Here is a 141,935-nt window from a genome sequence, read left to right on the forward strand (position 1 = left end):
ATTTTGGTACGCTCAATACAATCCTTTAACACTGAAATCAAAATTTTTAATTTTTTTATTAAAACTCGTGTCCTTCACTCCACAACACACTCTTTGTAGACGGAGTACTTTTGTTTGGTATACAACACATTTTCGATAAAGTCTAATATTAAAGTTATGATTTTTCCTCAAGCTCGCCAACGGATGTTTTTCGCTCTTTACTTCTTATTTTATTAATCAAGACATTTTTTGCATATTTTATTAATTCAAAAAGCTCGAAATAGTTTATGCCATAGAATATATGATGAGAGTACCATAGTATGAGTTGGAAATTTGGGATAAAGTTGAAGATAAAGTAGGACTGAAATTAAATTAATATCTACTATACAATAAGATTCAAGCTCTAAAATGACAATATTTTTGGAGGAAGAGGAAGTATTTATTATATATAGGCGTTAGGATTAACTCTAACACAATCCAACCAAATAAATAAAATGGATAATTGCAATGTAAATACACTAACTTTTGTTAAAATTTATTTTTGACACGTACTTAAAAAAGTTTAATAAAATACATAAAATTTATTAGTTGTTTAATTTTGACTTCGATTTCATTTCCCCCAAGTTCAAAAATGACATGACGTTTACGTGGCTCACCGAAAATGACATGACGTCTACATGGTATGTACGTGGTGTTTACATGGTATTTATGTAGCTCATCGAAGTTACATGGTGTTTATGTAGCTAATCGAAGTTAAAGTTGAACAACTAATAAAATTTGCGTATTTTATTGAACTTTTCTAAATACACATAAAAATGATTTTTAGCCTAAAATTAATATATTTACATGCAATTAACTCTAAATAAAATTTTCGCCTATCATATTGATTTATTGATTACGGATAAATGTTGTTTGTGGCTCAAACTTTTGAGTGATTTATAAAAATTGTTCGAATTTGCATAAATTCTTGAATTTCCATGAAAGTTGTGAGCTCGGGCTATTCTCGCGACTTTCACGAAATGTAGCCTTGTTTAAAGAACAATCATTTTACAATTTTTATGAAAATTAATAGCATTTTTTATATTTTTCAAAGGTCAGTTGATCAATTTTACATACATTTTTTTAAGTTCAAGTAATTTTTGCAAATCACTCAAACGTTGGAATTATAAACTACATTAATTCAATTAATAGCTATAGCTAATCAATTATAAGTCCCAATTGATGAAAAGGGCCTTTCTTCTCTTTTTTTTTTCTTTTTTTTTTTTTTCTGTTTTTTGTTTTTTGTTTTTTTCACTGTATAAAATTTGCTTCCTTTTTTTTTTTCTTTTTTAATGTTACCTTATTTTGGTGGGACACAATTATATGGTGGATTGGCCCTCAAATGTCTGTTGGTGTCTTTTTTTCTCTTTTTTTCACCAAAAGCCACGGAAAGAAGAAGAAAAAAATACATTAAAAAAAAAAAAGATTTTTAAGATTTGTCGGTAGGAATTTAATCGGCAGCCAGCCCATATATGTTTCATGAGTATTATTTTTAATCTTAATTTTATTTTAATTGGACAACACAATAACATATCTTCAACAATAAAATAGGTTGCATAACATTGAAACATAGTGACCCATGCGAAATCTTAAACTTCATTTTTCTCCTTCTCCCACAAATCGATCTTATGTTTTGTGAAAAATAAAATTTAAAGTTAACTTCCGGCTTTCCTCCCTTATTTATCCTTCATCATTTACTTGATAAATTAAAAAAATGTTTGTTATGGAAATCAAATCCGCTATTAATGATAGTTTATGGCCCGAACTTTGGAGTTATTTGTAAAAATAACTTGAATTTTAAAATATACAACAAATAGTTTGAACTTTAAAGTCATTTGTAAAAAATAACATGAACTTTAAAAGATATGAAAAAATGGCTTGAATTTTAGAATCATTTATATAAATAGCATAACCATTGGAGTCATTTATAAAAATAACATGAACTTTAAAAAATACAAAAAAAAATAGCATGCAATTTGAAATCATTTGTAAAAATTGCATGAACTTTATTAAAGGGTTAAAGTGCAGATAGGCCCCTTAAGTGTGAGCCCTTAGAGCGATTTACTCCCTTTACTAACTCTGTGTGCAAGTTAGCCCCTAAACTACCAAAAATCACACATTTAAACCCCCACGACCAAAAGCCGTTAGTCAACGTTTGGTTTGTTTATTTATTTTTGTATTCAAACTGTGGGGCTTTATGAATCAAATCACTCTGTTTTTCCATCATGAATCAAATCACCCTGTTTTTCCATCCATCTCTAAAAAGCAATGATCCATCAATGATTTCCAGGTGCCCTTAGTCACCGCCGTTGAATGTGCTGGGGGAGCTGGTCGATGTCCACGGCGGGGAGACATCAAAAAGAAGTCTCCACCGCCGCCGCTAGAGTGATCTTTGGAATCTTGAAATCCTGATCCGAACATGTCATCATCGTCGATCATCAAATCACTCGGGATCATGATTATATTCTCGTCGTCCTCGTCTACGGCGCCGTCGTCCTCCTCGGCCATCTGCACGTCCTCGTTCTGTGTTCGCCTTCCATCGACAGAGTATCCGGAGAAAAACTCGCTCCGGCGGCGGGCGACGACGACGAAGAAGAAGCCATATTCGACATCGAGCCCTTTGGGCGGCAGAGAAGCGAGTTTGTTGCGGGTGCTGCACCTCGGATACGGAGAACCTTTAATGGGCTTCTGACCATATTTCCGCCATGCCCATGAATCAGCAGAGAGCTCTTCTTGCGCCATTTAACGCACCATTTTCATCTGCTGATTTTTCCTATGTAAACGACCCTACCTATAATATCATCATCGCTTTCTTAATTCCTCAAGATTTCTTAGAGATCTAGAGAAAGAAATTAAGGTACCTTCGTCGTGGTCGAACAGGCTGAGGAATTACGGTGGCTGGGAAATTCTGAGGGGGGGGGGGAGAAACCTATGTTAAACTGTACATTTTCTTGAATATGCATATTTAATCTGAGTGGCGGTTTGATCTATAAGAGCTTCTGATGTTGTGGCTATAGATGAAGCCTTACGCCGGAGGCGGCGGTTGGGTCCCACAGTTTGAATAAAAAAAAAATTAAACCAAACGTTGACTAACGGCGTTTGGTCGTGGGGGTTTAAATGTGTGATTTTTGGTAGTTTAGGGGCTAACTTGCACACACAGTTAGTAAAGGGAGTAAATCGCTCTAAGGGCTCACACTTAAGGGACCTATCTGCACCTTAACCCTTTATTAAATACAAAAAATTACCTCAATTTTCACAAAAGTTTCAAAAATGGCATAATTCAAGCCATTTTTTATATTCATGAAAGTTCGAGCCATTTTTACAATAATAACTTGAAAATTCAAACTATCCTTTTGTATATATTTTAAAGTTTATGCCATTTTTACAAATGACTTCAAAGTCTGGGCTATTTTTACAAATGACTTTAAAATTTAGATTATCTTTTCATATTTTTTGAAGTTCAGATCATTTTTACAAATAACTTCAAAATTCATAACATTTTTTTATATTTTTAAAAATTTGTGCTATTTTTACTTATGACTCTAAAATACGGACCATAAATTATAATTAACCCTACTTCTTAATGTATGCATTGGTGACACATTGATGATTTCTTTTGTTGACGTACAATATTATATGATATGCACAGAAGGTATTGTGTATTCTGGAACATGTCTGTATGATGCTATTGAATAAGGTTTTTTTTTGGTTGAATTGAGTCCTTTTTGTTGTATGTTATATATTTGTGAAAGTTGAATTGAATCCTTTCTTTTGAAATTGCAATTTATTTTTTTCGGGTTCTTGAACATACGTTGCCATCACTTGTTTTATGAAGTTCTTCTACATTCTGTCTTGATTTGCTCTGTTTTATGAAGAAGAAAAACTTTATTGAAGAAAATGGAGTATCACTGCAGATGCACATAGTAATACTTCATTACAAGAAAATGAAAAGAAACATCAGACAAACAGACATAACTTTGATTTCTGTTCTTCACCATTTGAGCTTTGCTGGGAAGTACTGCGTTTCATTGAATCACAACATAAGAGGAAGGAAGAAAAGATTAATAAATTGAGACAAAAATGAAAAATTGAAAAATAAATGATTTTTAGTTTCACCTTCTCAATAAGGGAGATGTAGTATGGCTTCACCTTGTCCACATCAACCACAGACTTGCTTTTGCTGTAGAGATCATATTTGCTGCACAAAATAATCAGTGTAATAAATAGTAGCTCAAAAATTAAAGGGTGGAAAAATAAATGGAAATGGTGAATCAATCCTCTCTCAACTTGAATATTTGAAGCCATTTGAGATTCTCAGCATCTTCTTCATTCATCAGATACTTGTATGCTCCTGACTTGTGCAGTGCTGAACCACAGATGAAGAGTTAAAGTCCACATAAAATCACACACACACACACACACACTCACCATAGAATGAGTGATATCGGATGATGAAGAGTGCATGTGATGGCAGAGTAGTCTTGTTTTCCTTAGCCACCTGCAGAGATGATATGGAGTCGAATTCAAGAATCCATGCCATGGTTTCCAAGAAGACGAGAGAGGTTATGGAGTCGTACGAGGTACATGTAGTCGTCGTGCCCCCACGACATCACAACATTGTCCAGTCCACAGCCTTCTCTATAAACTCCAAGCTTGGTGTTATAAGCTGGATTCTTGTAATCAGGGCTGCTCTCAAAATGCTGCAAATATTTTGAGATTTCGTGATGGTTGGCATGGCATGGCATGTTTTAGAGGAGATGGGAGACAGACCTCATAGTGAACGATTGATGGATCAAAGGCACAGCCAAGAGGGAACGTGTCGCCTGCAATCGAGCACATCCACGATGAACAACAACAACAACAACAACAACAACAACAATAACACGGGGAAGAGCTAGTCTCACCAACAACAGCCCATTGCGGGAGAGCTCCAAAGCTAGGTAGAAGAAGAACCTTCCCAAGATCTACAGCAAGAATACATATCTGTTAGTCAACTTATTTGGTGGGAAGAAATGGCGAGTAAGAAGATGTTTAATAACCATGAATGAGAGCAGTGAGATGCAGCCAGTCTTGATTAGGGTAATCTCTCCTAATGGCCTCTGCAGATTGGAGCAAATGCTGAATCTGAGGCTCATCCAAATCAGGATCGCTCTCATCCACCACTTCATTCAGGAGCTCACAGCATTCCCAGATGCTCATCTCCACACGATCCAACCACCCATACTCCTCTCTCCTGCGCTTTGCCTGATCAACACAGATGCTAGCTGTTGTCAGCAACCATACACTGCACTTTTTTTCTTTGTCTGTTTTTATATAATCTTCTTACAAACTCATATGTTTGGTTCATGTGGCTGAGCCGATACAGTTCCTCAACTCTCTCTCTTCTTTGATTCTCCGCATCATAATCCCTTTCAAATTCATATCAAATTATTACTACATTATATGGGATGCTGAAAAAGTGATCAAGAGAGAGAGAGACCTGAAAGAATGGCCATATGAATTGGTGTGAGGAACTACAAACCCTTGATCGAGAATGAGTTCATCAGTCTTGACATCCTCAACATCCACCCCTTTCTCACACATATATACAGAAACAAGAATTTAATTAGTTGGCTTAGCCAGGGGCGGGGCTAAGAAAACCTAGGCCCTGTGGGAATTCCTAAATTTGGGCCCTATAGTTAAAAAAAAATTATAAACTAAATATTTGATTAAAAATAATACATTTTTGTGTCAAATTATTTAATAAATATATAAAAACTTGGTCATGCTTTTAATAATAATTTTTTTTTTAATCAGAAAAAAGGAAAATTTATAAGAGCACATCAACGGTACCAGAGGTACCTAGAACTTGATACAAGAAGACAATAAAAAATCACGAGAGCACCAAACAGAAAAATCGACCTCATCAACATGCATTTTGAAGGTTTTAATCCAACTCCACAATCTACCTTTCACCTCAAGCACCAAGCGTCCAACATCCCAGACTTCTCCATCAAATCTACTTTCATTCCTCTTTTTTCACAAGGGCCAAACAGTTCCAATCCATAACGCCTTGAGGACCTTTCCTCTTTTAATAATAATTAATGAAACCAAAAAATAAATAATACCAAAATATAATTAATTTTTTTAAAGAAACTACTTACTCTAAATTTTAAAAATCATTGGAAAAAACTTAGAAAAGAGAAGATGAAAGTAAGAAATTTTAAAAAAGACTAATTTTTTTTTGAAGCGTGCTAAATTTTGTTAATAGGAGAAGCTTGTTAAAATTTGAACCCGGGACGAAGCAAAATTTCGAAATGCTCTCTGCCACTAAGATATACTACAAATATTTATAATTGAAAGGGTCGGAAATTTTATATCTAATACTTGTATGGATTTATATATTTGGGGCCCCTATTTTATCGGGGCCCTGTGCGGTCGATCACCCTGCGCAGGGCCCAGAACCGCCCCTGGGCTTAGCGCTAGGAGGTTAATGTTATGAAATGAAAATACAGAGTAAAGAAATGAAATAACTTTAAATTGCTGAAAATTTCACGATATATTGAGTCCACTTTAAATGAAAATGTGTTGATATCCAAATCCATAACCCAACACTTTATGTATACTTACCGAGTGTACGCAAGAATTTGCGTAACTTAAATATATTATAATTAAATAATCATGTAAATTTTTTGTGAAAAAAGATAACATCTACTTATTTATACACCAACAAACTAAGACAATGTGAAAAAAAAAGTATAATGTTGAATATTAGAGATAGATGAGAGAAAGAAAAAAAAAAGTGAATTTCATTTATGTCGCGTTTCACCCAATTACAACCCACGAGTATTAAGAATAAGAGTGAAAGAGAGATGAAATGAATGAAGAAACTTAACTTACATAAACCATATCTTGAAGAATTTTGTGATGTGCATTGAAGCTTGAGTAAAATCCCTGTGTTTCCCAACATTTGAAATGAACAAGTCTTGGAAAAGGAATGACGTAATAAACCATGTTTGAGAGGCAAAGGGCATCGAAAACTAGTTGCCATGGATGTTTTGTGATGTTGTAAAGAGGCCCTTCTTCACCTACGATACATAAATCATCCTTCCCATCTATCTTTCCATTTTCAGAAAGGCAGTGTACTTGAATTTTTCCCAACTACAAAGCACAACAGTTGAATTTGCTTTTCGACAACAAATTTTCTGCATAGCTTTAATGGGCAGTTTGTAACAACTACAACAATTCACTATCATTCAAGTTTCAACAAATATTCAAATCACCAATCTTATTATATACACCCTCATTATTAATTTTTGTCCGTAAAAATTGGCATGTTTCTACTTTGATATACTTTTTCTTATATTTTAAATTTCATTCACACTCAACATTTATAAAAATTACAACTATTTAACACATCAATTTTAGTAAATAATTGTAATACCCGGTTATCCCTTAGCTAAGTAATTTAGAATTATTTTAAACTTACAAGTTAAGATGATTCACGTTGAATAAAAAAATGATTTATTTTTAATTCCAACAAAAATGATTTCCAAATGCTTTTGTAAATTTAAGTTATTTAAACTTTTAAGCATTTTATGTTTAAGCATTTTAAATTAAGCATTTGAACATTTACATGAGCGTTTTTATTAGTGAAACCCTGAAAAAATATTATAGATGTATTACTGAAAAAAAAAGAATTTTAATCAAGTCTCATGTGAGCTCCTACTCCTACTCCCACGGCACCAACTCATAAAAGCATCCACAATGGAGAGCCAAGGTGGACTCTTAAATGTGGTCCCCACCATTTAAGAGCACACTCTCCACAATGGGAGAGTCCACCCCTTGACTCTCTAATTTATATTTTCATTTCCTATTTTATTTTATTGTTGTTTTTAATTAAAATAATATTAAATTTAACAACTCAAATTTCATTAAATTTAAAAATTAACCTACATTGATTGAAAATTAAAATTGCAATACAATTAAATAAAGTCCTCAACTTAAAATTAAAAAAACATAATTATTTTCTAATTATTCACCATTAATCAATTCTGCTGCAGCGGGCGTCATTAAAGGAAGCAAATTCCTTTAACTTTAACATTGGAGCAATGCATAACTCTATTGATGATTTGCTGCGTCTCCGGGCTTTCTCCATATCAGGTTGTCCAAACCAAAACCAAATAAGGCTCCGGTTATCTTACAGATTACTTGGCAACCTCCTCCTCCGGGCTGGATAAAAGTGAACACGGACGGTAGCTCCAAAGGCCAACCAGGTCCGTCCTCTTGCGCTGGGATCTTCAGGAACTGTAGAGGATTCGTGCAGGGTTGCTTCTCATCCGTACTTGGAATGGGTTTTGCTTTCGAGGCGGAGCTCGTAGGGGTCATGATGGCTGTGGATATCGCTTTCTCTAAGGGATGGCATTCTCTCTGGATTGAATCAGATTCAATCTATGTGGTGTCTCTTCTTCGATCGAGATCTATGATCGTGCCTTGGAACCACCGGAACAGATGGCTGTACACATTGCATCTCATCCGCCAGATGAATATAGTTGTGACACATATCTTTCGGGAAGGAAATCACGTTGCCGACGCATTAGCCAATGCTGCGGGAGATTTGAAGTGGTGGAACTCTATGCCCGATTTCATCAGTTCGGCAGTCTATCGAGACATTGCGGGCGTCTCTTTTTTTCGTTTCATACACTGTTAGCTTTTCTTTTTAGCCAGCTTGGTTGTGATTGTTATCTCATGTCTTATTTTTTCTTTTCATTTGAATAAATCGGGCAGTGGGATTTCCCTCTTCCCACATTTATTCAAAAAAAAAAAGTAGAAAGAAATCTTCAATCACAATCAACCAATTATCATATAATCATAAATAGAGATGAGGTGGTTGAAGGGCTTATCTCGGTACAGTAAGGCTTGAACCCAGCCGATCGATAAATGTGTGTCACAAGTCTTATGCTTAACACATGCAAGTCGAACGTTATTTTTCGGGGAAAATCGAAGCTTTGTAAATGTAAAGAAGGGTCGACCTTTCTTTGTTGTCTAATGAAAGGCTAATTCGCGATAGACGACTGGGCGAGACAGAAATGGGGTCGTGGACAAATTGGGTTCGATTCCCATAGCCCCAATGTGGAGAACCGAAAAGCGGGCCCTTTCTCAATTCTACCCCGGTTCATCCGGAGGAATTTCTGGGGGATCTAGTAGACCAAACCCTGTGGTCCCCACCATTTAATAGCACACTCTCCACAATGGGAGAGCCCACCTCTCGGCTCTCTAATTTATATTTTCATTTCCTATTTAATTTTATTGTTGTTTTTAATTAAAATTAACATTAAATTTTAACAACTCAAATTTCATTAAATTTAAAAATGAACCTACATTGATTGAAAATTTAAATTGCAATACAATTAAATAAAGTCCTAAATTACTTAAAAATAAAAAAAAAACATAAAAAAAGAAAAAGATTGAAGAATAATGAATGAGCTGGAGCAATTTATAGAAGGAAGAAAGTTAAAAAAAAATAAATAGAAAATGCTAAACGGGCAAAAAAAGGGTAAGAAAGGCGACAGCCGAAAATTTTGAAAAGGGAGGTGGGCAGATTCTGTGAGTGAGCGGTTTTCTGAGGAAGGATAGAGAGTATGGGTTTTGGGCCTTTAGCGTTTGGGCTTTGTTTTCACTTAACACTGGGGCCTGCTTTTATTTTATTTAATGGGTTGTGCATATATTAAGTGTAAATTATACTCCCTCCGTCCCACGAATCTTGACACGTATTTCTTTTTGGACCGTCCCACGAATCTTAACACGTTTCTAAATAAGGTAATAATTATTACCTTCTCTTTTCTACTTTATTACTTTTATTATCTTTTCTCTCTTACTTTAATCACTTTTATACTTTATTATACTTACACACTTAAAACACTAATCTACAACTCCTTGATTCTCGTGCCGAAACCAAACGTGTCAAGATTCGTGGGACGGATGGAGTATGAGTTAAGCATGAAATAAGTTGCCTCATATATTTTTACAAATGAAAGTATTTATTATTTAAATTGGTTTTCATAAACCCAATTATCAAATAAAAGTCGAGCAAGGATATGTGGTGTTCTTAGCTCAAGAGATTAATTTTCAATATTTAAATATCAAATTTTGGAAACCCTGCATGATGAATTGAGATTGCTTAGCACACTCTCTAAGAAAATTAGCCTTAAAATGAAATCATCGAGCCCAGAAATTTCAAAAATGTATCACAGAATTTTAAAGCCCAAAGCAAAATGCATCAAATTCAGAAAACCTAACTTCAATAGCACAAAATAAAATGCAACAAAACCAAAACAGAAAGAGGGGAAAAAGATAGGCACACTTACCACTGAACGGAGATCAGCTTGGTTGAGAATAAATACAAAAGGAAAACGAATCGGGGGACGGGGGGGGGGGGGGGGGGGGGGGAAATCAAACTTTCGCCGCTCTGGCGCTGCCTCTCAGGGCTGTAACTTGACATATGCGTAGCATGCATCTGCCTAGGGCCCCAAACTTTAAGGGACCCATTTCTGGCCCACGTATACACACATATATATTTATGTATTCAATATTTCCTCATATTTATGAAATCAAGTTACGCAACAGAGGTCAATAGGCGGTTCAAAGGTGAGTTTCTTGTACTTTTTTTTCTTTTAATTTCTTTAATAAAATATTGTATTAATTAATATTAGTTATATTTGTTTTTCATTTATATTTACGGCTTTGTTTTTTGATTTAGCAACTTAGCATCCAGAACATTGTTATTTTTTTTTTTTTGATCGGGCAAAGTCATGTTAGATGTTAGTAATTAGTTCTCCATCCACTCCAAGAACCACCTTATCTCTCCATTCACCAAATCCACCTTATATCTCCATTCACCAAATCCACCTTATATCTCCAATCTCCAATTCGCTCCCAAAAGGGATCGAACCCGGGTCACTTCACTTAAGTGAGGACCCGGTGGCCAATCCAGAACATTGTTATGTTTTGTGTAAAGTTATATTTTTTTTTACTATATTAATTGTTTTGATGGATGATTAAAATATTAGTATGTGAATATCTATTGAATCTTATTTATTTTTGTATTCATTTAATTATTTTGATTTGTTTTTTTATTCATTTAATTTTTCGACCAATTGAATTACACAAATTTGATAAATATTTTTGTTCATAAAAATTGCATTGTATTTGTGTAAAAGTAAGAATTATTATTATTATTATTATTATTATTATTATTTTTTTTTTTTTCTTGCAATTCTTGTAAATTGTGTTTTAAAATATTTTGCTAGATATAAAATATTATGTAAAAAAAATTACATCATAAAGGCCTACTTTTAAATTCTTGTTTAGGGCCCCATGAAGCACACGTACCGCCTCTAATACTCTCCGGCCGCCATTGAAATTGCTAAACCTCAACCATAATTTTCTAATGAGAGAAAATGAGAGAGGGAGAAGAGATAGAATGAAACGAGATTGAGAGTGAGAGAAGTCAGAAATAAGAGGTGTATAATTGAAAATAATAAGAGTCAAAATACAAACTAATTCCTATAAAATCACATCACTTGCAACAACATCTCACACAAAGAAATTACTTTCAATATACCTCAATTGCAACATCTAACACACATTCTTGATTCTACATGCTAAAGTGGCTCATACACATTTGAAGCTGGCCAAATACAAAGCACTACTAAAAAATTCACTTTAAATTTCAATCAAGATTGTGGAGAATTTCCTGCAAATGGCTCACAACTTGGTCTGCAACAATTTGAGGGGAGAATCTCCCCTTCATGTCAACCCTAGCTTGCAGTCCTTTAGCCATAGCTTGACTGCGATTGCTGACAACGAGCCTCATCAAGAATCGCAGCCTATCAACGGATGGCTCCGCCCACAGATGCCCCTCAAATGGCTCATTCCGGACCTCACTCATCCCATCAAAGGGCAACGGGTAGCCATTCTGCTCCGTCAAATACTCAGTCGGGCCGGACCAGTTGGTGGCAATCACGGGCAATGCCATTGCCATCGCCTCCACCACTGGCCGGCCCCACCCCTCGCCTCTAGAAGGCAGCACAAAGGCATCAGCGGCCTTATACAGCCTCGGCAGATCAACCTGAGCTATATGGCCATCAATCACATAAACGGGAGCCAATCTACCATCCAAATTTAATCCCTTCACATATCTAACAATCTTCCTATCAAAATCACTCTCTGTGTGATAGGCATTTGTCAACAAACACAACGCAACACCATCTTCTTTTCCACCAAACTCCTCCAAATAAGCTCTCAACAACACATCCCAACCCTTTCTATGCTCCCATTTGAACACACTCAAGAAAACAAACTTTGCCCTTGAGATCAACTTTTCTGATCCCAACACAGCCCTGCTCACTGCATCCAACCTCAAAGGCTCGACCTTTAACGGATCGAAGAAGGTTGAATCGACTGGCTGGATGATCTTCCTCAGCTTCAATGGATCAACCCCACTTTGCCTAAATGTGGCAACATGGAAGTCAGTAGGAACCCATACATAATCCATTCGATTACACCTCCCCACATGCTCCTCATTCACTCTATCAGTCTCAAACATGGTCCTGCCAACAACAGCCTTGAACTGACCGTAGCCGGACGGCGGGCAGGGTAGGGTTTCGTAGAGAGGCGGATGCCAAGCCCCGGGCTCGCTGTGGCAAATTACTAGGGTTTGATTGGGTTTGCATTTGGTTTGGTAGAGATTGATGGCGAGATTTCTCATTTCCGGGGGCAAACCCACCCAAAATTCCATATCCTGAAGATCGGCGTAATGCTCGATGCGCAATTTGAAAATTGGGGCTTTTTGTTTCTTGAGATAGGCGTTGAGTGCGAGAATGTAGGACCAGGCTTCGGAGCTGTAGCCGCCGCCGGAGAGGAAAGGGGCCATCCATAGGAGGCAATAAGGGGGTTCGTGAATTGGGTTTTTCCTAATGGTTGGGAGGATATGCTGGAATTTGAAGATTATTTGGAGAAATTTGGGGTGGAGAAGAAAGGTCGATTTTGGGGTTATTATGGTGAGGGAAATGGCGAGGAAGAGCATGAAGATGGAAATTAGAGAAATGGGTAGATTTCTCATTCTAGGATTTTCATCTGAATACAGTTATGTTTTACAAGAGAAGAGCCATGGCATCCAGGTTTTCAAGGGTTTTTTTATTTCTTTTTATTAATAAAAACATAATCTAATAATAATAATTGTATTTCGCTTCGTAAAACAAAAGAAACAAAAATCACGGGATCATCCTATAATGACTTTAGCTGTAAATTGTTAATTATGAAAATTCAACTATGTAACGCGTATAATTAGTCACGGTCAAAATGAATTAATTTTATACTTAATTTTACTGGATTATCATTACATAACCCTCTTCATAAAAAAGAACATCTCCAACTTTTAGAAATATTTTAATTTGAAAGCGTTAAAATTATCTATTGTCCTCAAAGTATTTTGTTTTTTGCATCTAATTTGAGAGCTTTAACATTGTCGATTTTTCTGTAATTTTGCTAAAAATATTTAAAGAAATGTTTTTAGAAGTTTGAAATAGTTTTTTATAAACCTAATTTAAGGTCTAAAGTCATATTTATCGTAGAATATACGATGTTATCTAAGGTAGACCACTAATAATATACTTAATATTGAAAAATAAAGTTATGTTTTTCCCAATGGCAAAATGGTGAAAAGAGAGTTTGGTGAGGGCAGTATTCGTAATTTCGACCGACTCTTCTCCCATTTCCCTACTGTCGTATATAAGCAGATACAGCGCAATAAAAATAAAATTATAGTAATTCAATATCAAGGCCCCCTCTCTCTCTCTCCCCCCTCCGTTTCTCTCTTCACCTCTCAAATTGATCCAATTATCTGTTGGATTAAGGTATTATTTACTCTTGTTTGTTGTTTAATTGTTACCCTTTTTTTTTCCATTTAATTAGACTCAGATTCACAGATCTGCGCAAGGGTTCTTTGTATTTCATGTGAAAAATTGAATCTTTTGCCTTCCGGTCCCTTCCTTTTTGTTGCTTTTCTTGTGGGTCAGGAAAAATATCATAAGAATTCTTGTTGTTTTTATTAAGCTAAGATCATCCTAACGCCTCTTTGTTTATCATTTCGAAGGTGAAATTTTCCGACTTTTTGCTTAGGTTTGTAGTTTTTGTTTGAATTTCATTTTTTTGTTAGGAGTGGCCTTGATGATTGATTTTTATTGTGAAGCTGTGATTGATTCGATATATTTATTGAATTGTTTTATGTTTTGTGAGTTTATTTGATGATTGGAGAGTTTTAGGTTTGGGTATAGGTCAATTCTATCAATTGTGGGGTTGTAATATTGTACATACTAGAATTTCTGGGAATTTTAATGTTTGAATTTCTGAAAAAGTTTTATGATGTATGGGTTTTTGTTGTGACGAGCTAAATGAAGGCATGTTGTATTTCACATATGGAATCGAGTATCGAGAGGGCTTGATTTGGTTGTGTTCTCAATTTTATTGCTGATATTTTTCTTGATTTGTTTATGAAGGTGATATGTTATTACCTTTTACCAAGATGATTTGGTTGGGAAATCATAATACTTAATATCATATTTGGAATGAATTGGGGAAAAGGATTGTTGCATTCGCATCTTTCCCCTTTTTCTGTGCTCTCCAATAGAGATGATTAGTTACACATATGGTATTGAATGAAATTGATTGGAACTTATATAGTGAATGATGAGAATAGCTGCTTGGTGAGATTTATTTACGGTCGTGGCTGACTCTAATCTATGGTATGTGATTATAAATCATATAGCAAAAGATAAATATAGCAAACTGGTTAGTTTCTAAGGTTATGGTCATTAATGAGCACTTTTCTTATTGGTATTTCATTGACATAGTAGAGAGTTGTTTCTCTTTGTTCTGATTACTTTCGTCTGGCTATGGTTTTCCTCTTGAAGATGTGGTGAATGTTATTTACTTGTCGCTTATAGAGAATTTCATCTCACTGGGGGCTTATTTTGTTTACATCTTGTTAAAATTATGTAAATTGGGTTCATCTTTGTAGTTTATTTAAAATATCTAATAAAGCAAGTGTTTTTCATGCTATTGGGCTGCCTTTATATGGTTGAGGATATGATTAAAGTTCCCTCCTCAAAAACCTGTTTCAGATGTGAGATGGGTCGAAAAGGAGACACTTTCAGTTCGTTTTGATAACAATCTAACCTTTTCATCAGTTCCTTGGTGGTGATTGTCTAATTTTGTTTGCTATACTAAAGGACCTCGTCCTGCCATGGGGAATACATAAGATTTGTGTTACCACTCGGTGCATAAATTTTCAGAAGGTGTTATAAATGATTTGTGGGAGCTGCATTTACAAAGTTGTAAAAATTCTTTGGTAGTTATTTGTTGCAAGATTCGAAAATGAAACTGAATTCGAGCCCGGTTTTTGATAATGCTTGCAGTAGCAACAACCTTTTGTTCTCTTTGTTATCATTTGCTGTATGATTATACTTGGATAAGGTACATGATCTCCCCTGCCTGTGGAGATTGAGACATTTTCACATTTGATGCTTGCCTTGGTAAATTGTAGGAAGTTGCATCTATGGAATCCTCCAAGGAAACCGGCTGCCAAGCTCGAGAAGGCCCAATTCTTTGCATCAACAACTGTGGCTTTTTCGGCAGTGCTGCTACGATGAATATGTGCTCCAAGTGCCATAAAGACATGGTATTGAAACAGCAGCAGGCCCAGTTTGCTGCCGCGTCCATTGAGAACATGGTGAATGGCAGCAGCTCAAGCAGCATAGAGCCTCTCCCTGCTGATGCGGTGAACGCGAAAGCTGAGCCGGTCGAATTAAAAACCGATGCTCCTCGACTGACCCCTGATCTGGTGTCAAGCGAGAGCTCAGAGCCAAAGCCGAAGGAGGGACCAAACAGGTGCACTACTTGCCGCAAGCGGGTGGGACTGACTGGATTCAGTTGTCGGTGTGGGAACATGTTCTGCTCGGTCCATCGCTACTCGGACAAACACGAGTGCCCGTTTGACTACCGGTCGGCCGCTCAGGACGCCATAGCGAAGGCGAACCCGCTGGTTAAAGCTGATAAGCTGGAGAAGATCTGAAAGGTTGTTGGGCGAAAGTATGATAGTTTGTGTCTTTAAAATGTCGATGGTTGGTCGGTGTAAGTCGGCGGATTGTCGTTGTGTCTCTAGACTTGTGTTGGGTGGTGTAGGGCGGAAGAAGGGGAAAGGGGAGGGTGATTGTGGTTTGTTGCATTATGTGGAACTCTAGAGTCCTGCGTCAATTGGCTAGGGTTACTTTGGTTTGGTCGCAGTGTGCAAGTTGTTATTTGCTGGCTTTGTTGAATAACATTGTTGTGGAATTTGTAAGTTGCCCCTCCTTTTTACATCATTTCTCATGTTTTTTGCATTTACTCTCCAATCATGTGTTGGTTTCGGGTGACTCAGATACCCCAACTGCAACTACCAACCAATACAGAGTATGAATGCAGCAGCAGATTTGAGTTCATAACAAAACAAACAATCCAACACAACAGCTTCGTCTAATTGGAAATTGCGGAATTAACAATCAAACTCCAAATATACGACTTCGGATGCCAACACTGCTCAGATACATCATATTCAAACACGCCCAAATTTTCATATAAGTTCAGGATTCCATTCAATTCCACTTGATCAACAGAATTTCAGAAACAAAAAACAGAAGAAGCGGTATTTCCCCAAATTGAGACCAATTTAACGATTCCACATCACATTATTCCTTGAAACAGCCGACTGTTGCTCCATAAAAGTTGAAAAAAAAGGGCTGAATCGGAGCCGGAGAGTGTTTGCGGCGGCGGCAGAGGCTGCTGGCTCCTCATTTTTAACTCTTGGACTACATTTCTTTTTCTTTCTGAAAAAACTCTTACGTAGGGCTGTCTAAATGGTTATCGGGTTTTGGGTATCCAATTAACCGAACCGAAATTCCCGGGTTTGGGTATCCAATAACCGAAAATTTTGGGTAATGGATCGGTTTCGGTTATTGTTTTTTTGAAAATTTCGGTTATCGGTTAACCCGAAAAACCGATCGGGTTAACCGAATAACCGAAAATTATTTTATTAATTATTTAATATATATATCAATATATCATATATAATATATTATATATTTGTAAATTAATATATAAATATATTTTAAATTATTTAATATATATATATTTGTAAATTATTATATATATATATATTATATAATATATTTGTAAATTATATTTGTAAATTTACATATATATTGGTAAATTTACAAATATATTATATAAATAATATATATTATATATTTACAAATATATTATATTTGTAAATTTACAAATAATTTACATATATATTATAATATATTTACAAATATATTATATATTTGTAAATATATATTATATATTTGTAATTTCTTTTAGAGTAGATAGAGCAAAAATTATTTGAATTTTATTTTTTAAATGGGTATTTCGGATACCCAAATAACCCAATTGGTTAACCGAAACGGGTATTGGGTAACCGAACTTCTAAAACGGTTCGGGAACGGTTATTGAAATTTGGCAATTTCGGGTTCGGGTAACCGAAAATTCGGGTACGGGTAACCGAACCCGAACCGATCGACAGCCCTACTCTTACGTTTCAGCTCAATTTAGCTTAAATCACGATTTTGCCCCTACTTGTACAGCCTAGAGGTAGCAAGTACTAACTAGCTTAACAAAGTAGGAGTAGCCTCAACGTCGATATTCACTTTAAAAAAAACACCAATTTAGGTAGAAAATTTCAATACTAATACTCTCTCCGTCCACAAAGAGTGTGTCGTGGAGTGGAGGACACAAATTTTAATAAAAAAGTTAAAAGATGTAATTTTCGTATTAAAGGATAGTATTGAGCCCACTCAATTGTAAAATTAAAGGGTGAAGATTTTGTAAATATTAAGTTTGAATAGGGTTTAAAATATAAAGAAGATTTAAAAAAAAAGAAAACTCGCAATCTTTGTGGATGAACGAAAATAATACTCCTTCCGTCCCATTAAAGTCGGCCATATTATTTTCGGCACGGAGATTAAGAAAAGGATAGTTATAGGAGATTAGATGTGGACCCCTACTTTTTATGTAGTTTGTGAAAGTTAATTAATTTCTTAATCTCAACTAACTTAACAATCATCTTTTCCATCTTCGCCGGAGAGGGCTGCACCTCAGTCTCAGGCACTGCGTCCACCCAGCGGCGTCGACATCCTCCTCGAGGGGTGCGGTTTACTCTCCAAGAGACCACAGTGACAATGTGTCTGCCACAACATGGCCATAGAGATCCCCATCGGAATCGGGTGTTTCAGGCGGAGACTGATACGGCTCCGGTGAAGCCGGAGACTCAGGGCTCCATTCAAACAACAATTTACGTCGATTTGAGGGGCATTCGACGCCACCCAGATAGGCGAAAGGCTCCGGTGACGCCGGAACACCAGTGGACGCGGCGGGGTGCCAGGGGGAATGACCACTGCTCAGAGAGGCGACGGCCACCGACGAAGCCGGATCCGCACTTGAGGAGGGGTTTTTCTTCATCGCAGTAACAAATCGGAACAGACCAGAGGCGACGGGCTCTGGGCGAGGCGAACAAGACGATGGGCTCGGGAGAGGTGAATCAAGGGTCGAAAACCCTAGATCCGCCGGTGATTGAAGAATTAAATTGGCAGTGGATCAGCGATTCCACGGTTGAAGGAGGGTGAAAACCCTAGAGAGGCGACGGGGAGGCGCGGAGTGAGAGAGAGAGAGAGAGAGAAATGATGAGTGAGGCTAGGTTAGGTTAATGAGTGTAGAAAATAGGTTTAAGTAGGTGTAGATTAGTTGAGTTAATTATAGAGTTTAATTATGTGTAATTTTACCTTATTTTCGAAAGTAGCCAACTTTAATGGGACAACCGAAATAGAAATGTGGCCAACTTTATTGGGACGGAGGGAGTAATAAACATACAATATTTTTTAATACATGCCAATAATAATTGCATGCATTATAAGCTATTGTGAAAAAAAAACCTACAATGCAAGAAATTGAAATGATCAATGCATATTTATAATTTTATTTAATCTATAAATTGACATACTATGAGATTGAAGATTAAACCATTTGACTTTGTTACTTGTTCGAACACTTAATTCTTGTAGCCAAAAGCGAATACAGTGTTACTTAGTGAGTTATCTTTGTACACGTTACTTTCTCTGTCTCAATTAACTTGATGTCTCAATTAATTTGATTAATATATTTTATACCCGTTTCATTTAAGTTGATTAATTTTCTTATATGAAATAAATATAAGCAAAAAAAATATTTAATCACTTATTCACTTTATTACCAAACACACTTAAAACACTAATTTATCAAATTTCGTACCGAAAATAAGTTGATCAATTTAATTGGGATGAAGGGAGTATTTATCATATAAATAGTATCGTTACAAACATAAGATACAACAATAATATGAATAGATGATGTATACGAAATAATTTTGATCTAGTTCGATATTGATTCAAATCCAAATTCAAAATTTATAATTCAAATATAAATATAAATATTTTTTATTAGATAATATTATCTAATTCAAATTCTTAATATTCAATTTGATATTAAAATCTTAATATTCAATTAGATTAAGGTATCATTTACGCTTATTTGCAGTTTAATTCTTACATTTTCTAGTTTAATTAGACTCAGATTCAGTGATCTGCACAAGGGTTCTTTGTGTTTCTTCTCAAAATTGAATCTTTTGAGTCTGCTATCTTCTTTTCTATATTGCTTTTCTTGTAGGTCAGGAAAAATTAAATAAAAGTTATTGCTCTTTTCTTTTTTATAAGATCGCTCTAAGGTCTCTTTGTTGATCGAATTGGAAGGTGATATTTTCATTGAAATTTTGCTTAGGTTTTCAGGCTTTTGTTAGGAATTTTCTGTGACGCTTGATTGCATTTGTGAAACTGTGATTGATTCGGAAAGTTTGAATTTTTATCGAGTGATCTAGGTTTCTTTTTGGTGTTTGTTAGATGTTTGAACCTTTTTAGGTTTAGGGTAAATATTTATATTCATTGCGGGATTGTTTGGCTTTTGGACTAGAAGAATTTATGGTACAAGTTTTATGATGTGAAGGTTTCTTTGAGGTAAACTAAATAAGTCTTGTTGACATCTATATTTTTGATATTTTCTTCATATTACTCCGTGTTTATGTTTTCTAATAGATCTTTTGACGTATGGTATTGATGAAATGATTTGGAATGATGAGTATAGCATCTTATGAGTTATTTAGCTATGCACATGGAAGAGTGTATGGTATGGGATGAGGAATCACATACAAGGAAGGATAAATATAGTAACGTGGGGAATATCTTGGTTGTTCGCATCAATGTTTGAATGCCATATGAAATAGTCGGGTCACTTTTGTTCTGATGGCTTTTGTCCGGCTATAGGTTGCTCTTGAAATGGTTATTGAGGTTATTAAACTAGTCACTTTTAGAGGATTTTGTCCTTCTCGGGGCCACCTTCATATTTTCTCGCATATTTTTTATCATGCAACATTCCTTGAAATGATCTATTACGGCTCTTAGAGGGCTAATTGTTTTAGTAGTTTTCATGCTATTGAAGTCTATAATAGGCTGTTGGGTTGCCTTTTCACGAACAATGATGAAGAATTTCACTGAAGTACCTCTGTGAAAACCTATGTCTTGCTATATTAGATGTTTGTGAAAGAGGAGTGACTTTCTATCCCTTTTGGTAACAAACTGCAGCTTTTCCCTCAGCTCTTTGGTGGTGGCCATCTAATATCGCTCCAATGACCTCCTTTTTTGGGTTCCTGAATTATTATTTTATCACCTAGTACAAAATTGCACATGCATTTCAAATTTCAGAAGGTGTTCTAAATGTTTTGTGCTCTTCATGCAAAGTGTATGCGTCTCAAGCTGCTTTTTGAAATTTTTATTCTTCAGCATCACCTCACCTCCTTCCCCTTCCGCCATTGAATGGAGATACTAAAAGATCGAGATTTAACCATCGTTGACTACGTTAAGATGAAATCGAAGTTGAGCACGATGTTGTTTGTTGCACATAACTTTGTCGTCTCTGTATGTACAATTGTTGTTCGCAAAGCTCTATGATCTCAACTGTAGTAGATAACGAAATCTTATCATATTGGGCACTTGTCTTGGTAAATTGTAGGGAGCTTGCATAAATGGAGTCTTCAAATGAGACAAGCTACCAAGCTCGAGAAGGCCCGATTCTCTGCATCAACAACTGTGGCTTCTTCGGAAGTGCTGCTACGATGAACATGTGCTCCAAGTGCCATAAAGACATGGTACTGAAACAGCAGCAGACACAATTTGCTGCAGCATCAATCGAGAACATGGTTAATGGCTGCAGCAGCTCTAGCATCAACCAGAAAGAGCCTCTCCCTGCCAATGCAGTGAGCGTGGATGCTGGGGCAGTTGATTTAAAACTCGATTCCCCCCAACCAATTCCTGATTTGGTGAGCTCGGAGCCAAAGCCAAATGAGAGACCGAGCCGGTGCACTAGTTGCCGTAAGCGTGTGGGATTAACCGGATTCAGTTGTAGGTGCGGGAACCTTTTCTGCTCGGTCCATCGCTACTCGGACAAACACGAGTGCTCGTTCGACTACCGGTCGGTCGCTCAGGACGCCATAGCGAAGGCGAACCCGCTCGTTAAGGCTGATAAGCTCGACAAGATCTAAAATTGATTGGACAAGTATGATGATATGTTCTATCTTTATATATCCAATGATGGTTGGTATGTCTCTAGACTTGTGTTGGGTGGTGTAGGGGCGAAAGGAGGGAGAGAAGAGCTTGTAAATTATTGCATTATTATTATGTGGAAATTGGGTAGGCTTGGTTGGTTACTTTAGTTTGGTGCACTGTGTGAAAGTTGTTGAATAACAAACATTATTGTGGAATTTGTAAGTTGCTCATCTTTCTCTCTTTTTTTGTTATAATTTTTGCATAGAGATAGATACATCATTTTAACTGGATGTATCGATTCTTGCTCCACACTTGCCACCCTCAACCTAATGTTTGTAATGAAAATTTCTCACCAATTGAGCTACTTTGCATGGTCTTTGTTGATTTGGGGCTTTAGCCCACCCTAGCCCCCTTGCATCCGACCCAAATCACCATATGTTTTGCGACTACAAGGTTTAGTTGAATATGAAACTAGCCAATTAGGTTTGGGTACATAATTTGTTTAGCTACAATTGCTTTATTCTAAATTTTTATTGGCATAATTAATTTTATAAATCCCACAAAAGTAAAAGATTGATTTGTTAGTTTTTCTCATTTCAAATCTATTATATATATACAAGTCAAATGTTGTCAAAAATTTATAGGATTACTTGACTGTAAATTCAAACATAACTAGTATACCCGCTCGTGCGATGCACGATCAATATTGAAATTGAACGATATTTTAAATAAATAAATATATATATTAAAATTTTAAATACAAATAAATGCAAATATAAATCTCAATAAAAAATCGAAGTTATGAAGGGCATACTCTCAATAAACACATGAATCTGAAAACATTTGAATTTTCAAAATTTGAACTACCAATTAATTATTTATAATTGATAAAAATGAATAAATATATGTTTAATTTTTTTAGTTGCATTAAATTGTTATAATAGAAAAAATATAAATAGAAAATATTAAAAATAATTTCTAACAAAAAATAAAATAAAATAAAAATAGAAAAAAGAATGACATAGAATGAAAAAAATGAAGAATCGTGACATTATAATGGACACGTTTGATAGGTATTATTATATGAGATAAATTATATTTCTCACCGAAACTGCATGTTTGATAGGCTCCATCAATAATATTTCAAGCCCGCCTTAAATGAAAAGCCCGCTCCAATTTCAATGTTCCACTTAGAAAACTCATCCACCGATTTCAGGCCCGCCTTAAATGAAAAGCCCGCTCCAATTTCACTGTTCCACTTAGAAAACTCATCCACCGCAGACCCCCATATCAGTAATATCTCCTTGAACAGAGATTTAGATTAATTTTTCCGTTTCCGATTTTATCCTTCAATCCACTTCAAAAATCGATAGCTTCGTGAATTCCCGCCTTATTACGCCATTTCTTTGACACAACGAGCATCAGTTCTTGAAGGGCTCGTCGGTAGACCGACATCAAATTCGTCACAGGTGATATTTTTGAAATTTCAAATCTGTAATTTCTAACTGTGGGTATAAATTGGGTGTGTGCAAATTTTGCTTTATTTATTTGAAAATTTTGAAATTAGATTTGTGGAATTTCGAATTCTATTCGCGTAATTTTTCGATTGCTCCCTCTGTGAAATCCCACTACTGACATGCTTGGTGAAATCAAATTTCGAAGAGCTTAGGGTTTAGGTTTTTTGTTAAAGACCATTTTTTTTTCTTCTGAATTTGATCCGCAAATTTGCTTTTTGTGTTTGAAAGAAAACAATTGGTCTGGTAGCCTAGATTATTGCTTTCGATATGAAGACCAAAATGAGCTGCGTAGATTTATCATAAAATTGTGGTGTAGCTTAACATTTGACACCTCGTTTAACTTTTTAAATAACTTTGCCTCTTGTTGTTCTTCTTCAATTTTAGTTTTGATAGGGATAACAAACTGAAATGCTCTGACTATTTCTACTTCATGATTTTTAACACCTTTGGAATTTGTTGTGTCCAGCTTTCTCTGGAGTAGTGTTCTTCAGCTTGTGCAAGCTGTTTGCGTTCAGCGAGGGTTTCGTCTCTACCAAAACAAATCAAGGTACTTACACTTGATTCATACCCAGCGTTAGGGTAGGCTGCTTGTGTCCTAATAAAATCTCTCGTACTCTGAAATAAGTTGTGAATTATAATAGAAGCTATGCTTTGAAATACGATTTTACTCTGGTCAGTTTCTAAAATGTTTAGCTACGATATGCTTGTCTATGAAATTGGTATTCAATTGTGATTTGCAGAATATCGTTACCACTAACTTGCTGTTATTTCTATGTGTGTCTTTGTGTATTAACAAATATCGTTTCAGTTTTTTTGTTGATTGATAAACTATGAGTAATTTGAAGATGATTATATGGCCTTGAAGTTTGCCATTTGGGAAATTACCCAATTATGAGTAATTTGATGGTTGTTTTTGATTTTCAGTATTAGAGACGTGCTAAATATATGAACTATCTTCTTCCACTTTAACTACGCGTTATTCGTCTGAAGATACACATATTGCTTTGGGGTAATATTTCTTATTCGTTTGCAGACTTGTGTTTTGCGTTTGTTTGTTGAGAATCGTAATGCCGACAGACGACATTAATTCATTGTGCATATACTTGTTGATGGAAGAACAACTTTTCCATCAATATTTGGTTTTATTAATGTTAGCTTGCCACATTATGATTAGGATAACATCACAAAAACAAAAAAGGGTTTCCAACACGCGTGCTTTTGGTATGATTGAACGCATTCATGATCAAATCATGCATATAAATAGGCTCGTGGGTGTTAGTGATGTCGATTGTCTAGCGAACTTACGTATGGACCGCAACACATTCGGTCGACTTTGTATTTTGTTACGTGACTTAGGGGGGTTATTGGATGGGTGGTTTATTACGGTAGAAGAACAAGTGGCAATGTTTTTGTCTTATTCTAGCACACCACAAAAAAATAAGGTTTTTAGGTTTGATTTCTGGCGGTCTTGTCAAACTGTGTCAAAATTCGTGCACCTCGTCCTCAAGGCAGTTCTCAAATTGCACGTTGATTTATTCATCAAACCCATTCCCGTTCTAGACGATTGTACGACAACAAGTGGCAATGGTTCAACGTAACACATTATTCATTTTTCGGTGTTTAATGATACTCTAGTTCATACTTTAGGATGTGGATATTATAATAAAATTCTTTATATTTTAGATTTAATTAATTATTTTTGCCCATCTTCTTTTAAATAGCTGAAAATTATGAAATTCCACTATGTAGGGCTGTTTGGGTGCTCTTGATGGCACATATATAAACGCGATGGTAAGCAATGACGATAAGCCTAGGTACCGGACACGAAAATGGCAGATTTCTACTAACACACTCGCTATTTGTGATCGGAATATGAAATTCGTCTACGTGTTGCTTGGTTGGGAGGGTTCGGCGACGAATTCAAGAATATTGCGCGATGCCCTCGCACGGGTGAACAGGCTGAGAGTGCCTAAAGGTACTTCTCCTTGTTATCAAACAAAATCTATGTACTTTGGCAATTATTTATACTTGATATTCTGACAGCGCAATGTCTAATGAAACATGAAACTATTATCTATGTGACAACGGGTATGTCAACAGCGAGGGGTTTCTTACCCTGTACACGGGCATACGATATCATCTGAAGGAATGTGAACCGAACACAGCCGACAGCAAAATACAATGGAGTTATTCAACTTACGCCATTCGAAGGCACGAAATGTTATTGAACGTGCTTTTGGAATAATGAAAATGTGTTGGGGGATATTGAGAAGCGCGACCTTTTATCCCGTAATGACCCAGAACTGGCAGATCATGTTGTGTTTTCTTCTGAATAATTTCATCCATGCAGAGATGCCAGACGATCCAATTGAACAAGAGTTTGATAATGCAGCTACGAACGAGTAGGAAGATTCTGAGATTGAGGGTGAATTCATAGATGGAATAGAGGCTTCTCCCGCATGGAATGCAGAGCGAGATGCAATTGCCCAAGCCATGTGGAACAATTATTTGAACAACCCGTGAATTGCTTCGTATCTTTAGATTTTATAGTGAATCTTGGCTGGTTGTTTGTCTGTACACATTTGCTAGGGACCAAGGGCTGCCTAACTGCCCCTAGTTTACAATGTTTGTTTTATTTTGAGCATGTTGAAAACTTGGAATTTTATTTGTGGATTGTGGTCTATTTGAATACGTGAAACTGTTTTGGTGTAATGGTTTGTCTGTGATTGTGATTGTTCGAATGTTGTTATGCTTGAATATGTCATCTTTGGGCTTTATTATTTATGGTTATCCATTTATATGCTTGGAGTATGTTGTGCTTGGTATTGACTACGCTTCGTTGGGGGATTATGCTTTTGTTTTTCTGATGGTTTTAGATGTTGATTTGGTTTCAGATTCATGGAAGGGAAAATCGCACCTTCTTGCAGTTGCAGGCATGACCGGATGTTGCTAATGTGTGTCAGCCCGAAGGCTCAAAACCCGGGGAGATGGTATTATACATGCCCTACAAGGAGAGGTCACGTAGAAGGCTTCATTTGGTATGACTAATACCATCGTGGTTTCCCGAAAATAGTCCCGAGCACCAGTTCATATCCAACAACTAATTACCAACTACTACACTCGGAGCATGTGTCCAGTTCTGGAGTTGTAGATTCTTTACAACCGAGCTCCAAGTCCTGATCATACCCAATGCGCGATGCTCTCATGTCCATTCTCTCATTAGCATCTTACTCATCTCGCGTATCGCTTTTATGAAACCATCGAACTCATCTTGTTCAGCGGTACGTTTCTTACTCGAGGCTCTTGCAGTACCTCCCATTTTAGCAGGCTGGCACACACTGTCATTGGCTCCATTGTTCTCTGCCTCTGTATCAAATGGGGAATGTAATCTCCCTGCATTCCATCGTTATCAACGTCATCCCCGTGTTGCATATCATTAACTGCATCTGCGGCACCTTCTGCTGCCAAACCAGTAGCACGGTCCTTTCTGAATATCTCCTTCCATACTTCCAAATGGGGCCAACTCTTAGTACGCATCAAGCGTGCATTGGGGTCAACCTGCACACATGGAGACAGTAAGAGAATCAACATAATCAGCAATACAAAATACACTGTGAAAAAAACTGCCCAAAATCTCTAAAATTCGGATTACCTTCACAATCTCAGCCCATTGCTCTGCATCGCAGTCTATCATGTACTTCCCATCAACGTTGAAACCAACCCCGCTCTTCCCCAACATAGCTATCAGAGAATTATAGTTCTTTTTCCACGTTGAGATTTTCTATTGGATATGTGGTATACCTTTGAGATCCGTCCCTGGAAACACGTTCTTTACCGACTCTTCTAGCTTTCCAAGATACCCAGCTCTGAAGCCGTTATCCGACTTCCAACCCTGCACCACAAGTTATTTCATTGCAGCAAGTAGCACCTCATCTTCTCTGATTGACCAACTACACCGTGTCTTATCGGATTTGTTGAATTTGCCATGCGCCATTTCGTTGCTCATAGAGTCTGATTGTACATACATAAACCACAAAATGATCACATGACTATGGATTTTAAATCAAATGTAAACGACCAACATAGAATCAAATAGACAGACTTCATGACTCACAACAAACTCCTGCTACCTTCAAACAAATTTCATAGCTCGCTAAACAGAAGGGGATTTTAATACGATATCATCTCACGATTGTTATGAACACTTGATTCGAAGTAACCACAACATATTATGGCCATATATGATTTCATGAATCAAAAAACATTAAATTCAAAATAATATAAAAACAAAAAGCATGAACTCGAACTCAATGCACTTAAATTGAAGCAAGGAGTCCGTTGAGCGACGAATCAATGGAAGCACACGGAAAACGCAGATGGAGACAAAAATCAATTAACAATAATGAAAATATTCACCTTGGTGGAAGGTGCTCATGGTGTTTCAAGTTCTGTTGCGTCGAAGGGTTCGGGAATGCAAGGGATTAGCTGAAAAATTCAGTCGATTACACAGGGATGACCATGAAGATGCAATAGGTAATGAGCGAAAATGAATCGATGAAGAAGACACACCTGCATTAATAATTTTGGAGGGCTCATTCGATATTTGGTGCCCTAATTTCTGAAAAACTGGCGGCATTTTTTTGATTCATTTTTCCCCCAATTATGTGAAGGACTGTTCGGACAATTTCACAAATATTGGAGGTTAATATGGTAATTTCAACGGATATGCCATCAATTTCGACATGTTATCAAACACATGTACATGTTATATGCATTCTAGTGGAATCCATCAAACATTCAAAACAAGTTATACATACATTATTTTTTTATATCAAACAAAGGATTAAATAATTAAACTCACGAATCATGGATTAATTATTTCTATCTAATTAATATCTTCATTTCTACAGCAAACTATCAAACGTGATAGGAGAGAGGAGAGGATAAATAAGAGATGAGAGAGAGAAAAAATAATTTTGTGACTTTAAATGATAATAACTTATTTATTTTTTTTTATAATTTTTACATCAAATTAAAGATCTTGTCATCATCTGTAATTTAACATCCATATCGAATATTTTTTTTATGAAGCAAAGTTGATAATTTTTAAAAGATAATAAAAAAAAGTGAGGAGAGAAAAATTTTAGTGGGAAAAAGTAGTAGTTATACTGCTCTTTTATATCATATATAGATTGTTAAATTTTGATTTTTTTTTCATATATTATAAAATTGGTATCAAAATACATAAATTTTCATTATTTTTGGATTTTTTTTAATTTAAATTTCGGTCAAATCCAATTTGATTAGACACCAAAATATTTATATGTGGCATGAATTTTAACATTTGGTTGCTGACAAGGAATTATAAATATAGATTGATTTTCACCCTCAAAAGAATGATGAATTAATTGGGATTTAAGGACTAACTATTGTTGCAGACATCTTTTGACAGCCTACGAATGAGAATTCACAACATCGACGAACTCCGAACGTTCTCACTCTACCGCACAGATGAGCCCAAAGATTTTAATGAAGCTACAACTGTTTTAGTTTGAAGCTGCAATTTTAGTTTCAACCCCTAATATTTTAGTTTTAAGTTGCATTTTTTTTATAACTTGCAAAATATCACTTTTCCCTCTCACAATACTACATTGTTTAGACTGTTCATAAGTCATTCCGCGTATTAAAATTTCGGTGTCAGGTCATAGTTAATTTAACTTAAATTTAAATTCGGGAAAATTTCCAATTTTATAGAGTATGTCATTATCCTCTAAAAGACAACACCGTACGACAGTCGTCTGAAGTATAGGGGACTAGTCATAAACTAAATTTTTACGAGGTATGTCAAAAGGACATACGTGAATATTGCGTTTTACCTATACCCAATAGGCAAAGCCCAAAGGCGAACCTTAGAGATATTTTCCTACTTCAGAGGACAACACCCCAAAGTAGTCCTTTAGAAATAGAAGGAACTGGTTGTAGGGGAGTGAAATATGTAATATGATAGACCCAATACACAACCCAAACCCCTGGCACAAATACTTCAGCAAGTATACGCAGAATAGTCTAAACTCACTTAAACCTTAACTGAATTTCAGGACAACTGGACACATATTTAACACCTCCTTCCCTATATTCGATCCATCATATTCATCATCACACCTAAAAAAAATCTAAAATATAAAGCAACCAATGAACATTAAGATAATTAATTAACTCAACTGAAATAAGCTCACGTAAAGAATTCCCATTATAAATACTAACAAGAAGCTAAGAGAAAGCAAGAGATATCAGATACACGAAAGATAGAAAACATTACAAGGATGAGAGAATAAGAAAACGAGCAATTCCTCGGACCACCTCTGATATTTTTTTCCGATAAGCATACCTCTAGGTATATTCTTTGTTGTATTTGACTTGTCCACTACACATACATATATAATAAGAATGAAATAAAATATAGAATTAAGGAGAATTGAGAAAAATTAGAATGGTGCAATTTTAGGCTGCCGCATAGACAATTCCTATAATCATATTATATACTGTAAGATACTTTTTCTTTATCATTTCATTAAGTGCATAATATTATCATGAAAATTTCATTGAAGGAATGGAAAAAGACTTTTTTTTAAGGTGCAGATAGGCCCCTCAAGTGGAGGCCCTTAGAGCGTTTCAGTCCCCTTACTAACTGTGTGTGCAAATTGGCCCCCAAACTCAAAAAACGGTGCAGATCGGCCCCTCTGACTTAACACCGTTATGGGCCGCTAGTCAAGGGGGCGATCTGCACCGTTTTTTCGGAGTTCATGGGCTAATCTGCACCTTTTAACTTTTTAATTAATTCATCTCTCTCGCTCAAAATTTGATCGTCGTTGTCGCTGATTCAAGCTCCGGCGAGGCCAGCGGAGGGCGCCGCCCCTTTCTTTCTCTCTTGGGCCCTAAACCTCGGAGCTCGCTCGACTGCACACACTTAGCGTCAAGGACGAGCCCTAATTCTACCATTCCGTCGGAAATCGCCGCCGCAATATCTGGTGAACCCGCCGCCTGGCTTTTCTCGATGAGGAGTCGCCTAGCTTTTCTCGATAAGGAGTCGCCTCTTTCTCTCAAATCCGGTGAAATCCGATGATAAAGGCCGACGATGCCAGTCGCCATCTACACTATCGGCGTGCTGTTGAAGAAGGACACCTTCAAATCAGAGACCATGGCCAACATGATCTCGATCTCGATTGGGGTCACGATCACAGCCTACGGCGAGGCGAAGTTCGATTCGTTGGGGGTGATTCTGCAATTGGGGGCGGTGACGTTCGATGGAGAATTTGAGTTTTCATTTCGATTATGTGATTTTCGGGAGCAATGACGCCGATTTAGAATTCCCGATTTGGGGCTTGGGAACTTGATTTCGTGATTTTCCTCATCTGACGGCGATTGACGCCGGAAAAGTTGGTCGGAGAAGATGAGATGTGATTTTTTTTAATGAACGGTGTGCAGATTAGCCCCCGAACTCCAAAAAGGGAAAAGGTGCAGATTAGCCCCTGAACTCCAAAAAAACGGTGCAGATCGCCCCCTCTGACTAACGGCCCATAACGGTGTTAAGTCAGAGGGGGCGATCTGCATCATTTTTTTGAGTTCGAGGGCCAATCTGCACACACAGTTAGTAAGAGGACTGAAATGCTCTAAGGACCTTCACTTGAGGGGCCTATCTGCACCTTAACCCTTTTTTTTTTATATATCAAATTCATCTTCTTCTTTTTTTCTTTTTTCTTTTTTCATATTCTATAGAGGGAAAAATAATTAAAACATGAAAAAACATTATCACATTAATATCCTTAGGGTGTGTTCTGTTTGATGGATAAATTTATCATGAAAAAAAAAGTAATAACAAAAATTTATGACTTTAAATGCTTCCTTTTTTTATTCTCATTTTCTATAATTGAAAATTTCACCATTTTTCATTCTTTCTTTTCACTTCAAGGAGGGATAATATTATCACACCAAAAATGGAGTGATAATATTATCCCTCTTTAAAGTGAAAAGAATGGATAAAAAAATGGTGAACTTCTTTTTTTTAGAAAATGAGGAAAAAGAAATAAGACATTTAAATGCATAAATTTTTGTTATCTCTCATTTTTTCATGATAAATTTATCCATCAAAGAGAACACACCCTTATGATAATATCATCGTGAATTTGCGCAAAAGGGGGAGAAAAGAGATTGTTGGAAACAAACTTCATGTTGCACATCATTTCTTCACTAAACATCTTTGGTGGGATGAAGGAGTATATTTTGAATTTTAGTTACAATTAAATTAAATTAATTAAGTAGAATTAAGTTTGCTCTTTTTTAGTTAATCAATTGTGAATGGTGGGTCTGCTATTGCTGTTAGGGATGTCAATTGGACCAACTCATCGGGTTTCGGATTAGTCTTAGCGAATTACGAGTTATTCGGGTGCGGGCTAATCAGATTGAAAAAAAATTCGGGTTAGAAATTTTCAACCCTAACTCTAAATATTTGGGTTTTTGGCTTAGCCCATTGGGCTAATCGGGCTCAAAAATTTATTTTTTTAAAAATAAGTAATATATTTTTATTGATAATATTATATTTAAAATAAATAAATACACACATAAATAAGTAAATTTCAACATCGACTTACATAATAACTAATATGCAAGTCTTAGAGATATAAAGTGCAATAATTTTATTAAATAAGTATTATTTTTTAATTTTTAATATTTTAAACGTAAAATATTTTATGTTAAGTATTGAATTAAAAATACAGAGAAGTGAAATGATGAGTATGTCCTCTTTTTATACTAATTTTCATAAGCAAAGTAATGAAGTTGAAAATCAAATAACGAGAAAATTTACCTATAATTACTCAAACACATTATTTTGGGTTAATTTTGGGCCGATCCTATCGGATATCGAGCTATTCGGTTATGGGCTATTCAAGTTGTAATTTTTATCGGGTTGAAAATTTTCAGGTCTAACCCTCTCGAATCGGCGGATTAATCGAACCAGTTCACGGGTTTTGGATTGGATTGGCATCCCTAATTGCTGCTGTATGTGCTTAAAAATGAGCAATTATTTCAGTACTTGATTAGCCGATCCGACCCGATTACCCGATTCGGATTACCAATTTTGTGTGGGATTTCCGAAATAGGGTAGAATTAGCATATTTGAAAGTGTAGTGGGGCGAAATTAGAATTTGAGGTAAATTTTGATTCCACTCTAAATCAGTCTTACCAATTTTTCACTCTTCTGCGATTACTAGAGACGCCGGAGGGCAGCGGAAAATCTCTATGATATTGAACCTCAAAAAGAAAAGGAAAAATGCAAAAACCGACGCCCCCGTATTGCTCAACTCTTGATATTATTCAAGAATAAAGATTTATGATGGTTTGAGTTTTCCTGCTTCAACTAATTCCTCAGGTATTATTCGGCTATGTAACAGCTGCCTTCTTAATTTTACAGCTCTTATGTTTCTCTAGGGATCATCCCTTTTATCTTGTTTACGTGTGTTTGTATGTTGTTGAGATAATGATTTTTTTTCCCATAAAAATTTGCTAGGGAAGTATGTGCATAAATTAACAAAATAAGATCTTTCAACGCATTTTCGATTTTGCTTGCAAAGCTTGGTTTGAATCCTCGCTTCGCGGATAGGTATTTGCTTTTGAATTCTGTGATAATGTAGCTTAATACTGTTTCTGGTGTTCTATTTTAGAAGGGGAAGGAAGAGATTAAAGATGAGTCAACAGCCATCAGTTGTTTTGGCTACTGCAAGCTATGATCACACCATCCGTTTCTGGGAAGCGAAAAGTGGGCGCTGCTATCGAACAATCCAGTACCCAGAATCTGTATGCCTCATAAAGTTCTGAACTTGTTTGTTTTTCTTTATCCATTTTGCAAGTATTTGAACATGAATGTGTGATCATGTGAATATGAATGATTCATCAGGATTTGAGTGATAAAAGTTAGCTCGTCGGAGGTAAAAATGTTGATGATTCTTGAATTGGGGAATTTTGATCTGAGTTCCTTTAGAATGTAAGGAAACATTGGATGGACTTCTTTGGAGTTTTCTAATTCATGTTTGAGCTGTATATAAGTGCCCCATTGAGCGAATATAGGTTTTGAGAATTTTCTTAGAATGTGTGATCATGTATAGCATCAAGATTTGAGTAAAAAAGGTCAGCTCATCAGATGTAAAAACTTAAAAGATTTATGAATTGGGGCATTTTGATCCGAGTTGCTTTAGAATGTGATAAGTTTTGCTGCGAAATTCTGGGGAGGAAACATTGGATGGACTATTTTCAGAACTTTCTAATCTGCGTTTGTGCAGTATATAAGTGCCCCATTTGGCAAACAATGGTTTGAGAATTTTCCTAGAGTTTGATGGATTTGTTTTCTCTTGGCAGCAAGTGAACAGGCTTGAGATTACTCCAGATAAGCGCTACCTGGCTGCAGCTGGGAATCCGCATATTCGACTGTTTGATGTCAATTCAAACAGCCCTCAGCCCGTATGTTGTTTGCCTTTTATGTATACAACTACTTGTTAACTGCAATGTCTCTCCTTTAAGAGAATTTCAACTCTTAATAAGATATCTGCAGCCTAAGCAGTTAAACCATCTATTTTAATGTCAGGTGATGAGCTATGACTCACACACTAATAATGTAATGGCTGTTGGATTTCAATGCGATGGAAATTGGATGTATTCAGGATCTGAAGATGGAACTGTGAAGATATGGGATTTAAGGTACATATTTAGCTTGGAAAAATTGAGAATTCCTACGTAGTTTGTGTATGAGGTGACATTTGACGTTGTTTTGGATGAAATTTTGTTTTGAATTGCATAGGGCACCAGGTTGCCAGAGGGAATATGAAAGTCGTGCAGCAGTTAACACTGTGGTTTTGCACCCAAATCAGGTAACACGAGTCTTGTTTTCCTTTTGATGCAATTTTTTATTGGTGAGCATTTGCCTTTGTAGAATGTATGTAAGATTTTATGTGGCTCCAAATTCCTTAAGATGGTATTTTACCTTTTCCTCTGTTGATTATATGCAGACTGAATTGATATCCGGGGATCAAAATGGTAATATCCGCGTATGGGATTTAACAGCAAATTCTTGCAGTTGTGAGTTGGTACGTAGCTTGTTCTTGTCTAGTAAGACCTTGGGTTTCACTATTTGGCAAATTTGATGATAATTGACAAGACTTGCACAATTGCATAATTTAGGTACCAGAAGTTGATACAGCAGTACGATCCTTGACTGTAATGTGGGATGGTAGCTTGGTGGTTGCAGCAAATAACCGTGGGACATGCTATGTATGGCGTCTCATGCGAGGAACACAGGTGAGGTGTACCTGAATTTATGTGGTCATTTTGACTTCAGCTCGCTTATTGATAGTTTAGCATTCATGAATCCACTTGCTTTGCAGACTATGACCAACTTCGAGCCACTTCATAAACTTCAGGCTCATGACGAGTATATACTTAAATGTTTGCTTTCGCCAGAGTTATGTGAGCCTAATCGGTCAGGATCCAACCTCGCATTGTTTAAATTTTACGTTGTTTTTACTGGGTTTGTTTTGGCTACTGAGATGGATAAGGTCATCTTTTGAAAACGGTCTTTCTAGGTATTTGGCTACTGCATCTTCGGACAACACTGTCAAAATATGGAACGTGGATGGTTTTACGTTGGAAAAAACACTAGTGGGTATGTTATTTTACCCATTGAATAGGCTGTTTTTCGCACTTGCCTTTGTTGAATCACATGTATACTTCTTCATCAGGCTCCCTATTGACCTTATATACATATAATGTACATTTTCAGGTCATCAGCGCTGGGTTTGGGACTGTGTTTTCTCTGTCGATGGTGCTTTTCTAATCACAGGTATCGTAGTTCGATTAGAAATTCGTCATCTAATAACCAATTAATATAGGAATTATGAGCTTGTTTGGTCGTCTAATTCTTGAAATACCAATTCGTATCATCGTATGTATTGTCAGTCTAATCTATCACCCAAAGTAAACTCCCTGGTAGTATGGCGATCAACTTTTAAACTTCCTTTACTAATCTCGTTCGTGTATATACCCAACTGCGTTCTTTGAACACTTGGAAATCCCCGATTGCAGCTTCCTCCGATTCAACTGCAAGATTGTGGTCCATGGCCACCGGTGAAGAGATCAAAGTCTACAGAGGACATCAAAAGGCAACTGTGTGCTGTGCTCTTCATGACGGGACTGAGCCTTCGTGATTAACGTGGAACGACTCTCATCCTTGCTGCATTTCAAATTGAAACTATGCAGCTGCAGCTACCTCAGTCTGATCACGTATATGAACATGATTATGCATCCCTTTGCTTGGCTGCACAGTGATGAAATCGATAAAAAGGGCCATTGCAAGCATGTTGGGAGTTTTCTTGATCGACTTTGGTTGGCAGTGTGTGAATATTAGTTTCTTGTATGATTTTCATCACTTTCTGAATTTCTTCTGTTGAAGTTTAGCTTATATTATACGTTTTCTAGACTTCTCTTTTCTATAATTAGTTTGGTGGAATCACTTTGTTGCCATATCTTCTTGTAAGCTATTGTCACTAACCATCGAATTTTTACTTGGCACGTGAGAGTCCATATATAAATGTGTTATCCAATCTCTCTCTCTCTCTCTCTCTCTCTATATATATATATATATATATATATATATATAAGTAGAATTATTTTTAGAAATAGTAAGATCACCTTATTATTTTTGAAAATAATTATTTTTTTTAATCTTGTTTGTTTCTTGAATTCATCTACCATCATATAAATATCTTTTTGTTATCCTCTCTTCGTCCCATAAATAATGACCTATTTTCCTCTTTGAATTGTCACACATAATAGCCTTTTTTATTTTTTTTTATAAATAATTAGGGTTGAATAAAGAAATCCCTAATCTTCTCTATTTAAACCATTTTTTTACTCTAACCCTAATTCCACCTACGCCTCTTTCTATCTATCTCCACATGTGGTTCTCTCCTCTTGCGCTGCTCTATATCTCCCCTCCGAAAATCTAATCGGTGATCTTCCACCGTGCGTCGCCTTGTGTCTCTCGTCTTGCACCGCTCTATCTCTCTTGCTATCGCGGCCCTAATCCTTTGCTCCAATTTGTTCTATCGCGGCCAAAATACTATGTCGTCGTTTCTTCTTCGTTCAATCTTGCGCTGCAGTGATGGCTCGGTGCCGGAGCTTGATTTCCCATGGTCACTGCCTTTATCAGACTCTGGAGAGGCCTTCCTCGGCTTGGACAAGATTGAAGCTACGCTTGAATATGGTAGAACTCTGGATTCACCCTTCGCTCGGGCTTCACTCGTGGCTAGGGCTTCGATCTATCGTCGCCCCTCCCAAATCCATGTAAGGAGTACCATCTCTCATCTGGTTACAAACAGTTCTTTTGTATCTGTTGTTTCTAACTTTAATTCATGTTCTTTACTATGTGAGGAATATGTGAGGAATCTTGGGACGAAGTTGTGTTCGAAGATTGGTTGGTGGCTTATACACCTACTCATTTCTATGTTGAAGATCTTGCTACCGACTTTTTTGGGTAAGATCCTACCATTTTACTGTGTTCTTGTACTATGGGTGATGGATTTTCATATTATTGCATGTTGTTGGGTCCCTGCCTTTCTGATTATTGCATGTTCTTGTGCTGTGGCTGATGGATTTATTGGAGTATTGAGATGATAGAAATTTTTGCTCACTTTTTGAAATGAAAAAACATCAATGATTCAAGTGATTCTTTTTATGAGATGTTAAAATTGGCAACATGTTTGAATTTTGGCAGATTTATAACTTAAAGTAAAGGCATGTTCAAGTTGCAATTAAAGTAAAAAATGGGCCACAACTTTTTTATTAACTCACAATTACTTTTACTAATTTTTTTTGGGATAAATTATAAAGTAATGTTGGGTCCGGAGGGTCTCGAATAGGTGTATGGAGGGGGAGGGGGGAAATACACCTATAGGCTATTTTTGTTCAGTTAAAACGAAACTTCAAATACAAACTGACTCAACATGTTTACTGAAAAGAGTTTTGTCAAAACAGGGTTGACGACTGATACTGAATACTCTTCAGTAAGGAGTTATCAGTTAAGTCAAAGACTTTAACTGATACACGTAAGGCTTCAGTCGAATTTGATAAACAGAGAGATGTTATGAATCTTACTGACTATCAGAAGATAGATCAGTTAGACTGATAACACACGCAGCGGAAAACTTTTGTTTTGAAATAGCCTGTGAAATTAAACACGTTGTCAGCAGTTAAGTTTCTCTTTGCAATTAATCAGTTTTCAGTTTATGAAGGTAAGAGCACAAGTAAGAAGGTAAGTACTGAAAGCTGTAAATAACACAGAGATTTTTACGTGGTTCGGAAAATACTTTCTACATCCACGGTCGGTTGATCAGACCAACAACTTCACTGGGCAAGTGCTTACGGGTGCACTGCAAATCGATACGTGTGCTTACGGGTGCACAGCAAACCTGAACGTGTGCTTGCGGGTGCACACAAACCGAGACGACTGAAGATCCTATCTTCAGTACCAACACACTGGGTTGGATTTCTCACTCCTAGCGCACACTGGGCACTAAGATCTCACGGAGATAGAACACTGGTCTGAACTCCTTTTCGACACAAACACTCAATTCGGTTCGTTGAAGAGAGGTTTGAAAACTTGCCAACTAAACCACAAAGAACAAGTTCTTTGCAGTCAGTTTTACCTAGGCTTTGGATATACAATATTTGCCTAATTTCTAAGAGAATGTATGTAATCAGCAGTGACTGATTTTTGGCCTTTGTGATTCTCTTCTTCGATTCAAACTTTGGGGAGGCTTGGTTTTGCTGAGTAACGAATTCGGCAGCGTTTCAGCTTATGTCGTTGAATCGGTGAAGATTGAAGTGATCATCGAGCGTAATTTATAGGAGACGTCTTGAATAGATCCGTTGGCGGAGATGATCTTCAAGATTTCTTCCGTTAGAGAGTAATTTGAACTTGGGCTGAGGCTTCAATCTTCGAGGTTCAGTACCAACACACTGGGTTGGATTTCTCACTCCTAGCGCACACTGAGCACTAAGATCTCACGGAGATAGAACACTGGTCTGAACTCCTTTTCGACATAAACACGCAATTCGGTTCGTTGAAGAGAGGTTTGAAAACTTGCCAACTAAACCACAAAGAACAAGTTCTTTGCAGTCAGTTTTACCTAGGCTTTGGATATACAAAATTTGCCTAATTTCTAAGAGAATGTATGTAATCAGCAGTGACTGATTTTTGGCCTTTGTGATTCTCTTCTTCGATTCAAACTTTGGGGAGGCTTGGTTTTGCTGAGTAACGAATTCGGCAGCGTTTCAGCTTATGTCGTTGAATCGGTGAAGATTGAAGTGATCCTCGAGCGCAATTTATAGGAGACGTCTTGAATAGATCCGTTGGCGGAGATGATCTTCAAGATTTCTTCCGTTAGAGAGTAATTTGAACTTGGGCTGAGGCTTCAATCTTCGAGGTTCCTTGTTTGGTGAGAACAGCTACTTTGAAGAGCATGAGATGCGACATCTCTGAAAAGGTAATCACCGAAAAGGAATGGCCTCTGTAGAGAAAGGACGATCCTGAAATCTCTGCATTTAATGCGGCTGTACTTCTGGAGTGCGTGGCTTCCTTTGAACGTTGGAGGTTCAGTCCGAGGAAGAATGTTTAACTGATACTTGACTTTAGTATCAGTCCGCTGAATCCACGTGGCGCGCATTATGTAATCAGTCGAAACTGATCCTTCGACTGATAAGTCAAATGTCAATATTTGACTTTGCCTGAATCGTTACATCAGTCGGCATCTTCAGTCTCCAGTCCTTCATTCTTCAATCTTCAGTCTTCTGAGCAGCAACTAAACTAGAGAAAGAACTCTAACACTTGAGTTCGAACAGTTATAGTCTATTACAATTGAAACCTAATAATTTTGGTATCATCAAAACTAGGATTAGGATATTTCATTAAGTTCCCAATAATTTCCCCTTTTTGATGATGCCAAAACCACACAACAGTTCTAAGCAAGAAAAAAGACTGAACTCAAAGCACAAGTTATTAAACAGGGTGAATACTATTCCCCCTTAACAAAATAACCTAAAACTTGCACTTTGAAGGAAGAACACAACAGATCTAAGAAACTGAACGAAGACAAAACTAAAAAGCATTAGAGCCTGGACAAAAAGTTATTATCTTCAGGTTGAGATAAAAAAGAAGTTCTTTTCATTAACAGAAAATAACTGATGAGAAATCAGTTGAGGTACAGAGCAAAACATACAAGGGAGTAAGAAAAACAAAAACACATGGAAACCCATGGACTCCAGCGGTCTGCTTGTCTGCGCTTTGAACTTCTTTGATCTTCATCTTCATCTTCACGTTCCTAAGCTTGTTCCTTTCACACTTATTTTCCATTGACTTGAGGTCTTACTGGAACATCATCCTTAAAACTTCTGGTGATCCTTTTGCTTTACCATCTTCAGTCTTTCGAGAAGATGCAGAGAACCAACTTTGAGAAGGTTTTTCTCTGACTTCTACTTTTCCCCTTTTTGGAAACATAAAAAAGAGAACTGATGATGGAAGCTATGATCAGATGGTACCCAACTCCTAGTCTCAGAAACTCGTGAGAGGATTTGAGAAGAGGGTGAGTCCAGATATGCAGAAGAGGAAGACGCCAGTGGGAAGGGAGATGAGAAAGGAGACGGAGAAGTGAAGGAGACGAAAAGGTGAAGGAGACTGCCTTAGAGGTGAAGGAGGCTGCCTTAGAGAGAGGATGAAAGGCTTATGAAGAAGAGAGAGGGGACTAGGTTGGAGAAAGAGGGAAAGTACAGAAGAGGGGTGTGAGAAGGAAAAATCGAATCAGTGACAGTCGAGAGGACTAACACTGTCGATTTGCCGGCACGAGGTCTTTGAAGAAAGGGCCATGTGCGGCTTGTGATGCCGGCAGACAACGAGAGAGAGCTCGTTGTTGTTGCATGCCATGGAGGTGAGCAAGATATGTGAAATAAGCTTGACAACCTCCTGAAGCTTAGAAGCTTCTTGGCGCCAGGCACTCGTGTCGCTGGATATAAGTGAGGGTAGAAACAAGCTTGACGTCGGAGAGACGTTGAGATCCAGTGGAAGGGTCCTGTTAAGACCAAGTGTGTGAGCGTCATTCTTCCACTCCATGACTTCGTTGTCATTGAACTCTCCTTGATCGGAACGAAATTCTTCTGCAACTTTTGAAAGCATGAAATTCTCACAGAGAAGACTGTGGAGAGCAGTTAGTTGATGAAGAAAACAATTGAAGACATCGATGCATATATAGACTATATTACCAAGACAGAGGATGAAAAGATTTTCGAAAAAGGTGCCTAAAATCTTTTTGAAGAAAAATTTCACGTCCGGCGTCACTGCAGAGGACAGAAGCTTGAAAAGGTAAGAAAAATCATTCCATTTTGTCAAATCAATGAGATTTTCAAGATTTTTATTTCAGAGGCAAAAAGGTTGGAAACACTTTAAGTAGAGGATCAGGACAAGTTAAAGCAATTTTTAAATCTTCTTAAAAGTACTTGTCCTTCATGGATATTTCATTTTCCAATAATCAGTTAAAGTTTTTGAAACAAACTGATCAGTTAGAGAAAGGTTTTTGAAGACTATCAAAGACTCATAACTGAGTTAACTGATTTTCACAGGGTAAGTTGAAGATACTTACTGATCGACTGATCATTGTAGTCAGTCGATACCACTATTTCTGGTTGACTTATAAGAATAAGTTCCCCTTCAGATGAAAACTCATCTTATTTGATTGCCACGTCAGCAGTTGAGGAGCATCAGTTGGCTGAGCAACAGTCATTGTGACTGCAGTTGAGATCTTCAAAAACAACATCATTCTTCAGGGTTGATGAGGCCGATCCTTCCAAAAAGATCGTTGAACCTATCTTCAGGAAGAGCTTTGGTCAGCAAGTCTGCTCTCTGAACTGCGGTCGAAATCCATTCAACAGAGACATTCTTCTTTTCCACGTGATCACGAATGAAGTGATGTCGGATTGCAATATGCTTGACTCTTGTGTGATGAACTAGATTCTGTGAGATTGCAATAGCACTGGAGCTGTCGCAATAAATTGGGACTTCATTTTCTTCAATCCCATAGTCCTTCAGTTGTTGGACTAACCATAGGAGTTGTGAACAACAGCTTCTCGCAGCAACATATTCAGCTTCAGTTGTAGAAGTGGCAACTGAAGTTTGTTTCTTCGAAAACCAAGAGATAAATTTGTTGCCTAGGAATTGACAAATTCCCGAAGTTGATTTGCGATCAATTTTGTATCCTGCAAAATCAGAGTCTGAGGATTTCAAAATAACAACATAATTACCAAAACAACGACATAATCCCCATATTGTATATGAAAAACCAACATCACTAATTAACAGTAGGAATGCAAATGGGTTTATAATATTTTCAAATATTACAACAAAATCCATCAAAAACTTAAATTTCAAACCAGTTTCAGGTTAAGACAAATTTCTTAACTTCTTCAAGGACAGACTCCCTCATCTCATTGATTTATGATAGTATGATCCGTGCTGCATACTTGCATCTTAGCTTTCTGCGCCCCGAAATCTGAATATAATAGAATTAAGAAACAATTATAATTACAATTAGCAAAGAAATTTTATTATGTTAATAATATGAGTTGTAAAATTACCTCATTAAGTATCTTGCACTGATAAACTTGTCCTGAGAAGTTCTCCATATGGTGTAACAAGAACATACCACAATCAACATTTATCGACTTGTTTTCCCATGCAAATTTCACATTTTCAATTGGATATGATGTGAACTCCTCAGCCTTTTGATGGTTTATTTCTCTCAGGTACACAACAAAGTTTTCCTTCTATATAAAAGATGAACATATACAAGAACAAAAAACACTTTAGTGTTTGAGAAGTGACATTATATTGTTTAAGAATGGCAGTATCATCTATCACTAATATATATAAACATATATTCTTAACATTCAAAATAAAATATTCATGTTTACCACTATTTCAACAAGCTTCCAGTTTGATGTTGCAGGATTTGCATTGGATTCTTGATTGTCAAGGTAATGTATTTTACCAGCTTCAAAATCCACTACACACCCAAAAAAGTGTCCTTGATGCCCAATTGGGAAGAAAACCTATAATGTTAAAAAATAATAGAAGATAACATTAAGCCACAAAATCGTTTATAACAAATGACTTTATGTATAAAACTAATGATACTTTGAAGTTATATAATTAACACAATGAAAAATTAAACTATCACACACAGCAGAATATAATGAAATAATAAACTATAATTACCATCTGTGTGTTGAGGGCATGGGGTGTCATCTGCATATGGGAAATCCAGTATGACCAGCACTCTTTGAGTAAGAGTGCTTGCATTTGTTTTTCACAATTTTTCTTCTTGTCCAGATTCAACAAATTTTGAAGATAAACCTTGACACAAAACACAAGTCATAAATAAAATTATAATATATAGTGAATTTATATTATATATAATTGTAAAATTACTTACAGAATGTTGAATACTAAAATAGAATTTAGTTGTGTCATTGTCTTCGATTTTTGCCCTGTATTCTTGAGCTTTGTTCAACAACAAAGCCCAAGTATCCAACAACCCAGAATGTATGAAACATTTATCATTCATGCTTGCAATAGCAATGAATGATAGATAGAACTTCCGATTATAAAGAAAGACATTTTCTTCTCTGAAAAACAAAGAAAATGTTATTATATACAATAATATTAATAATTGTATATAATAGTTAAATAGTTAAATTGTACTTACTCATTGCTTTTTTTATGCTGAAAGAAACAATAATCAGAAATATCCTTTTCAATTCTTGTCAAATCCGAAAAGATCTTCGCATTCTTTTTCATTATAACCGATCTGAATGGGTTATTCTCGGCAATTGGCCAAATGAATGAATCGATCTCTCTCAAAGGATCAACGTATGCGAAAAAATAAAATATGTTATCTATATAAAATCAGACACTATTTGTGTTTAATAATTACACTATAATTATATAGAAATAACACTACATTGTACATACTCTGTCTTTTTGAAATTTCTGATTTCAGCACCTCTTCTTTCGCTGGGAAATTTAATGCACTGACTTCAGCAACATCAATATCAACTTCCATAGTCGCTTGTTTTTTTGTTTATAGTAATGTATGTAATAAATAATCAATAAACACAAATTTGATGAATAAAATTTTGATGGATTTAGTATTTAGTCATTTTAGGAATTATACCTTGTTCAAGTCCTCTGGCAAACTCACATACTTTAGTTATTACGTCATCGAGTTGTGTATCGTTGTCTGGCTGAGTCCACAAATGAAAACTATCATTATCATTTTTTCCCTCTTTGTCAGGTGCTGTAAAAAAATAATAAGAAATTATCATACTATAAATTGTAAGATATTGTAGAAATGAGATGATAACCTTATATAAATAACACTATCTTGTAATGACAGTAACACTATATTGGATTGACAATTACACTGCATGCAAGTGAGACTAACCACCTATACAGCTGACACTATTCTCTTTTTTCTTCTTCTATGCAGTTAAGTACAACAAGACTGTAATACCCCCTATTTCGCTAGCTAAGTTTAGAATCATTTTGAACTTAGAAGTTAAAATGATTCACGTTAAAAAAAAATGAATTTACTTTAATTCCAACAAAAATGATTTTTAAAAGTTTATGTTATTTAAATTATTATGCATCGCATATTTATTTAAATTGAGCATTTATCATTTACACGAGCTATTTATTTTGCAAACGCTGAACTGATTATTACAGTTTCGATAATTTTATCCAATAGGATTTAATTGTCCAATCAACACTCAACTCACTTATACTCATTTACCCAATCAACACTCAATTCACTTACACTCATTTACCCTGTCAGCCACACTACCATGTCATGCCTTATCAATCAAGTACATAAATTAACTTTTCCAATAAACTTTTGGCCATGCTTCTCTGCTGCGAAGCCATCTGTTTTGCAAAGCTATAATTCAGCCAAAGTTTTCTTTCACTCATTCCACAACATTTTCAACAAGCAAACTAAAGCAAGTTTGGCATTCTCACCATTCAATAAATCGGAAGTTCAATTTTACAGCAGCAAATCAAACCGACAGATTCTCAGCAGCTCAACCCGAAAGCTCCTAAAGGTTTCATCTACGAACCATTTCATTCATATGAACTCATTTGCCCATTATATTTTCACTCACGAATATAGCACCAAAATTCTAGTTCAGCAAACCTTTCCAGATTTCAAGTTTTTGTAAAAGCAGTAGACAACCCATTTCATTCACATACGTATTGTATATAATATACATGTGCATATGTGAAAATCATCAAGATTTCCTTTCCATCTGAACATACGCATAAGTGATTAAACAAAGGGCATTGATGTTTTTATATTATGAAAAGAATTGATTTAAAATCGAAGAAGAAGGAGAAGTCTTGAAGCATGTTTTTGAAAAAAAGAGAAAAGTCGGAGTCTTGAACTTGTTTGTGTTTGAGTCGTTGATGTTGTCGGGTGGGAGTCGTTGTCGTCTGTGTGTGAGCGTGCTCTGTTTTCTGAGAGAGGAGAGAGTCAGTCAGGGGAGGCTGAGCCTAGAGCTCCGGCGGGCGGCCCTATTGCTGTTCTGGTGGTGGTTCTTTTGGCGGCTCCACCGTTAGCTGTCTAAAGCAGGGGAATGAGAGGGAGGTGGCGGCGTCCTTGTCGTCGCCAAGAGATGAGGCGGCAAGGCGGGGCCTTGTTGCTGAGGTCGGCGGGGAGAGATATAGGTTGAGGGAGTTGAGGCCGGAGTCGGCGGATGGCGGTTGTGGCCGTCTGTTTTTGCTCGTAGGAGATCGAAGAGGGCAGCGGCCGTGGCTCGCTGCGGCCGCCGGAGGTAGAACCGCGGTGGCAGATCTGGTTAAGAGAGAGAAAAGGGTTGAGAATGTTGAGGTATTAGCATGAGTGCACGCGGCGGTGCTGCTAACTTCCGCCGGAGAAGAGGGTCAGCGGGAGGGACTGCTTCGCCGGATTGTGGTGGGCAGATCTCATCTGAGAGAGAGATTAGAGAGAGGGCGAGTTTGGTGCTGAGAGAGAGAGAGAGAGAGAGAGAGAGAGAACCTTTTTGTGTGTGAAGCGGCAGGTAGGAGAAGAAAGGGGGATTAGGGCTGTTGGGCTGTTCATGCTGTTGGGCCTCGGTTAATCGGGCCAGTTTTCATTTAATTAGCTTGGGCCGTTTTTTTTTTCTAATTCTCAGTTGGGCCCTTATTTACTTAAAATCTTGGGCTGACTATTAATTGAAGTGTTGAGCCCAATCGATTTTATTTAATTAAGCTATGCAGATTTTTTTTTTAAAAAGGGCTGCATTATTTTAATTAATTAGACTTATAAATTAGTTTAATTAATTATTTTAAAGACAATTTTCATAATAATATTATACTATTATTATGTGCATATTTTAAGTATTTACTTATCATATGTGTTGAGCATGACATGAAATTGCATTTGCATCATGCAATAAAAGCATTTATGATTTAATTGGTTTTAATTATACATTCGTTATTAAAGAAAATCGAGTAAGGATATTGTTGGTGTCCTCGACTCGAGAAAACTAGTTTTCAAATATTTATGACTTAAATTTTGGAAATTCGACGTGATGAATCATAGAATGTTAAGCACTTCCCCTATGACTTAAGATTAGATTCAGGAGACCTTTTAAGAATAGATTTCTTGTAGGCTTTGTGGGTCAGGAGGATTAGCGCTGCTTTTTCGATTCAGAGTTATGATTAAACGACAGGCTTTGCCTATACAGGTGGGCTTATTTTCCAAATGTATAAAGTATGATTGAGTTATTAAGCTCTAAATGTTTCAATGAAATGCAAATTGTTTATTTAATAAAATGCAAACTGTTTATCCAATAAAATATTTATGTGCACTCTGCTCTGTTTAAGGCTCGAAATTCATGAATCGATCGAGGTTCTCTTATGGCCTAACACGTTATTTGAGAATTGTGTACACTTGTTAGTTGTTTCGGTGGGTTGATCTCGATCGGGCACTAATTCAGTTTATTAATATAATAAGATAGTAGATTTGTATTTGTGTTCACGTGTTTCTTTCTTTCTTGGTCTTCCTCTTCCCCTTCTTTCCTTCTCCTTCTCCTGTTCTTCCTCTGTACCAATCGGCTCATTCTCACCCTTTTCCACATTCTCTTGTTCATCGCTTTGCTTCTTTCTGCCATCTTGCTTTTGTTCTTCTTTTTGATTTCTTTCATTTTCTCATTCATCTTGTATATTCTTTTGATGCATTTCCTCTTTTTTCTTTTTCTCTGCAGTTAAGTATAACAAGACTATTCAGTGTTATTCATATAATAAGTTAGTAGATTTGTATTTGTGTTTACCTGTTTCTTTCTTTCTTGGTCTTCCTCTTCCCCTTTTTTCCTTCTCCTTCTCCTCTTCTTTCTCTGTACCAATGGCTCATTTTCACCCTTTTCCATATTCTCTTCTAAAATATAAATATTTTATTAATATGTTAGCCAAACAAAAAATACTATATGATGTTTAGTCTAGAAAATATATTCTCAAAAATCAGTTCCTTTAATCATTTTGTACATACCTTCTTGTTGTTTGTTTTCCACATTTCCTTTTTCCTTTTCCTTTATATTTTGATCTTCCTTTTCACTTTGTCCTTGATCTTTTTCATGTTCATGATCCATGTTGCTTTCCTCTTTTTCTCCTTCTTTATCTGTAAAATCTCCTAAAAGATAAAAAATTTATTATTGTATAGTTTAATATAATTAATATATCATTACATTTATGATTGATTACCAGATTCTTTCAAGTTTTTCTTCATCTTCTCATACTCTTCTATGATGCTTTCAATGTGCTTGACAATGTCATCATTAAATGATGATAATATCATTCATGCAGGCATGCTTGCACTCTTCTCTTTCAAATTCTTCGATCTTTGCACATGTGAATGTTGTATAACATTCATATTCCTTTTGAATAACAATGCAGTCTCATGCAAGGACTATAAAACATTAAATAAAACATCATGTAAAAAATATGAAAACATATATTATTTTATTTATGAGCTTTGTACCACAAAATAACTTACATGTTTTGCCATTTCTTTGATTTCTTGATCTGTCTTGTCATTAACTTGAAGAGGAAATCTTATACACCTTTCATTTTCTTCCACCATTTGAACATTTTCATATTCTTTCCTTTCTTCTCCACCAGTTTGTGGTTTGCCACTTTTCGCATATAATTCTTCACTCCAATCAACATCACCAGATTTATCAAGTGCAAACTGATCATCGAATCTGGACCTTAGTTTTTGGGATGTCCAGTGTTGGATCAAGGGCAATTTTGAAGGTTCACTTTTACCATTGCACTTGCAATGTTGCAAGTAAAGAATTACAATAACTAGTGGACATCCACTAATAGTGGAATTTGGTCTCATGCCTCTACACATCCTTTTTAAAACAAATTTGGACCAGTTCAAGGTGTTAATCTTTCCAACATCAATCAGAGATTTGAAAAAGGTAAAATTTATCGACTGGTTTGCTGTGCATGCAAGAAAGGATGAGAAGATGTACAACATAAAAATTCTTTTAAAATCTTCACCTCCTCTTCTCAAGTCTTCATGCTTCAGAATTCTCAGTAACTCACTATGAGTTCCATTCTGGGTTAAATCAAATTTATGTTTGAAACAATGAATCCAATTGTAGACATCGGAAGTGTCATGTTCATGGTTTAACAAGACTACTATTTGGAATTTGAAAAATGTTTTGTACATCATTAGATGTCACAGGAATAGAGATGTCATCTGAGATTTTTGAAGTACAAGAAGTTGAATCAAATTTTTCCAAAATCCAAATTGTTTGTAACCGGATTTTCTTCAAACCATTTAAATTAAGTAGACCTCCAAAACCTAAATCAATAATATTCTGACGTTGAGCATGTGATAATAAGGGAATCAATTCGCATAACCCAGATGCTCTATATTTGATTATCAAATCCCTGCACATAAATAAGCCTAAATGAAACTATATGCTATGTAAAATTAAACTATTGCTATATATAAATAACATTGTATTAGAAATAAATTATACTACAATAATAATGACACTTGTCAAATATTTTAAATGACACTATTCATAAATTCATATGATTTTTTACATATACATATATTATTAATATATGTAAATTTGAAAAGTAATACCTTTCTGAAGGTTTACTATTTTTTGATTTCTTTCTTTTGACATCTTCTTCAACATATGTTGAACCTCCAGCACTTGATTTCCTTTTCTTGTTCCTATATATAAAAAGACACTATTAATAATATATAAATTTCAACATAGAAATAAACTTCATATATGTAAATGATAGAAGTACTACATTTTGGAAACTGGTGTCTTCTTTTCTTTCTTTCTTTGTACAATCTTCTCTACTTCTTCCATTTCGTTTTCTTTTTTCCTCAGTGATTGACTTCTGTGTAATATTGACTTTCCTTTCTTATTCAATGTTTGAGATTGTCTTCTCTTCAATTTCTCTGTTTTGTTTGATAGTTTGGATTGAATTCTGCTCCCTGATGCATCTAATTTTCTAGATTCAACAGCTTTAGGATCATAAACAACAATTTGCATTTCACCGGTCATTTTTCATCTTTTTTCTGAAAATAGAAAAAGTCAAATCTAAAATAAAAGTGAGAACAGAGTATAGGAATAGTTTAAAATTGAAAACAATTTCATACTTTTTTTTCATATATAATGTTTATGCAAAAACCGTGAAAATATAGAATATGAAAGTTTATACATTCTTCACAGAGAATATTGGAGATGAAGCTATAATCATCTATGAGAAATGATTTGAAACGACAATGAAACTGAAAAGGTAAAGTAACTTTATCAAAAAACAGCCAAAATCTACTATATAAATTATCTAAATTTTGGACTATATTAAACATAACTAATAACAACACAAATAGAAAAATTCATGTTTAACATTTTCCAGAAATTGAGATACAGACGCCGGAAACAGAAATGCAATGTCATATTCTAAAATTATTTCACGCATAACAAAACATAAACCAAAAATAAAAATCCTTCAAAATCTAAAGTAAATCCCTCACTAATAATGGAACTAGAGTCAAACTCTCTACACATCCTTTCTAATACAAACTTAGACCAATTAAAAGGTTTTACTCTTTCAATATTGGTCAATGATTTGAAGAAACTGAAATCAACACTTTGGTTTGCTGTAGAATCTAGGAATGCAGACATTATGTAGAGGATGAAAATTCTTTTGAAATCATTACCTCCATCTTTCAAAGCATTATTATCCTTCATAATTTTTAAAAGCTGTGCATGAGTACCAGATTCCTTTAAACTAAATCTTTGTTTGAACTCATGGATCATTATAAAAATGTCCGAGTCCTCTTTTGAATTCAATAAAACATCTGGCCCGTTGTTTGGGATCATGAATATATCCTCAACGTCGTTAAAAGTAACGGCGATGGTTTTCTAGTTTTTAAAGTTTAAGACTCTGCTTGTTTTGTTAAAATTTCTCCAAAACCAGCTCATAATCCGTCAAGAAATGTATCCGATGTCTTTAATCTCTAAAATCCCCCCAAATCCTAATTCAACTACAACTTGTCACTGACTTTCATTTAACACAGCTATTAATTCACAAATACCAGCTGCTCTACACTTAACAATATAAGTTTCCTCTGTTTTCAAGGGCTTGCGATTAAACATTCCATAATTTACTATAACAAATAAATGACACTGCATAGACATTTAAATGACACTATTAACCAATATAAAAGACACTAACACAAATAAATGACACTGCATAGGCATTTAAATGACACAACTCATCAATATAAAAATGACACTAACACAAATAAATGACACTGCACAGACATTTAAATGACAATACTCTTCAACATAAAAGACATTAACACAAATAAATGACATTACTCATCAATATAAAAATGACACTAACACAAATAAATGACACTGCACAAACATTTAAATGACAATACTCTTCAATATAAAAGACATTAACACAAATAAATGACACTACTCATCAACATAAAAATGACACTAACACAAATAAATGACACTGCACAGACATTTAATTGACAATACTCAGCAATATAAAATACACTAACAAAGATACTTCATTTAAATGACACTAGAAAGTTTTTACACGAACAATGTCAAGCTCAAATCACAAAGAAATTATAACATTATAAACATTAAAAATGACACTAACAGTAGTATGTTATGTAAATGACATTGAATATTTTTCTAAATCACACTAGAAAGACTTTAAACATATTTTCATTAACAATAACTAATTTTCAAACTCAGAATTATAAAAAAGAAAAATTCTATAACTTATTTAAGAGAACAAATTATATTACCTTTCTATAAGCACGATTTACTTTTTATCCTCAGCACTAGTATTTGTTGTCAGTGATATACATATAAAATGAAACTGTTATTTAAGAAAAATGATATTAACAAAATCATACTAATAAAAGACATTTAAATAACACTACTCACCAATATAAAAGATACTAATAAGCAGACTTCATTTAAATGACACTAGAAATACTTTACAAGATCAATGTCAATATCAAATCACAAAGAAATTATAACATTACAAACATTAAAAATGACACTAACACTAGTATGTTATGTAAATGACATTGAATATTTTCCTAAATCACACTAGAGCTAGACTTTAAACATATTTTCATTAACAATAACTAATTTTCAAACTGAGCATTATAAAAAACAAAAAATGCTATTACTTATTTAACATATTACCTTTCTGTAGGTATGATTTGATTTTCATCGTCAGCATCAATTTTTGTTGTTAGTGATCTACATACAAAATGAAACTGTTATTTAAGAAAAGTGACATTAACAAAATAACACTATAATTATATAAAAGTAACACTTTTTCCAATCATTACCTACATTTTTCTTAAATAACAGTTTTATTTTATATGTAGATCACTAACAACAAAAATTGATGATGACGATGAAAATTAAATCATACCTATATGTAGATCACTAACAACAAAAATTGATGATGACGATGAAAATTAAATCATACCTACAGAAAGGTAATATGTTAAATAAGTAATAGCATTTTTTGTTTTTTATAATGCTTAGTTTGAAAATTAGTTATTGTTAATGAAAATATGTTTAAAGTCTCTCTAGTAATTTAGGAAAATATTCAATGTCATTTTTAATGTTTGTAATGTTATAATTTCTTTGTGATTTGAGATTGACATTGATCTTGTAAAGTATTTCTAGTGTCATTTAAATGAAGTCTGTTTGTTAGTATTTTTTATATTGGTGAGTAGTGTTATTTAAATGTCTTTTATTAGTATGATTTTGTTAATGTCATTTTTCTTAAATAACAGTTTCATTTTATATGTAGATCACTAACAGCAAATACTGATGCTGAGGATAAAACCCAAATCGTGCCTATAGAAATGTAATATAATTTGTTCTCTTAAATAAGTTATAGCATTTTTTTCTTTTTTATAATTCTGAGTTTGAAAATTAGTTATTGTTAATGAAAATATGTTTAAAGTCTTTCTAGTGTGATTTAGAAAAATATTCAATGTCATTTACATAACATACTATTGTTAGTGTCATTTTTAATGTTTATAATGTTATAATTTCTTTGTGGTTTGAGCTTGACATTGTTCGTGTAAAGACTTTCTAGTGTCATTTAAATGAAGTCTCTTTGTTATTGTCTTTTATATTGCTGAGTATTGTCAATTAAATGTCTGTGCAATGTCATTTATTTGTGTTAGTGTCATTTTTATGTTGATGAGTAATGTCATTTATTTGTGTTAATGTCTTTTATGTTGAAGAGTATTGTCATTTAAATGTCTGTGCAGTGTCATTTATTTGTGTTAGTGTCATTTTTATATTAATGAATAGTATCATTTAAATGCCTATGCAGTGTCATTTATTTGTGTTAGTGTCTTTTATATTGGTTAATAGTGTCATTTAAATGTCTATGCAGTGTCATTTATTTGTTATAGTAAATTATGGAATGTTTAATCGCAGACCCTTGAAAACAGAGGAAACTTATATTGTTAAGTGTAGAGGAGCTGATATTTGTGAATTAATACATGTGTTAAATGAAAGTCAGTGTCAAGCTGTAGTTGAATTAGGATTTGGGGGGATTTTAGAGATTAAAGACCCCGGATACATTTCTTGGCGGATTATGAGCTGGTTTTGGAGAAATTTTAAGAAAAAAGTAAAGTCTTAAACTTTAAAAACCAGAAAACCATCGTCGTTACTTCTAACGACGTTGAGGATATATTCATGATCCCAAACAACGGGCCAGATGTTTTATTGAATTCAAAAGAGGACTCGGACATTTTTATAATGATCCACGAGTTCAAACAAAGATTTAGTTTAAAGGAATCTGGTACTCATGCACAGCTTTTAAAAATTATGAAGAATAATAATGCTTTGAAAGATGGAGATAATGATTTCAAAAGAATTTTCATCCTCTACATAATGTCAGCATTCCTAGCTTCTACAGCAAACCAAAGTGTTGATTTCAGTTTCTTCAAATCATTGACCAATATTGAAAGAGTAAAATCTTTTAAATGGTCTAAGTTTGTGTTAGAAAGGATGTGTAGAGGGTTTGACTCTAGTTCCAGTATAAAACATTGGTCTGCTAAGAGAATAAAATTAAGATTAGAAGCTGAAAATGATGCTGGAGATTTTGGAGTAGGTCAATGGGTAGAGGGTGTCTGTCCTATTAGTAATGGAATAAAAGAAACACAAACTATGGAAGAACTAGTAGGGCAAGAAGCAATGGTTGCAAAACAGGAAGCAGTAAGGGGACATGAAACAGTCTCATTCCCAGAGGAAGACTATATTGATAAGGAAAGTGATGGAGTTAGGTGGATCAAGTACAGGCTGCCTGATAATGAAAAAACAAACTTGGAGATCAAAAATATTGCCAAAGATGTAAGTTAATTCAAAATACTTGTTAAGTATTTATTATGTTTTTTATAATAAATGTTAATATTTTATTTGGCATTTTTGATAGCGCTTTGAAGAGTTATTGATGCAATTCGATCGGAACATGAAAATCATGGGCAACCAGCATATAAACAAGCTCCTGGATTACAAGGAGCAATGTGTAAACCATATCAAGGAAAGGGAAGAATACGCTGTGCTGTGTTTAAAAAAGCGCGCCCAAGCGCGCCTAGGCGCGGGCTTTAGTCTGGGCGCGCGGGTTGGGCTTTTTCCAGAGCCAGGCGCACCAACCTATGAGAGGCGCGGCCAAGGCGCCGAAAGCGCGCTTAGGCGCAAAAGCCCACAAGCCCGCGCCTCTTGTGCATTTAGGGTTAGGAGTATTTATTTCAATTTTAGGTTTAGAGTTATTACTTATTTTACAAAACACGCATCTCCCTTTTTCCACTCCACTCCTCTGCGCCGCTAGACCCCTGCCCACCGCACGCCGCTGCGCCTCCGCCGACGGTCTGCTCCAATCAGGTAAGTTACTTCAATTCGATTTTTGTAGTTTATTTCAAATTTCAAATCCTTTTTAGTTTTTAATTCAGTTTTTAGTTTTTAACTCTCTTTAATTCAGTTTTTAGTTTTTAACTTTTTTTAAATTTCTTTTATACTTCTGTTCAGTCTTTAATTAATTTTTTTAATTCAGTTTTTGATTTCTATTCAGTTTAGTGTCTATCTAATTTCTTTTTTAAGTTCTATTCAGTTTTTAATTCAAAATTTTAAGTTCTTTTTTATTTTAGTTTTATAATTTCAGTTTTGATATTATAGTTTAACAAAATTTCATTTTTTTAATTTCATTTTTAACTTTCAATGGCTTCGGATAAGTCATGTGTATCATCAACGGAGGATGATCATGATGATCCTACTAAAAAATATGGGACGCCCAATCCTTCAAATAAAATTGCATGGACGTGTCATTTTTGTGGGAAAGTCACAAATGGAGGATCCTATCGAATGAAGCAACATTTGGTGGGAGGTTTTAGGAATCAAAGAAATGTCATAAGGCTCCCGAGCATGTAAGGACAGAAGTGAATGCTTATATGATTAAGAAAGCAACTAGTAAAGTGCTTAATCAATTTGCTAGAAATCCGTCTCAAGATGTTGGTGATTATGATGAGGAAGAGGTGGAAATTGAAGGTAGCTCGTCACGCACCATCACGAGTAAAGTGGCACCGGCTTCAAAAAGAATGAAAGGTCCCTTAGATGTTTTATTTGCATCTAAGCAACCTAGTTCTCAATCTCAAGAAGTATTGAAGGGTAGGAAAGAAAGAAAGAGAATTTTTGGTGCTAGTGACAAAGTATATAGGGACAAAGCTTGTGAAGTTATTGCAAGGTTCTTTTATGACAATGCAATTCCCTTCAATTCGGCTACTAGTGATAGCTTCAAAGGAATGGTTGAAGCTATTGGACAATATGGTCCGGGGTTGGTTCCACCGAGCATGTATGAGCTAAGAGTTCTTTTTCTTCAAAAGGAAGTGGAAGCCACGAACACCAAAGTGATGGAGTTCAAGAAAGAATGGGCCATAAAGGGATGTTCTATTTTATCCGATGGATGGCGTGATTCGGTGGTGCAAAAGGATATTGTGAACTTTCTTGTCAACTCTCCAAAAGGGTCCGTGTTCATCAAATCGGTGGAAGTTTCCGAAGTTGTGAAAGATTCAACCACTTTGTTTTTTATGCTTGATTCTATTGTTGAGGAAGTTGGAGAGATGAATGTTGTGCAAGTGGTGACGGATAATGCATCTAACTATGTTAAGGCGGGTAAGAAGTTTAAATCATCTATTCATCTTTAATTTTATAATTTTCAGTTCCAACTTCCAAGTTGTTTTTACTTAATGATTAAAGCTTAATCCTTTTTTCATAGGGAAATTGCTTATGGCCAAAATACCACATCTTTATTGGACTCCATGTGCCGCACATTGTGTGGACTTGATGTTGGAGGATATTGAAAAACTTCCAAAGATCAAGAATGCCCTTAAGAAGGCGATCTTCATGAATGGTTATACTCCCTCCGTTCCCAAAATAAGTTCCTCTTTGGGGACGGCACGGGTTTTAAGGAAAATGGTAAAATGTATTGATAGTGGAAAAAAAATATGTTATAATTAGTATTGAGAGTGGTGAAAAGGTGAAAATGTGTTATAATTAGTATTGAGAGTGGTGAAAAAGTGAAAAGTAAGAATAAATAAAGTATTATTAGTGGTTGGGTAGTTGTCCAAAAATAGAAAGAAAGAAAGAGGAACTTATTTGGGGGACGTCCCAAAATGGAAAAATAGGAACTTATTTCAGGGACAGAGGGAGTATATATAACCATGTCGGCATTGTGAACATGATGAGGAGATTCACCAATCAAAGGAATTTGCATCGACCGGCGGTCACAAGGTTTGCAACTTCCTTCATCACTCTTGCACAATATCACAAGCAAAAAAATAATTTGAGGAAGATGGTCATTTCGGAAGAGTGGATTGCTTCAAAGTGGCAAAAGGATGCGGGGGGAAGAAGATGACATCTTTTATTTTGCAAGACACATTTTGGAGGAATATGTTGTATGCTCTTAAGTTGGTAGGTCCTCTTGTGAAAGTACTTCGAATGGTTGATGGGGATAAAAAACCGGCTATGGGATACATTTATGAAGCTATGGATAGAGCAAATGAGGCTATTGATAAGAGTTTTGGTCACAAGGAGGAGCATTACAAAGAAGCTTTTGGGATAATTGATAAAAGATGAGATTGCCAACTCCATCGCCCTTTACATGCGGCCAGATACTTTCTAAATCCGGAAATCTATTATGATAATCCGGAGGGAGTGAGTTGTCAAGAAATTGAGAATGGCTTGTATTAAAGCATTCAAAGGCTAGTTCGAGATAATTCAACACAAGACAAGATCATGGCTGAGCTAGATGCCTACAAAAATGCAACGGGTCTATTTGGCAATGCAATGGCAATTAGACATAGAAAGATGAAATCACCAGGTAAGATTTAATATTTGAAATTTCTAATTAAGTGTGCAAATAATTAACATTTCATATTCTAACAACAATTCATTTTTTAAATGTCTATAGCGGATTGGTGGTCTTGTTATGGATCTTCAAGTCCCAACCTCAAATCATTTGCGATAAAAGTTCTTAGCCTCACTTGTAGTGCTACCGGGTGCGAGAGAAATTGGAGTGTCTTTGAACATGTAAGTCATTATTTTATTTTATCACTAGAGTCTAGAATACATAAACTATAATTTTAACTTATTGTCTTTTATATTTTTATAGCTTCATACCAAGAAGAGAAACCGATTGGCACAATCGCAGTTTGGAAAGGCGATACAAGAGGAAAGACACGATAGATCCTATTTTATTAGAAGAGATTGATGATAGCAATGAATGGTTGCTTGGACATATGGATGGGGACTCTTCTAATGAAGATAGTGATCTTGTGTTTGAGGATGATAATTTGACATGAAGTGCCGTTAGCAAGGCTTCGGGAGCTAATGACCCTATTTATAGCACTAGACATGCATCTAGAGTTGATAAAGGAAAGGGTGTAGTTGCTTTGGGTTCGAGGACGAGAAGACTCTTAGATGAGAATGAAGATGAGGATGGGGATAAGGGTGCAGAGGAGATGGAAGAGGACATTGGTGAAGACAAAGATGATGAAGGAGATGGGGATGATGCACTTAATGATGATGATTATTGATTAGTTACTCGATATTTGATCGTACTTTTAGACTTGCGTAGTTTAAAATTTAAGTATTTGTGTGTCTTGAATTTTTATGTGTTTTTAAATTAAGTATTTATGTGTTTAAGTATTTGTGGTGTTAAATATTTGTGTTTTTGGTATAAAATATATTGTAGGTAAATATATTAGAATTTTTTAGGCTTTAGTGCGCCTCGCCTACGAAAAGCCCGCGCCTGAGCTTAAAGCCCTTCGCCTAGGCTCCGGGGAATGTTTGCGCCTTGTGCGCCTCGAGCTTTTTAAAACCCAGACGTTGTGAAGCATAAATCCCCATACACATTTGATGAATATTATCACGATGACATAGTCTTCCTTAGCCAGCCATTGATTATTCAACATATTGATGAAATTGCGGCAGAGTTTGTAAGACAAAATAAAGGTTATCTGAGTGAAGGTATGTATGTTTTATTAATTTTTTAGAAATATTAATGTTATGAAACTTTATATATGTAGGTGATTTGAAAAGGATAGCAAAGGAAACAGAAGATAAGTTGAAGAAAGAAGAAGAGAAAAGAGAACAAGACCTGAAAAATCAAGAAATCTTTAGAAAGATGACTGCAGAACTTGAGAGAAGAAAGATTTAGCAGAATTAGAGTGCGGAAAAATGGAAGAACTTGAGAGAAAGAAACAGGAGGAATTGACAAACATAGAAGAAGTGAGAAAGAAAAATCAGGAGCTTGAGATAAAAAAGAAAGAAGAAGCATATCAAAGGAAGAAAGAGGAAGAAGAAGAATCTCAGAGAAAGAAAGAGCAGCTAGAAAATGATAGAAGAAAGAAGGAGATTAGGACAAAATTAAAAGATGACAAGATGAAGAAATATCAGGAGAGTCAAAAGAGAAAGAAAGAGAATGAAATGAAGAATGCAGAGAGTAACAAGCAAGAAAAAGAAAAAGGTATTTATTACATCTTATTCTAAACTTACATATAACAAGCAATTTTTTAAATATGAATTACAATAATAATAACTTTGTATTTTATATTTTTGCAGTGTATGTGAAACGTACAAAGAAACACAAGAAAGATCCTGAAATACCATCATTTGACTTGCTTACTCCATCCTAAACAGATTCAAGTCCTGAACAAGTTGTTGCTGGTGTACTTGCTCATATTAAATCAATGGGTGAAGCTCCTGGTGGAGTTTCTACATATCCACATATTACTGGAATCACACAAGGTATCACAATTTAATGTCATTTTAGCATGTATATAGTATCATTTTGTCATATGAATAGTTTCATTTTTAAGAATAGTTTTGACAGACTAAAGTGACATATCATATGTGGTTTTGTTAATTCAATTGATCAATGCATAAATATACTGTCTAATACTTAATTTTATATATATTCAAGTGACTTATGGTCGCAATTGCCTTAATAAACTCTTTCTCAAACTCTTTAAAGAGTGTTAATGTGTATACCTCTGAGGCATGTTTCAACATACCAACCATAGGCAAAGAAGATATGGGATGCAGCTTCGTGCACTAAAATTCATCATTAGCTTCCTTCATTCTCTAATTTTCAACAATCTTCTGAAATATCGAAAAGAACTCAGTGATGCCTGTCGACTTTTTTGCATTTAATCCCAAAGAACTATTTGTGCTTTCACTTCTCTGTGAGGATAAGATGTCAGCTGAAAAGAATTCCTTGTTGTATCCAGTGCACCACTTCATTCTCAAATCATAAAATCTCTTAAACCAAGAGTTGTGCTCCAAATCATGCATGTATAACAAATAACATTATATAAAAGACACTATTCTCCAATATAAAAGAAATTGTTCTGTGATATATAACACACTGTTCAGTTCTGGAATATAACACTGTTATGCAATATAAAAGATACTAGCACTATTCTCTTATATTGTTAACACTATCAATCATATAGTAATATAATACGCAGTATCATAAATCACAAACATAGTATAATAACACTATTCGCTTATGAAAATATCACTAACAATGTTATATAATATAAATAATATACCTTGAAATCATGGCAGTCCAACAACCTTCAAATTCTTCTCCGGTTGAACAACCACTAAGACACTTTTCAAATGCATCAAGAAAGGATTTATTAGACCTTAACTTCCCAAAACGACTTATGGTACTTTGGTACAAATGCCATATACATAACCTATGTCTTGAAGTGGGGAAACAAGTCTCAATAACATTTGCAATTGCTTGATCCTGATCAGTAAAGATTGTTATGAGAATTTTTTCAATCATTGATTTCTTGAAAACCTCAAAAACCCACTCAAATGACTCTGTTTTTTCATTAGAAATAAAGGCACAACCAAAAATTACATTTTTCCAATGGTTGTTGACACCAACAAAGGGTGCACAAATAAGATTATACCTATTAGTCCTATATGTTGTGTCAAAGACAACAACATCTCCAAATAAGTTATAATCTTCCTTCATCATTGAATCCCGCCAAAAGACATTACACAGCCTACCTTCATCATCTAACTTAACCCTAAAAAGAAGTCTGGATCCTTATCAACTTCTTGGTAAAGGGTATCTATAAGTATATGTGCATCTCCGGCCACCTTCAATAGCATTTATCTTCAAGTACTGAACATAATTGAAATGGTCCTTTTCTGTATGACCAAGTGCATCATCTCCACCGGCATCATGAACCATATACCTATAGGAATCTACAGCCCTAATACCAGAAGAAGCCATATCCTCAATCACTAAAGCCTTCTCAACCCCAATTGATCTCAATTACTAAAGCCTTCTCAACCCCAATTGATCTATGAGATCTGTGCATATAAGTCCATTATGGTCTTGAAAGTGGATGGTTATGCTCCATCTCATGAAACACAACTTTAAATAACCCGCTATCAATGTCTAACTTCGCCCTCAACATAGCCTTACACCATGTCCTTGTCAAATACATTGTTTTTGAACTAGAAAAACCAACAACTCTTCTATTTCCTTGACTTGAACATACAAAAGCTTTGCCAATTATATCACCCTTAGTATTTTTATATGTATTTTCTTTTCTAACACTGAAGCTTACTTGAAAAGCATGTTTAGAATATACATCATAAAATCATCAAGATTATCTTTCACCATGCCAACCAAGCAACCAGACATATCACATAAGTAAAAGTAACATTAATGAATAAGAGTATCATTTCCTATAAAATAATAGTCCATATACTATAATTAATTATACAACAAAAACTATAATTAAAATATTACCTTCAACACTAACTTCAATGTCGTCTTGATTGTCTCCTATCAATATATGAAAATATTATAAATGACATTGTCTTAATTAACAAGTAATAGGGTTAATATGCAAAAACACCTCTGACGTTGCCACCCCAACTACACTTAAGCCCCTAACCTAACGTTGGTAGCAACTAACACCCCAAGGTTCATTAAGTATTACAATTAAACCAATACACAAACAGTTTATTTAACAGAGTTAAGACTTCATTTTCTTATTTATTTAAACTATATATATATTATAGGGAAAGTGGAGAGAAATGTTTACATAAAATTCCAGCTAACGTTTCGTCAAAAAAAGGAGAACATTTGTCAAGAAAATGCCAACTGCCCACCCATTCAAATATATGTACATTGTTTACGTATATCTCATTTGTCAAGAAAATGCCAATTTTCTCTCTCTCTCTCTCTCTCTCTCTCTCTCTCTCTCTCTAAATTTTAATTTAATATTTACCTCTAAATTTTCCACAAAATCTACGACAAAAGCCAATTTCCTATTTCCTCTCTTTCTATTATCTTCCACATTTCACATCTCCAAACAAATAAATAAATAAAAATTAAATATAAAATATTATCTCTTTCTTCTCAAAGATTTTAAATATATATAAGGAGTCCAAAGAGTCATTTTCCAGGTATCATCAAATCCTTATTCTTTAGGCTTTTCATTTTTTTGATTCATTTGTTTTGTGAAATTGAGGCATTATTACAATAAGGTAATTTATACTAAAATAACATTACAATCCAGGATATATATGTCTTGCAAATTTTCAATCTAGAGGCAATCACCATGCTGGAGCAAATGGTATGAATTTCGATCATCTAAACATGACAAAAACTGAAAAATACACAAAGAATATATTTAGCAAAGACTTACCTTTCTTTGTTTGAGATTAATGCATAAATGTGAAGCTTTGTATCATAACAATCTTCTTCTTCGTGAATAAATTTATGAGTATGTGAAGGAGGGTTTTTGTGAAGGAGGGTTTTTGAGTTCTGCGTTTGATATGTTTTGAGGAAGATAGGGAGATATCTATTTGTCTCTTGAACTCCCGCTTTTATTTCTCATGTCCTCTTTAATAATATGTTAAAAAAAATGAAGTCTTAACTCTGTTAAATAAACTGTTTGTGTATTGGTTTAATTGTAATACTTAATGAACCTTGGGGTGTTAGTTGCTACCAACGTTAGGTTAGGGGCTTAAGTGTAGTTGGGGTGGCAACGTTAGGGGTGTTTTTGCATATTAACCCCAAGTAATATTGTTAGCAAATTATACTAACACTATATGCTTTATAATGAAACATTTTATACATAACACTATTCTTCTATATAATTAATACTATTCTGTAACATAAAAGACACTAAAGAAATGTTATTAAATAAATAAAACTCTGACCCATATAAAATAACACTGGCAAGAATAAATTACAAACAAAATGTACTGAAAATGCAATATTATATTCCAAAAATAACATATTACCTTCAACAACAAAAACACTTTGGTCATATTCAACATTAGTTTCTTCTTCCATAACTTTAGTCATAGAACCTGTAAATATATGAAAATATTATAAAAAGTGTACCTTTAAAACTATTGTCTTATAACAATGACACAATCGTATATATAAATAATGATAGTAATACAACAAAAAGATAGTATCACTTTAATTTCTAGAACAAAATCAAATAACAATGTTACGTTTTAAAAATGAAACTATCGCATTTATAAACTGACACTAGTATCAATGTTATTATAAAAGGGTATCTTCAAAGATTTGACAGAGTACCTTCAACATTACTACTAATTTCCTCCAAATCATCCATCAAATTCAACAATCACCCGCAAACACGGACGCCAGCAAAAAGTCAGGCCACCTGCAGAGAACACGCAGCCGCCGAACGCCGATAAGTAACGACAAGAAACAAAAAAAACAGCTGAGGATTTCGAGTTCCACCGCCGAACAAACACCGCCCAACGTCGAACGCCACCCGCAAAGAAGACGCCGCCGCCGAACACCAGCCGTGAAGAAAACGACGCCGTCGAACTCCGCGAAGAAGACAAAATCGAGCTCAAGGTTTCGATACTTAATTAAGGAGGTAAAAGAAGGTAAATTAGGGTAAAAAAGGCAAGTTAGACTTTTTTTTTTAATATTAATAAAAACGGATCCGAATCTAATCAAACAGGTCAGGATTTGGGCGGGTACGACCCGGGTGCACCCAAGATTTTGCCAAAAAAAAAATGCTCAATTTAAAAAAATTTAAAATCTAGTTCGATATTCTCGTTTAAAAGGAAGCTAAAAATAAACTTTAATGAAAAAAAATATGGTTAATTTACCCATGACAAATTTTAAAGGGGAAAGAGGAGTCCCCATATTTCCGAACTCGGGGAGAAATTGGAGAGGTTGAATTTGTTTTCTAATTATCAATCCGGTGCATCTCTAACTACATTTTTGTTGTAATTGTGAATATTGGGAATTGTACATTAGTGATTTTTGTCATCTTGTAATTGTGAATATTACATACATTAGTGGGAATCGTACATTAGTGATTTTTGTCATCTTGTTGTTGCTATATCTTCTTGTGAGATATTGTCACGGACCTTCAAAAATGTTCGAGGCATCGAATTTTTGACGGTAGAGTCCGTGCATAAATGTGTTATCCAATTTTCATAACCAACACGCATCCCAACTTACAAATCTAATATTCCCTTCGTCCACTAAAAAAACAATCATTTGGGGTTCGACACAGACTTTAAAAAAGTTATTATAGCAGATATAAGTGGAGTAAAGGTAAATTTATAAGAGTAGTGTTAATGACAATTTTAATTGCTTAATCCTTCAATTAATGGCTAAAGAAATTCAACAAATTCTAAATAAATTTAAGGCATTATTGAGCAAATAAATTCGACAAATTGCAAACAAATTCAATAAATGAATAAAAAAATTCAACAAATTCCAAATAACTTCAGAGCATTAAGAAATCACTTGAGCAAACAAATTCAATAAATAGGTAAAGAAATTCAACAAATTTAGGAAATCTAACAACAAATTTCAAATAACATTTAGGAACTCCTCTTGGAGTTCTTTCGCGAGCCCCGCTGAAATGGCTCTAGTAGTACTTGCAGCTCCGACAGAAATGGCTTCAGTAGCGCAAGATTCGTTTTTTTTTTTTTTGTTTTTTTTTTTTGCCCCAAGCTCTCCCATTTTCTAATTTGGGCTGGTTTTGAGATGATGGGAAATTGAAGATCTGCAAGCCTGCCGCCGCCCCTATCACATTCACCCAGCACCCACCGACGCCCTCTTGCACTAGCAGCCCCCAGTGCCCTTTCAGTCTCTTTCTTCCGCTTCACCATGGTTCAAGAGGTAGGGAGAGCGAGGGACTTGCGAGCTCCCAACGACGCCATCGACAGATGAGGCACTAGACCTAGGCTTGGAGCGCTTGGTCCAGTAGCAGCGAAAACTCTTGCTCAAGAATAAGAGAAAGATAGGGTTTCTCAAAATAGACTGATTTAAAAGTTAGGATCAGTAGTTAATTAAGGAATTAAGTGAGTTATTTTTAATTATTGAGATAGATGTATGAATGACAAAATAAAGTAAATATTGAAATCTATGGAGAGTATAATTGTATAAAAATTGAAATGAGACTTTTTTTTTTGTGGACCAAAAAAAAGGGATAAGTAGGACTTTTTTTCGAGGACGAAGGGAGTGCAATAAGCTTCAAAATCCAGACTGTAAATTTATAATAGTCTATTTTCCCTTCCTAATACAAAACTACACGAGTTCAATAAGTGGTAAAACGAAAGAAGATTAAACAAGAATTCAATGCATTCAAAAAGTTGTAAGGCAGAGAGAGAGTCATAAACTGCACATTCCAGCAATCCAAACCATTACTACAAAACCACAATTACAGTAAATCGAACAACGAGTTAATTCTCAACTATCTAAGCCATAGCAAGTTAATTCTCACAAGGGAAACTAAAAACAAAAAACCAAGTATAGATGGATACGCCCACTTCACAGCAGCATTAAACACAAATTGCCCGAATATGATCACCTTCGCACTGGCGGTGCAGAACCTCTACCGGGAGGTGCTCCTCGACCAGCAGCCTGAGCCTGCCAATGGGAATTTCGAGAGTCAGGGAAAATTAAACCATTAAACCCTCGTCGATGTAGAAACATATAAATGGCATGGGCAAATTATAGAGTATCAAAAAACACTCCACATTAAATGCCACTAACGAATATAAAGGAGAGTGCTTACTCTAGCTCGCATTGCAACAGCACGTCCACGTCCTACTCCAAGTGATGAACCCTTACCCTTCATAATTAGAAAGTAACGGATGATCAGCAACATCAAGAACACGAAAGCAAAATGAAAAAAATATAAGCGCAACAGATAGGTACCTTAATTCTAGCTTCCAAACGCTTGAACATGGGAGCATTCTTAAGCATATCGGGGATGACCATGAACCTGAAACAATCCACAACTAGTCGTGTTCAAACATATTCAGCACAAACACAACTCACCAACTGGAAAATCATTACACACCTGACTTTGCTGCCTCTAATGAAAACATGCTCGAGTTGTGAGACCTTTCCATCCTGAAATAGGTTGAACAACAGCAATTTGAAATAAGTGAAATGAAATTTAGTCACTTGAACTGCAAATATGAAAGCATCTACCATATTCAAGAGATAACTACAAAACCTCCCTTGAGGTGAAACACGCGCTAGATTTTGTAGTGCATTTGCGAAGATTCCTATGGTTTTGAAAACTGCTCGATTTTGTAATCAGGAAAAAATCTGACAGTATCTATAATCATCCCTATTCCGATATCCTAACATCATCACTTGACTTATATTCAGCATAACCCCTTTCTCAAGATATATTGAAAGTACTATCAACTACATCTTCATGTAGAATCATTCTTCCACTCCTCACTCTAACAATCAGTTAAAAATATGCATATTTGAATTCTCAGCTAAAATCAGCCGAACACCCCCACACCCCCACCACCACAAAACAGGGTACAAAATGGTCAACTAGCCACCTCAAATTTCTCCGAAGGAAAAAAAGGGGTCTAACCTAAATTACAGAATTGCTACTACCAGTTCCCTCCTAGGGTTTATCATCTACTTAGGGTTTAACAACCACAACTATCAAAATCCAAACAGTATCAAACACACAGAATTCCATCAATAAATTTTACAAAATTCAGAATTTAAAGAAAAAAACAGTATGCGAAATGGTAAATGAGGTTACACACCTTGGCAGTGTAAGTGATGTTTTCGAGCTGGCAATTCCAGTTGTCCTCGCACTCGATCATACTTCCGCGGTAGAGCTCGCCACTCTTCAGCTCCACCGTCACTACGTGCCCAGACGCCTCGTGCAGCAGCTTCACCGGAATCCCTAAGCTCCGACTCATTCTCTTCTACACTCTTATGTAGAAAATATAACAATTTATTTTCACGCGATGTTCCAACAAAATGCAGCTGAAACCCTATGAATCCCGCGCAAAAAAACGAGATCGATCGACTTCTCTACAAGTACCCTATATTAGGGCAAAAATCACAGTCGAGAAATCGAGTAACGGTGACTGCGAGGGCCTATATATGTATGTATATATTCGTATATATGAAGGAAGGGCAGATTTGTAAATTGAGAAAGTTATTCTTTGCTTTACCTTAATTGTTCATACGCCCCTGTATTTCCTCAGTTTTCTCGTTTAGGCACAAAGTAGCACATAGTAATATAGTACTATAAATTATTGGGTAAATATCATGAAAACCCCTGAACTATACCCATTTTATCAAAAATACCCCGAAACTTTCGAAATGTTCTCTAAACCCTCAAACTATTAGGTTTTTATCAAATCTATCCTGCATTTATTTTTCGGTTACCAAAAACGTGATGTGGCTCACCGGATGCCACAATGTAATTTATATTATATTTTGTTTAAATGACATGAAAAAAACGACTTCGTTTCGTACCATATTCTACCGCGTTTATCCCTAATTCTAGGTTATTAGCATGAATTTCAAACACGATAGGAGTCAATTTTAAATTTCAGAGTGAATTTTTTTTTAAATAATATGATACGAAATGAAGTCGTTTTTGTCATTGCATTTTAAAAAAACTAAATATAAATTACATTGTGGCATCCGGCGAGCCACATCACGTTTTTGGTGATCGGAAAATAAATGCGGGATATATTTAATAAAAATCTGATAGTTTGAGGATTTAGAGAACATTTTGAAAGTTTCAGGATATTTTTGATAAAGTTGGTATACTTCAGGGGTTTTTATGATATTTACCCTAAATTATTTGCATGTAAATATACGAACTTTTAGTATTTTTTTATTTTTTCGATGAATTTTATTATTTGAATATAAATACACAAATTTTTTATTCATTTGATTTTTTCCATTAAGTTATTTTTTTCTCAAATTAATGGTAACGTGTTCGTCGGAGCTACCACCGTGAAATAATCGATCAATCTTAATTATTTTTTTGAGTCATTTGCGTGTAAATACACGAATTTTCAGCATTTTTTAGTTTTCCCCAAGAACTTCATGTTTTTTCTGACTTTTTTCCACCAATTTCATTTCCCTCACATTTCTCACTCAATGATAGAATTTTTGGATCTATATTAAGTTTTTCAATTTCTCGAGAAAATATGCAATGATAAAATATTTGGATCCAAATATTATATTAAAACTTTCCAATTTTTTATTGTTTTAATTTTTTGTAGTTAGTACCAAAGATACTTAATTTTCAAAGATTAATAAAAATAATTATCCTTTTTTTCTAGAAAAATATTACTCTACCGCAGAAAATGTAATTAATTCCATTATTATATATAAAAAAAATCATAGGTATAATTTATTATAATTTACATCCTCATATAATGTGTACTATATTACCCATTTCGTCCCACTTTAATAGTACACATCATTTTATCACACATATTAAGAAAATAATTATTTTAATTTGTCTTATTTATTATTCTACTTATTATCTTCACAAACATTAAATAAGGTTATTTTAATAACAAAAAATTATAGTGCAATTTAAATTTTAAAAATTGATTACATCTTGGAACATCCTTAAAAGGAAAATATAACTATCAAAGTGTTACGGATTGAGTATTTGTTAGGTTAATACGCAAATTTTCACTCATTTGTTATTTTAACAGAAACTTTGACGTATTATTACAATAATATCATCATCTTTTAATTTGTTGTAAAACTAACATTCCTAACTAGTTTTGGTTATGTAAGAGTTGACATGATATACCTTACAAAGTTGGCTTGTTGCGTCCCGAATGGTCACTGAACTGGTGTATAGAGGGGGGAGGGGGGGAAATACACTAGTAGGCTATTTTTAAAACTTTCTTTTGCAAAACTGAAGTTAGTATCAAAACTGATATTGAAGAGAGTTGACTGAAGTGATCTAGTGTAAAACAAGACCAATTAAAAAGCGCGCGTAGACTGATACTGATAGTATTTCAGTATTTTAACTTCAGTACGAAGAATGCACCGACACACTGATAGTTCACTTAGGGTTTCAGTCTTTCAGTTATGAATCAGAGAAGTGTTAGAAATCTTACTGACTATCCGAAGATTTGTCAGTTAGACTGATAACACTTGGAGCGGAAACGATTTTAAGAAATAACATTTTTAGTGAATCACTTTGTCAATATTTAAGGTTTCTCTTATCAGTTTATCAATTTCAGTATGATTATGAATTTGTGCACACGTAGATAAATGTAAATACTGAAAGCAATAAGAACACAGAGAATTTTACGTGGTTCGGAAAATAAGTTTCTACGTCCACTGTCAATCGATCATACTGACAAATCACTAGGCTTGTGTTTGTGGGTGCACAACAAACCTTAAATCTAAAACACTCGTTTCAGAGCCAACACACTGGGTTGGACTTTCTCATTCTTAACTCACAGTTGCTAAGACAACACTCGTCTAGCTTGCGGAGGCTAAGAATCTATGAGTTCAGACAACTGTCTTGAACTCTCTCTATCTCAAACGCTCTTCTCACTCTTGTAGAAAAGGGTTCAAATCTCCAACTTAAGATTACTGATAACAGGCTCTCAAGTAATCGAGGTCTAGGCTAAGGATGAAGAATATTTGCCTAGAGGCTCTAAGAGAATGTATGTATATCAGGTAGACTGATATTTACAACAATGGGTATTCTCTTATTCGATTCAAGTATTTTAGCTAATTATAAGTTGAGTCTTGAATTCGGCAGAGCTTCAGCATATGTTCTTGAATCGGTGAGGTCGAAAGTTGATCCTTGAGCTCTATTTATAAGCGGATGAGGAGGAATACATATGTTGGAGAGGATCCTTCAACACTATCTACCGTTTGACTTGTCATTTCAAATATGGCTCAGGGTCTTCGTCCTCTATCTCCTTTAAGTCGAAAGAGGTATGGTCGGTGATACGAGCCCAGCTACAGAGATCATGGAGGCCCAGCAAGAGGACCCAGCCTAGCCCGACGCCGAACCCGTCGTGAGATCAAGAAACCCGCCCGCTTCGCCTCGTGATCAAGTCTAGTTTTAGATATTATCTTTTCCTTGTTTAGATATAATTTATCTAGTTATTGTTTATCTCTTTCTTTGGGCCATGATAGAGAGCCTGTAGGGTTAGGGTTTATTTTCTTTTGCATGTTGCCCAAGCTCCTATATAAAGCTAGGGATTTGTTCTTTGATTTTTATGTTATGAATATTTATCTTTGAGAGTCAATTCTTGCATGATCGTGAGAGTGGCGAGGAGTTTCACGTTCTCTTTAACGTGATAATTGATACGTAGCGTATTAATTGGTGCTTTCTTCGAGTTCTCCATGGCTCCCGACGTCCCCGAGTGGCAAACTCAACTCACTGCCCTCAGCGGTACGTTGCAAAAGCAGATCGATGATCTCGTCGTGCTGTTCCGCTCCACCCACTCTTCGTCGTCCTCCCACAACAACAACACCGGTGACCGTTATCCGCCTGTTCGCCTTGAGGTCCCTCATTTTGACGGCGAGGATCCCCATTCATGGATCTTTAAGATTGAGCAATATTTCAGCTTTCATCACACCCCCAACGACCAACGACTCCAGATCGTGGCCTTTCACTTGGATGGCAAAGCTTCCACTTGGTTCCAATGGTTGCAATCGCAAGACATGTTATCTACTTGACCGAATTTTTTGTCGCAGGTTCGTGCCCGGTTTGGACCGTCACAGTTTGAGGACCCAAAGGGCTTATTGGCCAAACTCACGCAACACGATTCGGTGGCCGAATACCAAACTACATTCGAATCATTGATGGGTCGTGTCTCGGGTATTTCTGAGCCCTTACTTATTTTATTCTATATTTCAGGCCTCAAACCATCAATTCGCCGAGAACTACAGATGAATCGTCCATCTACTCTGGATGAAACTTTTTCTCTTGCCCGAGTTTTCGAAAGCAAACTCCTGGATATACCACCCGACTGTCGTAGCTTCGCCTGCCCATTCTCGCGACCGGCCACTACACCTCCAGCGCCCTCGCGCCCTCCTACGGCCACCAACGTTCCATCTTCCATCGAGCCCCATGGCCAATCCACCTAGCGTCCCACGCCGCGATTCTCCTTCTACCATTTCGATTTGATGACTGACCCCAACAGAGACATATGAGAAGGGGCTCTGTTTCAATTGCGACCAGAGGTGGAACCCGGCACATCGATGCAAATCCAAAGGCCAAATCTTACTCTTATATGGTGACGACACCGACACCACCGAACCAGAAGCAGATCCAGACCCTAATACCGCCATGTCTGAGAAGGACCTTATTCTTGCGAATGTGTCCAGCCTACACACCCTTTCCGGCTATTCGCAACCGTGCTCTCTCCGTTTATAGGGCACCTTGTGCAACCACCACTCCCAAGTCATGATCGACAATGGCAGCACACATAATCTCATCACTCCTGCTCTCGCGGAGCGCTTCGAGCTCCCTCTCACTTCGGTTCTGAGTTTTCGAGTTTATATTGGCTACAGTGACTCAATTCTTTGCCAACATAAGTGCATCGCTACACCACTTGATCTGCAGGGAACGACGTTCACCATCGATTTATTTGTGCTGCCCATCAAGGGTCCCGATATTATCCTCGGCATGCAATGGCTACAGGAGTTAGGTCGTGTCACACACGATTACAGTCGCAGCCATATAGAGTTTACTTGGCAAGATAAGACGGTTGTTCTCAAGGGCGACGCCTCTCTCAGTTCACGGGACATCAGTTTTTCTATGCTTCAGTCTATGCTGCAGTTGATCACTAAATTATTAGCAACAAATTACCGCAACTAACACGGTGCAATTGTAGCACAAATTATAAGTAACCGAGTATCGTATCCACAGGGACTGACACAGCGAAACTACTTTAGCTATCTCCTAAACAAACTTAAGTAGTAGACAGGCAACAGAACGTAGAGATTGGTTGATTTAAACTAAAACGCAAATAACAGTAATTAAAATCACGTAGGAAATATCAAATATAAAAGACAACTGATCCTAGGGTAGTAAATTCATTAACTAAATCTACGTAATTAATCTATTAATCATATGTACCAATTTAATCCAGTTATGATGAGAGATCACTTAATTAATCAATTACTCTCGCTAGAGCAGCAACGATCGTAGATTAGTAAATTCTCTATCTCCGTTAGGTCTCAAGAAAATCTACTAACTCCCAATAGCTCCCAAGAATAGCTCTCTATGATCCACCTATCTCCGCTAGGTCTCAAGGTTAAAATCATATCATACATTCCTGAATCCGCTAAACAGTTATCTCCGTTAGGTCTCAAACCGAATAGCTAAACATGCAAACTATTGATCGGATAATCCACAAGAAATCAAGCACCAGGAATTATGAATCATAAACTGGAAGGCACAAAGATATTAACAAATAAATCACATAAATTCAATCAACTATTTACAAACCCTAGAATCAGAAAAGAAAACTAGCCAGACATAATAAAATAAAACATAAACATAATTAAATAGAACGCAATTGTAAAAACTGAATTATATAAAAACCGAATAAAAACTGAAGTAGCGACTTGAATCTTCAATCTTGATCCAAGCCTTGAAAACTGGAAAACAATAAAATTCTAAAGCTAAAAAAAACATAAAATATGAATGTTAGGGTTCGGGTGGTCAGGTGTACGTCAATAGGTCAAAAGAGGACCTATTTATAGATCTCAGATTTCCTTCGGATCACCATGAAAGTTGCCATGCAAAGTAGAATTCTAAAGGTAATAGAATCTTGTGAAGTAAGGCAACTCTCCAGCTGGACGCGCACTCTAGAAAATACTCCCACTCTTGCTGAATTTGCAGCTCTCGCCAGAGGAATGAATGTCACCCAGGAAACGGGTCACGCCAGAGGAATGGTATCGCCAGAGGAATGGGTTGCCAGCGGAATGACGATTTCTCTGGTATCGCCAGAGAAACGGTGATTTCTTTGGCTTCTTGATTCCGCTGTAATGGACTTTTGCTTGGCTGCTCTGACTATTGACTCCTCTAGTGATGACTTCGCTACACTGGCTTCTTGATTTCGCTGACTCCAGAGAAATGGAGATTTCTCTGGCTATTGATTCCGCTGCACTGGAGACTTGATTTCGATGTACTGGCACTTCGCTTTTCTGACGTTGGCGCTTCTCTGCTCTGGACTTTGACTTCTCTGACTCCAGAGGAACGGTGATTTCTCTGGCGCTTCGATTCCTCTGGTGCTACGATTCCTCTGGCGAGTTGATTTCTCTGACGCCAGAGGAATGGTGATTTCTCTGCTCTGGAGATGTCGGTTTCTCTGCTCTGGAGACCAGAACACCTAGAAAATGCTAAATTCATCCAAAATTCTCCAAGATGGTATTCTTCCATCTCGAAAGCCTAAATCTCCTGCAAAGCATAAAATACACCATAAACGCACCAATTTCCAGAAGATTAACTTAAAACACGCACATTCAAACCCTTAAAAATAGAGTAAATTAAGCATAAATCAGCAGTCCGACGAAGTTTCTCACATCTTTGAGATTTGGCTTGTGCGTTCCGAGCCGCCGACTGACCCACCACCGGTTGCTATGGACATTCACGGTATTCCGCCTCCTTTTCATCCCGTTTTGTTGGAATTTTCTGATGTGTTTGCAGTGCCACGCGACCTTCCTCCTCGTCGCTTATTTGATCACCGTATTCACTTGGATCCCGGTGCCAAACCCGTCAATGTCCGACCCTTCCGTTATCGATACTTCCAAAAGAATAAAATGGAACGTTTGGTCCGCAAAATGCTCGATCAAGGCATCATCCGCCCCAGCCATAGTCCCTTCTCTTTGCCAGTGCTTCTAGTTAAAAAGAAGGATGGGTCCTACCGTTTTTGTGTGGATTACCGTGCCCTTAATGCCGTCACTATCAAGGATAAATTCCCCATCCCCACGGTGGACGAATTGATTGATGAACTCGGCAGTTCCAGAGTTTTCTCTAAACTGGACTTGCGCGCTGGTTTCCATCAAATCCGGGTTCACGACAAGGATATCTTCAAAACAGCCTTCCGTACTCATGATGGTCATTTTGAATTTCTTATCATGTCGTTCGGTCTTACCAATGCACCTTCCACATTCCAGGCTACAATGAACTTTATACTTAAAGATTTCATGCGGCAATTTATCATCGTTTTTTATTATGATATTCTCATTTACAGCCGTTCGGAGGAGGAGCATATTTCTCACTTGCGTCAAGTACTCTACTGTTTACAACAACACCAGCTCTTTGTGAAATCCTCTAAGTGCACCTTTGGCGCTTCTTCAGTCGATTATTTGGGCTATATTGTTAGCGCCGACGAACTCCGGGTTAACCAAGATTTCTGCTATGCTTGACTGGCTTCAGCCTACTTCTGCTAAACAGTTACGGGGATTTCTCAGCTTAACGGGATATTACAGAAAATTCATTCAGCACTACGCGGCTATCGCCGCCCCATTGACAGATCTCCTTCGCAATGACAGCTTCGCTTGGTTAGATGCGGCGACTTATGCCTTTGATACTGTGAAGACCGCCATGGCTACTACACAAGTGTTGCGGCTGCCAGACTTCTCTAAACCTTTCACCATCGAAACTGATGCGTCGGACACCGGTTTGGGGGCCGTCCTACTCCAGGAAAATTGTCCCATCACCTACCACAACAGGAAACTCGGCCCTCGTCTTCAGGGCACCTCCACTTACATCAAAGAGCTCCACGCCATCAGCGAACCCATTGCTAAGTGGCGTCAATATCTTCTCGGTCGCCGATTTGTTATTCGCACCGATCATCATAGCCTCAAAGAATTACTCCGCCAGCAACTCCACACCCCGGATCAACACAAATATATCTGCAAGCTCCTTGGCTATGATTTTGTCATTGAATACAAGCTCGGGAAATAAAATGTTATCGCTGATGCTCTCTCCCGCGCACCCAGCACTAAGGTTGACCCTACACCTGCTTTTGCTTCTGATGTCTTCACACCTGTCTGTCTCGCTATTCAGAGTATCCCTGTCGCCACTTTCCTCAATCAGCTGCACCATGCTAATTCGGTCGAGGCTGAGTTCATCTCATACCACCAGAAATTCCACACCGGCGACCTTCCTTCGGATTACGCAGTAGTCGATGGTCTCCTCACCTTTCGCCACACGTATTTTCTCACTCCATCTTCTACTCTCAAGCAGCAATTACTTTAGGAATACCACAACTCCCCCGTTGGCGATCACGGTGGTGTTAAAAAAACACTAGTGGGTCTTTCGACACTTTTTCGCTGGCCCTGAATGCGCTGCGATGTTGAGGCCTTTGTGCGCGCATGTCCGACGTGTCAGCAGGTTAAAACCCTCACCACTGCCTCAGCGGGACTTCTTCAGCCGCTACCCATCCTGGCTTTAGTTTGGAACGAGCTCAACATGGATTTCATTACTCATCTTCCCACCTCCCATGGCTACTCTGTTGTTATGGTCGTAGTGGATCGCCTTACTAAAGCTGCGCATTTCGGCCCCTTATCCGTGGTATTACTACCTTCAAGGTAGCTCTACTCTTCACCGATATCATAGTAAAGTTACATGGCTTTCCGTCTTCTATCGTCTCTGATCACGATCCTATCTTCATGAGTCATTTTTGGTCCGAACTCTTCAAACTCAGTGGGACTACACTCAAGCATAGCTCGGCTTACCACCCCCAAACGGATGGCCAATCCGAAGTGGTCAATCGTTGTTTGGAACAGTACTTGCGCGCTATGACAGCCGACCATCCTACTCGTTGGTTTGATTATTTAGGCTGGGCTGAATTCCACTACAACACTTCTTGTCACTCAAGTATCTCCATGAGTTCTTTTCAAGCAGTTTATGGGCGCCTTCCCCCTGTGACTCCCCGTTACACCCCTAGTTCTACTTCCATTGATGCCTTAGAGTCTTTGCTTGTGGAGCATGATACCTTGTTACGCGAACTCAAAACGTCTCTATCTTCGGCCCAACACCGTATGCAACAACTGGCCAACAAACATCGGCGCGACATCTCCTATGCCATTGGCGATCTTGTATGGGTTAAGTTGCAGCTCTATCGCCAGTCTTCTGTGCTGCGTCACCCCTCTCCGAAGCTCGCCAAGCGATATTTTGGGTCGTAACCGATCACCGAGAAGATTGGTGCTGTGGCATATAGCCTTGATTTGCCTCCGAGTAGTCGTATTCACCCGGTTTTTCACGTTTCTCTCCTCAAGCCTTTTGTTGGCACTAGTTCGACACCATTGAATTCGATTCCTATGGACTCTGTCGGCCTGCCTGCTCTCATCCCAGTCGTCGTTATTTTCTCTCGCACCATCCTTCACGATGGTGTCTCCACTCCACAAATATTGGTCCAATGGGAGGGCCTTCCACCAGATGCCGCCACATGGGAATCCCTTGAGTCTTTCCGCACCGTTTTTCCAGATTTTCACCTTGAGGACAAGGTGGTTTCTAAGGATGGGGGAGTTGATACGAGCCCAGCTACAGAGATTATGGAGGCCCAGCAAGAGGAACCCAGCCTAGCCCGACGCCGAACCCGTCGTGAGATCAAGAAACCCGCCCACTTCGCCTCATGATCAAGTCTAGTTTTAGATACTATCTTTTCCTTGTTTAGATATAATTTATCTAGTTATTGTTTATCTTATTCTTTGGGCCATGATAGAGAGCCCGTAGGGTTAGGGTTTATTTTATTTTGCATGTCGCCCAAGCTCCTATATAAAGCTAGGGATTTGTTCTTTGATTTTTATGCTATGAATATTTATCTTTGAGAGTCAATTCTTGCGTGATCGTGAGAGTGGCGAGGAGTTTCACGTTCTCTTTAACGTGATAATTGATACGTAGCGTATTAGTCGGTCTTCAGTTCTTCAATCATTCGGTCTTCTGTCTTTGCCTCTTCAGTCTATACTAGAGAAATGAACTCCAACAGATGAATTCAGAAGAAATTCTAGCCTAGGAAATTAAAATCTAATCAAAATTAAGGGTATGATATTTCTTCTTATTTCCTAACATGACTTTTCCAAAGTGCAGATACACAACGTTGATTCTTTCAATTTGGTTAGTAAACACTCGACACATCAACTTCCAGAGGACAAAAATAAAAAATACTCCATCTGTTTCAACTTAAATGGTGCGTATTCCTTTTTGAGCCGTCCCAACTAAACTGGTGCGTTTCTATTTTTGGTAATAATTTTACACTACCCACACACCTTTACACATTTTTACACTACAATCTTATTCTTTTTAAATCTCGTGCCGAAAAGAAATGCATCATTGAAATTGGGACGGAATGAGTATTAATTTTGTAATAAAATGAAAGATTGTAACACAATTGCAATATTTCAAAAAAAGTGTTAAATTTGCAAATTGCGGGGGGGGGGGGGGGGGATGGGTGCATTAATTAAAAATCTATCTTACTTATTATGCAAATTTACCTGAGTTATAAAAACTTATATCAACACCATAAATTAGAAGAATTGCTCTTTAGCTAATTATATAATCCCTATGTTCCAACGAAGTTGAGTCATATTTCTTTTCGGGTTGTTCAATGAAATTGAGTCGTTTCTAGTATTGTTCATGGATCGGAAACCGGTGAACCGTAATTGGCCCGTGTATTCTGTTTGGCAGATTTTTGGTCCTGAACCGGCAGTTTCGGGCTGGGCCGGAAAGCGACGGTTTTCGACTTTTTTTATTTTTTTAATGTTTTTTTATCTTATGTATTGTGTATATTTTCCTTAAGAAATTACATTACATGTATTGAAAATATTTAATTCAAACTAAAATACAATAAACAAAAAAATATATAATACATTTACAACCAAAATAAAATAAAACTCATATTTTTATTGAATCCAAAGTTTAAAAAAATTGCAAATTTACAATTGATATTATCTGTATACAAAAAAAATTACAACCTTCGAAATTGAAATTATTAACATTGAATAAGGAAACTAACTAAATGTTAATGGGTAAAAATGCCCATATTTATAACTTCTAATTAAAAATGCTCACTTTTATATATAAAAAAAAAACTTGAACCTATGCTCAAATTAAAGTGAAGAGCCGGAATTTTCCTTGGATGTTGATGGCTTTGCATCATTTTTTGTGTAAACTCTTACACTTTTCTGACACAAGTACAAATTTGTAAGAATAGTGTAAGAAAAAATTGTCTGCTGTCGGAAAAGTAGGTTGCCTCCCGGGCGACAACCTACTTTTCTGACACAGCACCATTTTTGTCTTGCAAGAACATTGATTGAGACATTAAGAGTAATTTGTTCAATTTGGGCTTAAACATAATAGTTTTATAAAAGTGGACATTTTTCATTACAATTTAACAAAAATGGGCATTTTAAATTTTTACTCACTAACTAATACTAATTAAATTAATTCTAAAATAAAATACTACACTATACTACGAGAGAAAAGTTTTTTTAGGACCGTAACTTTGGTCGTTTTGCAAATATAGGATAAAATTTTTCGGGCTTGCAATTATAGGACAAAATTTCAAAAATTCTACATTTGTAAGACAAATTGAGCTCGATCGGGCTAAATCGCACGTGATTCTTGATGCGTCTTCGACTTTTGGGCCATTTGGCCCTATTTTTCTCTTTCTTTTGTTTTGTTTGAGTCGTCTAGGGGAGAAAACAGGTATTCAGGAGGAAGAAGGCTCAGTCAAGGGCATATGCACGAAATGTGGTCAGAATGGGCATTACCGGAACAAAACTATCCAAGCTTCCAGAAGTGAAACTTACCAGGAAGAGAGCTCGGCGAAGTACCCCTCAGAACCATTCGAGGCGCGGGAATCTCCGAAGTGTACCACCTGGTGTGAGGCTAACCGAAGGAAGCAGTTGGTAAGGCCATAACAACAGTCGCAGTCAGCACAGATGAGCTATATATGAACCAGGAAGAGAGCTCGACGAAGTACCCCTCAGAACCATTCGAGGCGCGAGAACGTTCGAAGTGTACCACCTGGTATGAGGCCAACCGAAGAAAGAAGCTAGTATGACCATTCCCGTCAACAACAGCCAGCAACTAGAGCTATATATGGAAAGACGTGTGGAGGAGATTGCCCGGAAGATTCTGGCGAATTATAGCAATGGAAGGATCTGGAATAGTGTGGAATCAACCCCAAATCCGCTGGAGATCCATTAGCTATCAAATCAAATCAAGGATCAAGCTAAATATGGAAAGAAATAATCTGCCAGATTTGGTCTGCCGGCTAGGGTTTACCGAATTGCTATATAAACTCCAGAATGTGCAGTTTTGAGAGAGGAGTTTTGGGGTCTTACGAATTTCAGAGAGAAAATTTACATTCTAGAGTTTAGGATTACTCTTCTAGACTTAGATTTTAGTTAGTTCACCAAGAAAACAATTTACTTTGTTATTTTACATTTTTCGCACCAAACACTTTAGTTGCTTTTCGTATTTCAATTCCGTTGTGACGAACAAAGCCAAGGTTGTTTCCTTAGGTATTTTTATATCAAGTAATTCGAATTTCCTTTCATTCATGTATTCATTTTATTTCGTATTTATGTTTTTCAATATGTGTGAGTAGTTCCCTTGGTGAGGTTTAAGGGGTGGAAATAATTGTTGTCAATATGTAAACATTCGTGAGGCACTTGTTCTTTCGGTTGAATCTCGTGGTTCCGGAAGGATCTGTTCGAAACCATGGGCAGTAGGGGCCTAACGTGTGATCTCTGTTCGGTAAAACGCTGTCCATGTCAAGCAAAGGCCAGGGTATACCAAGGTGCAACAATCGGTATGCCCAAGACCGAGTAGCTGAGCAGCGTCAACAAAAGGCGTTGTAGATCCAGAAGGTGGGGAAAGGGTTGATGGGATACACTGCCCTTCCTCAGTCTTGGGCTTCTCTAGAGACTATCCATCAACTGTGACGAGGCATAAAGCCATGGTTATCAAACGAGGAAAGCAATCTCGGCGCCGTAGCATGTCTATGACTGGTCGGCTGACAAAGCCGGAAATAGTTGAGTCCAGGAGGCATGTGTCACTAAAAGCGCGGAGTTGGGGACCTCGGGAGAGAAGGTTGGTGAGGGTCATACTTGGTGAGTAACGGGTATGACTACTATCTAAGGAGGAGTGAAGCACTGCCTTGTGACCGGGGAATGTGTGACCTTCGGACCAAGTGACTACAATGGGATCAACCATCCTAAATGTGAAGTATAACCCCTTGAAACGCCCCAATGTCTTTGGGCCACGCCTTGGGTTTATATGAATCATGGACGGATCATCAGTATGCCTATGACCGAAATAAATATTGACAACAGTTATGACCTACCCGTAAACCTTACCCCTTGTTATATTTGATCTTTGTTTAAGTTTACTTATGCAGATAAACAGGTTGAGACCGTGACAACTCAATTTGTGCACCCGAAGAGTAAAGTAGTTCCTCACTCTCCGTGGGATCGACCCTATACTTGCTGCTAAGACTGTTCTTTGGTTGCGAGCAATAGGAGCGTGTACTGTCCTTCTAGGGCATACACAAGTATTTTGCCCACACCGCACGACGGGTGTGTGTCAATTCTCACATGACTTATTTTTTGCGGGTCGATGCCTACGTGGCTGACAAGTAAGTTGTCTACTCAGTTTATAAAAAATTAATTAAAAATTAAAATAAAATGCACCAACGATTACTCAGCTATTACTACTAGCATTACCGTGACGTTAAAAAAACCTCCAAATCCAAACCCTCCAGAATTCTTCAAAGAACCTTAGTCTGAAACCAATAGAAGAGAAGAATATTGCTTTCAGCCTAATTCAAATTAATATAATCGATTTGATGCTAGGTGAAAGCAAAGAGCGTGTGTCCTTGATGCGCGTGCAGGAAGAGAGAAACTTAAATAGACCTTAACCCATGTACAATAAGTTTTCTTGAATTTTGGGGGTTTTTTTATGCTGAAATGGTGTGTTTCTGGCTAAAGTAATGAATTTTTTTATGGCCAGTGGTACTCGTGTGGGGTTTCAATGTTGGTTATTGATAACACTCATGTTTCCATGGTTTTTAATGTTCCTATGATGTTAATTTTATAGGAAATTGGTGTTGGATAGTTGTTTTGTGATTAAATTGTTTTATCTTGTGAAATATATTACTTGTTCGTACTTTGATGAATTTTACAGAAATACGGAGTCTGAATTTGGACAAATGGTCTTAATGAAAGTCATAGATCCTCGCGATATGAGTTTGTAGGCGCAAATGGTTCGCAAATCGGAGTTCGGACAAGAGAGATATGATCGAAACAAGAAGGTCGCGCACAACAGTGAATAGTGCCCAACTGCAAAATCCCAACTTTTTGGCGCTGTTTTTATTTATTTTCTGTTCTTTCTTTTATTTCCTGTGGTTCTGATTTGCTATGGCTACATAGGAAGAAGTCCATGCTCTAAAGGAGCAACTGCAGCGCTTAATCGAAGCGCAGAAAAATCTTGAGGCTCAAAAGCAGCCTCCAATTGATGAAGCCTTCACGCCCCAATTTCAATATCAGGAACCTCCACGAGTCAATGTCAATAATTTTGAGTTGAAAATTGGTCTGATCACTATGGTGCAGCAAAATCAGTACAGAGGCAAAGCTGTTGAGGATCTGAATGCGTATCTGGTGCAATTCATGGAGCTATGCAGCATTGTGAAGATGAACGGAGTCTCAGACGATATTATCCGACTTCGTCTTTTCCCTTTCTCACTGCGGGATAAAGCAAAGTTGTGGTACCAGACACTGCAGCTGGGAGCGAATCCTAGATGGGAAGATGTAGCACATCTGTTCCTACGCAAGTTTCATCCTCCTGGACATTGTGCAGTTCCAGTAGTTCAAGGGAGAAACGCTGGCAGAAACATGGGAGATGTATCTAGAGAAGCTAAGGAAGTGTCCATCACATGATTTTGTTTTGATGAAGGTACATTTGTGGTGATGTTCTACAATTCTTGCGGGGAACGTACAAGAATGCATATGGATACAGCTGCAGGTGGTTCTCTGCTCAGGAAAGGCAGCTCTGAGGCGATGGACATTATTAAGAGTATGGCTGCCACGAGTTATCAATGGCCATCAGAAAGAGTTCAGTTGAAGAAGGTGGCAGCTGCTCCCAGTTCTAATCCTATGGCATTGTTTTCTACTCAGCTGGCAGAGCTGAGTGCAACGGTTGCTGCTTTGTCAGTTGGCAATCCCGAGTCAGCTGTGAGAGACTCTACAGGCGTGGAAGACACCAATTACATCCATGGAAGGAATTATGGGAATTTTCAACATGGGCAGTATGGCGGGAATCCACCTTACCATCCCCGCAATAGGAATCACCCAAATTTTTCCTATTCCAATCCTAACAATGCGTTGCAGCCTCCACCTGGGTTTTCTGTTTCTAGTGGAGGAATCATCAATGAGCCGAACAAGGGCTCACTTGAAGAGATGATGCAACAAGTGTTGATGAAAGTAACTAGGATGGAGACGAATGTGGGGACTAAAATATCTAACTTGGAGGCTCAAGTGGGTCAGATGGGAAATAATTTTTCAGCACTTTCCAAGCAGGTGTAGATGTTGGAAAATCAAGTTGGTCAGATGGCCAACCAAGCAGCTGCGCAGCACAAACCAGGCCAGTTCCCGAGCAACACGACTGTCAATCCAAAGGGCCCATGCAATGCAATTTTTGATGGCGCTCTGTCCCTAGAAGATGTGGAGACAATCAAAATCTTCCTGGCAAGCTATGAGGAGACGAGCAAGGAGCATGAATGTCCAATTGAGGAACCATACAAGGCTCATGTTCTGCTTAGGGAATACATCCCTAAGGCTTCGTTTTCCCATAGGCTGATGAAGAGGGATGTGCTCGAAGAGCAATGTGTGATAAAGCTGGGTAAAAAGGTGGACGCCGAGGGAGCCAAGCTCGAAGTTTTATACGGCAAAAAGGTGAAAGCAGTTGTCCACACCAAGAAGACGGGTGATGAGGAAGAGAAAATCCCGCAGGCGAAAGTTATGTGCACTGAGCTGCCAATATAGTTATTTTCAAAGAAGAAAGATCCGGGTAGCTTCACCATTGAGTGCGAGATTAGATGAGAGCTCTTTTCCGAGGCTCTTTGTGATTTAGGGGCTAGTGTTAATGTGATGCTCATTTCTGTGTTCAAGCGGTTGGGAATTAGAGATCTCAAGCCGACCTCGATGGTGATTCAGATGGCAGACCGATCAAAAGTGAAATCGAGAGGCAAGCTTGAGGACATCTTTGTGAAAGTTGTCAAGCTCGTCTTCCCTACGGATTTCTTGGTCCTCGATATTCCTGAAGATGCAAATCCGCCATTGATTCTTGGTCAATCATTCTTAGCTACGGGGCGAGCTATGATAGACGTGCCGAATGGAAGCGTCATTTTTCACGCAAGTGATGCGCATAAGTCCTCTGTCTCTGTTCGTGTTGGGCGGTCTGTCGCGCCCGCTGCGTTTGATGTTCATTAAGGCTATGAGGTATCGTCGAACTCTAGACGTTAAATTAAGCACTTGTTGGGAGGTAACCCAACCATTTTTCTTTGTTTTGTTTTTCTTTCTTTTAGTTTCTTTGTTTTCTTTGTTTTGGGGTTTTAGTGCAGTTGAGCTTGGACGAATGCGGGAACTCGCGCCTTATCTATACCACCACCATGGAGCATGTGTTTCTGTGAGTAGTGACACACATATCATCATCACTCCAAACTTATTTTCGAACTTATGTTCTGTAATAAGTTTGGGGGAGGGTGGTGAGATTAGATATGTGTGTCACTATTATTATTTTTTTTTGTTGGCTTTATCGTTTTATCTTGCTTGGTTGGTGGTGTGTGATTATTTTATTTTTGAGTTGATTATTGTTCCATTTGATTTCTGGTGAGATGCCAATGATGATTTCTGTGAAAAAAATTTGGAGTTTGATTTTCTTTGATGATTTAAGCATAATTGGAACTAATTTGCATAATTCTAGAGTGATTTTGACCTTGACTTTTGGACGTTGAATAAACCTGTGAGATTTTGAGCCATAATTGTTTATCATACACAGTTTATTCTTTGTTGTGATTTTTGTCATGCATGTGGTGATCTTCTAGAACTTGTCATGGTTTCTGTGTTGAGGTTGCTGTTGTGCCTAGGATTAGGAGATGATTTTAGGCCATCTTTTGTTAGCCACAATTTTTTCCAAACACTATCCTTGAAAAATTATCCTTTGTTATCCACTTTGAGCCAATTCAGCTTTTATTCTTTAGCCGGATGATAGGGGGTGATGTAGTATATGGAAATCTCTGTGTGGTGAATGTTCATAGTGGGTCATGAAAAAGAAGGGATGATTTTGTGTTGCTATGGACTCTTATAAGCTCTATAAAAGTTGTAAAAAGAAAAAAAAATGTTGAAAAAAAAACGAAAAAAAAAAGAAAAGAAAAGAAAAAGGAAAAAAAGTGTGAAGTCGAGTGTATATTAAGAAATTTGTTGGAATCGACTTTGTTTGTTGGAAATAAATAGAGAGCATAAAAGAGTGGTTAGTTCTGCATTGTGATGATTAAATCCTTTGAGTTATGTTTATTATGGTGGCATAGTTGGGTGAAAGATGGAATTAGTTCCATACTTGTTTTTGTGAAGCTATAAGCTTGGTGTCCTTGATTTAGCTGAGTCACTTAGCCTATATTTCCGTAGCTTAACTAATGTCCCTACATTACAACCCAAAGAAAAAGACCTATTTGATCTTAGTTCTGGCACACTATTAGCGATGAAGATTGTAGACGATTGGCAAACTTATGGTAAGAGATCTATATTGCATTGATTTCGATGAGAGTATACACGTTCCGTTCCATCAATTGAGAGTTGAGTGATACACATACCTTGTGAGATTCAATTGTTTGGAATGTCAAGGTTAATTTTGCTATAGGTTGTGTTTATCGGTGAATTTTGTACTTAATTATTGAGGATTTGAGAATTCTAATATTCTTTATCTTTCGGAGGCATCGATGAGCTAGATTTCTTACCCATTCGTGTTATTGATTGTGTTCTTCTCATTATTCGAGGACGAACAATGGCTTAAGTTTGGGGAAGTTGATAACACTCATGTTTCCATAGTTTTTAATGTTCATATAATGTTAATTTTATAGAAAATTGAGTGTTGGATAGTAGTTTTGTGCTTAAATTGTTTTATCTTGTGAAATATGTTACTTGCTCGTACTTTGATGAATTTTATAGAAATATGGAGTCTGAATTTGGACAAATGGTCTAAATAAAAATTGTATATCATTGTGATACGAGTTCGTAGGTGCAAACGGTTCGCAAATTGGAGTTCGGACGAGAGAGATATGGTCGAAACAAGAAAGTCGCGCGCAACGGGAATTTCTGAATTTTCGGGATTTTGCGGGATTTTCGGATTTTCTCAGTATTTTCGAGTTCTACACTGTATTTATCTCCTGTGCCTATATATAGGTCCTCTTTTGACCTATTTAGGGTTCCCGTCTTTAATTTTTCAGTTTCATAGCTTTAGTTTTTCATTGCTTTCTAGTTTTTAGAGCTTGGATCGGAATTCTGCAAGGATTGAAGATTCAAGATTGTTCATCGGATTTATTTAGTTTTTACAATTGCGTTCTTTTTAATTATGTATATGTTTTCTTTTACCATGTCTGGCTAGTTTTCTTTAGCTGATTCTAGGGTTTGTAAATAGTTAACTAAATTAATGTGCATAATTTGTTAATACATATTTGCCTTCCAATTTATGATTCATAATTCCTGGTGCGTGTTTTCTTGTGAATTATCTAATCAATAGTTTGCATGTATAGCTATTCGGTTTGAGACCTGACGGAGATAACTGTTTAGCGGATTCAGGAATGTATGATATGATTTTAACCTTGAGACTTGACAGAGATAGGTGGATCATAGGGAGTTATTCTTAGGAGCTATTGGGAGTTAGTAGATTATCTTAAGACCTGACGGAGATAGATAGTTTATTAATCTACGATCTTTGCTGCTCTGACGAGAGTAATTGATTATAATTGTGATCTCCCATCATAACTGGATTAAATTGGTAATTAGGATTAATAGATTGATTATGTGGATTTAGTTGATGAATTTACTACCCTAGGATCAATTGTTTTTATTATCTGATTTATTTACTTGCTTTGTCTTTGCTTTTGTTTGGAATTTTAGTTTTAATTTAATATTCTTTTTTTTTTTTTGCATGTCTACTGTGATAGTTTGTTTAGGGAGTAGCTAGGGTTATTTCGGTTATCAGTCCCTGTGGATACGATACTTGATTACTGATTATTTACTACAATTGCACCGTGTTAGTTGCAGTTTTGTTGCTAATAAAAATAGTGATCAGTTATTCTTAATTACATTTTATCCCTATTTATAAAGTTGCATAAGTTATATTATATTCAATGTTGAGTCCCGGAGGGTCACTGAACTGGTGTAGGGGGAAATACACCAGTATGCTATTTTTCAAAAATTCTTCTGATAAAACTGAAAGAGTATCGACTGATATTGAAGGGTTTAGACTGAAAGACAACAGTCAAAGGTTGTTTCAATTAAAATAGGGGTGTAGACTGATACTGAAATGACTTCAGTATTTTGATTTCAGTTAGGCACAAAGCTTTAACTGATAATCCAAGTAATGCTTCAGTCTAGTGTTTGAAATCAGATAAGTGTTATGAATCTTACTGACTATCTAAGGATTGATCAGTTAGACTAATAACACCAGCAGCGGAAAAATAAACTTTAAGAAATAACCTTTATTATTAACACTTTGTCATATTTAGTTTTCTCTTTTCAGTTTATCAGTTTTAGTGTAATAAAGAGTTTATGCACAACAAAGGAAGGTAAATACTGAAAGCGATAAACAACACAAGATTTTTACATGGTTCGGAACAAGTTCCTACATCCACGGTCAGTTAATCACACTGACAATCACCCTGAGCTTGTGCTTACGAGTGCACAACAAACCTTCAACTGAAACAAAGGTTTCAGTGTCAATACTCTGGATTGGACTTCTTGTCTCCTTCTCAGCTCGCAGTTGCAAAGACTACACTCGCCTTGCTTGCGGGGGCTAAGAATTCTTGAGTTTCGACTACTGTCACTCTCTCTCTCTCAAATTCTCTTTTCGCTCGATTGAAAATGTTCGAAATACCAACAGGATTACAGAGAACAGGCGCTCTGTAATCAACGACTTCGGCTAGGGATTTTACAAGGGATTTGCCTAAGGATGTAAGAGAATTTGGGTAATCAGTAAACTAATTTGGACTTTGGATATTCTCTTCTTCGATTCAAACTTTGAAAGTAGTGAGTAGGCTGAGTCGCAATTTCAGCAGAGGTTCAGGTCCATTCATTACTTTGTATTTGGTTTGTTGTAGGGCCTGCATGGGTTTATTTATCAGTTGTGTTTAAATATGTTTGAGGTACTTTAGTACAGTCTACTAATGCAAAATATGTTGGGGGTAAGAAACTGGTGTTGGACTACGTTGTAGCTAAGCAAATTAACTTGAGTAGTCAGGGTAGCGATAAAGATGAGTCAGATGAGATGTGTGATTCTGATTATAGCATGGGTGAAGATTCTGATAATGATGACACATTGTAAAATAGATATGTGTCAAATGATGTAAATGACATTATAATACCAGATTCACAAGGTGAGGAAAGTGAATAAGAACTTGATGTTGTACATGTAGATAGGTACGACTTTGATGAACACAAAGATTCTGATGGTGAACGGAAAGAGGATGAAAACTTTCTTGTATTCAATCCAGAAGTTACATTTGAACCAGAATTTGAAGTTGGGATGTTGTTTAGTTCAAAGGAAGAATTTTAGGGATGCAATCCAGTCTTATGCCATTAGAAGTAGGAGAACTATAAAGTGTACAAAAACTGCTCCAACTAGGTTTTATGTAAAATGTGACAATGTTGGTTGCAAGTGGAGAATAAGTCTGTTAAAGCAAGATGACGAAGAGAGTTGGCAGATTATGAGATTTCACCGAACTCATGACTGTGATGATTCGTTTCATGTGAGGAATATGAAATCTACGTGGTTATGTAAGAAATTTATAAAGAGGTTTGCTTCAGATCGTAACAGAAAGGTGAAATTTTTTAGGCAAGATGCAATAGATGACCTTAATGTAGACATATCTAGATACCAAGCTTACAAGACTAAAAAGCTAGCTTTGAAGATGTTAGAGGGAGATCCTGCTGCACAATTTGGGAAACTATAGGACTATGTTGAGGAGATGAGGATGACTGATCCTGGAAGCACTGTGATTGTAGGATATGTTGAAGATGAAAATTGGCAGCCAAGGTTTGAAAGGTGCTATGCTTGTCTTGATGTTGTGAAGAAGGGATTCAAGAATGGGTGTAGGCCTATCATTAGGATTGATGGTTGTCATTTAAAAGGGTCCAATGCCGGGAATTATGCTCATAGCTGTGGGGGTAGATCGTAATAACAATATTTACCCTCTTGCATGGGCTGTAGTGAGTAGAGAGTCGATGGAGCATTGAGAGTGGTTTTTTACAATTCTCAAACAAGATTCATGTAGACCGTGATTACACATTCATGTCTGACAAGCAGAAGGGGCATATACAAGCAATAGCTGCAATCTTTTCAAACTCTGAGCATAGGGCAATTTTCAGCTGGCAGAATTTAGAGGACTGGGATTGAAAACTGCTCTTATGAAAGCAGCACATGCTTCTACAGTGGAAGAATGAAAGTTTAGGATGTTAGAGTTAAAACACTTAAATGAGGCAGCATGGGCTTGGTTGGAAGCAAAGCCTCCACATCAATGGAGTAAGTCTCACTTCTGTGAGGACTCCAAATGTGACATGTTGCTGAACAATGTGTGTGAGGTGTTCAACTCTACTATCTTGGAGGCAAGAGACATGCCCATTATCACTATGCTAGAATGGATTAGGTCTTAGATCATCGTCAGATTTCACAGGCACAAAGATTTGGCGATTCATAAGTGGAAGGGTAAATTATGCCCTAGAATCAAGAAAATTCTTGAAAAACATGCACTTAAAGCTGGTGAGTGTATTCCAATCAAGGGAGATAACACCAACTATGAGATCAGATGCCATGATGGGGGACAGTTTGTGGTGGAGTTAGATGATTGGACGTGTAGTTGTAGAAACTGGCAGCTAAGTGGTATACCATGCTATCATGTTATATGTGCAATCAATCATCAGAAGAAGAAAAAAAAAAAAAGACTATGTTCATGGCTGCTACACAGTGCACACTATCATAAAGACATATTCTGAGACAATAAAGGAAATAAATGGTCAACAACTATGGGGAGAAACTATGTACATTCCACCATTGCCTCCTCATATGGACAAAGGGAAAGGAAACAAGGCCAGAAGAAAGGGGCCAAATGAGAAAGATAATGAGAAATTGAAGAAGCAAACAAAGCTTAAAAGAAAGTAAACAACTGTGAAGTGCAGTCTATGTGGATTTGAAGGCCACAATTCTTGGACATGTGATAAGAACATGGTAATATTTTATATTTTTATAATTATTCAGTCATTTGTTAATGATATTTCTAACTCATACTTTGATATTGGTAGGTACCTGATGGTGATATCCCTGAAGAGCAATCAATCCATGCCTCAATGCGCCCACCTATCAGCAGTCAACATCCTAATGAAGAAAATAATCATGAAGAGCAGTTTATGCAAGAAGAAATACCCTCCCAATTGTCTCAGGTTCAATCAAGGCCAGGTCCATCCATGTATGAACAACTCCACCACAATAAGTTTAAGAGACAAGGTGAACAAATTGTGGTCAGTGAAAAGAAATTTTTGCGCCTTGCTGATCTCAATTCCAAGTGGGTCTAGCAAGAATTGATGGATGGTACAACAAGTGGTCTAGCAAGAAATTATCTCAATTTTTTATCGTTGTTTTATCTAGGAGGTAGAATAGCTTAAGATATGGCTGAGAATCCAATCAAAACTCATACTTGTTTTTTCTCTGTTAATGGCTATGTTTGGATCTCATTTTATGGTGGTAGTTTTAGTCCATTCTTACTTTTTTGAGCAACAATTAATTTTATGCAGAAGAATAGATTTTTTTAGCTATTAGATTCAACTTAATTTGCATATAAATTTGAAGTATTTGGGTTATATTTTATTTTTTGAGCTATTAGATCTTATTTTATTCTGTTTGTATAATAAATTACTCCATCCGTCCCAATAGTAGTGTCACACTTTCCTTTTTGGGTCGTCCTAATAGTAATGTCCCATTCTTTTTTTGGCAATATATTCTCTCTTTATACCTAATACTCCCTCCGTCCGCCAAAAGTAGACCACTTTGGTTGGGCACGAGATTTAATAAAATTGGTGATGATTTTGATGTAGTGGAGAAAGGGTCCCACCACTTTATGAGATGTGTGGTTGAGATTGAATTTGGGGTGGGTTTTTTTGTAAATAAAGAGTGTTTGTAAGGATAAAAGATTAAAGTTGGTGGTGGGACCATTTCCATAAAAGGAAAGTGGTCTACTCTTTGCGGACGCCCAATATAGTAAAAATGGTCTACTTTTGGCGGACGGAGGGAGTATTTAAATAATTTCCACCAACTCATTTTATCTACTTTTTACACACTCCTTAATCTATGTGCCCAAAAGTAATGGGACACTACTAATGGGACGGAGGGAGTATAATTGATGTGAAACGAAACTAATTTTAGAATTCGATTTTGGTCGGCCAAACATTAATTGAATTTAGCATTGACGGTAATTAAAAAACTTGAAGATGTATTCTCTAAAAAAACTTGAAGATTTGGTACGAGAATTGAAAAGCTTGTCAAAAAATTTGCCCAACACTAATGATTTTTGAAACATAGATATAGAAATAGAAATAGAGGCGTGATGCATTTTTTGAATTGTCTTTTGTTCAAACAAATTGGACATCAATCTTTGCGCCTATTTTTTCTATAAGTTTGGTGAGAGTTTAAATAAACATAACCTAATTCACCATATATTTTGATAATTGAACGTTAACTTTATTCGGTTGTATATTTTGCCGATTTTCTTCTCTTTGAACATTTGTTGAACATGTGGTGCGCAGATATAGATTGATGAGTTGTGCAATACTCTACATTCGTCAGAATGATACATGAGAGTCATAGCAACAACGTTGCTTCAATTTCTGAACCACAACTATTTAAAATGGAATCGCTTAACTCATCATCAGGAACATGATGATCTGCAACACTTAATTGATCAGCATAACTACGCATACGAAGAAAAGAATCATCTACTATGAGAGATCCTTTTTTCTGTGAGTAAAGTGGCTTTTTGAGTTGAAGAACTAGAGCTCTTGATTGAGATTGAAACAACTGCTCCAAAATGTTCCAGATCTCATACGCAAATGTGCACTGAACCACATGTCCGAGCATTGATTCACTAATTGAGGATAGCATCCAGCTCATGAGATACTGATCTTTGCGAAGCCATTGCAAATATTCTGGATTTGATCGCGGTGGTTTGCGAGGGGTGATTTGAGTAGTAGGAAAGAGTTGTGGTGGTGGAGTAGCATTAGATGAGATGAACTATTTTAATCCGTGAGCACGGATTGTGCTGAGAATCTAAATTCGCCAGAATGTGTAATTACTACGATCGAGCCGTAGAAACATAGGATGGAGTGTTGGTAGTGATGATAAAGCGAATAAAGAAAAAAAAAAACTAGATCGATGATAATTATGACACGAGAGAATCAAAACAAGGAATGATGATAGAGAAGCAAAAATCTAGAGATATCAGATTGATCTCCTAAAAAAACAGACTTTAGATACCATATTATGATAAGCTAGGCTGTGATGAGAGAGATGAATTGAGATAATATTTTATTTTTGTAAAATTGATTCAACTTGATTACATCAATGGAGAGCTACCTGTATATATACATTTGAGATTAAAAACCGAAAGCTTAAGAGTGAAAAAAGGTATAACTACTTTTGTAACTAACTCTAGCTAATAGCTTTCATAACTAACTCTAGTGCAAGTCTTCTAGCTCCTTCTACTGTCGTGGACTTGAGCTTATTGTGAGCTCATTTTGTATACTTCAATAACATTCATCATCAATAAACATCCATTCCAAAAATTTGAAGTCCAGTCCCATTTTAGAGAACAAACGAGGATTAGACAACAAAGAAAACAAAAATCCCTTTTTGCTTTCACCACAAAATTTACTTCCCATCACAGTTGAACTAACAACGAATTTTCAACCCAAGTTCTTTCTCCCAAATCATGACAAGATCACTGAATTGTTTTGCATACAGCCATATAAGAAATTAAAGCACATGCATATGTTAACTGTTACAAAATTACAGATATAAAATGGACGAGATAAATCAGCTGGATCAGGAAGGATACTAATAGCAAGGCCCAACGACACACACAATCACCTACTGTTGTTTTTCTTGTCTAGTCGAGGTTTCTCAACCTCTTGTCGGGGCGATTCTGGCAGGGGTCGACTTCTCAGCTTTCGAGAACTGAATCAAGATCTGCATGAGAATTATCACGACAGATAAACAAACTGCAAAAAAGGCAAGGCCTTTCCTCGACGAGAAGATTGAGGACCGCTGGAAAACTTTCCATGCCCCCAAAATGAGCAGTATAGCCCAAGAGCAGACCACCTGTGGTTGCAGGAGACAAGACGGGTTATATTTGCCCGATAAGAGGGTTAGAGTCCAGAATAGAATGATGTGATCGAGTGATTACCAAAAGGGACTTCACTGGACGCCCAGTGTCTCGCCGTCTTTCACCAAAGGAACCCTCGGCTATATGCTTGTCCAACAACTTATCCTGTTACAAAGTTGATCAAATTTCTCGACGAGGTCAAGATATTTAGAGAAAATGGGAAAAGTGAAGCACCTTGGCTACAAAGGCATCTTTACACCATTGAGCAACTGCTTCATCTGTTTCTGGTAAATCCTTCATTAAGTGTCGCTTGAGGTGTACATGAACCTTAAAGAATGTTGTATTAATATAATAAATTTGAAAAGCAAGAAAATCGAATTCAGAACTATGATCAATTCTTTTGAGACATTTTCGGGATGCAAGCTTCCAAAAAGATGCATTGTATTAAAAGCCACAGAACTAGTAGCAAGCTCCATATTCTGCAATTACTAGAAACGTCGTTCTTACACAGAATCAATATGAAGTTACTAAAACACGTCAAAACCATAGTTGTGAGAAATAAGTTTCACGGGCTTACCACCGATGACTGTCCTTTAAAAAGTCTGAGCATGGTTGGTTGAGGAGATGCTTTGGGAATAGCAACCGTTACATCATATATTGCAGGAACAAATGAACGCATATGACTTACTGCTGTTACAAAACCCTGAAAGACGGCCAAAAATGAAACAATGCTAATTGACACCTTGAGGAACGAACATGCAGCAAGCAATAAAATCAGAAAATCTCAAGATTCTGCAGCCTTTCAACTAAAAGGCAATGTATACTGCTTACTTAAAATAATACTTCAAGAGAAGTAACACCAAAAAAAAAAGCTGTACTATAATTCTGAAAGAAGACACCAGAAATTAATACCAACTTTTAACATTCTAGAAAGTACAGATTATCTTAACTGATGCAATCCTGTACTGCATTAAATTAATTTCTAAGTAAGTGTAGAGTTTCGTCTAAATACATTCCATTTCTCCAATATTCCACTCATACTTGGATACACGAGCTACCCATAATACATCAATCTTGAAAAGCATTGCTGAAATGAGAAAGTGCGCCACGTTAATGTTACAAAGATGACCAAACCAACCTACATATTAGGCATTTTGATAATAGTAGACTGTTTTATAAAATCACAAGAACTTCTAGAAAATGTGAAGCCTCCATTTTAGGAAATACGTGTAATAATCTTTGGAAATAACTTGACTGCGACCCCAAAATTAAGGTAGTCAAGAACTTAAAAGAAAGATCACTATCAAATTAGAAAAGTTCAAGTTACTATGTTCTAGAATGTGAAAAAAGCACATTGTTTAGAAATAAGCTTAAGGCAATGCAAGCAAGAAACATTATGCATCTTAGAAGCGGATCGAGTTGGAACCTTAGTTCGAGGAATCAACACATTTTTTGGAACTGGCAGCCCTGTTGTGGATGCGTATTCTTGAGCAGCTAGAAGTTTTGCCTGGGTGAAGCGAGTCCCCTCAACAAACAGTGCCAGCCAAAATGGCAGAGGAAAATCCCTTAGCCGTTGAAGTCCTGACTGCAGCAAAGTTTAACTACTATCAATTAGGCAATCAAGTAAAGTAGAAACACAAGGGAAAAAAAAGAAACAATAAACACATAGGCAATAAGTAAAAATGGAACATGCATCATCAAAAACTCGTTGCAAAATATTCAATCACTCAACAGTACCTTTAAGGTGCTTTCATCCTTTGCCCAGCTTCTTTCAAGAAAGAGATATTCAGAGAACCACATAGACCATCCTATGACCTGCTCAGACAGAAAATACATTGTATATTTTGAGTATCCCTTGGTGCACACTCCACAGAAAAGGTAGAACAGAAAAAATGCAAGGAGCAAAATAGATAAACAAGAACTTATAAATGGACACAGCGGGAAGATAGTTTTAGTTATATTTGACTGGCCACATTTGTTATATGATTTTGACTATTACGAAAGAGAACATAAATTTTAAGAAATTTCCGGTACAAAGTCCAGCACATCTTGGTGTTGTTTTTGGCCCTGAGTAATAAACCCCAGAAATAATGCTTGTGTGACCTTCATCTCACATATTTTGTTTTTATTTATTTAAAGAAATAATCTCTCTTCACTTGTTGTCACTCGTTAGTCATACAATTAAAATTCATTAGTTTATTTGCATGTAGACTCATTTCATCAATGAAAAAACTTCATCTAAGGGTCCGAAAGACACAAAGCAGTATCTAAACCTAACTATAAGTGAAAGTACAGGATTGATACCATAACACGGTAACCATTAGGTACTTACAGGAAGGAGCTTTGATGATTTCTTCATAACAGCCAAAGTGCTACCAAGGCAACCTGAACGCTATCAAAAGATATCCGAAAGTCAGTAAGTAATAGTACTAATAAAGATGACACCAAAGAACCAGTAGTGATCAAGCATGAATCAAAATTTTCAACCTTGCACATTCTATGCTCTGCAATTACAATTGATACGGGCATGTTTCGCAAGAGTATTGACATTCCAATAACCAAAAATGATCTTCTCAGAATTTATATTTCTGATTCATGGATCGCATACACCAGAACCGGTAAAAGCATCTCTTGTATGCATTATCATCTCCAACTACAACTAGGCAAACTCCTTGTTGCGAATCAATTTGAAATAGCTCGAAATTAGAGCAAAATACCAACTTCCAACAATATACCTCTGCTAAATAAATCTACGATTATACTGCAATTGCTGATAATATGGAATATATTCATTACATATGTGGATATGATGCATCAATTACAAATAAGTGACACAAATTTTCTGTATTCCATAATCATGATATGCAACACGTGTGGGGAAAATAGACATAGTTCTCATTCTGAATAGGCAGATGCATGTAATCATTGTGCAGCAGGCAGATGGCAAACCTGAGCCAAAACCCATCCAACAAGCCAATCAATGTCACTCCTGTGGTTAGACATGACGAGTGCATGTTCTTTACCTGGAATTACCAATATAACGGGACATGAGCAACTCGAGGAATATCAAGGTATCCAGACAAAAGAAGTAAATCGGACTCTACAAGGAACTACGCGGGCTTACCCATTAACTTGAAGGTTTCAGAATCAGTGTACAATTCAATCTGCAACCAAATTAGCAAAGGGACATGAGGCAGACAGGTGGTTCAAATGAAAACGAACAGTTTTAATGATCGTTCATGCATTTCAACATAATCAAGCTATAAGAAAAATGTTTTGGGCTTTGAGATTTGTGTGATATAATGTATGCAGAATTGAAGGGCATAAAAAACTCATGTAAGGTAAGAAAAGCTTCCAATCTAAAGGATTAAACTGGTTATGAACTTACGATCATTGCAAGCATGTTTTTACTAAGATCTCAAGAACAACATAACATGCTCAATGAAATTACTAGCTGTCATGCCATTTCAATTCAAATCAATTACATCCAGGAACTTCAACAAATTAGACTCTAGAGAGCTCGATCTTTTGTTATAGTTATCATAGACTCATAAGACTGTCTTCCAACTCCCCTAGCTAAATAAACCAAGCAACTACAAACTGTATTGAGATTAACATCGAACTAGCAAGTAAAAGCAGTACCACAACACCTCAATTGATATGCACTTCACCACGGATAGTGACCTATGCTGAATCTAATAAGCTGAAATGAGAATTACTGGTGGGTTATACAAATACAACCATTTCTACAAAGGATTTTCACCTTGAGACCAGCCCACCAATCTATCAGCCACACGAGCTCGAGCCATAATAGTTCTGCAACCTGCCTGTTTATCCTCCGGTAAGTGTTCTTCGAAAGTGGCCTTATTAGCACATAACACACTGCCTGGAAAAATAGACATTGAAAATAATTAAAAGTAAAAAAAAAATAATAATAATAATAATAATAATAAATAAATAAAGACATTCACACACACGCACACACACATACACTGAGAAATTTGCTCAGGTTAGTTCACATTCAGCTAACGACATAAACACAAAAAAATGAACTCTTTGAGTTTAAAGGTTAAATCTTTAGAACAAGTAAAACTGCACAAATAAACCAGCTCAAAAATACAAAACCCAACTTTGATTTGGCTCTCGTCAGCGAAAGCTTAACAAGAACAAAATCCCAAACAACCAACCCTAAAAGCAATCATGTTCACATTCACACAGTTCAAACTCTAACGCACCTGGATTAGATTAACGACGAGCCCAGAACAGAAGAATAGAACGCCCAACGGCAAAACAACAATCCCAGCTGGGATCGCCATAAACGAGAGCAAACCCTATACGTATAGATTTACACTCCGATTAGGGAGCGAAGGACGAGGGCACAACTGCCGCAATAAATATAGGGCAGAAAAATTGGGGAGATTGGACAGATTGGAAGCAAGATTTCAATTCATCTCAAAACTATGATAAATAAAAACCCATCCATATATTTACTGATGAATAATTGCTTTTTGGTTTGGAGGCTAGTAAATACGAAGAGAGAAGGTGTCAGTGTATTTGCGTGAACTTGTAGTGTTGTACCGTACAACGTTAGATAGCATGTGTAAATTAGAAATTGAATTTAGTAAATTTTCTAAGGGTAAATATCATAAAAACTTCTTAACTATACCGATTTTATAAAAAATACTCTACAACTTTCAAAATATTCTCTAAACCTTCAAATTTAGATTTTTATCAAATATATCCTGCATCTATTTTTCGATCACCAAAAACGTGATATGGCTCGCCGAATGCTACAATGTAATTTATATTCTATTTTTTTTAATGCAATAGCAAAATCGACTTCGTTTTGTTGTGTTTGAAATTTAAGCTAATAACCTAGAATTAGGAATAAACACGATAGAAGAATTAACTTTTATCGTATTAGCATAAATTTCAAACACGATAGAAGTGAATTTTAAATTCCATAGTGGATTTTTTAAAAATGATATTGTACGAAACGAAGTTGATTTTGTCATGTCATTTAAAAAAAATAGAATATAAATTACATTGTGGCATCCGATGAGCCACATCACGTTTCTGGTGATCGAAAAATAAATGCGGGATATATTTGACAAAAACCTAATAATTTGAGGATTTAGAAAATATTTTAAAAGTTTCAGAGTATTTTGATAAAGCGTGTATACTTCAAAGGTTTTCCATGATATTTACCTTTTTCTAAATAATGTTTAGCCCAATTCGAATTTTATTGAGATCAGATGTGAGCTAGGTGGACAGCTATCTTTTTATACTATATTGAAAATACATGAACTTAATTTTTATTAACAACTTAATTTAATACACATACACAAATTTTGGGTTAATTTTGATTTTTTCCACGAACTTTGAAAATTGTCAAAAAAAAATATACAAATTTTGGCTTATTTTATTTTTTCCCATAAAATATATTGTTATAGAAAATGAATCAAATCATTCTTTTATTTTAATTTTTTTTCAAAACGACATCGTTTTATTTATGAAATATATTTTAAAATTAAAAAAAATCACGTCAGTCATGAATAATTGTCATCTATCATTAATTAAATTAATTAAGCTAACTAGTTAATTATAAAATTATTTGGATCATTTTTTATAACAATACTCCCTCCGTCCCACCGTTTGAGTCCCTTATTCTATTTTGGGATGTCCCAAAATGATAGTCCACTTCTTAAATTTAAATTAAATTAAATTATTATTTTACTAAACTAACCTTATTCAATATTTCACTTAATGTAGTCAAACATAGGATTAAGTGAGATGATTAAATACATGCATCTTCCTTAATGTTATCTACATTAAATAGAATAAAGGGAATAAGAAAAGAATCGACAAGATTTGTTTCATCTCTCTACCAATAAACACTCTATTTTATAAATACTCTAACAAGATTTGTTAGACAAATGCAATGGCAGATCCCATATTGAAAGAAGATTTAAATCAGGTTGCAACTACCAACAAGAGTGGTGCGAAAGCTCCAACAACAAATGATGCTATCAAAACAAGCATGAGGCCATTACTTGATCTCAATGCCGAACCACAAGAAGAGGGTTACATTTCACTAGCTCAAGAACGAGAACGTAATCATCAAAAAATGTTGAAGATATACTTCCCCAAATTTTTCTAATTTGGTTATTTGCTTCTCTTGCTTTTGAAATTTTATGTGGACGTTGTTTTACTGCTATTGCTACTATTATTCCTCCATTGTTCATTTCATTTAATTAATGTTATGAAATCCCTTACTTTGAATGAATAGTTATTTGCAGAACATCTATTGTACAAGGCATGAAATATGACAACTCATCAATTCATAATCAAGAAGCATAAAATAAAACTGATACTCCAACTCTAAATTTTGAAGTAAGTACAAAAATAATGATTTGTCGGCTCACTGATCACCAACTCTATTTTCCAAAAAAAGTTTTGCATCATCAAAAATCTTACGGTCACACTCCAATGTCTCTGGTAATTGTCCTGCTCGACTCAATTTTTTCTTATTCATATGAGGAATTTTGTAGTCGTTTCCACCTAAAGTTCGCATCACTTCGACCATGCAAGATTGTAACGTCAAGAAGACGTTGTTCAGCTCTTCCACCGGAAATATATCATAGGCCTTCTGAACTGCTAAAACCAACTCATCAATTGTAGATGGAGCCTCTTGATGTTGAAGTGAATCAATAGCACGAAAGAATCCTAGATCTAATACATTTAAATCGGGACTATTTGCTGGCTGACAACACAAATGAATGTCGAACCCATCTTGTCTTGCCGCCTCCACAAACTCAGGATCATTAACATGCAAATGAGGTTTCGCATTATCTTGTTGGATATAGATTCTTCTACCATTTAGAGACGGCCATTTCTCCCTTATTGCTGGCAAAAGATTCTCAAGAAACCCTGCTCGAATCACTTGTTTAGTAACCGATGCAACTGGTTTCGTCTCCAATGTACCCGAAGCACGATTCTTACTGTTTCGCTTTGCTGGTTCTTTGTAAACAAAGGGCCATATTCCGAGTTTCCCATCAAAGAAACTATTCGACGCATTATCGAAACGTGGCCGGGCAACAGCAGCCATGAACATCACTTTGAAGATAAATCTTTTACTTTTGCATGCTCGATATGGCTCACTCTCATCTTGGTGGAGATAATATTTTTGTGTTGTATTGGATATGTAAAACCATTTTTCGTCGACATGAATAACGTCATGCATGTTATTGAACATAAGGGAAGATGAAGCCACGTCTCTATTAATCATAGACAAACAAAACTCTAACCTGGACCTCTTGTTCTCCTCCGTCAATTTTGGTTTCACAGCATTTGAATGTGGTCGGAGATATCCTTCTTGAATTCTTCTATGGATAGTTGATTTTGACATTCCCAATGCCTTTGACAACGATCTTATATTTGTTCGACGTCGGAGCGGAATGGCTTTGATTTGTTCTAAACTCAGTTCAACTCTTTTGCGTCCATTACTTCTCGGCAACTTACATGAAAAATCGGGAGCAACACCACTTCGACTACGAACATCGTTTCCTGCATACCATATTCGAGATACAGTTTTCCTGCACACTGAAAATGTTTCTGCAACTTTTGAAAATACACCTCTCTTAATCTTCCCATCTCTACTTTCTTCAAGCAACATTTGGTAAATACTTCTCTTTGTTTGGTTTGAGAGAAAATTCCTCTTACGTCTACTGTCACTACACTGTAACATTGACGTAGAGTTGCTAATGCTCTCAATATTTTGAGTATCTTGTTCAGAACATGGGTTGAGATTTTCTGGCAAAATATTAAGATCAATGGAAATATTTTCTGAAGAGGTCATTTTTCTTAACTTTCTTTGTTTAATCACATCTGTAGTTATTTATAAATCCTTGCCTAGAATTCAAATCATATTATAGGTTAATTTGGAGCCAAACTTTTCATTTTAGCAGGAAAAAGTTGGCGCCTTTTGCCTATCAAAAATTTGTTGCTGTGTAACAGAAGGATTCAAAATTTTGCTTTTAAACTGCTAGTACGTCAAAAAGTTGAAAGAGGGGAAAGATGAAAGGAAATGCATGAATCTTAAGTAGTCAAATGCACAAAAGTTGAGGATAAAAGTTTTGACCATAAGTAAGTCATATAGAAAATCAAACTTCATCAATAAGGGTATAATAGACAAAAAACAAATAAATTAATATATCTAAATAAAATTAAATGTGTTTTCTTAATATGTGTGAAAATTGAAAGGGGACTCAAACGGTGGGACGGAGGGAGTATATTTTATGGGGAAAATAAAATAAGCTAAAATTCGTGTATTTTTTTTATAATTCTCAAAGTTCGTGAAAAAAATCAAAATGGACCAAAAGTTCATGTATTTAGGCGCCAACAACTCTATATTAATCGAGCTCGAAAAAAATAATACTCAAAAAACTTACTAAATTGACGGGTCAGAATCCAATTATGGAATCAAGTGAAGAAAATGGATCACGCCGGACCGAAATTATTCAGGATATATGGAGTGTAGTACACGGATTATTAGTGATTGTTTAATTATTGAAGGGATAATATCTCATTTTATGATTTTTCGTAGTGTAAAAGGAAATTATAGTTATATAGCTTTAAATATGTGATGAGGAGTGATATGTACAGAGTAGGGAAATGATGCAAATAAGAGGAATCGACTCCACCAGCGGAATAAGTATGACAGAGGAAGCGCACTCGTCAGAGGAAATTATCCTCGCCAGAGGGATCTTATTCACTAAAGGCATCTTATACACCAGAGAAGTCATCATCGCCAGAGAAGTCACCCTCGCCAGAGAAGTCATCATCGCCAGAGAAGTCACCCTCGCCAGAGAAGTCACCATCGCCAGAGAAGTCACCTTCGCCAGAGAAGTCACCTTCGCCAGAGAAGTCACCCTCGCCAGAGAAGCAGCCTTCGCCAGAGGAACTACCTTCATCAGCGGAATCGCCAGAGACGCGGAAGATTGCCCGCGTGAAGATAAATTTACCGACATACCCCTCTATCACGCCAAGCGCATGCACCACGGATGATTTTACTATTTTGCCCTCCTATGTAATCTATAAATAGAGCCTGAGCTCGTGTATTGTAACTACGCTATCTCTTACTTTCAAATACAACAGCTAGTTTTCTCTTGTGCTCCGGTTTTCCAATTGTTTACTTTGCTTTCTCCGATCACCTACGCTAGGTATAATCATGCTTATTACTCTTTAGATTAGGTGTTGGTTTATAGTTTCACCAACTGGCGCCGTCTGTGGGAAGGCTACTGAGTTAGGATGTGAGTTTACGGACGCCGACGTGGGCAGATCTGAAATTCCAATCGGGTTTGCGCGCGTCGGTACCGCGGGAGCCGATAATTCGGACACCCAGATGATTGCGAGCTGTTAATTACGTTTTCTCGGGTTGATATGCTTTCAATTCTTTGTGATCTGTGTTTAATTATGCTTTTGGTGCATGGGGAAAGGTGGCGAAAGTCGTAAATCATGAACTGGGGGGATATGTGTTTATCTACCTATTGATCGGTTCGATTATGGGTGAATACAAAGTTTCTTCGTAGAATCGGGATTTTATTTGTAGATCTGATGTTTACACCGGTGAATTGTGGAGTATCGCTCTGTTTTTGCTTGAATTGGGTTTTGGTTGACGATTTATGGGGTTTCGCTTCGGTAGAATGTTGTTGATTGGGCTTGTGTTGTTGATTTGTGGATGTTTTTCGCTTAAGGGTAATAATTGTCGATATTTCTCGTGTTTTTGTGGCTAATCTTCGTTTTCTATCGGTGGATTATGGGGTAATGATTTGTTTATGTGATGATTGGGTTTGCACTGTTAATTTACGACTATGTTTCGACTGAGGATGATAATTGTTGGTGTGCTCCATATTTTCTTCGACTAATCCTTGTTATATACCCTGTTTAGCACGTTATATTACTAATCCGGCTGATTGCCATGATAACTCTGTTGTTTTTGGGTTTTTGCGGTTAATATAGCGCACGATCGTGGTAATTCTGGGTTATGATGTTCGTTTTCTCGCAAACTCTTTACTATATCTCATGCTTAACGTTTTGTGCTAGCAAGCTTCTTGGTGGTTGTTCTGTTTTATGTCTATCTCTGGACACTCTGTTTCTTCTGCCGGATCTTGATAAGAGTCTACAAGGAAAATTTCTGTTGTTCGGGCTCTGATTGTTCTAATCTATGCCCTGGGTTTATTTCCCCGGGCATGGAGTTGTCTTAATGGGAATTTTTTTTAACGGTCTCTGCGCCAGTGCTTGGAATTTCTCATATCGGGTTTTCAATCAGTAGGGGAGGCTCTATCCATTTGTTATCTAGATTTCTTCTCACTTTGTTTTTATATAGGTACTATGGGATCATCTGATGCTCACCGCAACTTGGAGAAGGAGTTCGATTCTGCTGCTGTCACTACCGAGGTGCCTACCTCACTGTTCAATGGCCTTCAGGGTAACCCCACTTTCACTGTGCCACCGGGTTTTCAGGCTATCTCAGCCACTCCGACAATAGGGTTGAACGTCAACGCCCAAAGGTTTGCTCTGGTAACACCGGGCTCTGATCTGCCAAGTCTGGCCCCCGCGTCTGGAGGGGGATCGCTTAACTTCGGGCTGGCAGAGCAAATGATGGCTTTACTCAGCTATGCTAACATGCGTCAGGCACTGGGAACTCCGATGATGTCTGTCATCCCCACTGTGGCTACCCCGGTTGGAGCGGCCAACCCGCAGGGCACTGAGGCCCCACCTCCCGCTGCGCAGGAGGCAAACATGTTGGCAATCAACAAGCAGGTCGTGATGCCTGGGGAAATACAAGGGGACGCTGCTGACAGAGAACTAGCTAGACCAGAGGGGAGCCGTGTTAGGCTCAACAGTGTTGTCAGGAAAGAGAGGGTTGACGATTCTGACAGTCAATCCGTCTCCCTTGTGTTTGAGGAAGAGAGACCGAAGGAGAAGGCAATGTTGAAAAAGCAAGTGTCGTAGCTGAAACACCAACTTGAGAATCTGGAAGAATCGTTGAGGGAGAAATCCCGGAGGGACGACAGGGAACAGAGATCTGAGCGATCCTATAGAGCAGAGAAGTCCCACCGACCAGAGAAATCACGGTACACCGAAAGAGTAGAAGAAAGGGAGCTGGAGTTTTCCTCTGGCAGGCCAGGGCACCGGGATCACAAGCGTCATGACCGTGACGTACCAAGGGACAGAAGGGAGCAGAGAAGGTATAAGGAGGACAAAAGGGCTAAGACTTCAAGGTTTCATCCTATCAGCAACCGTAGTCCCTTCTCTGATGATATTTTGGCAGACACTTTACCCAGGAGCTATAAACCCATCTCGCTAGATTACGATGGCACTACCGACCCAGAGGTCCACCTCAATCGTTTTGAAGGGTTGGTCACACTGCATATGTATACTGAGGGCATCAAGTGCCGTATCTTCTCCACTACTCTCACTGGACCAGCCCAGTTATGGTTCGGAATGCTCGCCCCCAATTCTATTCACTCCTTTGAGGATTTACAGACCCGTTTCTTGCGTCAGTTCGCAAGCTCGCGAAGGGTGGGGAAGTCAGCTCTGTCGCTGATGGATATCAAACAAGATCAAACTGAAACATTGAGAGAATACACTGCCAGATTTAACTTAGCCGCTCTGGAGGTGCCAGAGGCGGAATCTCAGATTAAAAATTGTGCCTACGTCAGAGGGCTCAAGCCGGGGCTCTTCTTTGACGAGCTACAGATCCGTCCAGCGAGGGATTTCGACGATATTATGGCAAGGTTGCCAGGCTATCTACAGTTGGAAGACGCCAAGATGGCGAGAAAAGCGGAAAACGATAAACATAAAGTTAAAAGAGCTGAGGAAGCACCAGATAGACAGAGACACCAGGACAGAGCACCATTCAGAGGGTTACCTCCGAGGGTACTGCCACCCCAAGGAGGAATGCCGCCCCAGCAGCAACGTACCGTGAATGAAGTCACGCGGTTTACTGAATACACGCCTTTAAATAAACCACAGGAGGAAATCTTTCATTTGGTAAAGGATCAACCATTCTTTCGGGCACCGGGAACCTACCGGGATGGGCCGCCACAGGAGGGGTCTAATAATAAGCTGTGTGAGTATCACAACTCTTTTGGACACTACACAAAACATTGCGGACATCTCAAGCATCAGTTAGAGCTACTGGTGCGCCAGGGAAATCTCGACCAGTTCATTGACAGAGGAAATGAGGGCCATAGGAGGAATGATCAGAGGGATCATAGGGACCAGAGGGATCATAGAGATCAGAGGGATCAGAGAAATAACCGGGATCAACGACAAGAACAGGGGAATAATAGGGATCAAAGAAATGACAATCGGGATAATCATAGGGAAGGGCCAGAAAGACAAGCACCTCCTCCCCCGTATCGGAGGGAAGTTCATATGATTTGTGGAGAGAACGGGACGCCCACATCAAATAGGGCTAAGAAACAAGTGGTCAGAGCAGTGAAGTCAGGATACTACCACAAGCAGGTTATGGAGGTTACAACCGCGGCAGAAGAGCCGATGATCACCTTTGGGGCAGAGGATCTACGTACATTAATGTACCCGCACGATGATGCACTGGTTATTATGGCAGATATTGCCGGCTGTATCGTTCACCGTGTCTTCGTAGACTCGGGCAGCGCGGTGAACATCTTATATTGGGAGTGCCTTCAAAACATGGGAATCGACGTTCACATTGAGCCAACGAATACCCCTTTGTTTGGGTTAGGATGAGAAATGGTCATGCCTCTGGGTTATGTGGAGTTACCATTAAATCTCGGCACTACGGCTGCTAATAGCAAAACTAGGATGGTGCGGTTCTTGGTGGTTGACATGCCAAAGCCCTCCTACAATGTGATACTTGGCCGGCCTGCATTGATGGCGTTTAGGGCAGTGATCTCTATGTTTCACTTGAAAATGAAATTCCCCATCGAGGGGGGGAGAGTAGGAGAAGTTTGTGGTGATCAAACAACATCGAAAGCTTGCCACGTACAAATGTTTACACATTCAGCGGGACAGAAGAGGGAAATAGTGACAGAGGGATTGGATACAAGGAAGAAGGGGAAGGTGGGTGAAGTGAATGCCTCGGCAGAAGAGCGCCAGGAATTGGCAGACGTGTTGAAAGACAGGGACAGTACAGAAAAAACCGCGCTGGTGTCTACTAGTGACGTTTGCAACATGATCGAATTGTTCCCGGGGAAAGAGGGTTTTCAGACTAAAATTGGATCTTCCATGAGTGATCAAGTCAGAGACGAGCTCATTATTTGCTTGCGCAGAAATGCGGATGTGTTCGCATTCAGCACCGCCGATTTGAAGGGAATTGACAGAGGGTTGGCAGAGCAATGCCTTAATGTGGATCCTAAAATTAAGCCAGTAAAGCAACGAACAAGGAATTTTGGGGCCGAGAAGGACGCTGCAATAAGGGAGCAGGTTTATGGGTTGTTGGAAGCAGGGCACATTGTGGAGGTGCAATACCCAGAGTGGATTTCAAACGCGGTGATGGTACCAAAGAAGACAAATACTTGGAGGATGTGCGTAGACTTCAGAGATCTGAACGCCGCTTGCCCAAAAGACCACTATCCTCTGCCGAGGATTGACCAGCTGGTGGACGCCACTTCGGGATGCGCTTTATTATCCATGATGGACGCGTATCAGGGATACCATCAAGTTAAAATGAACAAGGGAGACATTGCTAAAACGGCTTTTGCCGTCTGTTGCGGGGTTTATGGCTGGAAGAGTATGCCATTCGGTTTGAAAAACGCGGGGGCCACGTATCAGCGGATGATGGAGAAAGTCTTCAAGGAATAGCTCTCCAAGAATATCTCGGTGTATGTGGATGACATGCTTGTGCGGAGTATAAGGGCAGAGGACTATGTCTCTGATCTCGAGGAAATCTTCACTTGTGGCTAGAAAGCATCGGCTTATGTTGAATCCAGCAAAATGTACTTTCGGGGTCACAACAGGCAAATTCTTGGGCTACAAGGTTACCCCTGCAGGGATCGAGGTTAACGCAGAAAAGGTCAAGGCCATCATGGAAATGACACCACCCAGAGGGATCAAGGAGGTGCAGACTCTAAATGGGCGCATCACTGCTCTGAGCAGGTTTATATCACGGTCGGTAGAGCGCAGCATGCCGTTTTTCAAAATCTTAAGGAAGGGCACTAAATTTCTGTGGACAGAGGAATGCCGAGCGGCATTTGAAGATCTCAAGGTAAACCTAGCAAAACTCCCGACTCTGACTAAGCCAGTTCCGGGAGAAACGTTGTATCTGTACATAGCAGTAGGGGAGGATGCAATCAGCTCTGTGCTTATCAGAGAGGAGGGAAGTCACCAGAAACCCATCTACTTCGTCAGCCGAATCATCCAGGGTCCTGAATTGAATTACACAGAGATAGAGAAGGCTGCTCTGGCGGTCATGGTCACGGCGAGAAAGTTGAGGCCGTATTTTCTGTCACATCGGGTAGTGGTGCGCACTGCCTTGCCTTTCAAACAAGTGCTGGGGCGCCCGGATTTGTCGGGCAGAATGGTGAAGTGGGCTGTGGAGTTGGAGGAGTATGAAGTGGAGTACGAGCCAAGAACAGCGATCAAAGCACAAGCGTTGGCAGATTTCATCTAAGAAACAACCCGCCGTCCCGTACCAGAGTTTTGGGTTGCCTTTGTGGACGGATCAGTGACAAAAGAGGGATGCGGAATCGGAGTATGCATCACATCACCGGGGTATGGTACATATCAGTTTACAATTAAATTCACTTGCCGGCTGTCCAACAATGAAGCGAAGTATGAAGCTGTGGTCAGAGGGGCGCACATTTTGTCAGAACTCAAGGCTGAATGTGTCATCATCAAGACAGACTCCCAGTTAGTGGCCCAACAATATTCAGGGGGTTATAGTGTCAAAGAGGAACGCATGAGGGCGTACCACCGCAAGCTCAGCGAGATGAAGGATAAGTTTATGGAATTCAAAATCGAGCAGATTTCCCGGGAAGATAATACGAAAGCAGACCTACTGGCGCGAATGGCTAGTGCAGTAGAACAAACCTGGAGCGATGAAATTATTTTACTCTGTGATACCAGAGAGATGGGGACTTCACAGGTCTTCTCCGTGGAGATCAGAGACGACTGGCGGGCTCCTATTGTTCATTTTCTCAAGACAGGGGAGCGGTTGAACAAAGAGTCTAACCAGAGGGCCCGATACGAAAATTATTGCTTGCTTAATGACCAACTCTACAAACGATCCTTTACTCAGCCTTTACTAAAGTGCTTATCTCCAGAGGAAGCTAACTTTGCGTTAAATGAAGTTCATGCAGGTTGTTGTGGTGGTCACACGGGATTCCGGGACCTTGTACGCAAGATCATTCGGGCAGGGTTCTACTGGCCTAATATCAACAAAGACGCCAGAGAGTTCGTCCGCAAGTATGAGGCTTGCCAGAGACACGCCGGGAGAATTAACATTCCAGGGGAGCCTATGGGTGTTATGTACGCTGCATGTCCATTCGACAAGTGGGGTATCGACATAGTCGGGAAGTTGCCCACGGCACCAGGGGGCAAATGTTTTCTGCTCGTAGCGGTGGACTACTTTTCTAAGTGGGTAGAGGCTGAAGCTGTGGGGAAAATCGATGAGGTGACTGTGGAGCGCTTCATTTGGCGGAATATATGCTGCAGGTTTGGCGTGCCCAAGATCATCGTCTCTGACAACGGAACCCAGTTCACTGGGCAGAGGATCGCGGATTTCTGTGATCGGATGGACATCACTCAAAGATTCGTCTCGGTAGCTCATCCGCAAGCGAATGGCCAAGTGGAGTTGGCCAACAGGACAATATGTGAAGGGATCAAGAAGAGGCTGACTCAGAGCAAAGGCAAATGGGTGGAGGAGCTGGATACTGTAGTTTGGGCCTACCGCACTAGCCCAAAGACAGCCACGGGTGAAGCACCATTTACCCTGGTGTACGTATGGATCTAATGCGGTAATACCAGCAGAGGCAAGATTGGAATCATATCAGATAACAACCTACGACACTGAGCACAATGCTGAACTTCGTCGAGCAGAGCTAGATTTGGTGGAAGCACAGAGGGATGAAGCCCGGGTCAGAGCAGCAAAATACAAAGGCATTATCAAGGCAGGGTATGACAAGCGGGTCAGAGCGTGGAAATTGGCAAAGGGAGATCTGGTTCTCAAGCGGGCGGATGCATTGAAGGCAGTGGGCAAGTTCGAAGCTAATTGGGAAGGCCCGTTTATCATCACAGAGGTCTTAGGGGGTGGAGCTTATATATTGTCGGATCCAGACGGCAGAGCTCTTCCTAGACCATGGAATATTAACAATCTCAAAGAGTTCTATGTATAACTGCTACTTAGCAGGACTAATGCCAATGTAGACCGGATACTCTTTTTCCCCACAGGGGTTTTAACGAGGTCCGGGGCCATAATATCAATAAAACAGATATGTGGTTCTAGGGAATTCCCTGGTGTTGTTTTATTTACTTTAAATTATCGCTTTTTTACATCACATATGCTACTTAACATGTTCATGCAGAGCATTGCACATGTCACCAGAGGGGGGAGTAGGGTGTATACCCCTAGCCCACAATTTACAAATTCAAAATACAAACTGCTTCTTAGCAGGACAAGGGAGAAACAAATACAAAAACTGCTTCTTAGCAGGTCAAAGGGAAAGCAAACATCAGGGATTGACGACTTCTCTTCCATGCGCCAACACTTCAAGCTCTTCTTCTCCGCTGAGACATGCCCACTTCTCAGATCTACCCCAGATCTACCTCACGCCTGCAGAACACCAGGAAAAAACAAACAAGTCAAAGTGCCAAAAAGAAAGAGTACAGAAGAGGAACAGACCAACCAACATCCAGATCTCAGGAAGCCGAGGATAATGCTCCCGATTGCCGGAAGCCTGCTCCCTGCAACCACAATACCGGAGATCTACCCCGGAAACACAAAGGGAAGGGCGGAGCCTTCAAAGATGTGGGTGCCCTGAACAGGACTCCCTGCGATTGGGTGCTTTATAACCAAACTAGGGGTGACGAGGAAGTTTTCTTCAGGAATCCTGGAGATAAAACTCTCAGGCGGGGGAGAGTCCTGTTTTTTCAGTCTTCAACATTGTGCACTTTCTTAACAGGACTCACTCCCCCGACTGAGTGCTTTACAACCAAGATAGGAGGGGATACATGATACGAGAGACAAAGGGTCGGGAGATCTAGGGTTTGAGAGGAGATCAGATTGGGGCGGCGGAAAGAAGGTAAGGGATTCTAAGCTAGGTCATGAAGGGTGGAGGGGTATATATAGAGATGGTATTGGGCTTAAGAAAAGGGCTAAGGGGTAACGGGCTCACGCGAGTTTATGGGCCGGAGATGGAATAAGAAGTAATTGGGCCAACATGTTCATAACAGAGTATTGCACATGTCACCAGAGGGGGGAGTAGGGTGTATACCCGTAGTCCCCAATTTTTAAATTCAAACATCCAAAAATTGCTCCTCAGCAAGTCAAGGGGAAAAGCAGAGGAATCACGCTGCCATCAGAGGGAAGCGCTCGTAAGCCGCGAAAGTTGGTTGTGCCATTCGGGCCTTCCATGCTCCGTGCAGAGGGAGGGAAGCTATCGTAAGTCGCGAAAGTTGGTTGTGCCATCCGGGCCCTCCATGCTCCGCGCAGAGACCGCACATAATCGAAAGCCACGAAAGTTGGTTGCACCCCCCGGGTCCTCCATGCTCCGTGCAGAGGTTGCATTTAACCGTAAGCCACGAAAGTTGGTTGCACCCCCCGGGTCTTCCATGCTCCGTGCAGGGGGTTCTTTTAATCGTAAGCCGCGAAAGTTGGTTGCGCCATTCGGGCCCTCCATGCTCCGCGCAGAGGGTTACTATTTAATCGTAAGTCGCGAAAGTTGGTTGCACCCCCCGGGTCCTCCATGCTCCGCGCAGAGGGTTACTATTTAATCGTAAGCCGCGAAAGTTGGTTGTGCCATCCGGGCCCTCCATGCTCCGCGCAGAGGGTTACTATTTAATCGTAAGCCGCGAAAGTTGGTTGTGCCATCCGGGCCCTCCATGCTCCGCGCAGAGGGTTACTATTTAATCGTAAGCCGCGAAAGTTGGTTGCACCCCCCGGGTCCTCCATGCTCCGCGCAGAGGGTTACTATTTAATCGTAAGCCGCGAAAGTTGGTTGTGCCATCCGGACCCTCCATGCTCCGCGCAGAGGGTTACTATTTAATTGTAAGCCGCGAAAGTTGGTTGCACCCCCCGGGTCCTCCATGCTCCGCGCAGAGGGTTACTCTATAATCGTAAGCCGCGAAAGTTGGTTGCACCCCCTGGGTCCTCCATGCTCCGCGCAGAGGGTTACTATTTAATCGTAAGCCGCGAAAGTTGGTTGCACCCCCCGGGTCCTCCATGCTCCGCGCAGAGGGTTACTACTTAATCGTAAACCGCGAAAGTTGGTTGCACCCCCAGGGTCCTCCATGCTCCGCGCAGAGTGTTCAAGCTTGGATGGGAAGCAGCAAAGGAGTGCTTGGAGGGGAAGCAGCAAAGGAATGCATTGGATGGGAAGCAACAAAGGAAGGCTTGAACGGGAAGCAGCAACAAAATCCTCGCCAGAGGAGTCATCAAAATCCTCGCCAGAGGAGTCATCAAAATCCCCGCCAGAGGAGTCATCAAAATCCTCGCCAGAGGAGTCAGTCAAAATCAGCAGAGAGGTCATTCAAATTTCAACAAAGTCAGAAATCAACATCAACACCAAAAATATATACCACAGTTGGAGATCCGGGAACGCAAACTCAACATCAGCGGATAACAAAAATAACACGAAGTACAAAGGAAGGCAGAAGCAGCATAGAAACTTAAAAGGCAAGACAAATAGCAAAGCAATCTCATTCGAACAAAGAATGCCAAAGAGGCAAGCTATACATTGAACATCAGAGGTAAGTATCAAGTTTTTGGAAATTGAAAAGTTACAAAAATATTTTCCAAATCAAAAGGGAGAGCAGGGTTATCAAGCAGGAGGAACAGATGAATCTTCAGCAGGGTCAGGGGAGACTGGAGCAGAGGTGGCAATTGCGGGGACCTGGCTAGCAGAGGCTCCCTCTGTAAACACCGGCAGCATGCCAGCTTCCTTCATCTTCGGGAGACGGGAATCCACGTCCAGCAGCTTCGCAGCTTCTTGTACGTATAATTTCTCATCTCTGTACAAGACAAAAAGCTTATCCACTGCGGAAGAGGAGGAAGCAGAATCGTCAAAGGCTGAGGCCGCTAAATCAGAGGGCAGGGGAGGCTCCATGCTGTATTGAGAAAATTTCCGGGTGCCTTTGCCAGTAGGATCCCGTAGCCGGTTCACGAAGCCCACCAGGGAAGCAGAGAAGGCAGGCATATACTGGGGAACAGAGGGCAACGAGTCGGACCCAACCCCAAAGGCAAAATAAGGAAGGGCCTTCTCCAGCACTGGATACCACCACACCGGCTTCTCCGGGGAATTCTCAGGGATCTTCATCAGCTTGTTTATGTCTTCATCCTGGAGGTTCTCCATCAAGGCCCGCAGATCCAGGGTGGCAAGCTGCTCCGGAGATGCCCCCGCCATCTCTAACGCCTTCGTGGCGGATCGCTGTATCACATAAACAAAGAGGGGCCCGAAATCTTCCAGATACTCGGGAGTTCGTTTGAAGGCCGCCAATGTATCTTCCAGCATCACCTCCAGAAAGTGCTGGCCTTGGGGAGATAAGAAATATTCCAGACGTTGATCCCGCGCCCCTAGGACATAAGCGCGGTTCTGAGCCTCCACAAGTGTCTTCCTCCAGTCACGCCTGGCTTCCCTATAGTCTTTTTCGTACCCCGCCTTGAACCTCATAAGGCTCTCATGGCTCTCCCTTGTCACCCTTGTCAGTTCGGAGGCCATGGACGACTTTTCCACCTCTACTTGGGCCAGCTTGGTCTTCAACTCAGCAATCTCTGCCTCAGCTCCACTCAGGCGCTCCACCACCCCGGCGACGTCGTCATCACGCTTGGCGATGTCTGCCTGCTCTTTTTCTCTCTCCTTCTCCAACACATCATAATCGTGGATGCGCTGGATAGCTCCCCAGAGCCGAGATTCCACCTGCAGGGAAATAGAATGGATTAGGTCAGAACAAAGAAACCATCTTCACCAAAGGAATGATTTTCTTCAGAGAAAGGGGCTCCACCAGAACAGTCAAAAGGTTAATAACATAAATTTTTAGATAAGGATACCAGCTGCAAAATACCTGAAGAGCCGTCTGGGCAAGCAAACTTGCCAAAGCCCCTCATGTCAAGTTCTCCATTTTCTCCTTGTCTTTCGAATGAACACGAGAAGACAAGGCATCAATAAACCCCTGCCCCGACAAACTTGAAATTGGGCCAGGGACAATATCTTCTGATTCATCAACAGCAGGGACCACAGCCTTGCCCTTGCCCTTTCCCCCAGCGAAAGGAGGGACTTTCGAACCACCAGCAGACTTCTTGGCTAGAGTCGCGGACTTGCCAGCCTTCTTCAGGCTTTCCTGTCTCTCCTTCTCACCCACGGAGATCAGAGAGCCCCTCTTCCGCTTCTTCGAGAGATCGGGAGTGGCGGTGTCCTGGGCAGAGTTGGGAGAAGGAACCTCGTCAGTAATGTCCACAATTTGGACACCTTTTCCACCAGTACCAGATGCATCACCAGTACTGGGGCGTCTGCGCCCGTGAACAAGGCCGCCTGCATCGACCTCCTCTGCATCAAATGTGCGTAAGGCTTCCACATTTCTCTCTGCGACCTCTGCCACAGGGAGAGTGATAGCCATCTCGGACCCAGTGGGTTGAATGGGAAGGTCCGTGCGGGAAGCAGAGCCCCCCGAGCCATGTTCCCCGCTGCGGGTGGGAGAAGCAACGGCAGCCAAATTGGTTCCGCATTGTTTCCTCCAAGACATGTCTGCAAATAAAAATTCTACACCGTTAGAATCAGGGTAACAAAAGTCAATATATTTTCTAACTTATTTTTTTTACCTATCGATTTCTTTGGATATAGGGGAAATAGGCCGTTATAGGCCAAAGCCGAATTGTTCTCGGCAAAATATCTACAAGGGAGGGGCTCGGCGGCGTTCAGGGCATTGAGGTGAGTTATAACCCCCAAGTCAAATGTGGAGGGGGAACCCGGAGAAGCAGGTTTATAGGTGGTACGAGGGTTATGCCATTCCAGCTCCGCAACGCCGTAATTGCGCCAGGAGCCAACAAGAGTGCGCACGTAACAGTATTGAAACAAAAAATCTTTGTCATAAGAATTTAAGGAGGAAAGGAAGGTGGTGGGATACTTCTGGAGACCAGCGAAACTGTATAAAGGGCTGCCCTGCATACGGAGCGACTGGGTTTGAAAAAATAATCTGGCGGTGTCTCCAACACCGTGAGCTCGGCACAGAATGTGGAAGGCGTATAACCTACGGATAGCAGAGGGGGTGACTTGATAAAAGGGGATACGGTAATGGTTGCAAACCTCAGCCAAAAGAGCAGGGGGAGGAAGCCTTAGGCCAACATCAATCTGGGCCTTCCAAATGACCACCATTTTAGGATTACGCATTTTCTCACGGGGCGTTGAGGCCTTAGAAAAAGGTTCAAACTTCAGGTCTGCGGGGTTACGACATTTGGCCTTTATCTTTTCCATCTCCGCAACGCTAAGGCGGGACTCAGGAATAGACTTGGGGGGTTGGGGTGTCTTTCTGGTTTTCTTTTTAGGTCGGGAAGGACTCGGAGTAGCTTGGGAATCGTGAGAGGCAGAGGGGGAAGGAAGGTTTTCGAGACCTTGGATCTAGGAGGAAGAAGATGAAGAAGCATGGGGAGAAGGAGAAGGCGAACGCGAGGGCTGGGGAGCGGAAGTGGAAGCCATTATCAGAAATTTTTAATCCTAGGGTTTCTAGCACGCTCAATCAGAGCACCAACAAATATACCACTACACTACAACTGATCACAAATATCGGGAGAAGAGGATACGCGAGTTACCTAGGTCAGGAAAAGATTGGCAGTAAAAACTGGAGCGGAGGAGTCGCGGGAAAACACGCCGGAACAGGAAGAGAATCGCCGGAAATCGTAGATGAAGGAATTAGGGAAAAAGTGAAGAAGATGAATAGTGGGAAGCAAAATTTCGAAACTGACTAAGTAACGTACGCGGGCAACTACCACCATACGGGATGAATGACGCGTGGCATACGGGAATTAATCAATGGCTAAGAATTTCTACGGAGAGACGAAAAGACGCGAAGGTTAAAAAGTAACCTCAGGGTACGGAAAAAGCACTGTAGAAAGGGCGGGCATTTAATGCTAGTGACGTCATCCACGCGGGCGAATCCTCTGACTGGTTGCATCGTCCCAGAGTGAACTAGTCAGACCAGGGGAGGGAGTAACAAAAATGCCAGAGAACAATTTACAGGGCCTACCTTTATTTTCTTATAATATAAGAACTCTCATGTCTTCATAATTTGCAGGGACCAAGGAAAACAGCATAGCGCTGGCTCTAACAATACTTCGCTGGTTGAACACGAAGAATACCCGGTTCAACCAGACTAGAGGGGGGAGTGGTTGATGAGGAGTGATATGTATAGAGTAGGGAAATGATGCAAATCAGAGGAATCGACTCCACCAGCGGAATAAGTATGGCAGAGGAAGCGCACTCGTCAGAGGAAATTATCCTCGCCAGAGGGATCTTATTCACTAAAGGCATCTTATACACCAGAGAAGTCATCATCGCCAGAGAAGTCACCCTCGCCAGAGAAGTCATCATCGCCAAAGAAGTCACCATCGCCAGAGAAGTCACCTTCGCCAGAGAAGTCACCGTCGCCAGAGAAGTCACCCTCGCCAGAGAAGCAGCCTTCGCCAGAGGAACTACCTTCATCAGCGGAATCGCGAGAGACGCGGAAGATTGCCCGCGTGAAGACAAATTTACCGACATACCCCTCTATCACGCCAAGCGCATGCACCACGGATGATTTTACTATTTTGCCCTCCTATGTAATCTATAAATAGAGCCTGAGCTCGTGTATTGTAACTACGCTATCTCTTACTTTCAAATACAACAGCTAGTTTTCTCTTGAGCTCCGGTTTTCTAATTGTTTACTTTGCTTTCTCCGATCATCTACGCTAGGTATAATCATGCTTATTACTCTTTAGATTAGATGTTGGTTTATAGTTTCACCAATATGAAAATAGAAATTATTTTTGAATTATTGTTTTCTTATATATTGATTAATTTATATGAATTTTATGTGTAATTAAAATTTCAAAATTCGTATAACAGGGCAAATAATACTCCCTCCGTTCCACTTAAATTGACATTTTTGAGTTGGGCACGGAGATTAAGAATATAGGTTTAAGAGTGTAAAGTAGGTAGGGTCCACTTATTTTATGTGTGTAGAGAAAGTAGGGATCACTAACTATTTTAGAAAAGTGTCAATTTAAATGGAACAAACAAAAAAGGTAAGTGTGACAATTTAAGTGGGACAGAGGGAGTAGTATTACATGAATTTTAATTACACATAAAATTTATATAAATCGTGTAAGTGTGTCAGGGTATAATAATCCAAAATGGTTACTATTCTCATATTTATATCTATGACTATAATTTTCTATTATTATATGCTTTTGACTAGAATAGAGTATTGTATCTATATTAAGGGTGAAAATTAAAATTACTCATTACGTGGTGGTGTATCACTTTCATGAACATCATGTAGAATCTATCTACATTATTGGTCATGGACAAAACTATTCTTAAAAGGAATGTTCGGATGAAGCGACTGAATCTCAAATAAAAGTCTTGCTTATGGTTGGTTGATAAGACTACGGGGGTGTATTCGTTCAGGATTTCTGTAGATTTCTAAAATCTCTGGATTTTAGAAGTATACCGATTTCACACAGAGTCTTCATGTTTTTTAGAATTCTAAACAGGAATCTGCAAAGATTTTGGACAGATTTTAACAAGAATTGCTCGTGATTTTTCCGGATTTGAAACCAAAACACAAGCAGTTGTTGCGAGCCCGTGAGTGGTGGACCGAGTCCCAGCACCCGCTGGGATCCAGCGATCGCCAGATACGCAGCGACCGTTGGGTGCCAGCGACCGCTGGCTTAGTGAATGCAGCCCGCTGGCTTCTCCGAGCAACCGTTAGGGCCCAGCCATCGCTGGATTTGTGAGCATCGACCGCTGAGTGCCAGCCGGCACTGGCTTCTTGAGCCGCGTCCGCTGGAACCCAACGAGCGTTGGATAATCTAAAGAATTCCGAATTCTCGTGGTCTGTGGTCGGATTTGTTCATGTGTATTTTTTGAACGAAATCAATGAAAGTCATTCCAATTATAAAGTCCATAGATTTTAAATACCTCTAGATTTTTATAGACTTTTAAAAGTCTGAAACGAATACCTCTGAATTTTTATAGACTTTTAAAAGTCTTTAACGAATACACCCAGATTTTCATAGATTTTTAAAAGTCTTGAACGAATACACCCAGATTTTAAAAGTCTACAAGAATCTATTAAAGTCCTGAACGAATACACCCCCTTACATCTAAGACTTAATCCATGATATTATCTGTCAGAGTTATTCCACGATTTTCAGTCGGAGGCTTCACCCTGCGGCAAAAGCTATTGCGAACAAAATTCAAATTCTTGTACTATTTTATCCTCAATTTTTTTTTGAAATGATATTTTCTAGCATCTTCAACTTATTTGTACCATTTTTGTCCTACACTTATTTAATAATACAAAATTTAACAGGCCAATCAAGCAATTTTTTTTAAGTTAAGATTCAATCTTGCTTTATCCCATATTGTATCTCATTATCTTATCCAACAAAGTGAACACCACCATCATGGCTTACTCTAACAATGCATTTTCTTCTACAAATCCTCATTTATTTTTAATGAAAATAATCGATAAATACTTATCAAACTCAATATACTTCCGTATAACTTCACAATTAAATGTAAACCAATGCCACACATTTAGTTGAATTGTCCTTGGATTCAACTTGTTGTGTTATACAGACAGTTGTCCTCTTCAGACCTTGTCTAACTACACACTCGCAAAAGATGGTTGCAACACACTCCTCCTTCAACAACAACTATAAATTACTCATATATTATCACCCTTATTTTACAAACATAGTCCAACCACTCGGTCGCAACGGATGGTTAAGTGATGTTATTCATTAAGAATTTATAGCCTCAACAAATTATACATAGCTAGAAAACAAACAAAAAAATAGCTATTTAATCAGAAAGTTGAGCAAAAGCAAAACATTTATTGAGTTATAAAATATGTAATACGTCAGTATTATCTCCTATAGGAAGAAGACAAACGAATCGAAACGAAATGATCAGACGGTCGAAATCAACTGGCTTTTGAAACATGAAGGTCCGAAAATCCGAAATGATGACTACTGAGATTTTGGTCATGTATGTTGCCATGCCTAACTTAATTATTTCTCAGTAACTTGGGAACACAGTTCGTAGATAGAAATTCTTAACTCCGTAGGACTATAAGCAAACTTTAAGCTTAGAGCATCACTTATATCCTTATGCTTTCTAAGCTCCATTGTGACAGAGGTAAGATGATTGAAACAGAAATACTCATGAATAATATGAAGAACTCCTCTCACGAGGCCACTACAGCGAGGTGTTGCCCTAATAATATTAATCTCTGAATATGCTCCAGAAAATACTAATCTGACTTAAATAAGAAAACCCTTAGATAAACCCTAACAACCCATGCAGGAACACAGCCCATGCACTTAAGCCCAAACTAACTTAAATAACATATAAGGAAAATAATGAATAACTCAAAAACTAATACTTAACCACATTACGCGCTCCACGTGTATAAACTCTCCACGCAGGCTTTCGACTCTCACTATCAATTGCCTCCTCCGGCGAAACAGCCTTGTCCTCAAGGCTGAAAGTAGGAAATTGACCGCGCACATCAGACACATCCAACCACGTTGTCTCCTCATTGCCAAAGCCACACCATTTCATTAACACTTGATCAATCGAAACACCATCCCGATACATAAAATGACGCTGCAACACTGACTCTGGCTCATACGGTGGATAAACGGACAATAAATCATCTAGTAAAGAGGGAATAACCTGCACATCACCCACAACCTTCTTCAATAACGACACATGAAAAACCAGATGAGCACGAGAATTTGGAGGAAGCTTGAGACGGTACGCCACAGCACCAATGCGAGCATCAATCTCAAACGGCCCAAAGAAACGTGGTGCCAACTTTTGATTCTGAGCTGCAAATAAAGTGGACTGCCGGTAGGGCCTGAACTTAAGAAATACCAAGTCTCCTACAACAAATTCCACATCTTGACAGTGTTTGTTGGCCTCTCGAACCATGCATTGTTGTGGCAAAATTTCATTCCGGGAACGAAGAGACTCAACCAAAGCCTGTACGCGTATCTCTCCTGGCAAGAAATTCACGATACGGGGTGGTGGCTTGCCATAAACAACTTCAAAAGGAGTGGTACTTGTCGCCGTGTAAAACCCACTATTATAGCAAAAGTCAGCCTAAGAGAACCACTTACTCCAGAACTTTGGTTGCTCCGAAGAAAAACAACACAAATAAGATTCAAGTCAACGATTCAACACTTATGTTTGTCCATCTGTCTCGGGATGATATGCTGAGCTCATGCGTAAAGTGGTGCCAGAGCTTCAGAACAACTCCCGCCAAAAAGAGCTGAGGAAAATAGGATCTCGATCTGAAACGATCGAACGAGGGATACCGTGGAGACGTACCACCTCCTTAACAAAAATCTCTGCAACTGACTTGGCAGTGAATGGATGACGTAAGGATATAAAATGGCCATATTTAGAGAATCGATCCACCACCACTAGCACACAATCAACGCCCCCAGATCGAGGTAGCCCACTGATGAAATACAAACTTATATCCTCCCATACAACCGAAGGAATAGGCAGAGGTTGCAATAGACCAGCTGGGGATTTTGTTTCAGATTTGTTGCGCTGACATATCTCACAACCCGCCTCAAACTTAGTGACACGCTGCATCATGCCGGGCCAGAACACATTAGAAGCTAGTCGACGATAGGTGCGATAGGCTCCTGAATGACCAGCAGTGGGAGTGGAGTGGAATTCTCGGATGAGTTTCGAAATCCAATCTGAAGTCGTTGAAATTATAAGGCATCCCTTATAAAACAATGTTCCATGTGACAGCCATAATGCTTGGGTGCTGACTCGCCATCCCGCAATGCTGCAATAATAACTCCCAATACATCCAATTAGGGAGAGTTATGGCAGATAACTCCCCTTCATCACTGTTATCCTCTTCCTCATCACGACGGGACAATGCATCCGCCGCTCGGTTCAGCCCATATTTCTTGTACACAATCGTGAAATCGTAGCCAAGCAACTTCAATGCCCAATTTTGTTGAGCCAGTATGGTGAGAGCTTGAGAAAGAAGATGGCGCAAGGATCTTTGGTCCGTTCTCACCGTGAAATGACGACCAAGGAGATATGGTCGCCAATGTTGAACCGCTAAGACCAAAGCCATCAACTCTTTCTCATAGGCAGATTTTGAGAATGACCGACCCTTTAAACCTTTACTGAAGTAAGCGATCGACTGATTGTTCTGCATAAGCATCACCCCGATTCCTCATCCCGATGTATCACACTCCACAACAAACTCCTTTAAGAAATCAGGCGTATTGAGTACAGGGGTTGATGTGAGCGTTTGTTTAAGTTTAGTAAATGTTATAGCCACTTCAGGGGTCCACCACCATCGAGTTCGAGCTTCCTTTTTAAGTAATTCAATCAGTGGGGCGGCAATCTTATCGTAGTTAGGAATAAACTAGCGGTAATACCCCGTTAAACCCAAAAATTCACACAACCCACGAGCCATGGTGGACGTTGGTGATGAGCCAAGTTTTGTGCTTTTTTTCTTTGTTGTGTCTAGATCTAGATCAAGCCCTTTATGTGTGTTTTTGCATGTTTTTTTGTGTCTGGGAGGACACTTGTATGGACAGGGCTTCGTGGAGCCATAATGGCCAAGATGGAGCAAATCTGATGAGAAAATGGAAGGCACCTCAACGATCAAGTCTAATATAGCCTGCAGGCTATATTAGACTTGATGCAGGCTATATTAGACTTGATGGAGCAAATCTGATGAGGAAATTATAGTTATATAGCTTTAAATATGAAAATAGAAATTATTTTTGAATTATTGTTTTCTTATATATTGATTAATTTATATGAATTTTATGTGTAATTAAAATTTTAAAATTCGTATAACAGGGCAAATAATACTCCCTCCGTTCCACTTAAATTAACATTTTTGAGTTGGGCACGGAGATTAAGAATAAAGGTTTAAGAGTGTAAAGTAGGTATGGTCCACTTATTTTATGTGTGTAGAGAAAGTAGGGATCACTAACTATTTTAGAAAAGTGTCAATTTAAATGGGACAAACAAAAAAGGTAAGTGTGACAATTTAAGTGGGACAGAGGGAGTAGTATTACATGAATTTTAATTACACATAAAATTTATATAAATCGTGTAAGCGTGACAGGATTGTGATAATTTGATTATTAACTCATAATTTTAAGGGTTAATTGCATATAAATTACTTATCTTAAAAAAAAATTGATTTGTACACAAACTTTAAAATCTATATTAAAATTACTCAACTATTAACTTTTTTCCTTTTGCTAACTCACCCATTTTTCGGTCAAACTTAATGCTGAAGTGGCGATTTGAAATAATGTTATCTGTCTCTATCTTTGCGAACCATATCATTTTAATAATCAAAGAATTTGGACATATACAATTTCTAACAGCCACTTTAACACTATGTTTGCTTAAAAAATGAGTGAGATAGTAAAATGATTTCTTTTTGAGTAGTTTTAATACAAATTTTAAATTAAGTTGGTGTGCAAAATGAGAATTTTTTGAAACATTAACCTAATTTTAAAGGGTTAATTGGCTATAAATCTAAACATTATAGTTGAATTTTGGTTTTTCCTATAGTCTATAAAATTGGTGTGAAAATACACAAACTTTCATCATTTTCAGAAATTTCCCCGACTTTAAATTCTAGCCAAACCAAATCTGACATAGTACTAGAATTTTAATACGTGGCATGACTCCTTCAGTCAAAATGATATATAGTATTGTGGAAAGGAGGAAGTAATATCATTTTGCAACTTAAAAATAAAAGGGTTAATGGCCAGAAAATACACGAACTATCACCGAATTTGCGTTTTGCACATGACCTTCAAAAATAGCTCCAGAATACATCACCTTTTAATTTAATTGTAATTTGCACATGCGTTGACCATCCTTAAAATCTTAGATGATGTGTCTCCCGGAATTTGCAGACGTGGGCGCACCGACGGTCATGTAAAACAATGTCATTTTGTCAAGCTCTTTTAAATAAAAATATTAAAAATTAAAAAAGAAAAAAATGTTGCTGCTTCACGCCACCCGGACCCGCCCCTGCCGCCGACTGCAGGTGTGCCGAGGTTTCTGATGGCGATGTTTGTGATGCAATTGGGGGGTTTGGTGCTGAGCTGCTGGGTGAGAGAGTACGAGGGGTTGGAGGCAGAGAGGGAGGCCATGACGAGGAAGAGGTGGTAGAAGATTGCGAGGGTACAGGAGGAGTCGGCAGAAGATCGCGAGGGTACAAGACGAATCTCCGGCCACCACAACATCACAACCGCAACACCACCACAGATTTGCAAACCAAAATGAAAATCCCCAAATCCTCAACCACCAAAAAAAAAGTGAGCGAGAGAGAGAGAGAGAGACAACAATTCAATTCAATTCAATTCCCTCACAAATCTCTCTCTTCGTTCTCCCCGCCGTTGCCAGCCACCAATCACCAGACTCCGCCTCACCAGTCAACCCAACTCCTCCCGCCTTCTTTGACTCGATCAATCCCCCAACTCCAACCACTCGAATTTTCACCACCAACTCAGGGGGGGAACCACAGCTGCATCAATCAACAGTGCCTCTGCGAGGGAGACGAGAGGAGCCGCAGAGCGAGGGCAGCGATCGTGGCTCGCTGCGGTCGCTGGTGAACAGGGAGGCGACTTGGCGAAGGAAGGCAGAGTAGGTGAGACGGCGGGAGGTGGCGGCGTTGATGAGGAATGAGTGGTGGACGTGGTGGTTGAGTGGAGGAGGAAGGCGGATATGGTGACAATTTTTCTTTTTCTTTTTTTTGTTGAGGAAATTCTTCAAAAAAAAAAAATGACACCGTTTTGCCCACGTGGCTTGCCAGCGTGTAAAAAAAGCCATGAGTAATGCCATGTAATGTTAAATATGTCCACGTCATCGCCGGTCAAACTTAAGAGTAATCGAAAATTTCGCCGTGTGCAAATTACAACTAAATTAAAAGGGGATGAATTGTGGAGCTAATTTTGAAGGTCATGAGCAATTTGCAATTTCAGTGATAGTTCGTGTATTTTTCAGCTATTAACCCAAAATAAAATACTATAAAAAACTAAAATGCTAGGGATTAAACAAAAATTGTAGCTTCAAACGAAAAGTGTTGTAGGCTTAATTTCATTAAAATCCTACGGTACATTCATGGGATAAAGTGAGAACAATTGGAGTTGAAGACCGTCGGAAGATGTTTGCAACAAATTTAATAGTCAACCTTTAAACTCCCTAATATGATGCTATTTCTTTGAGGATGGACATCCATATGTCTTTACAATTTTATGTCACAATGAAATGTTAAAATTTATGTCACGTATAAAATTTTCGTGCAAAGTCAAATTTGATTTGGTTGAAAAAAGTAGAATTTGACCATTTCCTTCGTCTATGAAAATTATAGTATATTTGATTTTTTTTTAAATATTGAGTGTGAATAAAGTTTAAAATATAAATTATTTTCGTCTCTCAAAATTTCGTTATAAGATGAACCACACATATTTTTAATAAAAATGGGTAAAGGTGTAACAACCCGCTCTTTTATTATATTTAAATCCAGGAATACGATAATTATTATTTCATCTTTCAGTAAATCAAACCCAGTAATTATTTATGATTTAAATTCAGCTTATGACACTGGATTATATTCAATTAAGCAGGATTATTATTTTATTACAAGTCAGTAGCTTCGCGTAAATAAAACCGCGATGAGAATTATTGAGTAAGCCAATAATTATTTCAGATTCATAACTGACTTAGCGAAGTCATGTTATTTATTAATCACAATAGAATTATTTTTCTATTTTTTATTATTATTTCTTGAGTCATGAATTTATTCCGGTTTATGAAGAATTAAATCTACGGATTTAATTTAGAATTTATTCTAGCTAAGAAAGGAAGCAGATATCGAGTAGTTTCATAAACACGCGATATTAACAAAACCCGGTAGTTGGATTTTATTTTAAAAAAAAATGCAATACAATATTACAGATATAGAAATTCCAAGACAAGAATTATTGCTTCTGTTTATACTTCACTTTACAAACCCCTATTTTTCTATCTATCTACCAACACTTAAAAAAAAAAAAAAAAAGAATAGTGTATGTGTGTGAAAAAAATCTGCAGCTATCCCTTAAGCATGCTCAGCCATCTATTCTGGACATTTTTTTGACTTCAGCTCCACGCCTATGTAATACTCTTTTTGGCTCCAGCTCCAGCAGCATATTTGCAAAATTTTCACACCCGAACACCTTCATTTGGTTTCAGATTTCAGCAGCTATTAATCCTCATCTCATACCCATTCCACACTTAAACGTTTTCATCATTCTCTGCCAAAGAAATTTTCAAGTATCAGTTAATTCTTGCTTCATTCAACACCAACGAGCAGTCCATAAACACCAAGCATCATTCAAGGTATTTCATGCTATCTCAGTTCACTCTCTTCATATACATATATCACATCCCAGTAGAGCATACTTTATATATTAGAAATGCAGTAGAGAATGAGCATGATCACAATTTCATAAGATTATGTAGCAACATCAGACCTTGTAGACGCACTGAATAAGGGAACCTTTTCAACTCTTAACTGTAATGAACGCATATAAAAAAAAAGGGGCAGACTCACTGTTAGGATCACTCACTTACACATGAAACTCAAATCGTGAATCACCATTTACGACGAAGTTAATGATGTCAAAAAGGAGACTAGTATATGACTTAGCTTATAGGGAAGCATCGAACTCTGTCCTGCCCTATCGAGTCGAGGAGATGACGGAGGTGAGCTTCTCCAGCACGATGGAACCAGACCTTGACAGCAGCGGCATCGACGGAGGGACGCGGCCCTGTTCAGTCGAACCGAGACGACGACGCGACGATGGAGCTCTCACTTGCTTCGGAACTCGGAGAAAAAAAAAAAAACTGGAAACGGCGGACTCCCCGGCTCGCCATTAACTGAACCACAGCAGCACCGGAGGAGCGCTCGCCGTTTGTTCTTCTGGTCAGTCGATTGGAAATATGGCAGCACAGCTTCGTCGGATCTAAGAACGGCGACAGCAGCGGCCCCGATCACCGATCGCACAGCTCTCGTTGACTCTGCCGATTTGGGAGGATGAACGGTGACGAACGACGACTGTAAATCGTCGGGTTTACAGAACCACGGCGGCGGCAGCGACGATTTGCAGAAGGAGAAGAGCTAGAGCTCGATTTGCAGAAGGAGATGAACTAGGGCTCGGGCTCTCTCCACCGACGCTTCGAATCAAGAGAGAGGAGACGAAGGAGCAGACCGGCGTCGAGGTCCGGAGCGACGCCGGCGACTGGAACGGCCAGGACGCGGGGCGGCGACGGCTGGATCGAGCGAGAGAGAGATGTTGAGCAGCAGATCGAGAAAAATCGAGGGAACAGGCGTCGGGTTCGGTGAGTGAAGGGAGAGCCGAGGGTGGCGCGGCTTGTCGCCGCTGCTCCTCCGGTGGATTCCGAGATGGGGCGGACGGATTTCGCCCAAGGAAGAAGAGTGGGGTGGGCGGATCTTTCAAGAGAGAGAGAATGGCGAGAGGTTGAGGGAGAAAGAAGATAGAGAGAGAACCGAGATTGAGAGGGACCGAGAGGAAAGGGAGAGTTGGGGCTTTGTATTTTGATTCATTTGGGCTTCTCCCATTTAATTAAAATTGGGCCTAATTTATTTTATTTTTGTAAGTGGGCTGGGAATTCTATTTTATTTCTTTGGGCCTTGCTTATTTTATTTCAATTGGGCTTCTATATATTAATTCATTCCAGGCCCATATTCGTTTAATTAATTACTTGGGCTATTATCTTAATTATTAATTGGGCTCCTACTATTTAGTTGTTTAAGTCCAATGAGATTTAGTTAGTTAAGCCCAATAAGACTTATTAATTTAGGCACTCATTATTAATCCTAATTATTTTTTTAATTAGTGATTAATTTTAAATTTTACTAATTATTAAGTGAGTTAGACTAATTCAAGATGAGTGGATTATTAAGATTAATAATCCGACCTCATGAGACGAGCTTTAATTTCTTAATTAGGATTTGCATTATTAAAGGAATATGAGTCATGCATAATCATTTCACGCATCCTCATTTATTGAGATTTTTCGAGAATTAGAATCTTATTTTATTTTCTCGGATTAAAGGTCAAGCACCAGAGTTAGAGCTAAACCGTGAGTCTACTATTCAGGTGGGCTTTCTATGTATAAACTAAAATTATATATTAGAATTGTTAAGACTTTATGCTTATGAATTTAAATGATATTGTCAATGCCTAAATGCTTTATGTTTTATTATTAATTGCCTATCTGATGTTAATCGAATTCGGATTCTGGATGGGACCGCAAATCCCTTCGGAATTAGTGTACACCCTTGTGATCGTGAGTCATCTAGCGGGTTGGCCGATCATAGTGTTCGTAGAGGGAGGCCTCCCTCTCGGCACGAGTTACTGATATGGTAATTAATAATATAAAATACCTGCGCGGGTTATTGATGAAAGAAATAATATTATGTTTGGTAAATACGAGTCTTTAAAGGAAAACCCTCGTATCTTACTACTGTTGAAAGGCTTGACAATAAAATATTATGCATATATGTAAATTTCGGCAAGTGTCCACTAAGTACTTTTGTACTTAGCCCTGCATGTATTTTTAAATGTGCAGGTTGAGCTGTGATCGAGGATGTAGTGTGCAAGCGGAGCTTTTGTCAATTTAGGACGAGAACCTCAGAGTGGAGTATATGTCTTCATACATATACTCAAGTTATTGTTATTCCGCTGCGAACACTGATTATGTTAAGATATTATGTCATTTGTCAAACAATATGTATTATTTAATAATGTACTAAAACCATTGAGTACCCCCGTTTTGGGATAATATTATGTACGGTCCCCTTGTGGCCTTCATTGATATCTAGATATTTCGATTGATTTCTTTATACAAGTCGAGTCATCAAGAAAACGAATATGCCCTTTCTAAATCCCGCTCCTAAATTCCCTCCCTTAGTCGCGATTTTCCCGAATTTGCTATCCTTAGCAAGTGCGGTCGTGACAGAATGGTATCAGAGCATTTCTTTTGCTCTGAGTACTACTCATTCCTTCTAAGTTGAGTCTAGATTAAGTAAGTAAATACACTTTGAACTAGTTGACAAAAGCTTGGCACTACATCTCGTCACGCTCAACGGAGGTTATGGTAAGTACTTTCAAGTTTTAATTAAGTTAATTTCTTGAAATGTATGAAGCATGAATAAGTATGACTATGGTATGAATCACAAGAACTTAGAACTGTTAAGTTATATATGCTCACTCTCACGACGGAACATAGAAGAGAACTTAGGGAGATGCCTTAACTTTTTCTTCATGTTACGATGACATCGACAATGACGGTCGAAATAGAGAAAGAAGAATTACACGAAGGGTCGCATGATGAAACCACGAGCATGAAGATTGAGCAGCGTAACGAACGCCAATAGTACGTTGATGGCATGGGCAAAACTTAAATATTCGAGTGTTTTTCTACGATGAGATCTCGAATTAGCTTGGCCTTTTGAACTTATTTTGTTGAAACTTTTAGTGCTCGTTGTTAGATTTAAGAAAATATCATCATCACATAACAAGCCCTAAGTTCGGAAAACAACGACACTAGAACTATATGATAGTCGAATTGGTAATCTGTGATTAAGTATTAAGAACCTGTATGGCTTGTGTAAATGCTAGATTTAGATGATGAGGTGTTTTTGCACGTTATGGTTATTGAACCGAACTTGTTTTCCGATTTTAGATATTTAGAACCTTATCGCCTTAAGTTACTTGTCGTGTGCTACTTTTGACGATAGAACTTCCTTTGTTAGATGGCGAGGACTGTTTTCACCCGACGACGACCACTGCCCCCATGGGCTAGTCCAGAGGAGGTCGAAAAGTCCTACCGCACCTATGCTCCATGTCACGGGGATAACCTCGGACAGTTCCTCGCAGGTTTTCACAGACACTGGGTCGAGGCGAGTGCACATGGAGTATCAGGGTATGACGGTATCCAGAGGTTGATCTTACTGTTACCTTCCGAGTGGCAGGGATGGGCTAGGCAGATCTCTGCCCACTACATCTTTCGCCGAGAAGATTACCACGACCTCATGGGAGACTTCCCTAGCTTTATTGCGGAGCTTCAGATCTGTTTCACTTTGTGGGGCCGCGCCCCTCTAGGGCCCTACATCCTTCCGGGAGACTACGTACAGGTGGGGACGCCTTTGCCAGCGGAAGCACCCACTACTACTCCCGAGCCCTCGATGGCCTTGCCCCGAGATCCTCCACCACGAGCCTCAGTTCTAGGGCGCCGTGGTAGGCACGATGAAGAGGCAGGCCCTTCTCGTCCACGGGCTCGCAGGGATTTCCCATCGCCTCCTGACTCATCAGCCCGGGCTGCTACTCCTCCACCACCAATGATACCTACGGCAGAAGCAAGGCTTTCGACTGCCATGGCCAACGCTGACAGGGTCATGTCCAACCTGAGGGAGTTCATAGATAGGGGCAAAGCCCCTATGCAGGAGGATGATGGTACAGTACCGTATGGTACGATGAGGAGTACTCATCCCGAGCCCGTGCCACCTCCAGCTCCGATCAAGCCTCGCACCACGGTCAGGATCAGTACCAGAGATGATCCGATCCGTGAGATTGTGGACAACATCTTCCGTTCAGCCCAGATCATGCAGGAGACAGGCGAGGGCCAGGGAGAGACTCCGTTGCCCAGCTGGGAGCCGGGCGAGGATGAGGAGAAGGACCCCGAGGAGGATGAGGAGGAGGACCCCGAGGAGGATCCAGAAGAGGACCCCCTAACGTCACCAAGGAGCAGCCGTACCGCGACTCAGGGTTCGCGGATTTGATAATTTTTAAGCTTGTTGATGTTTTCCGGAAACGATGATTCATTCCGATATTTTTGTAACCTATGACTATGATTTTATTTATGTTGTCTCTAGCTAGCATTAGTACGAAAACGTTGGTCTCTAGGACGTTCCATGATTAAGTACCCTTGCGAGGTTGCTTAGCTAGTAAACCGGTACACCATAGGGAGTACTCGGATCGACTTTACTTACGTTTTGGTTGACGATGTAAAAGCCCTCGATGAGGCAATTTTTTCATGATATATCTATATATGACCCTAGCATGGGCTTTCTGCGACGATCTCGTGTATGTTTTATGTTTCTCTACGGGTTTTATTCTTCACAAGTCAGTTAAGAATGTAGTAACTTTGAATAATGTGACTTGTGTATGCAACGGTTCCTGTTAATATCTTAGTTTTGGAGTTATGATAAGTTAAATTTGACAAACAGTTCTTTATTAATTGCCTTAGAGATTCCTGTATAGAATGTATTAAAAAGGGTGTTTGTAATTTGCAGAATGCCGCCTAAACGAGGTCGCCCCCCCTAGGAGAAACGTTAACAACAATGGAAATCGTGATGAAATACCTGAGGGACGGCGAAACGACAGGGAACCTACCCCACCCCCTCCACCCCCTGCTAGAAGGACTGAAGAACTGTTTCTTCGACAGAATCCGCCCACATTCACTGGGACAGGCGACCCAGCCGAGGCCGAAGCTTGGATACGCGCCTTGGAGCGTATCTTCACCTTCCTACACTGCACAGAAGAGGAGCGACTCTCGTGTATGTCTTTCCAACTAGCCGGATCGGCTGACTTTTGGTGGGAAGCCCGCCGAAAGACTCTGACTCCCGAACAATGGGCAGCATACACTTGGGAAGACTTTAAGACGGGATTATATGATAAGTATATTCCCAAAAGCTACAGAAAGAAGAAGGAGGCGGAGTTCTATAGCCTGAAACAAGGGAAAAGGACGGTGACAGAGTATGACAGAGAGTTCTGCGATCTATCGCGTTATGCTCCACAACAGGTGGATACTGATGAGAAAATGGCGGAGAAATTTTGTGCTGGTCTGAGGCACGAGATTCGGATGACTCTAGCTAGCCATGGTGGACTCTCATACACTGAGTCTTTGAACAGGGCACTGGACATCGAAGCTGCGATGCCAGTAGAAAGGTTGGCTCCGCCACAGACCTCAGCGCCAGCCAACCCACCTGCACGCCCTCAGAACTTTAAAGGGAAGCGCAACTGGAACGACCATAGAGGAAATGAAAACCAGACTAACAAGAGGCCATGGCAAGGAAATGCGCCGTTGGGACAATATCAGCAACAAGGACAAGGGAAGCAACAGGGTCCTGCCCCGGCTGGAGGCAGCCAAAGACAAAATGAAGTTCCCCTTTGTCCAAAATGCCACAAACCACATCGTGGTGTCTGTAAGGCTGGAACTGACAGTTGCTACACGTGTGGCCAGAAGGGCCACTACTCCTCACAATGCCCCAACAAACAGCAGGGCGCGGCAATCAGGGCCACTTATGCCCAGCCCCTGCAAGCAGTTCAAGGGCAACACCAGCCCCGCCAACAACAGCCATACCAGCAGCAATACCAATACCAGCCCCGCCAACAATAGCCATACCAGCAGCAATACCAACACAAGTACCAACAGCGCCAACAGCAATAGAGGCGGCAGCAACCATTGCCGCAGCAGGCGAGAGCCTTTGCTCTCACCCAGAACCAGCCCGAGAAAAACCAAGGAAACCTGGCAGGTATGGGCAAGCTTAAAGGTTTTTCCATAATGATTTTGTTCGATACTGGTGCCTCGCATTCTTTTATATCTGCCCCTTGCGTAGATACTTTAGAAATCAAATCAGAACGAGCTAAGTGTGCCTTAAGAATCACTACACCCTCAGGAGGAAGATCTACCACCACACATGTTTGCTCGAACGTAGAATTTGAAATAGGAGAACTTAAGATGGTAGCGAACAATCTTAATATTCTGCTCATGTGGGACGTAGATATGATCTTAGGAATCGACTGGCTAGCTGAGAATCACGCCACCATCCTTTGTAGTGAACGAAAAATTTCTATTCGACCACCTGGAAAGGAACCGACGGAATTTCACGGCATAGGTATGAAGAAAAGAGTACCAGTGATATCCGCATTACAAGCCAGAAAAGAGATGATGAAGGAAGGAAGCACAGCTTATCTCGTCTACCTAAACGGGGAAGCTAGTGAAGACAAGAAGGTGGAAGATGTGGCAATAGTACGAGACTTTCCAGAAGTTTTTCCTGAAATATTGCCAGGACTACCTCCAGACAGGCAACTAGATTTCACCATTGATCTAGAACCTGGATCTGCCCCAGTATCAAAGGCACCGTACAGGATGGCCCCAAAGGAACTACAAGAATTAAAGGTGCAACTACAGGAACTCTTGGACTTGGGTTTCATCAGACCCAGTGTCTCGCCTTGGGGAGCGCCTGTACTCTTTGTCAAGAAGAAAGATGGAACCATGAGAATGTGCATTGATTATCGAGAGTTGAACAAACTGACGCTTAAAAACAAATACCCTCTTCCAAGGATAGATGATTTGTTCGATCAACTCAAAGGAGCCAGTGTATTCTCAAAAATAGATTTAAGGTCTGGGTATCATCAACTGAAGATCAGACCAGAGGATATATCTAAGACCGCTTTCCGCACAAGATATGGTCACTATGAATTCGTTGTCATGCCATTTGGTCTAACCAATGCACCGGCAGTATTCATGGACCTCATGAATCGAGTTTTCCATCCATACTTAGACAAATTTGTCTTAGTGTTTATAGATGATATCCTCATCTATTCTAAGAATGACCAAGAGCATGAAAATCATTTAAGAATCATCCTGGAGACATTAAAGACAGAGAAGTTGTTCGCCAAATTCAGCAAGTGCGAATTTTGGTTGAAAGAAGTAATGTTTCTAGGGCACATCGTATCAGCAGATGGAATCAAGGTGGACCCCGCCAAGGTGCAAGCAGTGCGCGAGTGGAAATCACCAACCACACCTAATGAAATCCGAAGTTTCTTAGGTTTGGCGGGATACTACCGGAGATTCATCGAAGGATTCTCTAAAATAGCGAGACCAATGACACAATTACTTCGCAAAGGAATCAAGTATAAGTGGAACGAAGAGTGTGAAGCCAGCTTCCAAGAGCTGAAGAAGAAATTGACAACTGCACCAGTGCTAGCAGTTCCAGCAGCCGATAAAGAATACGTGATCTTCACAGACGCGTCCAAAAATGGGCTAGGTTGTGTGTTGATGCAAGAAGGGAAGGTCATCGCCTACGCCTCGCGACAACTAAGGCCACATGAATTGAACTACCCCACTCATGATCTAGAACTGGCAGCAATTGTGCATGCTTTGAAAATTTGGAGACACCATCTATACGGAGTTAGATGTGAAATCTTCACTGATCACAAAAGCCTTAAGTATTTCTTCGAGCAGAAAGACTTGAATATGAGACAGAGGAGATGGCTCGAGCTCGTGAAGGATTACGACTGCGGTATCAACTACCACCCGGGAAAAGCTAATGTAGTAGCTGATGCTTTAAGTCGTAAAACTCAATCCGAATTAGGACTTCTTCTCACTCAAGAGGACACGCTTGTAAGGGATTTTGACAAATTGAAGATAGAAGTGGTTCAGCCACCGGCAACGACAAGAGCAATTATTGCAACTCTAGTAGCCGTCCCAGACCTCAGAGAAAGGATCGTCAGTGCCCAGAGAGCGGATGAGAGCTTGGAAAAAGTTCGTCTCAAGATCCGAACAGGCACGCCAGGAGGCTACCAAGAGGCAACGGATAACGCAGTTCTTTTTGAAGGAAGATTGTGTGTTCCCCATAACGAGGAACTCAGAAACGAGATCATGAGTGAAGCTCATGACACGCCCTATACCGCTCATCCCGGAAGTACCAAAATGTACCAAGATCTAAAACAGAAGTTTTGGTGGGACGGGATGAAACGAGATATAGCCTCGTTTGTAGAGCGTTGCCTTGCATGCCAGCAAGTGAAAGCTTTACATCAACGACCATATGGGAAATTACAGCCATTGGAAATCCCAGAATGGAAGTGGGAGCACATAGCGATGGATTTCGTGACAGGTTTACCCAAGACAAATAGGGGCAACACAGCTATTTGGGTAATAGTAGACCGTCTCACGAAGAGCGCTCATTTTATACCGATTCCAATTACCCATGGATCGGAGAAACTAGCCCAACTGTACATTCGTGAGATTGTACGGCTACATGGAATACCAATATCCATTACTTCAGATAGAGATTCAAAATTTACTTCTAGATTTTGGATCAGTTTACAGAAAGAGTTGGGAACGAGATTAAACTTTAGCACCGCCTTTCACCCTCAAACAGATGGACAATCAGAAAGGACAATTCAGACCCTTGAAGATATGTTGAGGACAGTGGTGCTAGACCGAGGAGGAAGTTGGGAATCAGTGCTGCCGTTAATCGAATTCGCCTACAACAATAGTTACCAGGCAACCATTGATATGGCACCTTATGAGGCGCTGTATGGAAGGAAGTGTAGATCACCACTTTACTGGGATGAGGTAGGTGAAAGAAAAATCCTTGGGCCAGATGCAGTAAGCGAGATGATTGAGACCATCCGCCAAATTAGAGCAAGAATTAAAGAGGCTCAGGACAGACAGAAGTCTTATGCTGATACCCGACGAACTGAACTACAATTTCAGATTGGAGACAAGGTTTTCCTTAAAATATCACCCTCGAAAGGGATCATTAGATTCGGTGTTAAGGGTAAGTTGAGACCCCGTTTTGTAGGACCTTATGAGATCCTAGAAAGAATAGGTCCCGTAGCGTATAGGTTGGCACTGCCACCTAGCTTTGGAAACGTCCACAATGTGTTCCACGTGTCACAGCTGAGACGGTACGTGTTTGACCCCAAACACGTGATTCACCAAGATGAAATGATTCTTAACCCAGACTTGACGTACGAGGAAAAACCTGAAGCCATTTTGGACCGAAAGGTGCAAGAGTTAAGGAATAAATCGATCGCGTCAATCAAAATACTGTGGAGACACCATGGACCGGAAGAAGCAACGTGGGAACTTGAGGACCAGATGAAAGAAAAATACCCAGAACTTTTCACATAGGTATGCAAATTTCGGGACGAAATTTTTGTTAAGAGGGGTAGTATGTAACAACCCGCTCTTTTATTATATTTAAATCCAGGAATACGATAATTATTATTTCATCTTTCAGTAAATCAAACCCAGTAATTATTTATGATTTAAATTCAGCTTATGACACTGGATTATATTCAATTAAGCAGGATTATTATTTTATTACAAGTCAGTAGCTTCGCGTAAATAAAACCGCGATGAGAATTATTGAGTAAGCCAATAATTATTTCAGATTCATAACTGACTTAGCGAAGTCATGTTATTTATTAATCACAATAGAATTATTTTTCTATTTTTTATTATTATTTCTTGAGTCGTGAATTTATTCCGGTTTATGAAGAATTAAATCTACGGATTTAATTTAGAATTTATTCTAGCTAAGAAAGGAAGCAGATATCGAGTAGTTTCATAAACACGCGATATTAACAAAACCCGGTAGTTGGATTTTATTTAAAAAAAAAATGCAATACAATATTACAGATATAGAAATTCCAAGACAAGAATTATTGCTTCTGTTTATACTTCACTTTACAAACCCCTATTTTTCTATCTATCTACCAACACTTAAAAAAAAAAAAAAAAGAATAGTGTATGTGTGTGAAAAAAATCTGCAGCTATCCCTTAAGCATGCTCAGCCATCTATTCTGGACATTTTTTTGACTTCAGCTCCACGCCTATGTAATACTCTTTTTGACTCCAGCTCCAGCAGCATATTTGCAAAATTTTCACACCCGAACACCTTCATTTGGTTTCAGATTTCAGCAGCTATTAATCCTCATCTCATACCCATTCCACACTTAAACGTTTTCATCATTCTCTGCCAAAGAAATTTTCAAGTATCAGTTAATTCTTGCTTCATTCAACACCAACGAGCAGTCCATAAACACCAAACATCATTCAAGGTATTTCATGCTATCTCAGTTCACTCTCTTCATATACATATATCACATCCCAGTAGAGCATACTTTATATATTAGAAATGCAGTAGAGAATGAGCATGATCACAATTTCATAAGATTATGTAGCAACATCAGACCTTGTAGACGCACTGAATAAGGGAACCTTTTCAACTCTTAACTGTAATGAACGCATATAAAAAAAAAGGGGCAGACTCACTGTTAGGATCACTCACTTACACATGAAACTCAAATCGTGAATCACCATTTACGACGAAGTTAATGATGTCAAAAAGGAGACTAGTATATGACTTAGCTTATAGGGAAGCATCGAACTCTGTCCTGCCCTATCGAGTCGAGGAGATGACGGAGGTGAGCTTCTCCAGCACGATGGAACCAGACCTTGACAGCAGCGGCATCGACGGAGGGACGCGGCCCTGTTCAGTCGAACCGAGACGACGACGCGACGATGGAGCTCTCACTTGCTTCGGAACTCGGAGAAAAAAAAAAAACTGGAAACGGCGGACTCCCCGGCTCGCCATTAACTGAACCACAGCAGCACCGGAGGAGCGCTCGCCGTTTGTTCTTCTGGTCAGTCGATTGGAAATATGGCAGCACAGCTTCGTCGGATCTAAGAACGGCGACAGCAGCGGCCCCGATCACCGATCGCACAGCTCTCGTTGACTCTGCCGATTTGGGAGGATGAACGGTGACGAACGACGACTGTAAATCGTCGGGTTTACAGAACCACGGCGGCGGCAGCGACGATTTGCAGAAGGAGAAGAGCTAGAGCTCGATTTGCAGAAGGAGATGAACTAGGGCTCGGGCTCTCTCCACCGACGCTTCGAATCAAGAGAGAGGAGACGAAGGAGCAGACCGGCGTCGAGGTCCGGAGCGACGCCGGCGACTGGAACGGCCAGGACGCGGGGCGGCGACGGCTGGATCGAGCGAGAGAGAGATGTTGAGCAGCAGATCGAGAAAAATCGAGGGAACAGGCGTCGGGTTCGGTGAGTGAAGGGAGAGCCGAGGGTGGCGCGGCTTGTCGCCGCTGCTCCTCCGGTGGATTCCGAGATGGGGCGGACGGATTTCGCCCAAGGAAGAAGAGTGGGGTGGGCGGATCTTTCAAGAGAGAGAGAATGGCGAGAGGTTGAGGGAGAAAGAAGATAGAGAGAGAACCGAGATTGAGAGGGACCGAGAGGAAAGGGAGAGTTGGGGCTTTGTATTTTGATTCATTTGGGCTTCTCCCATTTAATTAAAATTGGGCCTAATTTATTTTATTTTTGTAAGTGGGCTGGGAATTCTATTTTATTTCTTTGGGCCTTGCTTATTTTATTTCAATTGGGCTTCTATATATTAATTCATTCCAGGCCCATATTCGTTTAATTAATTACTTGGGCTATTATCTTAATTATTAATTGGGCTCCTACTATTTAGTTGTTTAAGTCCAATGAGATTTAGTTAGTTAAGCCCAATAAGACTTATTAATTTAGGCACTCATTATTAATCCTAATTATTTTTTTAATTAGTGATTAATTTTAAATTTTACTAATTATTAAGTGAGTTAGACTAATTCAAGATGAGTGGATTATTAAGATTAATAATCCGACCTCATGAGACGAGCTTTAATTTCTTAATTAGGATTTGCATTATTAAAGGAATATGAGTCATGCATAATCATTTCACGCATCCTCATTTATTGAGATTTTTCGAGAATTAGAATCTTATTTTATTTTCTCGGATTAAAGGTCAAGCACCAGAGTTAGAGCTAAACCGTGAGTCTACTATTCAGGTGGGCTTTCTATGTATAAACTAAAATTATATATTAGAATTGTTAAGACTTTATGCTTATGAATTTAAATGATATTGTCAATGCCTAAATGCTTTATGTTTTATTATTAATTGCCTATCTGATGTTAATCGAATTCGGATTCTGGATGGGACCGCAAATCCCTTCGGAATTAGTGTACACCCTTGTGATCGTGAGTCATCTAGCGGGTTGGCCGATCATAGTGTTCGTAGAGGGAGGCCTCCCTCTCGGCACGAGTTACTGATATGGTAATTAATAATATAAAATACCTGCGCGGGTTATTGATGAAAGAAATAATATTATGTTTGGTAAATACGAGTCTTTAAAGGAAAACCCTCGTATCTTACTACTGTTGAAAGGCTTGACAATAAAATATTATGCATATATGTAAATTTCGGCAAGTGTCCACTAAGTACTTTTGTACTTAGCCCTGCATGTATTTTTAAATGTGCAGGTTGAGCTGTGATCGAGGATGTAGTGTGCAAGCGGAGCTTTTGTCAATTTAGGACGAGAACCTCAGAGTGGAGTATATGTCTTCATACATATACTCAAGTTATTGTTATTCCGCTGCGAACACTGATTATGTTAAGATATTATGTCATTTGTCAAACAATATGTATTATTTAATAATGTACTAAAACCATTGAGTACCCCGTTTTGGGATAATATTATGTACGGTCCCCTTGTGGCCTTCATTGATATCTAGATATTTCGATTGATTTCTTTATACAAGTCGAGTCATCAAGAAAACGAATATGCCCTTTCTAAATCCCGCTCCTAAATTCCCTCCCTTAGTCGCGATTTTCCCGAATTTGCTATCCTTAGCAAGTGCGGTTGTGACAAAAGGCGTTTTAAGTGAAAGAAGGATTCCACGATTATTTGAGTGAAAAAATGATTGTAATTGTAAAGTTGATAATCAAATCATATACAAAAATAAAAAATATAAATTGAAGCAAATTTTTTGGGAACATTCCAAAAAAGAAATTGAGTTAAATTTTTTGGAGATGAAGATTTAGAAAAAAACAAACAAACTATAATTTACATTGACAAACGAAAATAATACTACTTTCATTCCAATAATAACGACCCAATTTTATTTAGAGTTAATATACCAAACTAGCATATTTCTTATAGTAAATTTAAAATTTATCCACTCAAATAAAAAAAATTAAATAATGACCAATTTTTGTGCTAGATGACTAAATTATCCTTAATATTAAAATTAAAAAATTAGCCACAAATTCATCCTCAACACACTAAGCATCTTAAAAAAAAAAAATCATCACACCAAATCTCTCTCTCATGTTTAGAATACATGTGTACAACGGCCTTATAATGTTCCGTTGATGATTGCGAGCTTCAAGTCATTTGTGAGCTGCTCAAAATAAGGAAACGGCCGAATATGATTTATAGAACTAGTGTGTAACCCGTCGAATTTCGACGGGTATTATTTGATGTTAGTATAATTTATAAAAAAAAAGATATAAAAATTATTTCATAATATATTTATAAATTATAGAGATCATTCACTAAAAAAAATCGTTTATATGTCATGTAAAACTATTATAATAAAAAAAGGTATCCGTACGTGTTAAACTATAATAGAAATATTTATTAAAAAGAACTTCCATCCACTCTTTAATTCCGCCTATTTTACATGCAAAAAATCCATAAAAATGATCATTTGTTATTAAAATTTAATAATAAAGTTATTTGAATAATAATTTCTTCAATTTTATTAAATCTCTATAGTATGACATAAAAATTAAAATAAAAAATGATATTCAAAATTACCTCATAGTTTATCAAAAATTTCATTGTACACAACGTTAGTAGTTGTGTTGTGCGTCTGTCCTTCCGCATCACATGTTAAAATTTTGAGGCCTTTTTTGCTAGTGACTCTTGAGACTGCAACGTACAATTGGCCGTGGGTGAACACAGGCTTCGGTAGGTATAGACCTACATTTGCAAGAGACTGACCCTGACTTTTGTTTATTGTCATTGCAAAACAAAGACTCAGTGGGAATTGCCTCCTTTGAAATCGAATCGGAAATTTTGTGAAGTCCGAGGGGCTCATGATCATTCTCGCAATATGAAACTTTTTGCCTGCATTATTACCTGAAATCAACTTGGCTTCAATCACGCGGGCCCCAAGTTTGGTGACTATCATCCTTGTGCCATTGCAAAGCTCGTTTGAAGGATCTATATTTCTGAGAAGCATGATAATGCACCCCTCCTTCAATTTGATTTCATGACTCGGCAATCCCGAACACTTGATCATGTTGAGATACTCAACTGAAAAGACTTCATCATTGAGGTCAACTTCTCCATCATCTTTGCAAATATTATCCGAGCTAAGGTATACCCTTTCTTCGGCAGGCATCAAGGACATGACATATTCATTAATCGAATCAACCATATCATTGGTTGGGGCCAAGATAGCTCTATCCTTAAAATATTCTGGATTAGACAGGGTATGCAGTACGTCTGGATAAGTACTTTTCACTATGGATGCAATATGATTACTTGAATCTCGTATTATCATATCGTCTGGTAACCTCAAATCGGCTTCTCCATCACCAATACTCTCACCAGCTGTACAATCCCCTATACTAAGTATCCATTCTGCAAATTTCTTAATGTCTTCAGCATCAGAAGCAGACGCTCCTCCCTGACATTAAAAGGTTACAGTCAGTTTATCAAGGACATAATATAGATGAACTTGGTTATGATGTTGTGTTATCATGGAATACCTGTAATCTCATATTCTTAGTCAACCTCAGAACTTTGCACGATGTCCAAAGTTGAGAAGAGCTTATTGAAGCATGCACAATGTCGTGTCGGCTCCCATTAGGGACAACTGGCAAGATCTGCCTAAAATCCCCCCCTAGCACAACAACCAAACCACCAAACGGTTTCATAGAACAGCTTCCTTCAGGGGATCGCATAACATCCTTCAGGCTCCTATCCAGCGCTTCAAAGCAGTATCTGTGCGTCATAGGTGCCTCATCCCAAATAATGAGTTTTGTCTTCTTGAGGAGTCCAGTGAGATCGCTATCTGGCTTGATCTTGTGGCATGTGGAGTTCTCATCACAATCTAACGGTATACCAAATCTCGAGTGCGCAGTTCTGCCTTTAGGGAGTAATAATGAAGCTATACCATTCGAGGCTACAGGTAGTACGATATCGCCTCTTCCACGTAAGCTCGAGCATAAGGTCTTCCAGATATATGTCTTTCCTATACCATCATATCCATACAGAAAGAAAAGTCCCCCCTTACCACTATCAACTGCAGTCATGATCTTCTCATAAACAATTTTTTGCTCATCCGTTAGAGAGTGATATAGCTTATGATGCTCTGCATTCATTTCTTCAATGTTATAAGACGTCTCTTCCAAGATGAGCAAGTTTACAGTAGAAGATATAACAGTCTCATTCGGTAACGGCATGGTAGGAAAGTTAATAAGACTGGTAGAGTTAGCCACAAGCAACTTTTCAATTTCAGCTAAGGCAAGGTTTTTTAACTGGTCATCCGTCAGCTGCAAATCTATTTAAAAGACGAAAAAAATTAATGTCGTTTAACTAAATAATGCATTGCATATTAAGTTTGTGGATGTAAAAAATGTTTAAATATTTAAAAGGTAAAAAATATAAGATAAATATTTCGTTATAACAATTACCTGGCTTGCTTAGAGTCTTCCGTTTCATGTGAAGGATGTCGTCTGATAGTAATCGCCAAGTTCTTTTCCATACTTCCTCGGGCATTGTCATGCTATTTGATAAGAGTAAAGTTGTGAAGTGGCGTCTCAGATAATCTCCTGATCCCCAAGAACTCGCCTCCATAATTCCTTCAATGTACACTTTATCATCGTCTAACAATCCCATTGCATAACATGCTTCCTTGTAAGTCTCTTTCATCTCACCATTCACCATACGAAAATCATCGTGACACGTCGCACCCCTAACGTGATTTAGTAGCATTCTAAAATGGTACATGTCCCCGGCAGATGGATGAACATGGATTATGCGTCCTATGGCGAACCCTCTATCTATTTTCTTCCATTTTCTTTTCTCTTTATCCCAAATATAATGTTGGGGAAACTCACTGTATAACCATTGCCGAGCTTCTGCATCATTCTTATTCATTTCCATCCACTTGAGAAATTGTGTTTCAGCGATCGTATTCTTCGTGAGGACATTATCAATATAATCACCTTCCCTAAACACACAGTTTTGCTCTCCTTCTAAATGAAAATACAAACGCTCAACACGTGGAGTTCGATAGTGAATTGAAAATTCAAATATTCTCCACATAGCCTCACATGCAGAAATGTATCTACAATCAATATACTCGGAGATTTCATCATTGTTTGTGTTAGTTATTTTGGCGCCCATCCTATCACTTGCTTTAGTGATGTACTTGAAGAGATATTTCACAGACTGACCCTGATTGCAATACTCAACATTGATGTGCGCCCGATATTTCATAATGAGAAATGAGTTATACGGCACCACAAATCTATTATCAAGTATTACTCCATTTTTTTCTACCATGATGCCTGTGTCTCTCCTCATGTAGACTGGATATCCATTATCATCAACTTTTGTACGATCTACATAATTCTTTGGGAAACCCTTTGAACACCTTGAATTCACCATGCAAGGTGAATTTAAACGATCTGCTCCACAAGGACCATGGATCATGCATTCTGAGACGGCCTCATATAATTTTCGGTTCTCCTCCTTATGTGGTAGTTCTGCACTTATGAAATCGTCTATGTTATCGATCAAATGTTGTTGTGCCTCACGTCTTATAAAAAGAATTATGTGGGCATGGGGGAGCCCTCGCTTTTGAAATTCGATGGTTGAAACAACTGTATAAAAGTATAAATAACATAATTATATAAGTATGTGACATAATCAATTATTTAAAAATATTAATAAACTAATTAATAAGAGGAGCTTACGTGCAGTGTGTTCGCCAAATACTTTTCCCTGCTTCAAATCAGTTAGTAGTTCTTGAAGTTTCAACCTAAATACTCGAACGGATATGTCTTGCCTATCTTCTGGTCGTAGTCCCCTTTTACTAACAAACCTTGTGATTTCTGGCCATTTCGGGTTGCAAGTAAAAGTAATAAATAACGACGGATATCCAGTCCACCTACAAACAGCCATGGCATCCTGATAATTCTGAATCATATACCGCTTTCCTCCAATGAATGATGATGGTAGTATGATTGGTTTACCAATAGATGAACTGGCGTCATTCCCTTTGGTTTTGAAATCTCTCAGGTTACTATATTTTTCGCACCTAAGGGATGGCTGATGGTAACGATGCCATTGCAGCCTCTGCGTTTCCATCATGGTGTAACCATCAACAATAAATTGTTGAAGTAACCTCCTTGCAAGAAGAAGTTGTTGTCCTTCATTTTCTCTGTCTTGCATCCTAAATGCTAAGAACTCTCTTAGCGTGAGTTTGTTTCTCTTACTGGTGTCAGTTTCAGCATGTGGAATATCTAGATAATATCCATCTTCTCCATAATTGAATATAAGCGGATATTGCAATGGGAGGTAAGAAGGATGAAATTCTGAGATGCGCTGAAGTTTGCCACAACACTTCTGAATAATTATATCTCTCTTGTCAGGCATTGACTCAAAATCTCCAACAATAAGAGCAGCTACCTCTGGTGCAGTCGGCATATTATATGCCCTACCATCCTTTGATCTCTTTCCTACAAGTCGGAGTTTCACATCGACCGAACTATCATGTGAAATATGATCAGCAGTCATTCGGTAAACCTTTGCATAAGGACTGTTGCCATCAATCATTTGTTTTAGGGCAATCACAATCGAGTCATCCAAATCCTTCGATTTGTTGGTACTGTAAAATTGTAGAAGTGTAATATTAAAACTACTATGTTAAAAAACTAAACTAAGAAGAGTTTTACATGTCATAAGCTTTAACCTAATATTATATTTAATAATTCCTAAAATTATAATGATAATTTTTTTATCTATATGAAAGTAATATGCATATTATAAAGACAAACCTGACAGCATTCTTGCGGTGTTCTACTTCTGAATTTGGATCGAAAATATAGAGCTGTGAGAACTTTGGAGAACACCCTTCTATTGGCAACAAACTACCGATGCGGTGAATATTTTGACCTCCCAGACGATATGTATATGGACCTGCACCTTTATTAATGGAATAA

General features: G+C 38.3%; 12 protein-coding genes, 3 long non-coding RNA genes and 1 pseudogene across 21 annotated transcripts in view; 7 read left to right on the plus strand and 9 right to left on the minus strand.

Annotated features, from left to right (window-relative positions):
* Positions 1-2,212: 2,212 nt before the first annotated feature.
* LOC130990118 (probable WRKY transcription factor 69) lies at positions 2,213-2,993 on the minus strand. Of its 2 annotated transcripts, none has more exons than XM_057914320.1 (2): positions 2,880-2,993; positions 2,213-2,791 (listed from the first exon to the last, which is right to left on the minus strand). In XM_057914320.1, exon 2 carries the CDS (start codon positions 2,758-2,760, stop codon positions 2,254-2,256), a length of 507 nt encoding a protein of 168 aa, XP_057770303.1. In that variant the 5' UTR covers positions 2,761-2,791; positions 2,880-2,993; the 3' UTR covers positions 2,213-2,253. The 2 variants fall into 2 exon arrangements, with proteins under 2 accessions (XP_057770303.1, XP_057770302.1); XM_057914319.1 differs by having other exon boundaries at positions 2,213-2,809; positions 2,880-2,985.
* Positions 2,994-3,883: 890 nt separating this feature from the next.
* LOC130990117 (inositol oxygenase 2-like) lies at positions 3,884-7,202 on the minus strand. Of its 2 annotated transcripts, none has more exons than XM_057914317.1 (11): positions 6,898-7,202; positions 5,498-5,588; positions 5,345-5,426; positions 5,058-5,262; positions 4,923-4,982; positions 4,789-4,841; positions 4,596-4,718; positions 4,447-4,516; positions 4,306-4,384; positions 4,135-4,216; positions 3,884-4,036 (listed from the first exon to the last, which is right to left on the minus strand). In XM_057914317.1, exons 1-11 carry the CDS (start codon positions 7,046-7,048, stop codon positions 4,010-4,012), a joined length of 1,023 nt encoding a protein of 340 aa, XP_057770300.1. In that variant the 5' UTR covers positions 7,049-7,202; the 3' UTR covers positions 3,884-4,009. The 2 variants fall into 2 exon arrangements, with proteins under 2 accessions (XP_057770300.1, XP_057770301.1); XM_057914318.1 differs by lacking the exon at positions 6,898-7,202 and adding an exon at positions 5,967-6,854.
* Positions 7,203-11,504: 4,302 nt separating this feature from the next.
* On the minus strand, positions 11,505-13,369 carry LOC130990119 (uncharacterized). Its single transcript, XM_057914321.1, has one exon. The coding sequence runs from the start codon at positions 13,118-13,120 to the stop codon at positions 11,729-11,731; it is 1,392 nt and encodes a 463-aa protein (XP_057770304.1). The 5' UTR covers positions 13,121-13,369; the 3' UTR covers positions 11,505-11,728.
* Positions 13,370-13,697: 328 nt separating this feature from the next.
* LOC130990120 (zinc finger A20 and AN1 domain-containing stress-associated protein 8-like) lies at positions 13,698-16,448 on the plus strand. 2 transcript variants are annotated; one of them, XM_057914322.1, is made up of 2 exons: positions 13,698-13,913; positions 15,602-16,448. In XM_057914322.1, exons 1-2 carry the CDS (start codon positions 13,713-13,715, stop codon positions 16,127-16,129), a joined length of 729 nt encoding a protein of 242 aa, XP_057770305.1. In that variant the 5' UTR covers positions 13,698-13,712; the 3' UTR covers positions 16,130-16,448. The 2 variants fall into 2 exon arrangements, with proteins under 2 accessions (XP_057770305.1, XP_057770306.1); XM_057914323.1 differs by lacking the exon at positions 13,698-13,913 and adding an exon at positions 13,966-14,152.
* A 3,459-nt stretch (positions 16,449-19,907) lies between these two features.
* Positions 19,908-26,057, plus strand: LOC130990121 (zinc finger A20 and AN1 domain-containing stress-associated protein 8-like). Of its 3 annotated transcripts, XR_009090836.1 has the most exons (4): positions 19,908-20,174; positions 21,226-21,768; positions 23,742-23,822; positions 24,309-26,057. XR_009090836.1 is itself a non-coding variant. In XM_057914325.1 (3 exons), exon 2 carries the CDS (start codon positions 21,239-21,241, stop codon positions 21,752-21,754), a length of 516 nt encoding a protein of 171 aa, XP_057770308.1. In that variant the 5' UTR covers positions 19,908-20,174; positions 21,226-21,238; the 3' UTR covers positions 21,755-21,768; positions 23,742-26,057. The 3 variants fall into 3 exon arrangements, 2 of the variants coding, with proteins under 2 accessions (XP_057770308.1, XP_057770307.1); XM_057914325.1 differs by having other exon boundaries at positions 23,742-26,057; XM_057914324.1 differs by lacking the exons at positions 23,742-23,822; positions 24,309-26,057 and having other exon boundaries at positions 19,909-20,174; positions 21,226-21,996.
* A 6,380-nt stretch (positions 26,058-32,437) lies between these two features.
* Positions 32,438-35,840, plus strand: LOC130990123 (target of rapamycin complex subunit LST8-1). Of its 2 annotated transcripts, none has more exons than XM_057914326.1 (11): positions 32,438-32,702; positions 32,995-33,127; positions 33,686-33,787; positions 33,912-34,024; positions 34,125-34,194; positions 34,333-34,410; positions 34,505-34,621; positions 34,708-34,802; positions 34,906-34,985; positions 35,103-35,162; positions 35,405-35,840. In XM_057914326.1, the coding sequence occupies exons 2-11, from the start codon at positions 33,017-33,019 to the stop codon at positions 35,524-35,526; spliced, it is 948 nt and encodes a 315-aa protein (XP_057770309.1). In that variant the 5' UTR covers positions 32,438-32,702; positions 32,995-33,016; the 3' UTR covers positions 35,527-35,840. The 2 variants fall into 2 exon arrangements, with proteins under 2 accessions (XP_057770309.1, XP_057770310.1); XM_057914327.1 differs by having other exon boundaries at positions 32,998-33,127.
* Positions 35,841-36,242: 402 nt separating this feature from the next.
* Positions 36,243-37,049, plus strand: LOC130990124 (uncharacterized). Its single transcript, XR_009090838.1, has 2 exons — positions 36,243-36,664; positions 36,763-37,049. It is a non-coding gene; the product is annotated as an uncharacterized LOC130990124 (long non-coding RNA).
* Positions 37,050-39,602: 2,553 nt separating this feature from the next.
* On the minus strand, positions 39,603-43,393 carry LOC130990125 (uncharacterized). Its single transcript, XR_009090839.1, has 5 exons — positions 43,132-43,393; positions 42,859-43,051; positions 42,338-42,779; positions 42,002-42,190; positions 39,603-41,916 (listed from the first exon to the last, which is right to left on the minus strand). It is a non-coding gene; the product is annotated as an uncharacterized LOC130990125 (long non-coding RNA).
* Positions 43,394-52,344: 8,951 nt separating this feature from the next.
* LOC130990547 (uncharacterized) lies at positions 52,345-55,227 on the plus strand. Its single transcript, XM_057914774.1, has 3 exons — positions 52,345-53,380; positions 53,463-53,762; positions 54,418-55,227. The coding sequence occupies exons 1-3, from the start codon at positions 52,724-52,726 to the stop codon at positions 55,225-55,227; spliced, it is 1,767 nt and encodes a 588-aa protein (XP_057770757.1). The 5' UTR covers positions 52,345-52,723.
* A 522-nt stretch (positions 55,228-55,749) lies between these two features.
* Positions 55,750-57,117, plus strand: LOC130990548 (uncharacterized; annotated as a pseudogene).
* Positions 56,979-58,324, plus strand: LOC130990126 (protein MNN4-like). Its single transcript, XM_057914328.1, has 3 exons — positions 56,979-57,550; positions 57,610-58,049; positions 58,145-58,324. The coding sequence occupies exons 2-3, from the start codon at positions 57,761-57,763 to the stop codon at positions 58,216-58,218; spliced, it is 363 nt and encodes a 120-aa protein (XP_057770311.1). The 5' UTR covers positions 56,979-57,550; positions 57,610-57,760; the 3' UTR covers positions 58,219-58,324.
* Positions 58,325-60,295: 1,971 nt separating this feature from the next.
* Positions 60,296-62,670, minus strand: LOC130990127 (uncharacterized). Its single transcript, XR_009090840.1, has 4 exons — positions 62,343-62,670; positions 62,175-62,262; positions 61,868-61,936; positions 60,296-60,398 (listed from the first exon to the last, which is right to left on the minus strand). It is a non-coding gene; the product is annotated as an uncharacterized LOC130990127 (long non-coding RNA).
* A 1,523-nt stretch (positions 62,671-64,193) lies between these two features.
* Positions 64,194-66,033, minus strand: LOC130990128 (small nuclear ribonucleoprotein SmD3b-like). The gene is made up of 5 exons (XM_057914329.1): positions 65,654-66,033; positions 64,936-64,988; positions 64,791-64,857; positions 64,648-64,704; positions 64,194-64,499 (listed from the first exon to the last, which is right to left on the minus strand). Exons 1-5 carry the CDS (start codon positions 65,810-65,812, stop codon positions 64,437-64,439), a joined length of 399 nt encoding a protein of 132 aa, XP_057770312.1. The 5' UTR covers positions 65,813-66,033; the 3' UTR covers positions 64,194-64,436.
* A 24,975-nt stretch (positions 66,034-91,008) lies between these two features.
* Positions 91,009-96,108, minus strand: LOC130990130 (1-acyl-sn-glycerol-3-phosphate acyltransferase 2-like). The gene is made up of 11 exons (XM_057914330.1): positions 95,746-96,108; positions 95,274-95,396; positions 94,635-94,674; positions 94,460-94,533; positions 93,843-93,902; positions 93,248-93,325; positions 92,937-93,095; positions 92,088-92,213; positions 91,745-91,837; positions 91,592-91,675; positions 91,009-91,506 (listed from the first exon to the last, which is right to left on the minus strand). Exons 1-11 carry the CDS (start codon positions 95,824-95,826, stop codon positions 91,309-91,311), a joined length of 1,116 nt encoding a protein of 371 aa, XP_057770313.1. The 5' UTR covers positions 95,827-96,108; the 3' UTR covers positions 91,009-91,308.
* Positions 96,109-97,931: 1,823 nt separating this feature from the next.
* Positions 97,932-99,368, minus strand: LOC130990549 (uncharacterized). Its single transcript, XM_057914775.1, has one exon. It carries the CDS (start codon positions 99,366-99,368, stop codon positions 97,932-97,934), a length of 1,437 nt encoding a protein of 478 aa, XP_057770758.1.
* A 38,147-nt stretch (positions 99,369-137,515) lies between these two features.
* The window catches only part of LOC130990551 (uncharacterized), a 4,638-nt gene continuing 218 nt past the window's right edge, over positions 137,516-141,935 (minus strand). The window contains exons 1-5 of the mRNA XM_057914776.1: positions 141,771-141,935; positions 140,688-141,601; positions 139,401-140,594; positions 138,474-139,267; positions 137,516-138,391 (exon numbers count right to left, since the gene is read on the minus strand). The exon at positions 141,771-141,935 is cut by the window's right edge and continues 218 nt beyond it. Coding sequence (XP_057770759.1) covers positions 137,516-138,391; positions 138,474-139,267; positions 139,401-140,594; positions 140,688-141,601; positions 141,771-141,935 — 3,943 coding nt within the window. The remainder of the gene's footprint in view (positions 138,392-138,473; positions 139,268-139,400; positions 140,595-140,687; positions 141,602-141,770) is intronic.

The sequence above is a fragment of the Salvia miltiorrhiza genome, chromosome 6 (assembly GCF_028751815.1).
Source record: "Salvia miltiorrhiza cultivar Shanhuang (shh) chromosome 6, IMPLAD_Smil_shh, whole genome shotgun sequence".
Lineage (NCBI taxonomy): Eukaryota > Viridiplantae > Streptophyta > Magnoliopsida > Lamiales > Lamiaceae > Salvia > Salvia miltiorrhiza.

What these genes read in the sequence shown, in the direction of transcription:
- LOC130990120 (XM_057914322.1), top strand. Translation starts at nt 13,713, where the DNA reads ATGGTGAAAAGAGAGTTTGGTGAGGGCAGTATTCGTAATTTCGACCGA. An exon ending in CAATTATCTGTTGGATTAAG is followed by an intron (nt 13,914 to 15,601) that starts GTATTATTTACT and finishes GGTAAATTGTAG; the next exon opens with GAAGTTGCATCTATGGAATC.
- LOC130990549 (XM_057914775.1), bottom strand. Translation starts at nt 99,368, where the DNA reads ATGACCTCTTCAGAAAATATTTCCATTGATCTTAATATTTTGCCAGAA.
- LOC130990128 (XM_057914329.1), bottom strand. Translation starts at nt 65,812, where the DNA reads ATGAGTCGGAGCTTAGGGATTCCGGTGAAGCTGCTGCACGAGGCGTCT. An exon ending in GTTTGGAAGCTAGAATTAAG is followed by an intron (nt 64,705 to 64,790) that starts GTACCTATCTGT and finishes CTAATTATGAAG; the next exon opens with GGTAAGGGTTCATCACTTGG. An exon ending in CTGTTGCAATGCGAGCTAGA is followed by an intron (nt 64,500 to 64,647) that starts GTAAGCACTCTC and finishes TCCCATTGGCAG; the next exon opens with GCTCAGGCTGCTGGTCGAGG.
- LOC130990547 (XM_057914774.1), top strand. Translation starts at nt 52,724, where the DNA reads ATGATCCCAAACAACGGGCCAGATGTTTTATTGAATTCAAAAGAGGAC. An exon ending in TCAAAAATATTGCCAAAGAT is followed by an intron (nt 53,381 to 53,462) that starts GTAAGTTAATTC and finishes CATTTTTGATAG; the next exon opens with CGCTTTGAAGAGTTATTGAT. An exon ending in GCGCCTCTTGTGCATTTAGG is followed by an intron (nt 53,763 to 54,417) that starts GTTAGGAGTATT and finishes GGGAGGTTTTAG; the next exon opens with GAATCAAAGAAATGTCATAA.
- LOC130990121 (XM_057914325.1), top strand. Translation starts at nt 21,239, where the DNA reads ATGGAGTCTTCAAATGAGACAAGCTACCAAGCTCGAGAAGGCCCGATT.
- LOC130990126 (XM_057914328.1), top strand. Translation starts at nt 57,761, where the DNA reads ATGGAAGAACTTGAGAGAAAGAAACAGGAGGAATTGACAAACATAGAA. An exon ending in CAAGCAAGAAAAAGAAAAAG is followed by an intron (nt 58,050 to 58,144) that starts GTATTTATTACA and finishes ATATTTTTGCAG; the next exon opens with TGTATGTGAAACGTACAAAG.
- LOC130990123 (XM_057914326.1), top strand. Translation starts at nt 33,017, where the DNA reads ATGAGTCAACAGCCATCAGTTGTTTTGGCTACTGCAAGCTATGATCAC. An exon ending in GTCTCATGCGAGGAACACAG is followed by an intron (nt 34,622 to 34,707) that starts GTGAGGTGTACC and finishes CTTGCTTTGCAG; the next exon opens with ACTATGACCAACTTCGAGCC. An exon ending in GTTGGAAAAAACACTAGTGG is followed by an intron (nt 34,986 to 35,102) that starts GTATGTTATTTT and finishes GTACATTTTCAG; the next exon opens with GTCATCAGCGCTGGGTTTGG.
- LOC130990117 (XM_057914317.1), bottom strand. Translation starts at nt 7,048, where the DNA reads ATGGCAACTAGTTTTCGATGCCCTTTGCCTCTCAAACATGGTTTATTA. An exon ending in TCATATGGCCATTCTTTCAG is followed by an intron (nt 5,427 to 5,497) that starts GTCTCTCTCTCT and finishes TGAATTTGAAAG; the next exon opens with GGATTATGATGCGGAGAATC. An exon ending in ACGACGACTACATGTACCTC is followed by an intron (nt 4,517 to 4,595) that starts GTACGACTCCAT and finishes TCATCTCTGCAG; the next exon opens with GTGGCTAAGGAAAACAAGAC.
- LOC130990130 (XM_057914330.1), bottom strand. Translation starts at nt 95,826, where the DNA reads ATGGCGATCCCAGCTGGGATTGTTGTTTTGCCGTTGGGCGTTCTATTC. An exon ending in TGTTGATTCCTCGAACTAAG is followed by an intron (nt 92,214 to 92,936) that starts GTTCCAACTCGA and finishes GCCGTCTTTCAG; the next exon opens with GGTTTTGTAACAGCAGTAAG. An exon ending in GTCCAGTGAAGTCCCTTTTG is followed by an intron (nt 91,507 to 91,591) that starts GTAATCACTCGA and finishes CTGCAACCACAG; the next exon opens with GTGGTCTGCTCTTGGGCTAT.
- LOC130990119 (XM_057914321.1), bottom strand. Translation starts at nt 13,120, where the DNA reads ATGAGAAATCTACCCATTTCTCTAATTTCCATCTTCATGCTCTTCCTC.
- LOC130990118 (XM_057914320.1), bottom strand. Translation starts at nt 2,760, where the DNA reads ATGGCGCAAGAAGAGCTCTCTGCTGATTCATGGGCATGGCGGAAATAT.